Here is a 138,923-nt window from a genome sequence, read left to right as displayed (position 1 = left end):
ACATATTCTGTGACTTCTCTTTCTGTGCTGTTTGTTCCTTTATGCATTTCCCTTTTTGCCTCTTGGTAGCTCTGTGAGGAGATGTCACCCTGTGACTTGCTGAGCTCTGCCTAATTCCATTTGCCTTGGAGTAAAGCATGACACAGGTTTGTTATTCTAGGTCACCGAAATCAACATCACCTCCAGGAACACAACTCTTTTCATATCTTAGCTTTCAGTGTTGCTGTGAAAAGGCAGCAGTTAGTATCAATGCTATTAACAGAGAACAGAAAGTTTTCTGTGCTTGAAGCAAAGGCAGAAGGAACGTGATAAATTCAAACAAAATAATGGAAACCAGCTAAGAAATATGACTGCTTTGGAAAGCACGCAATGCTTGATCCTTGCTCGATGCAAGCATCTCCAGTGGCTGATGGGAACCTGGAGGGTTTCTTTTCCACAGAGGCTGCCAGGAAGCTGCGAACACAGGACTATCTAGGCTTTTTAAAAGGTTAGTATCTTCACAGATCTTTCACTAGCAGACAGCTCAGGAGACACAGAATACAATGGCCCTGGGTCAGCATCTTGCTCCTTCCAGACTTTGCCATATGTTAGAGTCAATTGCACAATGTTTGTGCTTTGTCAGGCTTCGCTCAGCCAGTCCTTCACCCACTGCGATACTTTTATACAAAACCTTCTTTCCTGGGACACTGAAACACAAATCGCTTGACTATGGAAGCAGCATCACATATATTCTCTTTCAGACCACATAACTGATCCCTGCTGGGACAGGACTGGGCTGTGCCCTGCCAGCACTCAGGGAGGTGGAGTTCAATACTCATGTTTGGAGAAAATTCCACAATTCTCGGAGTTGGTAGCAAAACTCCTGTTGACTTCCACAAGATTAAAGTTTGGCCTAAATAGTTCAGTTTTCCCCTAACTTATCCCTTTTCTACTAGGTTTCTCAAGTGCCGTTGGGTGTATGTAATGACACAGTACAGCTGAAGACCTGCTACTTCCCAAAATCTTGTTAGTACCATTCTCTGGCAAGTGTGGTGAGCAGAGGCTGGAGACATCTGCCTAGGATGCAACCTCCGGCCAAATGCTTTTGAAGACATGCTGCTAGAAGCAGATTGGTATCTGCCATGCTAACCCCTGGGGAACTAGAGGTGTTTTTCCAGAGACAAGGTAGACCAAACTGGTGAGACTGGATTTTTCTTTGTGCGCCTCTTACCTGCTTCTTGCAGCTTTGCCCTGTCTATATAACACACAAGATGAGAACAAAGCCACAGGGCTAAACCCACAAATAACACCAGTATTTACTATCATTCCACTGAAATAGTGAGCACTGGGGAATAAGCTATTAACCATGGAGTATCCCAACATGAATATTTTTTTGAAAGTAACTCCTTTCTTGAAATATTCCTTGTGAATGGCGTGAAGAATCAAGTTTCCTTTTTGTAAAAGTCCTTTAACTTATATTCTGATGCATGCATTCAAAAGATTTAAATTTACCATGAGCTATGAAATTAAGTTTAACCAAAATTTCAGACTGGTTATTTATGTGACTGTAAAGTTCCACCACACAGTTACTGTTTTAGCAATGCAGTGATATTTTCAAGTACAGTAGATACTGGTGAGGGTCGTGATTTTTCCTAAGCCTTTATTTTAGGCTATAAAGGATCCACATGCTTTGAACCTCATAAAGGAGATGAAGTAATCATAACAATTCTGTGTAAAAACCAGAATGCATCTCATTTTCCTGCAGCTTCTCAATACATCTTGGTAGGAGCTGCCAAAATAAGAGGGAGGAAAAAATGGACTCAGGCAGGGTCTTTGTCTCAGAGATGCTGAACACAGCAACTGCAAGCATAACCCAGAAAGCAAACACCTTGTGAGTAGCATTTCCATTTTATTTTCCAGACCTTGTGTTCATCTCGCATCTCTACCCCATTTATTGCTATCTTGCGATACAATCTTGCATCATGTGTATCCAATGTCCAAGTGACACTGCGGGCCTTTATTGAAATAAGTTTCCTATGGCCACTCTTGAGTTCCAGGGAGTGCTTGATGTTCAGCAATACATCATCACTAGTAGCATACGGCTGGCTATCTCTGCACTCTTTCTCCAACAACTAGCTGAGAGTGCTCTCCATTTCAAGCACTGCAGCCGGGATAAGCTATACAAAAAGAATAAAAAGAGAAGTACCTATCCCAAGACAGCTAGGACTCTACAGATTAGGCTGCTTTGATTACAGTCATTAAATATACTATGGTTTTCATATGAAATACCAAAAGGAATCTGTTGGAGACTCCCGAGTCCCATGCATAAGTTCATGCTCCTCTTACTACCCAGAATACAAGCTCTAAAAGGCTGCCAGTGAAATCCAGGCCTTTGGAGCCTCTTGAGAATTTTTTTTCCTATAAAGCTGCAAAACCATGAGCAAATAGCCTTGTTATGATAACTCAGAGGTAGACGCGCAGGGGAGGTTGCTGAAAAAAGTCTTGGGTGGTTAGGAAGAATCAGTCCCGTGTTAGAAAGCTTGTTTCTAAGTCTGGTTTGCCTGGAAGCTGAAGCACCCGTGGTGTGTCCTTCCCGTCTCCTAGCACAGAAGCAGCTGTGTATGGACAGTCTCAGTCTGGAGCGCGACCAAGCCATGGGAGATTTATGTAGGCTTCTTAGGCGGTTCATTGGTTGGACTTGGTGGCTGCGGTCGATCACTCTTGCTCTGACTTGGAGGAGGGGGCCATGTGGTTTTCTGATGAAGATGGCTGAAAATGAGAAATATATTTTACATAGTTTGGGAGAAGGATACAGAGGATAACATGAAGACAGCACTGGTTATTTAGGAAAGAAAAGAGGAGGCCATGGATCTTGCATGGCTAGTGGATTGTACTGGCCATCTGTTTTGTCTGAAAATGCTTTTCATAACCTTGAAATCATGGTTTGCAAACATCTACTTTGTACCTGACTAAAAAACTGTGGTGGCAGATCTTTAGGTTGAGTTAACATGATCAGTTAAGACAGTGGTAGTAGACATTTAGGTCTCAAAGTGCCCTTTCAGCAGGTATCTTCAGGACATGGCCCTGTTAAACATAAGCCATTTAAGAGGTTTTAGGGAAAATCTTAAGATACTGAAGGTCCAAACAAAGCCATGTTGTCCTGCTCTCCTTGGCTGGGACTTCACAGCATCTTGATACCACAACATAAAGAAATGAACACATTCAGTAAGGATTTTTCCCTTACTCAGAACTCACAGTGGTCTGTAAAAATGCCAGCTAGACAAGCCGTAGAGCCATAAATTCCTATCTGGCCTGAAGGAAAAAGAACATTTTAGAAAACAAAAGAGAGGTCCAGGAATTCACACCATGCTTCACTGTGCGGGGTGGCAAGTCTCTTGCTGTCTAGGAAGGGACAGGTATTTCTCTGACATGGCCATCTGGAGGCCTCTACTAGATTATCTGGTTAAAAGCTGCCAAACAAAAATTTTGGTCAAAAAAACCCACCAACAAAACAAACAGGATTTTTTAAATACATGTATTGTCAAAATTACAGACCATGGCAGTTTTGACACCTACTCCTTGTAATTTGGGATTCCTTCAGCAGGCAGGCACTGGTCCCTGTCACATGGCAAAGCTGCAAATGTAAGCACACAGCCAAGTATAAGTGAAGGGTTAGAAAACATGCCCAATGCAAGTAGCACTGTTAGGCTATGATAATACACATTTAAATGATGCAGAAACTCTGAAAATGCTGACACACTCATATATCAGAAGTGCTTCTTAAAGGCTACAATTATTTTCCTTGTGTCTTGTGCTTTGAGACAAAGACAATGCTGGACCATGGCCATGTTTAGTTGGTGAACAGCATCAAAGAGTAAAGACTGGGCACCTAGTTGGGGCTGTACACTCGCCTGATTGTGACACGGAGGAGATCAGAAACTCTGCTTTTGCATGGAAAGAGACAAGTGGGGTCAAATAACTGCTGCCAAGAAATGTTCATGACTCATGGACTAGGCTCAGAGTCCCAGACTGGGAACATTAATGCAGACTCCCATGGAGCTAGATGCCTTTGCTCTGATTTTCTCCCATCCACAGACATGCGATGGGAAGGGAGTCTAGGCTGATTTGTATGCCAAGGAAACGGGAATTACTGTTCCCCTCTGCTCAGCCTTGCGGTAGTCATACCCAGATGGTGTAACAAACGTTTGGATCCCTGATTCAAAGCTATTGAGAAACTGGACAGGGTCCAGAAAAGGCAGCCGTAGGGCTCATAACCTGCAAGGAGAGGCTGGGGAGGGCTGAGGAAGCTGGACTTGTTTAGCCTGGCAAAGAGGAGGCTGAGAGGCAATCTCACAGCACCCACTCCTACTTCAAGGGCAATTAAAAAGATGTCGGATCCAAACTCTTCTTGGCAGGCGCAGACAATATAACTGGGGGCAGTGGCCACAGATTGCTCCTGGAGTAGTTCAGACTAGATGCTAGGAAAATCTTTTTCACAGATCATCATGCAGCACAGGAACACATTATCCAGAGAGGCTGTGGACCTCCATCTTTGGAGGGTGAAACCACAGCTGGCTAAACCCACTGGAGAGCTCATCTAGTGTGATGATCCTACCTGGAGCAGAAGATTTGACTCCTGATCTCCACAGTCTCTTTCAACCAGCGTTTCCACGATTCTGTGAAACCATCCTCCTGCCTGTTAGGTTTTTTTCCTCTGGGCCTGGCTACAAGTCACACCCTTTGACTCCTTACACTGTGAGTCTGCATTTCAGGTTGAAAGATGAGTCACATGGATACAAGTAGGGCAATTACATCTCTGTGAGCATGAGGGAATCAGATACATGTATGGGAGGCTTAACTGGTATGGCAAAAAATACATAAGGTGGTGGAAACTCTAGATAACATCAACAGACATCCTTGAGACTTGTTTAGATTCAGATTTATCCAGTTAATTTAATGCTTACCATCCTTGTTGGAGAGGATTTGAGCTAACAGTTCTTTAGCTTCTGATAGCAAAAGGTCAATAAGATCTGAAGATGGAAGAGATGTATCTGAGACTGCGTCTGTTTTATCCTCTTCTGTTTCACTGTTGAGTCTTACAAATATGGAAAGTGCCATCAATACTTCTATCATAGAATGGTCATTGAAAATCCTGACCAGCTGCTCATGAAGGATATTCTACGTGAATTCTGTATATTCAGGGAGGATTTAATCTCTGTTGCTTAGCAGTGCAGGAGATTTAGGCATACTTGCATCATTGTGTTACAGATATCAATGCATTTTTCAGAATTTCTCAAAAATATTTTTCCTTCCTTGTATTAGATGTAACCATCTTGGAAACTTAAAAATTGTTTTCAGTCATTCTTAAAAACTTTTTTAAAGGGGCTGGTCATTATCAATGGGACAGTGAGCTTTCAACAATTTAATAAATTAAAAACACACATAAAGTTGTGATACATTTTTTTCAAAGTGATAGGAGATAAGTTCAGGTTGAAGGAGAGTCCAGAAGCCTGAACTCTTTTTCTGCAACCAGTCATCTAGTTAAGAGTCACACTAGCTCTTTGCTTACACTCTATCAGTTTCTGTAACTGCTGATAAAAAAGGCCATGATCCTAAAGACAAAAACTGATGTATGTTTGGAAAAGCAGGCTGGTCAAAACTCTGCTTCTTTGAAACAACCTGCTTAGAGTTTCTGCTAACAAGATCAACTTAGCCAGAGTGTTTCACCTACTCACTCCCCAAAAAAGCCTGAATGGAGGCCAACCCCCCCAAGCACCAATCCACCAGCAGCCTCCAGATCATCTTTCCCTAGTGGTTTAATTTCCAAAGTGACAGTATGTTTAGAAACTCTGGGTAAGTTCCATGTGTATCACCTTCCCCTGAGAAAGGTCAGAAAAGGACATTTCATGTCCCTGTTCAAGATTCCCAGAAGTCACCTCCTACCTTTTCTCATCTGGTAAATGACTGGGTGTGCTCAGGACCTTGTGGACATTCTGCCATGCAAGAAAAGAAAAAAAAAAGGTTTCAAACTTGTAGGAATGAATAATTCCTGAGAACAAACCCCATGGGATTTTCCTGCTGATCAGATTTAATGTGACATTAATCAGCTTCTGCTTATTCATTGCCCTTGAAGCGAATATCTCAAGGCCTTTTGCAACTCAAGCAAACATTCACAGCCTATGCAAATATACAGACACATTTAAATTATGCATTTTAATACCAACACTAAAATATATGAAATGCAACATAAAAATACTCTTCCAAAAACAATTTTGCAGGCTACGTTTCAGCGAGCCTTGATCATCGCTACTAGCAGTCCCTGGTTTCTGGACTGTACCTGCACGTGTAAGCTCTCATTACTGTGCATGGTTAGTGAATTCTCAAACACTGATGAGGGATGTATAAAAAAGGAAGAAATTTTACCCCAGTGGTCAAAATCCTGTGATGTTTGACCCTGAGGCCAAGTCAAACCCATTTCCAAAGTCCGGCCCCAAACCACACAGCATCAGCACGTAGTACTGCAGGTCTAGAGGCATTTTAGTTCTTCTTTCTCTGAAGCAGAGGACACAGCATCTATGCTTCCTTTCACTCTACTGTTTCCTATTGATTACAAGAGCTCTTGGGACAGGCTACTGATAGCTGTAGCAGATATACTGAATATAGTGATCCCATGCTGGCCAGTTTACTAATTAAACAAGCTTGCATTCCCAATACGGGTAGTGAAGTGGAAGAATAGTCTATTAAAAGACTAAAGCAATCACGTGTGCGATTTTGCAGGAAATCTGGGGGAAGAAAAGCACTGGAAGAGCAAAATCACTCTTCGAATTCACATTTGTTGTGTAGAGAACCAAGCATCCAGTGATACAAAGGGAAGGTTAAACGCATGATTTCGACCATCATGTTCAACAGAGTTCCTGGAGCAGCTTCAGCCGGAGCACTGTGGGGGAACCGGTGAGCCAGGGACAGGAGAGCCACCAGGCAAAACCTGCACCACAATGTTTACATAGCCCAAAGGTATATGAGTATATATGAATTCATTCCCTAGTTTCTCTTAACCAATAGACAGGGCCTTTTTAGGGTGAGAGAGAATTAAAAAAACCCCGCTCTTGCTTATGGAGCAGGAAGTTATTTGGACTTGCAAAATCACTCATAGGGTAAGAGGCCACAATGATGCCACCAGCACCGGGGGCAGTTCAGCACTTCACCTGCACAAACAGGAGCAGTTTCCTATTGCAGATCTCCAGGCGCTTCCGTGAGACTTCTGACTTTCGTAACTGGCCATCAGCCAGGGACAACTGTCTTCTCAGTTCCAGAATGTCCTCCTGAGACAGGGCCAGAGGAAAAAGAGAAAGATGATGATGACACTCCAGTCTTGGCTTTTGGAAACATCAACTTATGACATTTGCTACAAACAGAAAACTACAGTTCTTTTGGAACGGACAGCAGAAATTATACAGATTATAACATGGACCTAGAGACCATGCTGGCCTGTGGGCTTACACAACAAATGAAGTATGTGCTATGTTCATTTTCTCCTTTGTAAATAGAAGGGGGGGAACCCACAGAAGAAGGATCAGGAGGGTTGTGGGTTTTTTCCCAGGCTGCGGGGCTGCATTACCTCTATTTCAGAGACGTGTTTTGCTTTCTTCCCCACCAACTGCATCTTCAGTTCTGCAATTTCAGCTTCCAGTAAGTGGATCACTTCCTCGTAGTCCTGCTCCGCGCTGTGAGCCTGTCTCTGTACGACCTCTGCCATCTGCAGCTTGCTGTGCAGCGTCTGGTTCTCGGAGAGGAAGCCCAGGGCTTTCTGGAAGCAGTGAGAAGTTCTGGTGAATGCACCACATCCCCCTCAGCCGCCAACCACCAAAAGCACCCCAAGGCCCCCAGCAATCTCTTCACTAACCTGGTTCAGTCTCTGAAGCTCATCTTCCATTGACTTCTTGCTGATCTCCACCTCTTTCAGCAGAGACTAGGGAAAATATTTTCACCGGATTAGAAGGAAGAAGCAATAGACATTCTCTAGATACCCTGGTCTTGTAGTCCCTACCCACCAGAATAATATGTTACAGAAGCAGATGCAGACACTCTCCCCCACCACTGTGTTTTTTGGGCTGCGACCTGCATGCCTGCAGAAATCCACCTGGACACAGCCATGGTGCTAACAGCCGTGCTGGCAATCAGCAGCTAGGTCAGGATGGGAGGACAGGTGGTGCTTCTGTTATTCATGGACTTGAATTATTTGTGAGATACATTTTTGTACTTTTAAATATATTTACTCGCTGTTAAAAAGTGACTGCATGCTTTCAGTACAAAAAAGTTTTCATTTGAGGTTGAGAGCAAGAAAGAGGCAATTAAGTAGAGCCGAGGGTGAGAGTCTTCTTTGTAAGGAGGAATGCACAGAATGCAAACTGGTGACTTCTTAAAAGGGACAGGCTGCACCATTACCCTCGCGTACGACTACAGCAAGCTACAGCAGAAGGCACCAGCCAAGAAATCTGCTCAGAGGGGAACCTCCACCTTTAGCCTTCGGACTTCTTGCCGCAGATCCACCATTTCCAGCTGCAGCTGCTCCAGCTCCTCATTGCCATTACAGCTGAGGGCGTCGAAGGTCTGCAAGGCAGAGGGACAGACAGCATCATGCACCACTCACGCTTTACCAAATGCATGGGGCTATACGGCAGGCATATTTTTTTTCCATATCCAGAATAACAATGCATCAAAATCACTTTGAAAAGGAGTCAGCATTTTTATGGAACAGATCAAAAGGCATATTAAATAATTCAACTGCAGCTTTTCTTTCACCCCAAGGGATTTCACTCACTGATCCCTGACGTAGCTGGACTAGCTGTGCTACAGTGAATTTTCATTTTGTGAACAAGGTGAAATTAGTTGGAATTGATTAATTATGGGTAGTTTTCCTCCTGCATTACTTCCTTCCCGTCACTTTCCTCCAGGCTACTTCCTTCATATCATCCCATAGGTATTGTTATTTCCTTATTAGTAATGAGAAGTTTGAGGTCTTTTATAGAATTTCCTATAATCAAAATGCTTAATGGATAGTTTTGCTTTCTCTTGATAACTCTAGAACAACCAGAAAATGGTAATTTAGCTTTTCCTGTCTCAGAATTTCATGGATTTTATGTAAAAGATTCATGGATTCAATGTAGAAGAGCATTGGATTGACTGACCGGAGAGTGAAAAGCCGATGTATCCAGCAAACTGGCCACTTCGTGCTGCGTGAAGAGCATGGAGCTGGAATCCAGACCTGCCTCGTCCAGCTCCTCCTGCATCAGATCCCTGAGTGCTTGGAGAAGATCTACGAGAAATAATTGATTTTTAACAGGCTAACAGAGGAAAGCGCCTTGTGTTAGCCGCTGATTTTGGGGACATCCACTGACTGCCAAGCAGGGCAGGCTTGGAGATGCCAGACAGTCTTCTCTAACATTCGTCTGTTCTATGGCAATCTCATCAAGCTTAAATAATTTATTGACAGTCTTTATCAGGCTCTTGTTTCTTACACAATGGAAAAAAATTAAACTTTTAAAAAACAAATAGGCCCAGATATTTTCACAGTGGAGTTTTCTCAGTTGTGGTTCTCAGAATTTTAAAATTTTAAACCAAAACCACATTTCTCTGACAAAAGGCACCCACCTGCCTGCTGGCATTTCTCATGTTGCTGATTTAAACAAAAAGAACAACTCAGTGACTTCAGCACTTAGAAAAGGTGTTAAATTGACAAGTCAGAAAATCCAGATTAATTTTGCTTTCAGATGTGGAGGAAAGCACAGCGCAAGGGGCCGTGTGTGACAGATGGGAGCTGGTACAGCGGATGGGAGGCGACACCAGGTCCCAGACCCTCCAGTCCCCAGCCCGGGGCAGCAGCAGGAACCTGAGCCTATACTACAAGACCAGCATCTTCGTTGCCAGCACATTTGCCTAATCATCCTTATTTCATACCCCTAATCATCCTTATTTCTATTGCCGCAAACTACGAAGCTGGTCACTCTTAGGAGAGGCGCACGTTTCTGTATCCCATCACTCACTCTGCACAAAAACATCCGTACAAGAGACATTGTGCTTTGCAAGCCTATTCTGTCTGGTGGAGACATTGGTGACAGCTTTGAATTTAAGTAAAAAACTTCTGGGGAGCAGACCCTGTGAGTCAGATACGCTCTGGCAGGTCACAGAAAGCAGAGCAGACTTATTTCTGTGTTCTCTGGCCAGCTCTTGCTAGGTGAGCTGGGATTTAAGGATAGTGAGCCCTTGCACCAACTCTCTTCTATTCTCGTTTTACTTATGCCTCTACCAAACACGTTTTGTATTTGCGACTTTTCTTAACTGTTTTGAGGCTACATCAATATGCAGACAGGTGTCTTACCTGCCACCTTTCAGCAAATGCCTCTCCTTTCTCAGCCTCCAGCAAAACTACCCAAAATTAAAAGGCCCCTCACGCAGGGCTGCCAGCTCACCTCCGTAGGCCACTGTCCCCTGCGAGTCTGTGGTCAAGCTTTGCCGTAACTGCCTCTTCTTCTCCTCAGTCACATCCAGACCAAGATACTGCAGAACCTTGAGCAGAAACAATGAGCCTTTAAAAAGAAGAATACTGGAAAAGCAAGTCTTTGAAGTAATTGCTGGGTTTTCTCCCAGAAGCGACTCTCCAGGCAGCATCTCCCCAAAGGAGCAGGCTTGGGCTGGATTTCCAGTCTTTCCTTTCCTACACGTGTACAGAAATGTCTGTTCCTGAAGACAGGGACATGTTCACATCCCTCCAAGAACATTTTATACAGATTGCAAGCAGATTTGCGGCTATGACAAACTGTCAGGAGCTTCATAAAAAGCCAGTGGAGCTGTAGCAAGGCCCAGCTGCCAAGAGCTCAGCCTCCCCCCTTTCTCTTACTGCTCGGGAATTGTGTTTGGAACAGAGAAGATAAAAGCTATTCACAGAGTATTTCCCATGGCAACAGAAGACATTCAAACATTTTACTTCTTCGTTGCATCTTTTGCTCTCTTATTACGCCTGATGCCTTGTCTTCTATTGACATTTCTGAATTCAACACCAGGGCACCGCACAGAAGCAGATAAACATGTGCAAACCCCACTTTGCTGCTGGTGGCAGCACGTAAAAACTTTTAAAAGACAAAGTCAAGCTCAGCAGACTCTGGGAAAGAGCCTGAGTTAAACACTCCCCTGTCCCAGGCTATACCCGCAGCTCCTGCTCATGCATGTACAACACCTCCCGTATGGTGCCCTGGAAGGTGGCTGAAGACAAGTCCTTGCTCGCGTTTCTGTCACCAACAAGTCCATGGGACCTGTCTGCTCTCATGTGCTGCTTGCGAGACCCATTTGAGTCCCACCTTTCGCTTCTCTGCCCACCAACCCTGCACAAGGCTGTGTTGCTGGCTCCTGGGCTTCAGGATGCCCTGGTCCTCAGTGTGCTGATGTTGGCATCTGGCTTGGGCCACCCCAAAACCATCTCAGATTTGTGCCAGTTGGTGTGCATCTCCTGACCCCGGCACTGCTGCAGCTGCCTGCTCGTAACACTGGCTGTTAAAAAGGAAAGCCAAGAGTCCCCACTCTTCCCACCAAAGAGGAGCCGCTGTTAAATCTATGACGAGCAGAGGTCGCTGCGAAAATGCAATCCCAAATCCTGCTTTAGGAGAATTATGTAGGCTTAGAAGAAAAGTTCCTGCTTGCGTGGCGAGAGCAGCAGAAGGGCGAGGCTGGCTCTGCCGTCGGGTGGCAGCAGATGCTCGTCACATCGGGTCCTCCTTGGCCTTCTGGGCCCTGCAGAAGGGGCTGCCTTCCCACGCCCCCTCAAATGCCAGCAGTACCCGGGAGGCGGGGGACGGACAGGCACCCCAAAACCAGACTGGGGGTACGGCCCCCTAGCGGCATTCTGCCTCTCACCAGGGTCTCGGTGAGCAAACGGGCAGCTCCGCTCCCTGCCCTTTGATGGTGCCCTTGGAATATGTTTTCCATAAAATGCTGAAAGGAGCAGCGGTTGTGGCTGGATCCTCGGTGAGATTATCTCGTATTTCAGCCTTCTCTTGCCCACACCGGGTTGCCTGAGGTCACCCCAGCAGCGACAGCAGCACTGGAAAGTTTGGAGGGCAGCTGCCTGTGCCAATACCCCTGAGTCAAATGCATTATGTCCAAGGGAGGTGCAGCTGCCAGGAGGAGACTTCTGGAGCTCCTCAGAGCATTGAGAAATAGCCAAGATGAGCCAAGGTGTGTTTAAATGCCTCTTTGGACACAATCGGGATGTTTCACTATGCCCTCTTCTCCCTTGTCAGCTTTAGAGGCTGGACCCAGCCTCTAGCAAACTTGACTGAAGAGTTGAGGCCTTTTTGTTCCTTTTCCCCAGAGTCTTGGTAATAAATACTGGTAGCTGTCTTTTATGCCTCTGTCTCAAAAATCAGATTAATTAATTGTAGCACATGAACAGTGTGATGTTAATAAGGAAAGCGATGTTCTGAGCACCGCAACTGGGTCTGCAGTCCACATCACCTGGGCTACTGCTCTTCCCAAAGCAGCCTGGTCAGCATCCTGGAGAGGTGAAGGGGATATGAGTTGGAGCAGGCTGTTTGGCAGAGGATGGTGTACGTGTAGATTAGAGCACTGATCAAGTGCTACAGCTTTATTCTGTGCAAACAGGTAGGCTGGTTCTCCTAGACTACTTCTATTCAGGCTTGCATTTTTTAATCCCTCAAAAAAAAGGAGTGACATAGTGACCCCCATGCTAGTGCCTGGCCCAGTCCTCATGTGCCTGGGGGCAACATTGGTGCAAAAATCAAAGCTGAAAGGTCTCGATCAGTTCTTTCACAGAAAAGCAATACAAGGAGAACAGTCACATAAGCTTATTTTGCTTGCCAGTAATGTGGCAGCTGGAAGCAAGAAGGTATCACGCTCGTGTACTATTTTCTGCATAGTGCACCTTGGGAGAGGATTGAGAGGAGACCTTGCTTTGGGGAGAGGGACCCGTTCCACGTACCAGGTCCAGTTTCCCATCCTTGAGCCGGATATGGGGATCCAGTGCTACTTTTGGTTTGGTGCCTGAAGCTGCTTTATGATTAGATGCTGAAATGGGTGCTGAAAAACAAACAAACAAAGAAAAGGTTAATGGAAGAGCACCTGGGTAGAGGAAAGAGGTGCCTGCAAAGCAAAATTCAGAACTCTTGTTGCATGAAATATAGTGTGTGTGCAGCAGACCAAAATCAAAGACCAGGATTTACCAAATCCGGTCCTGGAAGGCTGAACTAGGCCACTGTTGAAAAGCTTTGATACTGGGGCAAACGCTTACTGAAACTGGGTTTCTGCATGGTTTAAAATGGGATGTTTCACCCCAGGACTGCAAAAATAGCATTTTGGAAATTTCCAATCACAAATTTTAGTGGAGTCTTGGGGTCTGTAGTTATGGTGATCTGTGAAAAAAAAAACCCAACTAAAATCTGCCTGGTTCTTGTCTTCTGTAACTGACAAAGCAAAACTGAAACCCAACATTTTATAAAATGCAGCCTTGACTTTCAGAACATCCATAGAAAAGGGAATCAAGGGATAAAAAGGCGATGTGGAAAAACACCAGTTCAAGACTTTTTACCTCCCTAAGACTGCAAAAAGCCTTGAACCCTTTTCCCTCAGTTGGGCAGGCAGGGGTTTTTTGTGCAGAAGGAGCCACATGTATTGCAAGGCAGACACAGAGGGAGAAAGGCAGAAATGGCAGCTGCTTTTCTGGTGAAAAGCTGTCATGAGAACAGAAGAGCCAGCTGCTGAGAGCTGGCTCATCATTACTGGCACTGCCTTCACAGCTGAAACGATAGAGAGTGCAAACCCTGCTGCCATGCCCTGCCACTCGTGCTCCTCCATCCCTGGAGGGAACCCCGCCTTTTCCATTACGATTAACCCTCCTCCATAAGAAACGGTGACACTCCCTGGGAAAAGGGCTGCAGAAGGCGTTACCCAGTCAGAGGCTCCCTGCCAGATTCCAGAAAGGTGAAGGACTGCTGTGCCTGCAGCCCTGCTGCCTGCCTGCCCTTCTGCCTGCCCCTGCTCCCCCTCAAGCTGTCAGCCCAGGTCGGTGACAAAACTCCTTCTCGTGCCAGTAGCACAGGATTTTCCCAGGGAGTAATTTCTTTCATCTGCCTGGGATTTGCTTAACACCACGGGAAGCTCTGTCTTGCTGAGTAACCCCACTTCTCCTGAACCTCTCCAGCACTTCTCATCGCATCCTCCTTGACCGTCGGGGCAGAGACCAAGCTCAAGGAGAAAGCAGTGAGAAGTAGCAGAGGTGCTGCACAAGTGTAATCCTTCTAATCCGGGTATTCATCCGCTCTGCTAACGCCAGCAGCTGGGAAGCAGCAAGAGGTAATAAATGGTTTTGCTGGATCGTCCACCAACACTTTACTCTCCAGGTTCAAGGGCAGAGCTGTTACCCTTCGATGCATGGCTAATCAGGATTAGCTCCATGTGGCTTTGCTGTCAGCTCTGGGCACGGAGACATCCAGGGCATCCATCAGGCACCCCAAGAGAGGCAGTCACTGGCCCAGGCTCCAAGCCTGGCTGCTGCCCTTTCGAAGCCAGTTGTCCGTTTTCATGGATGACAACACTGACACAAAGCCTCCTCAGCATTTCACATTAAAAAAACTGTGTCATAAAATCCCCTAGCTAAGTCGGGAAGTGATTAGGTCATTGCTATTTGCTGGATTGTGTACATGACCCAGGGCTTTGCTCCTTGTCACCAGGAGCTCTGGCTGTCAGTGGTGGCCACCTAAAAGCCTACCTGAAATCAAGGCTGCAGGATGCTCAGGGCAGGGAGGACAGAGCCATGGGCAATCCCTGTCCCAGGGTCTCTGCGGTGCAAAGCATGGAAGACGAAGGCTGAAGCCTGCTGAGTTTGCCCAAGGTGAGACAGGCATCCCTGGGAGCAGAGCACTGACGCACACCCAGCCCTGCACCGTCTGGTCCCTGTCTCTCCCATTAATCCCAGGTATAGACTAAACACAGTTTACCTTGCAATGCTTGCTCTTAGCCTTCCAGATGGAAATTACAACATGCCACAGGAATTTGCAAGTGGGATCATTTTCTCGGCAGCACATGGGAAGGAAGGGCCTGCTGACTGGTGGCTGCAAGAATGATGGACTGTGCTTGCTAGGGACTCACCAGGGAAAACCCATTTTTCCTCTGGACAGAATTAACCTGCATATCACAGGGATACATGGTATTGTGCTGGAGGTCATCTCCCTAGACACTGGATCATGGGGGTTATTGAGGTTTCCTGGGATACTTAAGGGACCTGTGAAGCTGCAGGGTGATTTGACTTCACCCCCCATTGTTTCTGTCCTATCAGCTGAACAGGGTAGGTCTCTCCCACAGAAGTTAAGAGCTCGGTACGCGACTCATATCATGGAGAGAAAGCACAGCATGGAAAAACAAGCAAAAGATGAAGCTTGGCTGTAGAGAGAAATGTGACTTAATCACATCTATAAGCAATTTCCCAGTTTGACCAACTGAGGGCAACCTTAATGCCTGTATAATGCCGAAGGTTGCTGTGTACATTACAACTATCACTGACTTTTTTTTTTCATACTGTGACTCCGAGGACCACCCATTCCCATCAGAAGGGAACGTGGCCTGCAGTGGGACCAGATGGATGCAAGTCTGGCTTGACCTTTGCACGTGGACAAGGACAGTGCTGCAAGGGAACCAGAGACTGAGAATGGAAGAAGTTGTCGTCTTCTATTTCCAGTTCTCTGCATGCCTTAGTAAAGAATTTTGCTACTATGGACAAACATGGACATAATTACTATCTGTTGAGTAGCTGCTACCTTCCTTCTCTCCTAGTGGGCTGAGTCTCATTATCACCCCAATAGATTCCAGTACAGCAGTATAAACACCGATCAAAATTAATGTCATCATCCTCGGCACCCAGAAGCCAAGGCTGTGCTTATCACCCACACAAAGAAAATGATTTAGCAGGACTCTTACCTGAAACAGTAAGCTCTGGTGGGCAAATGTCTGGTGACAAAGAAGGCACAGGAAAATGATTTTCATGTCTATTCTAAAAAAGGAGACAAAATGTCACAGAAAATTGCTAAGCAGAATCTGTTGGTGTAAAGAGCAGAAGACAGAGAAGTTAAAGAGAGAGCAACCTATCTGGCCCATAAAGAGCAAAGGTGCCATGTACACCTCTTGTGCAGATGGGCCAAAAGAGACTCCAGGGGTTCCTCTAGGTGCACTTGACACAGGCACGTTCCTGAGCCATCTCAAAATCTCTGGTCACACACAGAAAACTGAGTTTGTCATTACTGTAATTGAGAGCTGAGGATGAATTTGACCTTGCATGCCTTCTCCATAGAGGTTCTCCCTGAAGCTCTGCATCCAACACATCAGTGAGGTCCTGATTCTGACCACAGCCAGTTGTGTTATTTACCCAAAACACGTAATTATCACAGTGAGCGCAACAGGAAGCCAAGACCAGTGCCTTCTCTTAATTGCCTGGTCATGGCTGAAAGCACAAGAGGGAAAAATAGAATCACAGGGTGGATATGCTGAGCACCACTGAGATGGGAACTTAGATGCAGAGAGGGGCGGAGGACTGGTGCCGAGGACATACAGACAGGTAGCACAGGTGCCTGAGCACGCTTTTCCTAGCATGGAAGCCCAGACCTCATCAGAAGTTCTATCTTTTAGCAACAAAATGAGGAAAAGAGCAATGTAATTCCAGCCGGCAGTGTGATTTCATGTAGGTGCACAACATTACACAAGCACACCTTCTGCTGGATGGTGAAGGATCTAACTGTACTGCTCAGCTATATGTATATGGGCTAAGGCTGACTTTCATATGCGTGTCTCCAGCCTCGTACACCCAAATGCAACATGTATGTGGCATTCATGCAAGTCCATGTTTCCACAGGGTCTGGAAAGAAACATCTTTTGTGAATGATGCTTGTACAAAAGGAACCTCCAAGCCAGCCTTTTCTAGAGGAAGTTTATGTGGAAGAGGGCAGAAGATACACTCAGCATTGCACCAGTCCAGGAAAGGAGTGACAAATGCACATCCAGCCATGGGCCTAAATTATCGTGAGGTGGTGTGATTAAATCCTGTCTCACCACATACTGCTCCAAGCCCTTGTCTCTGTGAACACAACATTGAGCTAGGCTTCACAGGAAGAATGAGCCTGGCTTATCATTAGGCTAGTGAAGAACAGAAATGGGCTGCTTAGGAATGCTGTGGATTCATCCTCATGAGCGGTCTTTAAGAACAAAGAGTTGTTCTGCCTTTGGGTAGGAGACTAGATCAAACTGACTCCTGAGATCCCTTCCAGCCCTATGACTGGCACTGAATGAGGTGCAGGTTGCTATCCACAGAAGGGTTTTGGTTTTTTAAAACCTGAGACTTCTGAAACGGGTCTGAATGCAGGCCCTGGAGATGAAACTCCTCTCATTACCTCCCAGCTCCTTCGCCATCTCAAACCCAAGACAGAATAAACAATATTTCAGGTTTCAAATACCTGGCTGTAAAACCAAGATACATACATCATCATTGCAGACTTTCCACTGTCCAGAAAGACTATCATGGAGTCCCTGAAGAAGAGTTTTCTGATCAAAGAAAGATCATAGGATCAATGTCTGTGGTCTTAGATGTGAACTTCAACTTACCTCTGGGGACCTCACATGGACCTTCAGTCTGCAGGAACTCAGACCGTTTCCCACAGCCTTTGGAGGTGGTGACGAGACATTGTTATGAACCGATAGTCCAGGATGTAACCGTCCTCTTCCAGGAATGAAGGCCACTTCTGTGTTTCCCTCGTGTCTTAAACAACAAATACAGAACATTTTATTAACAAAAAAAGAGCACAACTTAAATTTGCAGAACTTCCACGCCCACAGTTTTCTCTGTGATAATCTCACTTAAGCCCATATAGCCTGCACCAGTGCAGCTGTATCTGCACCAGCTGGGTTGCTTGTTTGAACTTCAGTTCTCTTGCAGAACTCTGCTGGGCAGTGATACAGCATATTCATGAGGACCAGAAATTTGGGAAGGTCTGGATTACACTTCAGGATGATACATGCATTCAAGATTTCCTTATATGATCACCTATCAGGATCATCTTGAAGCATCATTTAAGACTAATAATCCTCATAATTCTTGAAGCCAAACATTGGTGTGACATGAAGTGTTTTTGCTGAAGGCTCAGCAGCATCTCGATGATGACAGGAAATATGTTACATGCCTACCTGAATTTGGCTTTTGCAATTATTTTTCTGGCCTCTTCATGTGTGCTGCCCACCAAAGAATCTTTATTGATAGCGATTAGTTGGTCACCAGGTCGGAGCCGACCATCCTAAACAAAGAAGGAGAAAGTCAGAGCATTGGGAAGGAATGTCCCTCTGCTCAAAGCCTTCTCCTGCAATGCAAATCCTCATGAGTCTGTGCAATGCATTATTCATCTATTCTTAGAAAAGATGCTTCAGCACAGCTACAGCTTCTAGGATAGGTCCCCATTACAAAGTCACTGAGGGTCTCCACACTGACTTACCTTGTAACAGTCACCATCTGGCATAAGCTCTTGAACATAAATCATGGGGCCATCAGGCCTGTTAGATCCACCACTGATTGTCAGCCCTAAGCCGGAGGATTTTGCTATAGAAATGCTCTGGATTCCTGATTCAATGGAGTAGCTGCAAGGGAGAGATGTTAGCAGGTGACTCAAGGTGATCTGGTTTATTTTCCCATGTTGCTGAACAAACTCTGCCTGGCTTTCTTTCCGGGCATGGTCCTTCTAACTTCTCCCAACCTTTTCTGCCTCTGCATCTTTTCTTCCACCCAACCTTGGAAAGAAGAGGTGAGGACTCCAGTTTCTCAGCAGGCATCGTTCAGCATTGTGAAGATGACTGGTTTACATAATCCCAAATCCTGAGGAATACTCATTTGCATTTAGAAAATAAAGAGAGAAGAAACTAAAGGTTTAACCAGAACATATTTGGCACTCTTGGTTTGTATAGCCAAAAGCATACAAAGGATCACTGGTTATTGTTTGAATCCAACAGCTCTGGCCTAAATGACCAGACAGCAATTTCCAGATTGGTCAACTATGAAGCAGCCCTTAGCAAACATCAAAGTGAAGCTCAGGATACACAGCTGACTGTGTTAACCAAGGTTTGGACTCAAAACCTTGCAAGATGCCCATAAGCACCTTTATAGAAATATCTACCACACTGTGATTTACTTCTGTGGCAGCGGTACAGATGACTCACCAGGTGAAGGATGTACTGCAAATAGAGCGGCAGCAAGGTTGGACCCTACCCTCAAAGAGCTGCCTGCTAGACAGGACCCAACAGGCCACCAAGACCAGGGCACGGCAGGCAGCTCCAGACAGGGAGGGAGAGAGAGAAATTGCTGTAAACGTTTGTAGGAACACAGATTTCACTGACCACCCACAGGCCGGTGGGCAGCATTGCAACAGGGAGGTTTTGAGAAAGGATTTGGTGGGATCTAAGGGTCAACAAGCCTTTTCCTCCTAATGGGCTGGATGCAGATGGATTTTCTCCTTTTCAGTTTATTTCCACAGTAGCCACTCGCGAGTTTGCAGTTCCCAGTCCTCCTTGTGTTATCTGGTAACTTAAGATGTAATGACAGCTGTGCATCCTGTGCCTCACAGTGACACCAGCACATAACCAATGCTATCACAGCGATGACATCCCCAGCGACAAAGCAGCATGTGGCCATCACCCCTCCAAACCAGCAGCAGACCCCCAGGAGAGCCAGCTGGCTATGCAGGTGAAAAGAACTGCATCCATGCAGCATGCCTTTTAGTCTTCTGAAAAAACATTGCTCTAAGAAATATTTTAGGAAAACAATGTCACAAAATGTAGCATTAAAACCCTCTGTTCAAATCAAAGTATCAGACACTATCTGTGGCAAGACTGAATCATATCTGGGTCTCATTGCTCAGTGGGGTGGCAGGACCTCAGATGACACTGCAATGAGAAATCACAGTCTGGGGACAACCTGCAGTGAGAGGAAAAGATGGGTAAGGGATGGCAGCTGCATGCATGCAAAGATCCTGCTGCACTTGGCTGGAGGTGCCTCTGTGCAGCTGACCACCAAGGCTCTGCACAGTCTGTGATTTCAAATGACTTGTGCTGCTCCCAGAAGGAGACCACCAGGGCCTGGCACTGGCATGGAGACAAGCAGAACATGGCATAGCATGGCAACATTGAGTGAGGAGGCCACCAAGCCAGGTCCCTTCTAGCCTACATTACAGCCTGGAGCAAGTTAACAGCAGAGCAAGGATGTCTAGTTTGTCCAAATCAGCAGCCAATAGATCAGGTGGCCTCTCCTCTGTAAGGGTCTCTCACTCCATGCAAGCAGCTTAAACCTCTGGTGCTAAATATTTGTCCTCTGCAAATCCCTAATAAAGAGGTGGTATTTAGCAAGAGGATTTACTGGTTCTGCAGTGAGGTCTCTTTACCAGCAACTTAGCTTGTTTACACTGGCAAAGAAAGGGAAGCTGCAAGCCCTGGGGATGAATGGTCCCAATTCCACCACTGTTAACACCCTTCGAGCTGTCCCTCTTGAGAAGGGCAACCCCGAGCACCCTGGAGATGAGACTCCATGGAAAAACAAGCTCTGCCTGTCCAAACCTCTGACCCTGCGAAATATGAAAGGGACAGATGACCACATGAAAACACATGCTGCAGGAGGTGCTCTGAAGACAAAAGGATGCGGTGTCTATAGGCAACTGCTGTTAACACCAAAGCAAAGGGCGTTGGGAGTGTTTGCATTGAGAGGGCAGAACTTGTGCTCTGGTTGCATGATGTCAACGTGCCAGAAGCAGGACAATAGAAAACAAGCTCCCGAAACACCTTCCAAAAGCACCACTGGCCTCACAGAAATGCTCCACTCATGATGTGGTTTATAAAGGTGATGTGCAGGGTCCTCCCAGCTGCTGTAAGCCACGGCTTCTCCCCAAGTTTCAGAGGGGAGGAATAGGAGCAGTTGCATTGTTAACTGCACTGCGGACATATTGACTGCTTCAACAGGGAAGCTTTTCAGCTCTTGGGCACAGGCTTCCCAGGAACAGTCAAGATGCCACCACAACAAGGACTTCTAGAAGATGCTGTGGTCTCCTAGCCATTGTGGTGGTACAATGGTATAGAAGACAAAGGTGAACAAAGCAGTTGTTCGAACACTGGAAGTATTTACTGGATCTACCCCTACGACAGTGTTAGACATTCAGAGATATCTTAATGACTGACAGGGTTTGCGGGGCTGGCCCCGCGCGACCCATACGTACTGTGCTTGAGGGGGGTGTGCTGGGTTCCCAATGAAGGGGCCGTGGGAGTTGGCAGGGCTCAGCAGCAGCGGGCTCTGAGAGCGGGAGGAGGAGCCCGAGGATGTACTTTCCAGGTATCGACCTGAACAGCAAAGTCAGAGTCAGTCCAGGGAATGCAAATACTCCAGCATCATCCTCCTCCATCACCGAGACCTGACACCATTTTCCTGGCTTTTTGGGGAAAACCACATGGTAGTTAAAGACATCAGTATACCACTCATGGAGAGGAAATGTTCAGCCTCCTCGGCACAATTCCAGCATGGGACTGTCACCCCTCTGCCAGCCCTACATACCTCTGCCATAGGGAAGGGCTGGCAGCCTTCTGGTGGGATACTAAGCCAGAAGGACACCTTCTTTCCCCATGCACACATGATTTGATGTGCTGGCACCTGGCTTAGGTTAACCATGTTGCATCTCATTAAACATTTCTCATTTGTGAATGAAAAATAAGGATCATTGAATGAATGATTGCTGAAATGCTTTGAAATCCATAGGAGAAAGCTGCACTGGCAGAGACAGCTATTGGTGCTGTTACCTGCCCAGCACGTCAGTTGAGCAGAGTCTGGGGCACTGGGAAGCTGTTACGACCCCAGCTCAATTCTCACTGTTTCACTGCCTTGCTTTGCGCTTGCTCCATGCAGGCAGGATTGGCCATGCCTGCTGCTCTGCACCTGGGGACGCACTAAGTGCTTGCAATAATGACGAGCAGGAGTTCTTTTGCTTCAAATGCCCACCCAAACACCTACACAAATCCAATCAAAACTCTCCCAAAATAACACTGGGATAAAGAAAACTCTCTTGGCAGAGAGAGGGACTTTTGGTTCCCCCCTAAAGGCACGCTGAGCTACTCACTGCTGCTGTGCAGGATCGGTGAGCTCCGCGCTGAGCCTGTATTGCTCTGGGAGCCAAACTTCTCCAGCAACTCGGAGAACTCTCTCCTGGAAATAAAAACACGGTATACTCAGCTGCTGCTTAAAACTATTCCCCACTTGATTATATGACAATGGTGCCTCTGATGGCAGTGACTTACTACCAAGTCTATAGGGCCAATGCCCTCCAGCAATGGGGAACAGACAGAGCTTTCTCATGCGTAAGGGTATAATCCCCCCAGGTTCAAGAGACTGTGCAAGACTTAAGGTCAATAATCAATCTCATGGCAGAGCAGCTTTCCTGCGATGGGAAACTTTGGTGTGCTGGAACTTTGGTGTGTTCCCTGTCCGGGAAAGTGTTCAGGGTGAGCATGGACAAGAGGAGCTGGGAAGGGATGCATGGACAGGCACTGCTGCTGGGCAGTATCCTTCCCGAGAGAGGGCAGATCAACACAGGAGCCCTGCCTTGCACCCTGCCCTGAACCCCACTGCCTGGACCCAGCAATCAGCTGGAATAATTTCACCCCCAGCTACAAGGCTCAGGAGCTTTGCTAACACACCACACAAATCAAACAGACTGTCAGAAGGAGCTGTAACTATGCAAACATAAAGCAAAAATGCTTGGCCTAGTTGTGACTCCTTCCAGAATAGTTAAACAGATTATTCTGTATTTTTCTCCTCCTTTCCTAAACAGAAAGCAGATCCTGCTAGCTCTTGCTGGGGTAAAGATGGGAGGTGGCTTCTGGAGCACATGCAAAAGCAGCAGCAACCCACTCTCTGAATCCATCCATGGTGATATTCTCCATGAACATTGCAGGATAAACTCTTGGAGCATACGACCTTAACAAAGACCTGCACTTGTAAGGCATGTTGGGGTAGTTCAGGCTTCTGTACTCTTCCCAGCAGCATCTCATGGCTGAAGATGCCGAACCAGCAGGCACACGCCAAATTTACAGATACCAAGGTCAGAAGGGCTTGTCAGTGAATTCAAGAACAGGGAGGAATGGCAGCCCACAAACACTTAGCATGATCTCTCTGTCTTGAGGTAATCCTCCTGCTTCCTATACTACCTCTCTACAAAGCAATCTCATCCACAACATCCCCTGGAAAGCTGGCTTGGTGCCCAAGTGCCTTCATTAATGCTTTGCTTCCAGGCTGAGTTTGACCACCATATAACTACCCAGGTGTGTTGAGTCCTTGATGAGCTGTAACTACCTGTACACAAAAGGTGAATTGCTTTGTGACCTTCCTTTTCCCAAGTGTGACATGTTGAGTTTATAAACCCCATTAAGAACCACCATTAACCATGCTTACCAGCTCCTGCATAATTTCTGTAACCCTTCTTTGAGCTGCCATGAGCCTCTCACATCCTTTTCAATGAGGGGCTGCCATGTTCAAGCATCAGCCTCCTGTACCCATCCCTGCCACACTGGCTCATTGGGCAACATGGTTCCCAGGTGCGTGCTGTCCCTCTGCGACTGTGCAGTCTTCTCACTTCATAACCCAACACTTCTAGATCAATCCAACCTTTTGGCAGGGAAAAGAGCCTCAAGGATGACTAATTTCTTACAAGGTGTCATTAAATAAGTAGCCAGGCAATGGGGAGAGACCCTGGAAGTGTTGTTTCTGTGGCCACAGTAACAAAATTAGGTGTCCACTTTGAAGTCATGAAGGAATCCCCATGGGAATGTACCTTCCTGATGCTATAGCCACAGGAAAAGCCTGGTTATGAGTGGCTAGCTCCCACACTTGACAGTCAGACAAGCTCAAGACATAAATCTGTAGAAAACCAGCCACAGCAAAGTCTCCTCAGCGAGGAGATGGCTCTTACACACAAGCAGACGTTGTGTCATCTGCGTACTTTACTGGGACAGATGTTATATATTATTGGCTAGATTAGAGTCAACAGTATTAAATGATGAATGAATCATCAGCTCCTTAGGTTCCTGCTGGAAACGCTCTCAATAATTTACATGTTCCCATTAACAACCAGCTTGTTAACAAACTTCAAAGACCAGTGCCTGCCTTATCCAATATTGCCATCAAATGTATGCCTTATTCATTCCATTTAATGCTAGTTTTAAATCCAAGTGAGTGCAATGCCTCAGTGAATGCCAATACTTTGCATCAACACTATTGTCTTTATCAACTAAACACATGACCTTAAAAAAAGACAACTAATTTGTTCAAAAACCTCACCTTCCACAAAACTGTTGTAACTAGCAGTTTCATAGCATTAGACACTGAAATAAATGTAAAAGCACTGAGAAAGCTGAAGGACAACTTAGACCCTATAGCCGTAGGACAGCCGTTTGCTGTTCTGTGGTTCCCTGGGTTAAGCCTTGATGCATCTTACCTTAGTAGAATTTTTCCGACTTTCCAGTAAAGCCTCTGCACTTCTATAGGTGATTCACAGTCCCATTTCACTTGTAACTCATGCAGTCATGGCCTTATCCCTCCATGACCTATTGCAATGCCAGGTCTAACATGCTGGAAGCTAACATAGTGTTTCCAGTGGTTACCAAGTCATCAGCAGCTGGGTTTTTCTTTTGGGCTGGGTGTTCCTGTGGTCATCTATTGTTACATTTTCCTCAGATAATAATTCATCAGAGCACAGAACAGGTTATGAACTTAAAACAATGGCTAAAAACTCTTAGTCAATGCAAATACAACTAGTCTGGCAGCTCTTGTGTTCTTTAAACCCTGCTAAACAGTGCAAACTCAATCTACCAATCCATGCTGTCAAACTCTGTTATAAGCAAGGGCATGTATGACTCGAGGATTCTTTGTTGTTGTTTATTTCATGTTGTTAAGTTCATCCACAAAGAAGTATTTATCATTATATGATCAGGAGCCTGAACAACGAGCTCCGAGCCCAGGGTTGCTTTGCAAGCCCGGGTCCAGCCCAGCCGTTTGCTGTAGGGATGATGTGACTAAATGCTACGTCACGGACGGCTGTCCCGGCTCCTGCTTTGTTGGTCAATACTGCAAGCCCCAGTTCCACCAAGGACATAAACACATGACTAACTTGAAGCACATGCTTATCCCAGCAGCAAGCAATACACTTTCTGGTGTCAATCTCCTGAGAATTAATTTTGTCCTCAGTGCTGTATTTGAAGGAATTTGCAGGCAGGCAGACAATGCCCAGACATTACTGACTAATGAGCAAGTACACTGAAGGAATGACAGCAAGTCTTGCTTTGTGCTTTCTGACACCAAGAGACTTCAGAAGACATTTTAATATTTAAAATTTGACCCTTACTAAAACATTTTGAATTGTCAGATGCCCGCAGGACTGAAATGCCCAGCTTTATTTAAAAACATAATCATGGGGTTGTATTAGGTGAAAAGTTCATTTTAACAATCCCTTCTCCAGCTCTTTTTCATTAGGATACAGGCAGGCATTTGAGATCTGGAGGATCCCTGTAACAGAGCTTGGACCTGCACAGCCTTCAGCCAGCCCCATGGCATGGAGTGGAATAATGGCATTTGCCAGCAGCAGCCAGCTGTAGGCTGACTTTGCTACAGATTAAGTAGCAGGGGGTCAATCTTCCTGCAGAATATTGTTGTTTTATCTCATAATACCTTTTTGTCCTGCCCTTTTGTTCTTGGGAGAACAAAGGGTAAACCCTACATCAAAGGTTACGCGAGAAAACAGCGTCTGGAAACCTCAGCTCTGCACTGCAGCGGAGGGAGAAAGAGGAGCCTGTGACACCAGATAAATTAATTGCTTGTCTCAAAAAACAAGCCTGCAGGTCAGTGAGTACCATGAACCCAAAGCACTGCAAAAGCGTCACAAAAGTAGATTTTCCTGCACCCAGCTCGCAGAAGCTACAGCATTTCCACCAGCTGTGCTGGGCAGCACATTTTGCTGCTGCTGGGCTTTGCTTTTCCATAAATGCCTAGGAAGCATTTATGGAATGTACATGTACAGGTGCATCTCAGCTTCTGTGTAAAAGGATGCGTGTTCTTCCCCAAAGAGCAGCCAGTGATCCTGGGATACCCCAGGCTCGCCGGAGTCAGCCCCACTGCTGCCTTCCAGTTTAGCACCAAGTGCTCAGATGAAGAAACCCGTTGAACAAACACACAGGGCTCGCAGCAAACAAGGGATTACTTTGCATTCGCACCAGGCTGGGCATGAACTCCAGCAACAGCCTCTCTGCTGATTCCTGGATATTGGTTGATATTGGTTATGCGTTTGCAGAAGAAGAGACTGCTTTCCTTACTGCTTCTTGTTCAAGTCCTATTAATACAATAACCCATCTTCACCGAGATGACTGTGCATATCATGCAGAGATGCAATGTATTTAGCATTTTATCATGTGAGTACTAGGAGGCGCAGCACAAACTAGCTTTCTCACAGTGATAAACCTGAAAGACCAGGATGATACCTGTGCAACACACAAAAACAGGGAACTATTGTAACTTTCATGTTGAGAATGAATAAACAATAATTATGCGTATGCAATAAAATTATCCTCATTAGCTAAAAGATGAGCACAGACAAAAATCAGATCCAACCGTCATCCAAAGCCAGTGTGTCCAGCTCTAAATCTGAATTTTCTGCTTTAAGCCCTAGCATTACTGCTGCTCTCTGCAGCGTGTCTGATGCGACAGGCTGAAAACATGCATCTTATACACGCCAGGACTGAGTTCCATTAAGAGCACAGGTAATCTGGGCCTGTAATTAACTCCAGGGACAAATAACAGTGTTTATGAGTCAAACTCACCCAAGGGCAACCGCAACAAAATGCTACTCAGCTGAGTCATTGGGAAAATTGGCAGGCGGGTTGGATTGTCTTCCAGACCCAGAGCCATTACGTGTCCTCCTCCAGCGTGCCTTGTGCACTCAGGGTTTAGGAGGACGACCTGCATGCGAGTATCTGCAAATACATTGAATTGCACTCCTCCCTGTGTCATTCTCTTGGCTTCCACATCTCGTGAGCCACTTTGCTGGGCACTGGGAAGGTACAAGGCTGCCCTCAGCTCATGGGAGTTCACAGCGCAGCATCTCCGTGGGCATCACCTGCAGAGCTGACAGTGCCTGGGAAGTCAGAGAGCCCGTTCCAACCCAGACAGAGGGCTGTTGCTCACCCACGCTCAAGGGCAGACTTAAAAGATAATGCGGTATCAATAAAATAAAGACAAAACTAAGGAGAAAAAAAAAAGTAGAAAGCAGAAAAATCTGCCCTTAATCCTGGAGATATATATTCATGTATTAAACAGTTTGGGAGGTGATTATGTAAGTGAAATCTCTGCAAATCTTTTTTAAAAAAATAAATAAACTGATTACTTCCACACTCTCCCGCTGCCTAACCTTTTGCAGATTTAACAGATAACCAACAGCAAATGGAGGGCAAATAAATTGCTTAAAGTTTCATTGCCCTCCCAGTCTCCCTCGGTCAGTTTACAAGCAGCTCCTTCGCCAGGCGATTGGGGACTGCCAACAGATGCACAAAGGGGCTGGAGCTGCCGACAAAGCTACTCGTGCATATATTTTGAGAAACATCTGCTCCAACTTAAGATATTATGAGGCACATCGAGATGTGTAAACAGCTTGGACCAGATCAGGTGAAGGCAGAAAACCTGCTTTGGGAGCTCTGGCTGAGAAACAAAGTGTTTCCCTGAGTACACCCTTCTGCTGCTGGGCGCAGATTGCTGCTCAGCTGCAGGAATCCATCCCTCCTGCTGGGAACCAGCCCTGGCAACAGCTGCCCAGAGGGGACAGCACAAGATGCCCACTGCCACTTCCATCCCTAGGCAAGTGCAGGGACAGCTGCAGCACAGAAGTGCATCCTGTGCATCCTTACTATTACATTAGCTGCAAGTCCTTCAGCAGCTGCTGAGGAAGCACCGGGTGAAGCACTTGGTCTGAAGCAAAAGAGCGTCAAACTACCAAGTCTAGCTCTGGTGACCTGCTTGCTTCACCCGGTGCTTCCTCACTAGCTGCTGAAGGAGTTGCAGTTAATATAATGAATTGAGATGTTATTTTCACTGTAAGAGTGTAGCTGAAAAGCAGTCCATAATTAATAGCAAATAATTATTCCATCAGTATATTACTGTGTCAAAATTAGTCTCATCCCTGTCATTACAGCACTCTCACTATTCTGCTAAAGCAGTAATGCTTCACAGCTGTTGATGGATAAGCAATGAAACCATCATCTCCGACGCTAACGGGATGCGGGTATGTTGAGCAAACGACTCTGTGATCTTCAGCCACCCACACACAATGCAAAGCTTCAGTGCCACCAGCCTGCCTGCCCACGACCGCGCTCTGCCTAAACCTGGTTCATTTTGGTGGTTCCTGGTGCACCTCAGGTTTCCAGACCTGTGTTTCTATTCAAGGGAGAGGATGCTCCAGCACATTGCGCCACATGTCCCAGGCTATGCCAGCAAAGACCCCACTAATCCCATACCTTGGTTTCCACAACCTTGCCCTCTCTCATGACACCATCATTGTCTCACACAGCTTACATCCAGCCAAGACAAAACTGAACTTTCCTTCTCCTTTTGAATCCTCCAACCCTCTCTGGACAAAGCATGGTTTTCCAGGGAGCAGTGAGGGGAGAGGTTTCAGGGAGAAACTGCCCATTCTCCCTGGGAAGGAGGAATCCTGTGGGGAAGGAAGACCTTAATGTGTCTAACTGGAAAGAAAAAGGAAGATCCTCCTCTCCCTCTGTGTCTTCATCCAAAGCTCTGTACAAGACACAATAAGCCGTAGGCAGCTCCGTACCAGACAGCAGAGCTGAAGAAGCCCAGGCCACCCTACAGCTAAGGTTGGAGCTGCCCTGGTCCTCAATGAGGAAACACCTGTGGAAATCTGCTCAATGCCAGGATGCCCTGTGGAGCCAGCACAGGGTGGGCTGGAGCCAGGTGTGCAGCTGGGAGCCACCAGGTTTGCTTCCTTTACCATCACAGCTCCAGAGTGTTCCCACCAGTGTAACAGTTATGAAAGACCCTTGGCCACCTCCATCTTCACCATGGGCTTTGAGCGCGGTTAGCTCAAAGGTAGTCCAGTGCCAACGAGGGCCGTGATCCACCTTCCCAGTGCAAGATGACACCCCTTACCTGGCGTCGTCATCACGGGCTATAAGAAGGCGCATATGGCTGGTGGCCGATGCTGTCCTCAGGATGTCCACGGCCCTGTGAGACAAGGACCACAACATGTCAACACTGGCTCACTGCAGTACTCCACTGAGCTTGCCCGGACACATGTCAAAGCTCACGGGAAACTGGGCAGAGACCCATGGCCTGGGCAAACCCCACTAGCAGCCAAGGGACTTTTTTGGATGGTAGCCTGTGGAGCAGCCCCATTCCCTGCCCTGGCACCGGGGCCAGACGGCAGCAGAGTTGCAGCCTGATTTTCCCCTTTCTGCACTCAGTTAGAAGTCCCCGATAACAAAGCAGACCCAGAAGATGCATGTGGTGGTGAGCAAATATCTCCCAGTACACGTCCTTCCTTGGGAAGTTTCAGTCTCAAGGGCGGCTGCTTGCTGGCTCAAACACACGTGTGCCCGTGAGAGTCAGGGCAATGTGCCAGGGGGGCCAGACGCAGCCTCCCTGCAGCTGCCGAGATGTCCTCGGGGACCTGCTTCATCAAACCCATCCGCTCTGCAGGTTTGGGAGCAGGAGAAGCTGCTCGTGCTGCTTCCCAAGCATCCCCCCAGCCTAAGTACACCATGCAGAAATGCAAGGCAGCAGGAGGCTAGCACCACGTTTAATGAAAAAAGGGTGCCCGAAAAGTGTGGTATGCCTCTCGATCAGTCAATTGTTTTCTTGGTGGGGAGCCGAGGGGCTGGATTGCAGCTCCGGAGGGAATCCCCCACACAGAGCAGCACTGTAGGGTTTAGGCACTGGCTAATCTCCGGCACGGAGAGCTGCAGGGCTTGTTGGGAAGCTGCAGCAGATGGAGTGGGGGTGCCAGGAACTGTTAAAAATCAGCATTTTGGGGAAATGTCTGAATATCTCACAAATACAGTTTGGGTCACTGGTCTATTTTTATACAGAAATTTTTTGTCTGATAATTCCCAAGGTGGCTCTTGGGAACAGCACTGGCTGTGTCAGAGCACAAACAAAGCAATGCCCTGGTGTCCTCCGTGCAACCCGCAGCCTAAACCATTTCACAGAATTATACAAAAGCAACAGGAATGCAAAATTTCTGTTTGGATATGGTACCTCTCGCTTGTAACCCCAATTAAGGAATCTCCATTGACCTCCAGGATCTGGTCTCCTGGCTGCAGGCGGCCTAGAAAAGAAAACTAATGGATAGAAACTGTGGAAAATACAGCTTGAAGGGACTGGGAGAGGTTGGGCAGTTCCTTCCTTTGCCCAGAGACAGGATGAAATATGCATAGATTATTCCTTAGATGCTCATCCAACCTGTTTTTCAAGATGTCCATAGATGAAGTTTCTGCAGCCTCCCTGAACAACCTGTGCTAACGTTGCAGCACTTCCTCTGCTGTAGGAAGTTACGAAAGTAAACACTGAAAATTGCAATAAAGCTTTTGCTTAATTCAGTCTGAGGTCAGGTAGAAAATCATGAGTGGCACCTCCACCTGTTCTGGATTTATTGTTCTTTATTAGATGGAAAAATCACAGAATCACAGAATGTTAGGGGTTGGAAGGGACAGCTGTGGGTCATCTAGTCCAACTCCCCTGCTGAAGCAGGGTCACCTAGAGGAGGCAAAATGATGCTGTAAGATTTGAAAAAAAAACACCCATATATCTTTCTGGCTTAAGGTCTGAAAGGTGAACTCTGCAGAGCCCTGCCTAATACATCCTTATTTGAAGATGCTCAGAATTGAATCAGTGGCCTAGAGCAGAGCTTAATTTGCAAAAGGTTCTCCAGTCATTTTAGGGCTACAGGCAGTCAGTGGCATGTGGGAAAGGACAGGCAGCAAAGTGAAGTTCTTTGTGTGGTGGGGTTGGATCCTGCTTTAAAGACATGAAGCAATCATATCTATGCTGAGAAGCCAAGGCAAGGCTGCCATTGAATATTGCAATGATTGCCACAGTAAAAAAATACCCTCACTGCTGGAAAATCTGGGAGGAAGCACCTGAATGTCTGATAAGGCAATGTATAAAATAAATACATGCTCTTCTGGCTTGTCTCACTTTTTGCGGTACTCTGCACCATGTTTCACTCACCGTCTGCGTAAGCAACACCCCCTGGAAGGATCCGCTTAACATAAACTCCATATTCTTCTCCAGTGAGTTCCTTGATGCCACCGATTACCTTAATACCTGGTGAAAAAGAAATGCCTGTCACACAAAGACACAGAGAAGAGCAGTTTCCATGGGCTGTCTCAGAGGGATGCAGCCTCCAGCACAGCTCCCAGGCATCCCATCACCACCTAATGCCCCTTTCCACAACCTTTTGTGGAAAGCCGCCTGTGTCCCCTGCACTTCACAAGCAAGTAGCAGAAGCAACAGGATGCAGACGCTGACACAACACAAAGGCTAAAAGCATCTGATAGCACCTGCTTGGAGCAACAGCTATGGAGACAAAGCTTCCGAGAAAGGCGTAGGGAAGAAGTGACCACCTTCCTCAGCCCCAAGTTTATAGAATCATAGAATAGTTTGGGTTGGAATAGACCTTTAAATGTCATCTAGTCCAACTCCCTTGCAGTGAGCAGGGACATCTTCAACCAGATCAGGTTGCTCAGAGCCCCGTCCAACCTGACCTTGAAAGTTTCCAGAGATGGGGCATCTACCACCTCTCTGGGCAACCTGTGCCAGTGTTTCACCACCCTAGAGCATAAAAAAATTATTCCTTACATCTAGTCTGAATCTACCCTCTTTTAGGACAAGGGGTAATGGTTTTAAACTATTGCAACAGGCCCTGCTAGAAAGTTTGAACCCATCTTTCTTGTAAGTCCCATTTAAGTACTTGAAGGCTGCTATAAGGTCTCACCGGAGCCTTCTCTTCTCCAGGCTGAACAACCCCAACTCTGTCAACCTTTCCTCAATTGAGAGGTGTTCCACCCTCTGATCATTTTTGTGGCCTCCTCTGGACTGCCTCCAACAGTAACAAGTTCGTCACTGATGGGAAAGGATCAGATTCTGCTGTGGATGCCTCAGCCTGTGCTCTTGTCTCTGATAGGACTTGTCACATTGAAACATTACTGGGGACAAGTGTTTCCCCCAGGGGACCCCCTTTGAGGTGCAACATCTGGACAAGCCCCAGGTTCAATACAGTGGTGAGAATATCCCTGCTGCAAGCTTGCCTGCCTGCCAGGCTCCAGCAGCATCTCCACTACAGCCTTTGAAGCTGCCACCAATGTCAGAGCTTCCCATCAGGAGCAGCCACTTTTTATCAGTGTCTGAGGCCGGGATGAGCAGCCCAGAGGCAGGAGCCGGGGTGCAGAGATGACCTTTAGTGAGGCTCTGAAACCCCCTGTTGCAGCACCTTGGCAAAGAACTCTCATGCTGCACGGCCACCTCTCCAACCACGGGACCTGAGCCTGCTGCCCGTGCGTAAGCTGGCTGGCAGGAAAAGGCCCAAGAGACTTATTTGTCCAGGGCTCAGTAAATCCTGCTTCGATGATCTAGGCTGTGGACAGAAGGATTAAAAAGCCTGGCTTTAATTAACAAATCTCTCCCGAGAACCGTCGGTCAGGCATTTTGCTGCTCTGGACAGGAGGGCATGCTGAGGACAGGCGGCACTGCAGAGAGGGGCACTGCCAGCAGGAAGCCAGCTTCATCCTCTGGCTGCTTTCCTGGGCCAATAAGCTGCTCCAAGCCTTGGTGGGGTGCTGGGATGCACAAAGTTACCCCGTGTGAGAAACACTTCTCTCCAGGGGAGAAGAGCACAGATTCTTCCACAAAATACGAGATCCCCTTCTGAAATGAGCAGGAGGGAAGAGGAGTGGACCATAGATTGGGATTACTTGGGACAACGGTGCTATTTCCATCCCTAGTTCCCTTCCATTTATAATCCAAGCTCTGCTTGTTAGACCCTCACAGTTTTCAGTCACCTCTAGGGAAAGACCTTGTCTCTCAAGTCACTTTTACATTAAAATTGTGATTAAAACCAGATTATCACAGTTTTTCATTTCATTCCTATATGTACCAGTGGCTGCTGCTCCCAAGCACGAAACCCCAGCTCCATCCAAGTGCTGGAGTTTATTCTCTGGGCTTGATGCATTAAACCATACAACCCCCAGGCAGGAGGAGCTGTTTTACTGATGGCACTTGGAACTCATGGCAAAACACCTCAGGGAAAGGTGCCAATGCTGCTCTCCATTGCATTTTTTTAAGAAATTCACTAAAATTTGAAATATTGCCCAAAAAATATATCTCCGAGTGGTGCAAGCCTCACCAAGGCATGGGGACAGGTCAGGTGCCTGCGGACCAAAGTGGGGAAGAGATGCTGCAGCCCCAAAGCCCACTGCCAGAAGATAAAACCTGCTTATCACCAAGGAGGCTCAGCTGGAAAGAATCTTAGCTCGCAACCGGGCTGGGGTGGCTGCTGGTGGGCTTTGCCACCAGCTGGAAGAGAGACCCTGGAGAGCAGGCTTACGCTGGGGATGGGTTTGGGAAACCACTGGCATGGGAGGGTCCTGCAGAGGCAAAGCCCCATCAGTTCCCCTGGATGGGGAGGACACTGGAAGTCTGGCTTAAGCCAAGGTGATGGCTGAAGAAGTTGTAATACGTCTTTCTTTACACCAGAACATGAATTAATTAGGAATGATAAAATACTTTAGAAAACTCATGTAAAAATCTGCATCTCAGAAGAGGCGCAGCTTTAGCATCGCCCAGCAGCCCAATGGGATCTACTTGTGACAGGCTCCTTTGCCAAGGTATCAAATCAATAATGACTCATTTCCCTTTTGTGTCCGCAAATCAATTGTAATAATGGCTTAATATAGCTGAAGTATCTACAAATCCCCCTTTATCCCCAACGATGTCAGGAGAAAATCCGATCTTGTTATTAAAATCAGCGATTACTCACAGTATTGCTCCCAGACACACTCAAACTTTGATGAGGGGGAGGAAAAAACCCTGATTTTTAACTCCCTTGTTGGCAAACAAGCTGGGTGCTGCCAGACTCTGCCCACGCCGCCCTCTCACCGATCTCCTTGCCATGGAGGTACTGTGGATGCCAGTCCTGCCCTTCGAGAGATGCCGCAGGGAGTGCCCACCAGGGTGGGGAGGAGGAGGAGGAAGAAGAAGGCCTCACCCCTGCTGGGGCTCGGACTGAGCCATGGGACATCCCGGGACTGATTGCAACAAACACAAATCATCAAAGACTGTGGTGGTAGAATTCCTGGGAGTCTTCATATTTTATAAACACAAATTTATATGTGGTACCAAGTGTAGGTAAATAACGGCTCTTTAATTATCACAGCATCAAAGTCCCGGTATAATGCTTATTAAGTCATACTTAGGGCCAGATAATCTAGCCTATTTTGGATCTCTCTCTTTAATCTTTCCTTTCTGGCAAAGGTCCTGGAGTTGATGCCCCTGTCCCTAGTATTTTCTGTTTTGCAGAATATATGTTTTTGGGGAAACTCCAGGTGGGCATACAGGTTAGATGGACCAAGATGGTGTTTTCTTTAGATTCTTAGTGATTCTATAAATTTCTTCAAGACCCTCGAGCTTCTCTTCCGCATCTAATCCCGCTCCCGCTAATGCTAGCGTCTCAGTTCTCAACTTCTCAGGCTAGAATCTCACCTGCTCCTGGCTCCCTATATACCACGGGTCAAGGGGTGTCCTGGCTAATCTGGTTGTTTAGCCCAACTGTAATCATCTCCGGCGCATCTTGACCCCACCGGCCGCCGTGCCACACTCCTGGCGGTCTGCACAGAGAGAGGCCACCCGCTTTACGCCTAAGCTAGCAATGTTCAATTACATTTCCCTTAATCCCTCTGTTGATCTTGCAGCCCCGGCCAGCTTTTTCTGTCTGGAGGAAGGGACAGATTGGAGGTGAATCGCTCACTGCCCTGTCCTAAGAAGATGAAGGTCAAGATAATGGGATTTCGGTGTTTCTGAGAAATGCTTCTTAATCAGCACTTCCCTTTGATGGCTATTCTTTAATTCAAAGTTCAGGTTTTAGGAGCTGCCAGGTAACCCCTTTGAACTTCTGCTGAGGTTCACGTGTGGGTTTCCACCTAAAGCCACAGAGCAACAAACCCGGGGCCAAACGCTGACCTGCCACGCCAGCATCGAGCAGGTTGATGCTACCCTAAAGAAAGTCTACTGGAATAACACCCAGATCTGAACACAAGCAGCTCACAGAGGCACATATTTTTCCCCAAAAAAACATATTCTGATCAGCTACACCTATGGCAGACACAGGGGTCCTGCAAGCACCCCTTGGTTCTCAGCAGAGAGGGATGATTTCTGGAGGACAACCACTAGTCTTGGGTGTTTCAAGCCTCTCAAGAGAGGATGAACAAAGCTGATGACAGTATTAGAAAATCCACATCGTTATACCTTCCTGCAGCGCACAGAGGGTCTGCAAGACCCTGTAGCCACCAACTGGAGGAAAAGGAGGAGTACTGGGACCCAGCAAAGTGGCTAGAAGTGGATTGTAACATCTACATGCCTCTTCCAGAGGTCAGCATCAGCCCGATCAGGCTTTTCTGGGTCTCCTCCTTTAACGAGCTAATCTAACCCAACAGCTAAAATCCCATCAACTGAACCAAATCCACCTCTGGAGATTAAAATGCCATATTCACTGAGCAAAGACATTTCTCTGAGCTCCTGTGAGCATCATGAACAGAAGACCAGAAGAGTCAGCAAAGCCTTTCCTCCACAGCAGAAAGCCCCATTACCCAAGAGATGGAAACAGACAATAATGAATGTATAAATTAATCTCAGGTCTCAGAAAACCTGAATTTGTTTCTCTGAAGAGTTTGAATTCTCAGGAGGGGTCTCCAAATGGTCACCCAAGGGCCTCACCAAGGGGCCTGTAGCTGCCCTGTGGGATGATGGGCTACACTTGCAATTAAAAAATATGGAGGAGACTGTGGTGGACCTCGAGAAATCCTCTTGCAAGATTGCAATTTTTTATAAAGACCATGAAAGAGCACCAGTGTTTGTGCTGCTGGATACACAGAGGTCAGTTGAGATGCTACACTGAATCCTTTCGGGCTGAGTTGCATGAACCGTGGCTATTTCTCACGTTCTGATGGATATGACCATCTCTCTTCCCTTCTGTTCTGTGCTTTGATGTTCAGAGCACCATGGAAAGACGTCTGACTTGCTCAGTGCTCATGCCCTTACCCGTGGGCCAAACTTTCCAAAAACAACTCATACAGCCCGGTCCCCACGAGAGCTGCAACGGCCTGTGTTGCCCGTTGGAGTGGCTTCCCAGTGGGACACTACCTGTGGTGGGGCAGGGGCAGGCAGTTGGAAAGTGCTTGGGATGTTATTTATTTTTTGTTATTATAATATTTGAAGGGTTTTTTTTTATTTTAAATTTTAATTTAATTAATTCAGAAAATTGCTAAAAGCCTCCCCTCTCCTGCTCATGGGAGGGGCTCTGGCCCTGGGTTCCTGCACAGCTCTCAGCACTGCAGCTGTCACCATTAACAGGGAATTTGTCAGGATTTTGATCTTATTTTCACGTCCCAGCTGCAAAAGGTTCTATCAGATGCTCAACACAGGCAGGCACAAGAACTGGTATTTCTGTAAGATATCAGACTTCACATAGGGAGGCACATCACAACACAGGTGCTGGGGACCAGGGTGATGTTTGAGCTGCCCCAGCCCACCCTGGTGTCCCTTGCAGAGGTTCAGTACTCACCCAGTCCATTTGCACAGTCGTAGAAATCAAAGCAGTGCACGGTTCGATCCATGCCATATGGTCCCATGAGTGTCCTGGGAGACAACAGAAAGGCATTTTTCTTTCACAGGCTAAAAGAAACACGCCCAACCAACAAGGGCACAATGATATGCTTCCCACTTCCCCAGAGGTTGCTCATGGAATGATGTAGACACGCAGGTTGAGGGACACAGTCCCGCATATTAAGCTCACACTGGCAAAAATCCCCCCTCCCACTCCCTCCAAAGTTTATACAGATAAATGAGAGAATATGTGCAGGGTTGGATGCCATCCTCCCCACCCAGCAAATCTGATGGACCTGTCTGTGATTCATTACCCCAGATTAACGGGGCTGGACAGCTGTCCAGCTCCCGGGAAATGAGATCAGACCTCGGACCAATGTTCTGGGAATAAACCAGTTTCACAAATACAGACAGCCTGTAATGAAGACAGTCGGGCGCCATCCGCTCCCAAGGTTTTGTAATGCAGGGGGTCTGGAAATGGGGGATGCAAGATCTGCCGAGCCGCTTCAAGTCCCCGCCTTGCCAGGTTGAGGGTGGGAGCTTTTCATCACAAGCCAAAGCAGGTGCAAGAGCATCATACACATGACTTTCCCCTGTGCCAAGTAACTGCCCCAACTGCCCCACAGTCTCCCCCTATACACTGTCCAGCAAGGTGGGTGTCCCAAATAAATGACACTGAAAGCTCCACTCTGCCCTAGCTGGGGACCATGGACTTCAAAGCTGGGACCACCATCGCTTCTCCTCCTTGAGTTGGGCCCATGGTGGTCACCCCCGTGAGGATGGGTGGACCTTCATCTGACAAACCGAGAGCCAGGTGTGCCAGGTGGGAAACCAGGGGTGGAGGGCTCCCAAAACGCTCCACTTCCCAGGATTTAAGTTGCAAGAGAAGTTTCTGAATCTATATTGGATCCCAAATCTGGATACAGCTGAGGAGGGACAACACCATGGGGCACAACAGGCTCCTCTGAGTCCAGCGGGACATGGGAGAAGAATAAACCTTCAGGACTTCTCTTTGCAAGCATCCAAAATACCTCTCAAAATATGAAGCTATCTGCAAAGCCAGTAACACCCACCTCTAAGATTTGTACTGGAAGCTTTTTCTGCTTGTTAAAAATACCCCTCCTTGATATTCTTGCAATTTTTCATGTATTCAAGAGACTGGAAAAACAACTGGCCACATCTGGCTGTCAGAAAAAGGAGCCTGAAGGCGTCCCAGGAAGTCAGCACAGACCTGGGCCCATACTGGTTCAGTTTACCATGCAGGATTTTCAGAGTATTTTGAGTAAATCATCAAGGAAACTCCACCACAAGCAAACAGAAACAGCTCAAACCAGGCTGAAACGCGACATCAGGACAGAGGTTTTGGTAAAGCAGATGCCTACTTGATACGATCAACTTTTATCCCCGATTTGATGCATGAGCGGTGGAGCAGAAGCGAGCTTTGCTAATGCTAGAGACACAAGAAACCCAACAACAAGTGCTAGTGATGATGTCCTTCGCTCTTTCTGCTGCACGCAAACCATCCCTGCCACTGAACCCCAGTCCTGGAGAAGCCACAGCAGGTGACCCTTGGCTAGAGGTGGCCACCAGGACCCCCAGGGCTGCCCCGTGCCCCCTTCCCCATTCCTGCCCCAGGTGCGGGGGTTTTACCTGCTGATGATGATGGCTCCCTTGTAAAGGACAGAGACGGCAGGCATCTTGCTGGCAGTGGCAGCCCAGCCCTGCTGGGCGCCAGCCACTCTGATTTGGCAGGAATCCGTTAAAACGATGGGAAAAAAAAAGGGGGGGGAGGGAGGTCGGAGGGAGTCACGTGGTCTCCCCGTATGCATGTTAATTCCACCCAACATTAACACAGATCAGCTAAAAACATCTCCAACTTTAGATTAAAGCTTACGCAAGCCAAAGCCAACACGGCCCATCCAAGTGCCTTCTTGAACAAGCGGGGAGGGAGCTCCACCAGCCCCCCAGCAGGGCTGTTGCACACATCATTAACACGACAGGGTAATTATTTGGATGCATCCTATTGTGCGTCTTTGGGAACAGCCCCGCCAGGGATGGAGGGCAGCGTTCGATGCAGGACATGTGTGCTTACCATCCCTAAAGGCTTAAAATCTGTAACAAAGCTTTGGAAGTAATAACAGACTGTAGCACTTAGGGGTTTAGGTTTTGGTTTTTTTTTTCCTTTAGCATCTTTTCCAGCCCACAGCATTTCCTCCTTAATACAAAGCAAGTTCAGCTGTTCCACTGTCTGTTGGGAGGTCAGAAGTATGATCTGCCTTTAAACAGCCTATTCTGTCCCCGTCTAGCTGCATGTCACCCAGACAGAGAAGCAGTGTGAACCTCCTTTGGTGGGACATGGGGATGGAGGGATGAAATGAGATCATCCAAGGCTGGCCAGCGAGCAGGAACAGAGCTGGAACAGGCCACCTCAGGGCTCGGCAGGAGCAGGGCTGTGATCTTGGTGGGCATGGTGCAGAATGAAGAGAAATTCCCAAGAAAAGTGCTCACCTGGAGCTGTGGGCAGTGGGAGGACACAGGTCCTGCATCCCGACCAGCTCTGGGAGACAGCTAAGGTCACAGGTGAGCTCTCAGCCCTGACTCCATCAATGGTGTCTTTCTCATGCTGTTCCCATAGCACACCTCCAGGCCAGACCCCATTAGTAGTACCAGACCTTGTTAGCTGAACATCAGCATTCATCAGTCCAGCTCAGCTGGGGATCAGATATGGATGTGCTTGCTGGGAACTGCAAAATCTTTGCCAAATATTTCCTTGAATCTGATGCTGTTGGATATTACTTTTCCCATCCATGAACAACTAATTTTATTAGCAAGAGCTTCCACAATGGTCGTGTGAAGCCTTGCTGGGCAAGTTTGAGGTGCTTTAAAATAATGATAATGTGAAAAGGTTTCCTGCATTTTAATTGTTTTTTTTTAAAGTGACTTCCATCTGGAGGCATTCAGATGAAATACTAAAAACCAGAGCAGACTAGACCTTTAGGTGGCCAAAACTCTCCTAAAAAATGAATTAATTTAGCTGCAAAATCAAAATTTGGATAAATAATGCCAACTAAACATCAAACATAGATGGCAATACAATATGCAGACCCCACCAAAGCAAGGTGTGCCCAGCATCTAGTCCACATCTGCATAAAGGCTTCAGCCAAACCGGACTAATCAATGACAATCAGTGAGGAGTGGAGTCCCTCAGGAGTCTGGGACCAGTACTGTTTAATGTCTTTGTCAACAGCATAGACCGTGGGATTGAGTGCACCCTCAGCAAGTTTTCAGATTACACCAAGCTGAGTGGTGCGGTTGACACGCCTGAGGGACAAGATGCCATCCAGAGGGACCTGGACAAGCTCAACAAGTGGGTCCATGTGAACCTCATGAGGTTCAACAAGGCCAAGTGCAGGGTCCTGCACCTGGGTCAGGGCAACCCCCATACCAGTACAGGCTGGTGAATGAAGGGATAGAGAGCAGCCCAGCCGAGAAGGACTTGGGGATACTGGGGGATGAAAAGCTGGACATGAGCCAGCAATGTGCACTCGCAGCCCAGCAAACCAACCATACCCTGGGCTGCATCCCCAGCAGCATGGGCAGCAGAGCGAGGGAGGGGATTCTGTCCCTCTGCTCTGCTGAGACTCCACTGGGAGTCCTGCATCCAGCTCTGGAGCCCTCAGCACAGGACAGACCTGGACCTGTTGGAGCGGGGCCAGAGGAGGCCCCAGCAATGATCCAAGGGCTGGAGCACCTCTGCTGTGAGGACAGGCTGAGAGAGTTGGGGCTGTTCAGCCTGGAGAGGAGAAGGCACTGGGGAGAGCTTATTGCAGCCTTTCAGAGCTTCAAGGGGGCCTACAAGAAAGAGGAGAACAGGCTTTTTAGCAGGGACTGTTGCGACACGACAAGGGGTAATGGTTTTAAACTAAAAGAGAGGAGATATAAGAAAGAAATTCTTTACTGTGAGCATGGTGAAACACTCGACCAGGTTGCCCAGAGAGGTGGTAGATGTCCCATCCCTCGAAACATTCAAGGCCAGGCTGGACGGGGCTCTGAGCAACCTGATCTAGTGGAAGACATCCCTGCTTACTGCAAGGGGGTTGGACTAGACGACCTTTAAAGGTCCCTTCCAACACAGACTATTCTATGATTCTACAATTCTGCGTGATGCTCCACTAAGGCAGGAGGGTCCGAGTGCCCAGCAACCCAACATCTCTGGCCCTAAATGACTCAGTCAAGGCTAGCCAGAAATTTCTGTGGCAGAGCAGACACATGGATTCAACTCCCCTGGGGTGTGGTAACCCTCCATCTGTGCCTGTTCTCCTATGATGGGGAGCTGGTCCATGCCAGGACACATCTCCTCAAGGGGCAGGAGCACCCCAGCACTGTGCTCACCTCGGGGTGGCCTTTTTCAGCAGCTCACCTATGAATGGATGCCCAAGCTGCCCTCACCCACCAGCCTCCTGCTGCTTACACTAACGATCCTACTGCAAGTTCTCTAATGCACTGATAATCATCCCCTTCACAATAAGTGACGGTCTTCATCCCACCACCAAAATTCAATGTACAGCCTCCTGAGGTCCTTTGAGACTTTTCTGATAAATTAACTCACAGAATTACCCCTTTGAGTATTCCAGCCTTGGCTGGAATAAATCAGTGCCGCTGAAGGGAAGGGATAGCACAAGTGCTGGAGGTGATGTCAGCAGAACAAGATGATCTCTATGACCAGCTTCAGAGGGGCTGTAGGAAAGCTCGCTGGAGCCAGGCCAGCCTAACCCAAAACATGCAGGCAGATAGGAGAGTTTCTCTGCCTGGCAATGCAGTAATTCATCCACCCTGGTTTCCACATCTCTGGGAACAATTTCCACACTCAACATTAAGTGAACACGCGTGTGTTTGGGGCTTAGGCGCTCAGCACCTTTAAACCTTCAGCACTCCAGCCACAGTCCCACCAACCATTGCCAACTGCATCTGAAGCCACGCTCGCCATTCCTGTGTGCAGATACTTCATACTTGCTGGGTGGGATGCTGCAATAAACCACACGTTTGTCTGTGAGGTAGTGAAGTAAATGAAAATCAGAGGCCCTCAGGGAAGAGGAGCAGGGCTCAGCTTCCAAGTTTATCTCCAAACCCTCAGATCCTTGACTCCATCCTCCAAAACACAGACTGACCCTGGCAAAAGCATCAGGCGCTGATGCTCCTCCTGCTGATTAACACCTGTCTTATTTAGAAAAAGTTTCAGCAAAATAGCCTCAGAAGTTTTCTAGTGTTTTAAAACTCAGGCTCACATTCAGGAAGGATTTCTAAGCCGCATATAACCTGCCTGAGGGTCCCAGACCTGCTCTGCATAACCGGTGTTGAATGCAAATATCCCACTAGCAAAGGGGATATGCCATATGATCAAGCTCTTTACTGAATGAACTGCAGCCTAGCTGAGCAACTCAGAGTAAATCCAGCTGGAAAGCCCAGACTTCTTATCCCAGGGAACTGCTGATAAGACTTTACCTTTTTAAATAAATGGGCGAATGGAAGGAGCACAAATTAAGTACAAACTCACACTACAGGGCTGGACAGCATACAAACATGTTTAACTTGCTTGTCCACCTTTCAGTTGACTGCTGGAAAGCTGATTTTTTGTGAAACTGATTTTTTTTCTATGTAAAAAGTTATTTTTCCATGAAAAAAAAATTTAATGTAAAAAGTTGAGTGAAAATTTATCAGTCAGCTTTACTTAACACCAGCATGTAAAAGCAGGGGTGGGTGAAGCTATGGGTGGAATCAAACTAAGTCTTGGAGCAGGACCAAAGGGCAGAAAAATATCAAGAGCAAAATATAGCACAAGTCAGGCTCGTTTCCAATACATTTTTCTAAGAGATCATGAAGGGGAAAATGGGAGAGAAAAAAACTGGGAGCACTGGGGAGAGGCACAGAAAGGGAGTGGGTTAAGTACCAGTGACTGGGTCTGCTGCAGTGGTGCTCTTCCCCATCCCACAGCAGCCGGCTGAGCTGCTGCTTGCTGCTAAGGAGCAAGGAGGCAAAGCAGGCTGTTACTGGGCCTGGCTGTGCCCTACACACCATCCTGCCTTCCCCTCCAGGGCATCTCACCTTCTCCAAACCATCAAACTTTGGCCATCACCAAGATGAAGCAGGTGGAGAAGATGGTGGCAGTACATATATCTAAGTTTCAGAAAAAAAAGAGGGGGAAAGGATGGCTGCAACAAGCACAACCAACAGTAAAGTTATATTTTCTCATCATGCAAGTCTCCCCTTGCCCTTCCTACCCAGACTACAAGCAAACAGTTCTGGGAAGAACTGGCCCACAATAGATGGAGGCCATGGATTTAATGTCATCAGGAGCATTGGCACAACCCGGTCAACAAGTGGGCAGAGAGATGTCCAAAAGAAAATGCAAAATTGTGTGGAAACACATCGCTCAAGGCTCATCTCTTGTGAAACACCTTTCATTTGAAACTACAGGGTGCAATGACTGCTCTCCCCAGCCAAACTGTTCTGCTCAGGTAGCATCATCTCCAGGACATGTTAAGGCCATAAAAAGAAATAGAGCCTTTGGTCTCCTCGATTATTCCAGCCCCAACATTGAGTCTAAAACCCAAGAACCAATCTTTTCATGCAACTTAGCCTTCAGCACTGACTGATGGTGAAGAGATCTGGAAGGCTTGTGCAACTCAAGCCACAGTCCATTAAGCTCCTTCGGCAGGTGGAAAAGCCACCTTGTCTAAAACCAGAACTAAAGAAACAACTCCAGCATGTCAAAGGAGATGTCTGCTGGTGGGGCAGCCAGGAAGACAATTCCACTGCCTCCCCAGCTGAAGAGGTTCCACATATATCACTGTGCCAGAGCATGCCTGTTTGCCCCAGGACACATAGCACCTCTGGACTTTGAGGCTTTGAAGTGACCAGCTCCTGGGCTTTCAGGGTATTAGTTTGCAAACACATCATGAAGGTCTGCAGGCTTCATGTGAAGGATGCTCTCTTCTGCTTCTGACCCCACGCCCCTCCCCCCGAGTTTTCCTGGCAGCACATTTTAAATTTGGATTTTCTCCTAAGTACAATTACGCAATCCTCCCTGCCTCCAGCCAAGCCATGTGCTGCCTGAAGAGAGGGCCGCCTTGAGGCTCCCTCCCCTTCAGTGCCCAGGGCAGGAGATATCAGCCTTCTTGCTTTAGAAACCACCACTGGGATCAGAGGTATGAAGTAATGGTATGGGTAGGGATGCAACAAAATTGATGAGAGTTTCTTTTCTGTCCAACAGAAAATCATGAGCGGATGCAATTCACTGCTACGTTATTATACACCTCTGCTTTACTTGTTGGTCAAAGAACCTTCTGGGCAAGCAGCCTTTAGCCTGTCCATGGATAAAAGGCTCTTCTGCATTTCTTCCTTCATCTGTCTTCTGCCTCCTTTAAGGTTTGGTTCCCGCTGTGCCCATGCCTGACTCAAGGCAGCCGTCACTGGGTAACTTGGCCCCACATCCCTGCCCTCTACACTGGGACCACGCCGGGCAGCACACACCTCCCTTCTTCCCACGGCATCCAGGCCAGGACTGAATCATGGCTCCAGGTAGGATCCTGAGCTCAGCAAAGTAGCAGCACAAGGATGCCAGACCTGGGGACGGTTGGGTTGTCATGACAGCAGCATCACCAAGCCTGCTGCACAGATTAGCAGAGAAACAGGGTCTGAGCAGGTTTGCGTGGGTGGGAATTAGAGGTGTAAAGATGTCCAGCAGCAGCGGTGAGGTCTGTCTGAGGGCTTTCACCTCCGGAAAGCAGCAGTAAGAAGTTTTGAGATGGGAGGGTGTAGCCCTCATGAGGGCACCGTTTATGGTCTCTGCCCATGTCCCACCAACACCAGGAGCTACAGTGGGAGCAAAGGGCTACCCAGGTGGCATCAGGCACTTGCTTAATAATGACCCAATATTTGTTTCATGACAAAACAAAACTAGCGTAGGCTGAAGATGGATTTGCATCTGATTAGAAAACAGCAAATACAAGTGTGTTGCTTACAGGATCAGCTACAAAGTGTTGATAATTAATCAGACAAAATAAATCAGCTACTGTGGAGCTGGGAAGCAGCTGCATGCTGTCCAGTCACAGCACAGCCCACATCGTTTTTGTAAATATTACCCATGGAGCTGCTTCAAATCAGCTCATAAGATCAAGGATGTTCACAGACAAGTCTGAACAGAAGAGGGAACAAAACCATGCTGCTGAAATTACTGGCAGAGAAAGGAGGCAGCTACTATAGGAAGCACTGCATCCCCTTCCTCTGGGATGAAGAGGGGGATGCCAGGGGACCGGAGGGGCTGCCCAGGGGTAGCTGCTGCTTCCCACCACCGCCTGCATGGTTGCACACCAATCCCCTCCTCCCCGAGGCACACGACCAGCGCTGGTCATTGTCATACACCTCATGTCTGCAGTGTTCCTTCCTTGCAAAGTGGCCGTAGCACCCCTACCCCATCCTAACAATCCCCCTTGCTGACCAAGCTCCACTCCCTGCAGCTAAGTACGGGTCTTCTCTGGCCATGGAGGTCAGAAGGTGGCTCCCAGGGAGCATTTCATTTCTCCACTCCCTGTAGTGGTGGGTAACCATTCACTCCTGCCTGAATCAAAGCCTGCTTGTTAGTCTTAAGATGGAGAGGTGAGGAGGTTTTAAAGCCAAGGCAATTTTCCAATGCTTACTCCCTCTATCTTTTGAGGGAAGATGTCTCCATCCTGGGCTGGATGTATCTCCTCACTCTTCAAGGAAGAAGACCCCTTCTCCCAGGTCATATGTCCCACGAGCCAGCACCACCTGGCCACCACGATCACGGGCAGGTGGAGATGCCGTCTCTCACTGCTGGCCAGAATTTTCACTTCCTCAAACCCTTTAATCACCCTCCTCTAAACTTCATGCTATTTTCCAATATCCTTCTCAGCCAGCAGTTTTCTTCAGCAGAAGGGATTCATCCCAGTGAACCTTTGCTGTCTAAAGCCAGGTCTCTGCTGCCCATCACCTACACTCCAGTGGGGACAGGGGCTTCCAGAAGGGAGATGAGCCCACCTGAAAGATATGTATCAAGCCAGCCGAGGTGGAGCATGTTCTGGAGGTGCTCCTCAGCCAGTGAGAAAAAGCTCAGCCCACAGGTGCCTGCCTGGCAGAGCCAGTCTCAGAGACTGCTGGGGCTTGGGGAGGGGTTACGAGCATTTTCCCACGGACAGACCCCTCCATCGACATGTAGCTCTTCCCGTGCTGCTCTAAAGGGCTTTGCTTGAGGAAAAAACAAAAGGGCCTCTTTAATTAGCTTGTCCCACAGTAACTGGGAAGAGAGGTTGTTTCAGGTGGAAGCGAGGTCATGGTCTGCCAGAGATTTTTGGGAAAGGTGTTTATGCCACAGCCCCGTGTCCAGCAGACATTAAGTGTCCCCCAGCATCTGCTCCAGTCCAGACCTCAGAAGTACCCACTTGAGATGGGGCTTAACATAATTTAAATACTATCATGCGGGATGGCGCAAATGAGATTGCTTCATTTTCACCCCAGCAGGACTGAGGCGCAAAGGCATCCCGCACGCAGGGAAGCCTTCCTCCCTCCTCCTCCTCTCCGTCTCATGAGGGCAATGGTCTACTGCTTTGCTTGGTGATTCACACTGCAGCCCTGGTTTGGGTGTCAGCTCCCACAAAGGGTTAACAGGATTATAAACCTGTCTGCCCTTCTAAATCCCCTGGGCAGTGGGATTGGACTGGTTATAAACTTATTAACAGGGGACGGTCACTGGTAGGGGCTGTGGACCCTTCTCTGCCAGCTGGGCCACTGGTCTGTCCACCCCAAATTAACTGGGGAAAACATGAGAATGATCGCAGGAAACTCGCCCAAGTAAATCCATCAGAAGGAAGATAGAAAGAAGCAGGGGGGGGGGGGAACAACAGCCGAGTGTGGAAAGATACAAAAACAACTGCCACCGAGCTGGGAGTGCAGCAGAGGCTTGGGAAGAGCTTTGACCCATCTTCAAGCTGTGAACATCCCCGTGCACAAACCCAGACCTTGGCACAAGCCGTAACCACAGCAGCAGTAACACCACAAATGGGACTGGGGGAAGTGCCTAACCAGTCCTGCACCCCAGCCATGCCCGGTGAAGAGCCGGCGGCGGGTCTGCACCCACCCGGGGTGTGCACAGCGTGGTCCGGCCACCAGCCACGAGACGTGCCCTGCATTAGTGGGCACCTCTGGGGCTGTTTTATTTCCCACGGGGTCTGGCAAGTCTCCAGCACAAAAGCCACCATTGCAAAACCTGCTTACGGCCTCCAGCAGCCGCTCTCTGGAGGAGTGAAGCTGTAGGGGAGAGCCCCACAGGATCACACCAACATTGCTGCCAGGAGAAACCAGTGCTCAGCAACGAGCTGCCAGTCCAGCCACATGCCCCGTCGATCACCAGTCCCCACCCCGATGATGCTGGGCGAGGTCCCGCTGGCAGCCCATGTTTATTTATTAAACTCCAAAATTAATCTTTTAATCAGCAGCAGAGTGGGGCCGGACTTATCGGAGTGCTGGGGAGGTGTTATCTCCTTGCCATCTGCTCGCCGCCCTCCACCGCATCCCAGCGGAGCCACCAGACAGCTGAACGCCAGCCAGTGCATCTGGCACCCGCCACACGCAGGGGCTGGACCTCGGCACAAAGCTGGCCACCCCTCAGCTGGGGCTCTCTGCCTGTACAAAGCACATCCCAGTGGACAATGCTGGGGGAGGTTTTGACCCAAAACCCTGACGTATGAGCAGATTTCTGAGGTAGAAAATGGGTTTTGAGCATTTTTGCCTTGCAAGTGCAGGGAAGCAGGGCTTAGCAACTCCATGGAGACAGGGATGCCCAGGGGATCCTGCTGATGCTGCCAGGCAGGGGTACAGCACTGCCTTGACTTCCCCAGCACTGGTACGCACACCACAGCCCCATAACATCATCACCCATTACTGGCACCACCCTGGCAGTGCTCCCCAAAACGCACCCTGTGAGGTCAGGCATGTCCTGTACTACCTCCTTCTGACCAGGAATGGATTCTGCCTTTTCTGCACCCAAAAGCAGCAGCGAGGCATCAGCGTAGTGCCCCAACCCGACCTCTCAGGTGACAGTAGCAGTCACCCCAGGGTGTTGCCCTCACCAGCCTGCCTGCACTCCCATGGGGTGCTGTCACCCCCCCAGCCCCTCCAGCCCTCGCTCCAATGACCTACTTCAGCAGGAGACGGATCGTGCCTCAGCAGTGTCCATGGTCCTCGGTGACTGCAGGGTGCCCCAGGCTCTCAGTCTCCTGGGGGGGAAGCCCAGGCTTGGCCAGCCCAAGAAAACCTCTGCCAAACCTCAGGGTGGCCCCAAGACCCCACCGGGGCCCCCACCAGCTCTGGATCCGGCCCACTGACCCCCAGTTAATCGGCTAAAGCCGCACTCTCTGAACCCTGGCACCAGCCACAGCCATGCTCCCGCCGGCTCTCTCTGCCCTACATAGACATCTGCAGCCACCCAGCATCCGCCTTCACCTCCCATCCCCTCCGCCGTGCCCGCTGCCTTCCCCACACCCACCTGGGGCCCCCGCTCCGCACCCACCTGCCCCACCGGCACAGGGTGGACACATTCCCTTTGGGGAGGCTGGTTTTGCCAGATGCGAGAGCCCAGCACTGAGGCTACAACAGGAGCAAGAGCACCCACAGATACTTGCAGAGGCTGTGGGTGCTTCCCCAGCTGCTGCCTGCAAAATAAATCCACTTCCTCACTCCCAGCTGATACCAGGCTCACCTGTGTGCTGCTCCTCCCAAGGGAGCTCGGATGCTGCGGGACCTCTGCGAGTCCCTGCCCTCTGGAGAGGGCCCACCAAAATGAACTGAATTAAATCCCATAAAAAAACCATGGGATCGCTGAAAGCATCCTCGCTAACGCCAGTCCTGAAGATGGGGTCCTAGATGCCGAGCGATGCCCCGTTCCCAGCATGGCAGTATCCTACCCTGCTTACCAGTAAATGAGAGAAAGCCCATCGAAGCGCTCCAGGTTGCGTCCAGGAGGCTGGAGGTAGGACATCATCTGGGGCCAGCCGTCCCCGCCGAGCCCTTAGGGCCCCCACAGCTGGCTCCCGCTGCCTGGGGCCATGGGCTCAGAGCGCCGGCGGCCAGCACGGCTCCCCGGCACAGCTCCCCGGCATGGCTCCCCGCAGCAGCCAGCCACATCTAATCCTGGGCGGGCGAGCATGTGATCGCCCCTCTCCCGGCTCCCCCCGGCTAAACCCCGCCGATGTCTCAAGTTCTCTGGCACTGGCCAGGCATGGAACGGCTGTGCTGCTGCCCGGGAATGCTGCGGTACGGCTAATCCCAGCCATCAGGTCCGAGTCGCCCTGAGGTCGGAGCCACTCGGGCATGGCACGGCAAAGAGAATCACAGAATCACAGAATAGTAGGGGTTGGAAGGGACCTCTGTGGGTCATCTAGTCCAACCCCCCCTGCCGAAGCAGGGTCACCTACAGCAGGCTGCACAGGACCTTGTCCAGGCGGGTCTTGAATATCTCCAGAGAAGGAGACTCCACAACCTCCCTGGGCAGCCTGTGCCAGGGCTCCGTCACCCCCAGAGGGAAGAAGTTCCTCCTCATGTTCAGACGGAACTTCCTGTGCCTCAGTTTGTGCCCATTGCCCCTTGTCCTGTCGCTGGGCACCACTGAAAAGAGCTTGGCCCCATCCTCCTGACACCCACCCTTCAGATATTTGTAGGCATTTATAAGGTCCCCTCGCAGCCTTCTCTTCTTCAGGCTGAACAAGCCCAGTTCCCTCAACCTCTCCTCGTAGTGGAGATGCTCCAGTCCCCTCACCATCCTTGTAGCCCTTGTAGCCCTTAACACCTCTGCTGTGGGACCCCCACAGCACCTGGCAAAGGCATCCCATCACCGGTGTGCGGCCGTCAGCTGGGCAATGGATTCTGCTCTCCCTGCCTGGCACAGCCCCCAGTTCAACAAACTGAAGGTCTATTTTAGCAGGATGCCCCTTTTACCCCCCTACCAGTGAGGTACCCCCCTCACCTTGCACTTGCAGTGGCTGTTAGTGATGGTTATAATCATTAACGATGGTTATAATCGATGGTTAACCTGCCAAAACAAGCTATTTATAGCCAACTGCGGGCGTTACCAACCTGCGCTAAGCCCGGGCTGTGGCAACACATGCTGCTCCCCTCCTCCCCCGCTGCTGCCGATGGGCCTCGGCATTTCTAATTATTTGTATAATTTGGGACACAATTCTTTCATGTTTTTTTTCTCCCCTGTTGAAGTTCGTCTGGTCATACCCCAGCATCTGAATGATCCTTTAGACTCCTAGGAAAGCTCTGGCGGCAAGTGCTGGTGGGCAGATGCAGAGTGTTTGAAGCGGGGGGGCTCGTCTGTGTAAATTATCCTGGAGTGGCGAGGTCACAGCTGGGCCCGTCGTGCTTCCCCGTGTCCAGATGCGGGTGGGACAGACAGACAGCAGGACAGGCAGACAGGTTCCTGATTCAAGATAATGGAAAAGACACAAATGAGCATCAACCTGCTGTACAATGCGCATTTTATTTCTCCCTCTCCCCATCAGGCATGGTCCTGTGCCCACCACTCCCCCCAGCTCCAGGTAATGCTGGGACACTTGGGGACTAACTGGGGGGAAACCACCAAATGGTAGGGATGATGACAATCTGCCCGTCTGGCCACTGCTTCCCGAGCCGAGGCGTCTCACAGGCACTGGGCGCTGCGGGTCTCTGGGGTCTCGGTGGTGGCCGGTGACATCTCCAGCCCAGGGCATGAGCACCTGTGGGAGACGAGTCAGGAGACCTTGGTCCTTGGGGTCAGTGCGGCTGCCCCAGCCCATGCTGCCCATGCTGTGATGAAGAGGAGGGAGGAGGCCGGTGGGTGGACCTGGGACAGGGGAGCACGGGGTCCCATGGCACCCGGCAGCCACCAAGGAGGGTGCACCCATGCCTGGGGTGACAGCCCGCAGCTACTGCTCGCTGGGCATTAACGAAGCTGCCTGGGAGAAGGGGGTGAATTAAGGCTGATCCCGCTCAGCATCCTTGCCAAGTGACTGTGCAGGATATGTCAGTGCTGAAATCCTCTTCACCTGCCACCTCCCAGCCCAGTGACAGGTCCCCTGGGGAGGCATCGCCATTTGCCCAGGACAGCTGCCACCGCCGGGGCTTCATCCCTGCGCACCTTTAGGGGAGCAGCTCTGCTTTGCACCCTGCCCGGAGCCAGCCCTCTGCAGCACATCGCTGGCCAGGACCCCCCTCCATAGGGACACCCCACAGTGCATTTGGGGTGCACAACCTTCCCCAGCCCGGTGGACCCTCCTACCAGTACCGCACGCTGGTGCGGGGAGAGCTGGTCGCTCCCAGGGCTGTCGCAACCCGGTGCCGGGTGGTGCTGGGCGTGAGCCCTGGGACCGGTTTCTGCTGCTGGGAAAGGACAGGCAGCAGGGTTTGCTGAAACCGCTGGGGTGCCGTGGCCTGGCCTCTCCCAGTCTCACCAGTCGGGATTGTCAAAGGCAGTGTCACCCCGCTCCGGGGCAGGACAGCACCCAGGGGCTGCGGAGACAGCAAGGCCACCCCAATCCTGCCCTGGTGCCAGCGGTCCAGCTCCGCCGAGGCACCCGGTGCCCTGGAGCGTCACTTCCACCTCCCTCTCTGCAGCTGCTGGGAGCCCACAGGGACACCCCAGGGATGCATCCCCCTTGCCAACAGCCCTGGGGGGTCACACCATCCCCTGAGCCGTGCTCGCGGGGTGAATCATGGAGACGTGCCGGAGAGGGACGTGCTGCCTTGCCCTTTCCTCCGAGAGTTTCCGAGCTGGCGGAAGCAGAGCATTATCTCCCTCGCCCATCAGAGGCAGCTGCCCGTGGGTGCGCTCCATCTGCATATTTATACAGATGCAAACATTGCACCCCGGAAATTCCCAGCCTTTACATCATGGGCCAAAGCCTGACATGGAGGCTTGACCTTTTTCTCCCCCTCCACAGGTTCTGGGGAGCCTGTGCTGGGGTCGACCCTGCCCTGGGACATCCCACCCAGGATCTCGGCCATGGGTGATGCTCCCTTGCAGGCAATGGGACCCTCTTCAGCATCAGGACCATCGCGACCGTACGGAGCTGCAGGGGGGCACAGCACACCTCCAAGCTCCCACGAGACCAGGGCTCCTGCACAGCTGTCTGGGCCCACCCCACCTGGGGAACGCAGGACCGCCCCTCGGCCCTCTCCACCTCCTCTCCATCCCAGGAGAATAGGACCAAGAGCAGCTGGCACTGCTTCAGATACAGCAATGGCATCTTAAAATCCAGCCCTGTTGTGTGGTCCTCAGTGCCTTTGTGAAAGCCATGGCTGAGGACGCAGGATAGGGACCTGCCAAGGTGGGGGGTGTTCCTGCTGTCTATCCCCCCCCGCAGTTGGGTGCAGATGCTCCCCACCCCTCCTCGATGCCCTCAGTGTGTGCCACCGCTCGCTGCCTCCAGGCTGGCACCCCCAGCACCCCAAAGCCACCACACCAGTGTGCTCGGCTGCACTGTCAGTGACAACGCAGCTCCTCTGCTCCGTACTGCACCAGGAGGATGAGGAAGAGCCAAATTTAATTTATTCCATGCTGCATTTTCATGCCAAATGAGTCAGTGCCGGCCTCGCTCAGCTTTTGTTTTGCTTGGCTGCTAGCACCAGCTTTTGCTTAGTGTTCGTTCAATGTTTAACTCCTTTGATGGCACTTGGGCTAAAACCAGCAAGTGCAGCAGAAAAAGCCACTTCCGTGCTGGGGCAGCAGCTTTCCTGGCCTTCAGTTCCACTCAGGAGCAATGCACTTGTTTTATTTTATTTATTTCTCAGAGCTTGATGAAGCCCCGAGCTTGGTCCTTCAAGCCACTGCATCCCACAAAGACCCCTTTAAAGCTATCAGGGGTTGCAGGGGCTGCGGGCTGGGGCTGGAGCAGCTGGGCTGGCTGCTGATTTCGGAGCAAAACGCAAAACCAGCCTTAAATGGAGCTGAAGGAGGTTTCGCCCGGTGCAGGACCAGTTAGGAACGAGCATGTCCGCATTCCTGCGCGTGTGGGAGCCGTGGAGAAGGAAGCGACAGGCGGAGGTGTTTCGGTGTCCTGCTTCCCTGCGCCACGCCGGCTGCGAGCAGGAGCTCCCTTCCCACCCCAACAACCAGAAACCCCCAGACACGGGCACGAACGGTTCAGCTGACCGCTCCGAGGAGGGCTGTAAAAAAGCCCCACCCAGAAAATAAATGAGGTTTTGGCCGATCCACTGTTGTTTTGTGTTCCACTGAATGTCTCCGCTTTTGGAAGAAATTTCCACATTTTTTTATTCCCCCCCCCCCCAATCCAAAGCTAAATCCTAAAGTTCTTCATTGTGAAATGCCACTGAAACGCCCTCAGGGCTGAGCATCATCGTGCCCGACTCCTCTGGGTCCCCCAAACCCCTCGGCACTGCAGGACGTGCCAGAGCCACGGTGCATTTCAGGGGATGTGGGGAGGGAGATGCCGCTTGACCCACCGAGCCCCGGTGCCTTCCCAAATTAGGACAGGCTTGTGTGGGGTGCAATGGGATGGCCAAGCCCCTTGCAAGGGTGTCAGCAGGGGGCAAGACCCCGGCAGCCGGTGCCCATCCCGCACCTCTCGGCAGCAGGGTGGGCTCAGCCGGGGGCGACGGGGATGGGGCAGGGTGGGGCAGGGCGAGCTCGGCAGGGTGTGGGATCCGCGCTGGCAAAGGGCTCGCCAGGAAAACGCAATCTCGTTGCATAAAACGTGCTCCGCTCCCCTCCCGCGGCAGCGGCTCAAGAGCTGCTTACCCAGGTTAAGTCAATATTGCCACATCACTGCCTCTGTCGAGGTGCTCACCCCCGTGGAAGGAGCTCGATGGGCTGGAGAGTAGTCATGGGAGTCTGGCTGGGTGGGGGATCCCAGTGGGCTCCAGTTCTGAGCGCAGCTTCTCAGGGTTCCCATGAGTGGCAGCCAGTACACCCCTGGGGCCTGGCACCCTCCATCCCCTCAAGCTCCTGGCTGCCCCGCAGAAGGGCCTGGCCCCGCTCGGTTGCTCCGCTGGCACGACGGGGCCAAAGCCCTCTCCCCAGCACAGTGACACCCCAGCTTCTGCACGCTCAAGAGACTGCAGAGGACCCAGCCGCACTGGCTCTGGGTGCCCGCACGGGGTGCACTGGGTCCAGCAGCCGCAGGAGCTGGGGGGCACAGAGCACGGCAGGGACCGGCTGCATCAGTAAAGCTGCCGAAAGGCTCATTTGCAAAATAAACGCTGCAAAAAAAAACAACCCTCCCATCTCAGGTCTGAGCTGCGGCTCCAGCAGACCCCAGCTGGGAAGAAAACCTCAGCACGAGGTGTGCAGTGCTTTGGGCAGGCACCGGAGCTTGTATGAGAGCTGCCAGCACCCCCGAACCACAGGTCCCCAGGTCCCCAAAAGCACGCTGTGCAATACGGCTTTGTACAGCGTCTCTGATCCCAAGCCAGCATAAAGGCAAAATACCTGGGCAGTTTACATAAGACATAGTTTTCCACTACGACGGAGTTTCTCTCCGCCCGGTGTTTCACCCAGCAGCTGCAATTTTGCGGCTCTCAAGGGCATTCGCACACAAAAATGAGCCACGCCAGAGATGCGGGGAGATTAGGAGGATTAAGGCTGCAGAGCTGGCGCAGGAGAAGATGTAATGCAAAACCCCTCCGGTAGGCAAAGGCATTTCACCCCTCGACCCAGCCTCTGCTCACCTTCGCAAAGGGTTAAAGTACGAAGCAGGGCTCTGGGATGCGTTGGGGGGGGGTGGGGGTGGGGGGAAGCTGGAAGAGCAGTGACCTGGTCTCCTGAGCACCTGAGCACCTGGGAATATGTTGCCGCTAAATATTGCAGGGGATACAAAAGCACGGAAACCAGAAAGCGTTTCTAGAGCAAATAAAGACACAGAACTTCACATGGTCAAATAAAAGTAGGAGGGTTGGGTTTCTCCCTCCTCACCTCCCCTGGTTTTGGGATCGGAGCCAGCGCACGCTGCCCAGGGCAGTGAGGATGGGGATGCGGGTTCTGCCTGGATGGGCAGCGCTGCCTCCGCAGCCCGGGGGTGCTCGCGGCCTCTGAACGAACTGCAGCACCGGGAAAATCATCCCACCCCCCAAAAATAGGGAAAGCCTGGTCTGCTCCTTGGCCCGGGCAGGAGTCCGGCAGGGACGTGTGGCCATGGCGGGGAGTGTGCCAGCCTCTCAGCACCACCAGCCCAGCCCGCCCGCGGAGGTTAACCAGTACCAGGGGGATCAGATGAATGGTTCTTACCAAGAGCGTTCTCACAAACTGAGTCTATTTAGAAGCAAAACTTGAAGCAGGGCACCATGACGATGAAGCTGTAACCTCAGTTCTAGTTAAAACATGGCTGGTAGCTGATAAAGTCCCAAAATTCATCCCCAGTTTGGGCTATTTTGGGGTTAGCATGGGAGAGCTGCCACCGCCAGGCTGCTCCAGCCTCGCCCCACCACCCCCAGCAGCAGATGGGGCAGGAGGCTCGTTGCATGGTTTCGTCCCATGGGAAGCTTGATCTCGGCAGGACCCTGCCACCCCTGCCAGGACACGGCACCACCAGATTGGGCTTCGGCACAGCCCCGGGCGCCTGCGAATGTGTTCGATCTGTCTTGGTTCGCCGAAGGCTTGATGATGCTTGGCTGGATGAGGCCATGAAAATGCGAAGCACTGCTGTTTTGCAGAGCGGGGTCCAGGCTCTGTGGGGCATTGGCTGCAGGTTCCAGCCTCGCAGCCTTGCTGCTTTCTGACAACTAATTCACCAATCAATTCATTAATTCACCACTGAGAAGTGGTTGGCAAAGCTGGGGAGCACGGTCGGACCAGCCCGGTGCCACAGAGCCTCTGGCCACGTCCCCACTGCGTGCCGATGCGCTCAGCCCCACGAGCAAACTGCCTCTCACCCCCCAAATCCAGCCAGGAGGACAACCCACGCCGAACTGGGACGAAGGAAACCCTCGCGTGAACACACACACACACACACACACACACACTTGCCTTGCGCTGTCACCGCTGGGACCCGCAGCCACCCAGCACCCCGGGCAGGTGAAGCCGGACCCGCACAGGAACGTTTCACTGGCCGGAGGGCTCTGCACTCTCTAAGGGCGCCTGGGACAAGATGCTCCGGAGTGGAGGCGATCCGACGTACGCAGGAGATCGGGATCAATAGGTCACAGCGTGCACTGACTTGCCCCCAGAATGAAAATCAGCAGAGGATTTGGGGCTGGTGGGGAAGCCACAATCAGGCCTTTAATCCCACATGGGCACAAAATCCCGGGATAAAAAGGCCAGAGCTGGTCCTAATTGCTGACTGCTGCGTGTGTGTGGACGTGTGAGCAAAACCTCTGGGCTGCAGCGGGCCTGGGGGAGGCAGCTCATTTCCTTCCCGCCGCCTGCGTGACTGAGCCCCCCGGGAGGAGGGGATCCCCCTTTGCCGGGTGGCTCTGCCCCAGAGCACGCAAGGGCAGGGGCTGCAGGCCCCGGGGGAGGACCTGCCTGGGAAGGAGCCGTGATGCTCGGCCCACCGAAAGGCAGAAAACACGCGGGAGGGGCTGGGGCGAGGCAGCCGGTTCAGGGGGGCTGGGGACGGAGGGAGGCAGCCACCTGCACCCGGTGCCCATCGCCCCCGGCCGCACCGGGGCTGGGGGACCCCCCCAGCTGCTCCCCGCTGACCCCGGCGGGGGGGGTCACCGTGGAGCTTACACGTTATGAAGGGGGGGCGTCCAGCCCCCCGGAGCCCCGTTCGGGCAGGGCGGGAAGCCGGGGCGCGCCGGGGGAGGATGCTGCGGGGCGTGGGGGGCGCAGACCGGGCAGGGGCGGGGCAGGGGGCGGGGCAGCCCTGTCCCCGCCCCCCGGCGCGGCCGGGCGCGGTGCGGCGCAGAGGGTGCGGGCGACGGCGGGGCAGGAGCAGGCGGAGCGCGGCGGTCGCCGTGCCGGGGACGCGATGCACTCGCTCTTCAGGAAACGCAACAAAGGGAAATACAGCCCCTCCGTGCAGAAGAAGAGGTGAGCGTCCCGGCCCCGGGCGGCCCCGCTCCTCCCGGGCCGAGCAGCACCGCGATCCCGGGGCTCCCGTCCCGCAGCATCCCCTCCCGGCGCCGGGGCTCGGCGGAGCCTGGGCATCCCCCGAGGTGTGGGAACCCCCGAGGTGTGGGTACCTCCGAGGTGTGGGAACCCCCGAGGTGTGAGGACCCCCGAGGTGTGGCTACCCCCGAAGTATGGGTATGCCCGAGGTGTGGGAACCTCTGAAGTGTGGGGTACCCCCGGGGTGTGGGTACCCCCCGGGTGTGAGTATCCCCGAGATGTGAGTACCCCCCAGGTGTGGGTATCCCCCAGGCGTGGGTACCACCGGAGTGTGGGGTACCCCCGGGGTGTGGGGTACCCCCGGGGTGTGAGCTCCTCTCTGAGCTGTGTCCATGACCCGGTGAAGGTACCGAGGTGGTTTTTTCCCCGGTCCCCCTCGCGTGGCAGGAGCAGCAGCCCCTGGGAGCGGGTTCTTTCGCTACCCAGGCGCGCGCTGGATTAGATTTTAGGGAAAAAAAAGTCTGGCTGTCCTCAGCCTTCATCCACTTGTTCCTGAAGTATTCAGTCGATCGTCTTTTCCTCAGCATTTTCTGGTGGGGCAGGGAAGCGTTTCAGTTGTACTGGTCATAAAAAGAAAAGAGCAGCATATTGAATGCACCTTGTGAAAGATCACTGGCCCCCCTCGGAGAAGGCTCAGCTCCTCTCTGGGCTGCGCGATGCATTGCTGCAGGAGTGGGGCTGGGGAGCGGGCAGCCCCCAGCCCCTGCCTGTGCAGGGTGGGTGGCACAGGGGACGTTTTTCCAAAGAGGTGGATGTTTGGATCGATTCGGAAGCGCGTCCTGCGTTCCCAGAGGAGCTGCAGGGGCTCTGGAGCACCCAGAGTGAGATGGCTGGTGCACATTCGAGCCCATGGCTTGTTCATCCCTCTCCATCCCTCTCCCAAGGCACCTGCCCTGGCCAGTGGGCTCAGAACAGCCCCTTTCCTCCCAAAAATCCTCCTTTGGGAAGGAAACTGGGGAGCTGGTACAGGGGCTGGGGTGCCTTCAGGGACCCGGAAAGAGACCAGTCAGCCCAAAGGGTATGGACATCTTCCCGGCTGGGGAGGCCCTCGCTGCTCCCTGCCCTGCTGCAGGAGGGGTGTTCCCTGAAAGGGGAGGGTGCTGCCCTGGCACGGTGGGTGCTCAGGCTTTGGTAGCTGCTGAGCTCCCTTCGTTTGGGCTGAGGCTCCAGCTTCAGCCGGAGAGACGGGCTCCCCCAGCAGCCCAGCTAGCTCGGCAGGGCCACCCAGGCTCCCGCTCCAGGGCACACTCAGCTGCCAGCTCCTGCCCTGGGGAGGGCTGGCAGGAGGAGACGGGTGGCACAGAGCCCGCTGAGGCTCAGCATGTGCCTCCCTGATGGCCCCAGCATTCCCATGGCCGAAGGATGGTGTGAATACCTGGTTGCATTTCTGGTCTTTGGGGGTGTTAGTGGAAGGCTTGAAAATGGGAAATGCCACGCTTGGGTTGGCGTCTCAGGACTCTGAGCAGCATCAGGGGGTTGAGAGGCAGGAGAAGACAGACCCACTCTGTGCCGGGTACCACCCTGGGGCTGCAGCCAGAGTCCCCACTGCTGCGCTCTGAGCCCTGCCAGCGCCGGGTACCCCATGCTCACGTCATCCGACAGCGGATGGGGCTCGGGAAGACGGTCTTCCCTCCACCACCCTGCCCGCAAGCCCAGCCGGCTCTGGGCAGGTGCCAAAGCACCTCTGAAGGCTGCGGGCCAGGCTGAAATCTTTATTTTTCTGGCTGGCTGGTGGCGGCTGAGGAAGCAGCGCAGGGCTGTGGCCTCGGGACAATCCCTCCCTGCGCCCCGGCTGTCCGTGCACACCTCGGGGAGGGCTGTGCTCATTAGCCACAATTTGTTAATTCCTGCACTGGAGTTTACAAACAGCTGTGAATCCACTGTGTGGAAACAGCCCCACCATCAAGATGGGGAAGCCGGTGCCGGACTGGTTAAACAACTTGCTGGAGAAGGATTGCGAAGAAGCGAGGAGCTCCTGCTGCCCCGGCCCCTGCTCCAGGCACTGCCAGGCTCCCAGCCGGCTCCCGCCCAGTTTTGCTGCTAGAAAAACAGAGCAACACTGCTAAAATCAACCGACCGCCCCCGCTGTAAACAGGGACGGAGATTTCAACACCGTGTACAACCTGGCCTCATCCTGCGATTCGGCGAGGCTGTGCAGCCACGATGCAGGGGCTGCACCTTAGAGAAGGGCCGAGTGCCAAGGTGCCGCCGGTGACCGAGCCTTCAAAGCACAGCAGTGACAGGGCGATAACCGAGCACAAGTTTGGCAAGCATGCAAGGGCACTGGAACGTTTCCTGCAAGCAATGAGGAGCTGGGACTACGAGCTCAGCTGATTTCAGTAGGGATTGCCCAGGAAATGTCGTCATAGAGCAGGCCGTAACCTGATGAGGAGCTCCTGTGAGTCTGGGTGGCTTCTTCAGCCTTGGGACAAGCCCTTCCCATGATGGATGCATCTCGATGAGCAGCACTGGAGAGTCAAGATCAAGCCAGGCGCTGTGATCTCCCCATGAACTCCACTCTTTGTCCCCCTAGATGCAGGCAGCCACCCTTCCCCAACCCCAGACTGGCCCTTCAGCCTCCCAGCCAAAGCATCTTGAAGCATATGGGCTTCGAGCAGCTCCCCTGCCTATCCCTGAGCTGCCTGCAGCCTGCCTGGGACCCAGGGATGAGAGGTCGGGGTGGGCAGGGACAGGTTTCCCTGCTCCATGTCTGCTGCTGTGCCAGGGATGCAGCTCCCCATGGAGCCAAACACCTCTCTGCACAAGGAAGGAGCTCTTTGTGGCAACTGCCTCTGCGTCTCAAGGCCGGTTGGCCCCACGCTCACTTTAGGAAGGAGGAAAGCCAGCCTGCTTTGAAGCTCTAATAGGCAAACAGCAGGGAAAGAACAGGAGGAACATTAAATCCTGCAAAGCCGCGATGGTTTGAAGATGACTTGGTGCCTGGGCCTCTGGCCTGCCATGGCTTGTCCATCCTTGGCAACACCAGTTGAGCCTTCAAGTGCACTGGCCACGCATTGTGCCGCAGCTTGGCTGGAAGAAAACCACAGCCATGCACTGTGCCGAGCACCCTGGACCACATCCCCATCTATCCACCTCCTAACGCCACTCACAGCTCCAGCCGTTACTTTATCCTCAGTGTGCAGGCCATGCTCCTCAACAGCTCCTTGTGGTTTTGTTTTTCTGATGCACAAATTAGCAGGACCAGGGCCCAAGTCTCTCCTTAGGAATATCTGCTGCAGCTCTGGCCTGGGCTTATGGTCTCCAGGCTCAACAGCCAGACCTGTCCAACCCTGGGCATGTCAGTAGGTGTGTGGGCACCTCCCTACCTGGTCTGGGGAATGTGGATGGTGATGACATTTCTTTTGTCTCATGGACTTGCTTTGTGCTCTTCTTGCGCACGCCATCCCAGCAGCGTAAGTCTCTGGGATTCAGCTGAGACTGGCCATGACTACTGCATTGTTAGCACATAATGTGTGTGTGTGTGTGTATATATGCATGCATGTGTGTCCCTAAAAGGGAAGGCAGAACCCTTGAACAGGGACATAGTCTGGGGGAAAACCATCCCCCTCCTTCCCTGTTATGCTCAGCAAACATCTGCCATGCTTAGGAAAGAGGAGGTTGTTCTCTCTCTTAGAAAGTCCAGGCATGGGAGATAGAAAACACAGCTCAGTCTTGCAAACTTGCTGCTGAAACTCACCCTCCTGCTAGCAGGAAAGATGTTCATTCTTGGGGGTCCCCTGGTGAAAGCATCCAGCCCTGGAGACCCTTAACGGTGTCAGGAAACCCAGTCCCCATCTAACATGGGGTGCAGGCAGCTGGGGCAGAAGTGGGGAGGGCTCTGCCTGCAGGGCTGGCACCCATTTCTAGAGGCTGTTTGCTAGGGCTGGAGTCAGCATGAAGGACCAGACAGCAGGTGAGTCAGGGGAGCTGCTCTGTGTTTATGGTGGAGCAAGCCTCGCCATCGCCTGGCCTATTTCTGCTTTAATTTCCATGCACATTACAATAATATATCACCATTACTACATGGGAAGATAAATATAATTGAAACAAGCTGGACTAAGCACAGCAACCCTGCTGGCCAGCTACGCCCTAACGTGGGTAGCTTGATGGCACGCTGCTCCGGAGTTTTGAGCCAGATTTTAATCTCTCCCAAACCTGAATTACACTAGCCATAGCCCAGCCCTTGTGTCCTCTGCTCTGCTGCAGTTTCCCTCCAGTGTTTTCATAAGTGGTGCAAGGGAATATCATGCAGTGGGAGCTGCAGCTCGGGGAGATTTAAGGTCATTTATAGTTCTGTGCTGTGGCCTTCTGGAGGATCTGTGCAGTTTAAGTCCCTCCGAAAGCCTGGTCGCCAGCAACAGTGCTCACATGGGTGTGTTTTTTTTATGAAATTTGTATAAATGGAAATTAAATGGAGATGGCATTGAGAGCAGCAGTACGTGGTCACTGCCTGATGCGCTGTCCGTGCATCCCGGTAGTGGGATGCTGTAAGCAGGACCAGGATCCATGCTTGGACTCCATCCTCAACCGACTCACTCATCCCTGGCCGAGCAGTCCCACCTGTGGAGAAGCTCCTGGCATGGGAAGGTTTCTCAGCGGGAAAGCAGGGGCACATCCAGCATCGCTGAGCTCGGGGATGGAGCAGGACAGAGCCCTTCCCATTAACCCTCCCAGGAAGTATCTGATTCATGGGACAAGCTCCCAGCAGGAGTTTTCCCAGGGATCGTGTTCAGCTGGAGCAGTCAAAACTCCAAGAGTATCTATTTGAACATCCTCACTTGGCAGATTAGTGAAGTAGCCTCCTTGTTTGGGAAAAAAGGAGACAGAGAATCAAAGGGATTTCCTATCACCTGCCAGCAAGCCCAAAGCCAGGGTGTGAAACTGTGGCCATCCCAGAGATGCCGGCCTCAGGGAAGTTTGCTCCAAAAAGTGCTCTTATCAGTGAAGATACAACCTAATGGGAAGAGAAAAAAAAAGCGGGAATAGAGAAAAACGTCCAGTTTTTAGCAGCAAAGTTTCCATATGACAACAATTAGCATCACATCTGCTTTTGAGAACATCTCTTAAAAAAAACAAAACAAAAACCAAACCAACCCAAAGAAACAGAACGTCACCTGAGGTCAGAATTGCGGTACATGGATGAAGTGAAGTCTGCCACAGAGCAGCTGCCTTCTCCCGGCTCCCCAGCTGGGATAAACCCAAAAAAAAGCCTCCTGTTCCTCACGGGAATAATCTCGGGTCCTTCGCACCAGCCAGGCAATGCTGAACCAGATACAACATTTCTGCTGGGTGCAGCTTTTCATGACTGATATCACTTTTTCCTTTCTGATCAGAAAATGTTAAAAGTCCTCCAGAAATGGCAAAGCCAGTTTTTCCAGGCTTTTTTTTTTTTTTTTTTTTAATCTTTCAAACAAAGACTTATCTATTCAAGCAGAAAAGCTCTGCGTTTCCCTTCCCTCTGCTGGAGCCCCAAAAGGGCCATGCCCTGGGCACCTTTGCTCCTGCCTCTGCTCAGCCTCATGTGTGCAGCCCTTCCCAGCTGGGCTATGGCCAAATCCTGCCCTTTTCCCTCCCCAGCACTGCTCCATGCTCCGGCCATCCCCTCCTGCCTGTGTTTTGGCCCTGTCAGCGCTTTCCTTTACCCTGCCAGCAGCTCTGTTCCGAAGCCTGGATGCACCCATGGCTCTTCCCAGCAGCTTCCCAAAAGAGCTGTCGCCCTGCAAATCCCATCCACACACCTTTTCCCGGCTGGCCAAGGTTTCCTTGGCGCTTTGTCCATCACCTGGTGCTTCTCCTCCATCTTCCTCCTCTCAGCAGATGAAGAGCATGTGGAAGTCAACTTCCTCCATCCCCTGGCATGGAGATTTCGGCCAGACTTCAGCTTTCCCAGCTGATCCCTCCAGCACCCTGCTTGACATCCAGACAGATGCACTTCTCATGTTTTATCAACAGAGACCCAACGATGGAGGGGGGCAGGCAGATTATTAATAGGGCTGATCTTCTCATATCAGTACTACCCAGTTGATTAAGTGGCACAGAACTGATAAGTAGGCAGAAAAATAAATACAGAAATGAGATCTTATTCTCTCTTAAAAGATCTCTCATTTATTTATTTCTCCATATTTACTATCTTATAAGAAAGAATAAGATCTCTCTTATTTCTGTATTTATTTCTGCACAATTATCATCTCTGCATTTTGAGCAGCAGCGGGGGTGAGCTGAAGCACACACCAGCCCTCCCATTCATGGTCCCGGGCTGTGTTCAGCACAGGATGGGGTGCAGTGGAGCAGTTCTCCCGACACTGCGGCGGCTGTTATGAGATCCAGCCCCCACGGGAGGTTTTTACTAGATTTCTCTGTCCCAAAACCTCAGCTGGGGACAGTCACCAGCTCCGCCAGTGACTCTCATGTAAACCGCAGAGGTGGAGAGAGCAAACAGCTCTTCTTGCTTGCATCAGGAAAGCTGAGGCTGAGCAGCAGAGCCATGCCCACATTATACCTGAGCATGTCCTTGCTTGCTCGAGATACTGCTTCGATGCGCAGTAGTTTCTGGATTACTGGGCAAACCATCCTGACACAGGGAAACACCACCCTCTGCCCTCCCTGTTCCCCCAGCCTAGACACCTGCGTCTGCTCCCTGCAGCGATGGAGACGGCGCTGTCACCCGCCGGGTACCACCGGGGCTGAGGGCAGAGGGTGGCTCTGCCCAGCGCTGGCTTCCTTGAGTCACAGGGAGGGATGGCCGGGGGCAGCGTTGCCAGGTTGGGAACCAGCTGGCAGGGCGCAGGCAGCCCCAGCTCAGTGGCGGACTGATTAAGGGGGGTGATTAGAGCTCGTGGCTCAGACCCGGGGGGAAGAGTGGGGAGAAGGGAACAAGGGGCGCATCGTCGCCTGGACACGTCATCCCCATCCCGAACCGGCCTGGCTGTTCCAGCAGCAGCGGCGCGGCCAAGGAGGATGCTCCCGGCAAAGCTGGTACCTGAGTAAGAGGGTCAGGGCCAGGGTGTTGCACTCACCGGTTCCCAGCACCCGAGATCAATTTTGCAGATGCAAAGTGAGCACAAAGGCTGGGCAGCGTCGCCAGGCTCTGTTAGACCAAATCAGCAGCAACAGCTCGGGAAACTGTGGCTGAAACACAGCATTGCCACTGATCTCAAACGATCCCTGGGTTAATTTTGTTGCCCCCATACTATTTAGAAGCTTCAATCAAAACCAGAACTAGAAAAGCCCCAGACCTCTTCTGCTTTTTGGGATGGTTTTTCCATCCATACTATAGATCCGCGGAAACCCTGAAGATTCACCCTCAGGCTTCCTAGGAAACACCAAGGTAGGGTGCGTGGAGACAAGCTGGCAAGCCCTGCCAGCTCTTCCGGAGCCCCACTCAGCTCCGGTTCAGCTTCTGGGTGTCGCAGTGAAGCATCCCAAGCTCCCACCTGGATAATCAGCCTCTCACACCTCAAAGCTCAGGTGGCCTCCAGTTTGTCAGTGAGAGGTGAGGAAGGCTCCTTGGTGGTTGCAAGCTCTCTCTGGATGCAGGAGATGGGGCCAGCTCTGAGTAACCACCATCTGAAGACACACAAACGTATGCAGCACATATTGGTTGCCCAGCTTCAAATCAGTTTCTCTCCACTGATTTCATCAGACATCTTCCCTGGTTTACATGGGATGATATGGATTAAAAGAAACACCAAAGTGGATTTGGAAGAGCAGCTTCTACCATTACAGCAGGATCCAGCCACCCGCGCCTCATCTCCCGAGGCACCCCTGCACCCTCCAGCTGTGATTATTGACCAGAAAACGAGACTCATCCTTGCAACAACTGCAACCAGCTGCACAACTCGCAGCGACCCCTTTGTTTGCTCAGAAAGGCCTGCTTGGAAATGCCTGCCCAGTTCATTTCTGCTGATGCGAGAGGGCCCGTAATTATGGCAATCTCTCTGCTCATCAGGAGGTGCCAGGCAGGCAGCAGCAGCGACAGACACAATCCACCAGCCTTGCTGAGTACCATCCTGATGATGCAGCTTCTATAAAAAGAAAAAATCAGCATAAATCCTGCCCATGCCAGAACTTCCCAGGGAAGCGTGAACTTTTGTGGAGCTGTCAGATGCTACGAGGTTCCTGCAGCCTGAGGCAGGGTTCAAGGTAGGGAGGAACAAGTCCAGAGCTGGGTTTTGTTTTGTTCTGCTGCACTGAAAGCAATAGCACACGCGGCAGGCAGGAATGTATCCTGAAGCTCAGCACTGGTGCCAGGAAGGACGCTGGCCAGACCCGGGCTGGCCAAGCTTTTTCCCCCGGTGCCCACAATGGAAAGGCAGCAAGCTGAGACATCACCGCTGGAGACTGCATGCGGTCCCCAAGGTGCAGAGGACTGATGAGTCCATGTACTGCTCTTTCCTGCTGGTAGCTGAGCACTGGCACTTCCCCAGGGAAGCCACTGCAAAGCCCTGGAAGAGGACTGCCTTGGTCAACAAGCCATGTCCACGCTCAGCTCTGGCTCACCATGCTGTGGAAGACAGGAGGACATGCTTCGTGCTGTGCTGGAGAAGCTCATGTGGTCCATCCCTGCCCCATGAGCGATGTAGGTGCTGCAGGACCCCTCAGAGCTGGGCTGACAAAGCAGCTGGATGAGGTTGTCCATCTGGGGATGCAGGACCCCTCCATGCCACAAGCAAAAGCATGGCTGGGATGCTGGTGCTCCACTAGACAGCCCTGCTCTCCCCCAGCCTGCCCCACTGCCCTTTGGCCTTTGCAGGAGACACACAACTCATCCACTAGCAGCTATAACAGCAATTAACACCTCGAAGTGCCATATAAAGATTAATTCTACCACCACATAACGAGGGCATTAAGACTCATTATCTCTGCTCTATAGATGGTTGGGATTGGAGTGAGCCAACCCTTGGCTTAAGCCCGCACGGCAAAGCGGCTCGGTTGGGACATGAGCCCCAGCCTTGGCTCTAGGAACCCTCCAGCTGCAGGGACTGTTGGGGAGCACACCCTGCTTTCTGCCTCCAGTCTGCAGAGCCGCAGCAGCAGAGCCGCAGCAGCAGAGCTGCGGGCATTGCCTGACACACAGTCCTCGGGAGCCAGCCCTGGCACGCTGCAACCCCTCCTTGCAGCCAAAGTGACAGCAAGAAGCCAAAATGTTTAAAATAACCCCAGCAATGCAAAAGCTGCGTCACGGGTTGTTGTGACTCTGCTGTAGCTCTGCCATCGCTGCAGCGGGGCTGTGAATATTTGGGCTGACCCTGCACCCTGCCAGCCTGGCTGCAGATGGAGAGGCTTGGACCAGCATCACCCTGGGAGCAAAAAAATAGTGCCTAGCAAGAGACAAAGCACTGAAAGACAGCTGCAATGTATGCTGTCCCATCCCTTTATTTGGTTTAAATTGTGAATAACTCCTTGCACAGCAAGGAGGCCCTGACCAAGGCACGGAGGGGCTCCAAGGTGCCCCAAAGCAGGGTGCACACAGGGCTGCGGGCAGGGACTGCCCAGTTCTTGGGCAACAGCCTGCATGCAGCAGCCTCAAGCGGGCCATCTCGCCTTTATGCATGGGGTCCGGGTCCTCTCTGCTGCTCGGGTTCCCCCTGTCCTCTTTGTCCCCTCCAAACAGATCTTTTCTTTCTTGCTCTGAGGCCGAGGGAGGCTCATGCTTGCCTACGGCATCGCTCCTATTTCCACCGTGCGGGACACACCAAGTCCCTGCCCGCCACCCCCCTCCTGGCAGAGCTGCCGAGTATTTTGGAAAGTGTTAGAAAGGCAGCAGTGAGTCACGCGCAGCTGCAGTGCCTGGCAGGCTCGGCTGGCCCCCGGCCACCCCCTGGGTCACGGCACCCCGAGGGCAGCCCCGGCAGCGGATTAGGGCTGTGGCCATGTTTGTGGGGTGATGGGTCTCCCTCTTTCTCCCCCTTTTCCTCCCCAGCATCTCCAGCAAAGAGCTGACCGAGCTCATAGAACGCCTGCAGAAAAATGCTGACCAGGTGGAGAAAAACATCGTGGAGACCGACTCCCGAATGCAGAATGTAAGCGTGCTCCTGCGAGCTGCCCTGTCCCCCACCTCCCTCCTGCCGCAGCTCTTCCCGCTCCACTGCGGTCTCGGCTCCTCTCCTAGGGCTCGCGTGCATGGTCGCTCTGCCCTGCGGCGGGTAGCCAGGCTGCGATGGTCCGTAATGGAGGGATGCACAGGTTCACTTGGGATGTGGGAAGAAGGTGAGAGGGTGTAACAGGCAACAGGGCCCCAAAATTCTTCCCTATCCAGGGCAGGGTAGCACAGTGCAGAGCAGGGATGTGCATCCCTGGTCGTGCATGCCAGCAGGCAGCTGGGACGGAGGAGAAGGGGCCTGAACCATCCTCCTCTTCCCAAGGTGTACGACGCATCCCAAGGCGACGCAGCTTCCCCTAGCCACAGCCCTTCCTCAGGGCTAGCACAGGCAAGGGGAAACCAAAATACATCCCTGGGAGGACAGGAGATGGCAGAGCTCCTGCCCATCTCTGGTGCCCAGGGGCAGCGTGGCAGCAGGCCCTCACTCAGCCCTCTTGGATACCATCTGTGTTCCCCTCGTGACCCTTCCTCCCCGCTCTCTGCCTGCCCAGGACTTGCACAAGATCAAGGCATGCCAGCTAGCGCAGTACAAGGACCTGACGGCTCAGAAACTCACCGAGTCGGACAAGCTGCTCTACGTGCTGGATGGGGATGCAGCGATCGCCCGGCACATGAAGCACCCCCAGGGTGATATGATCACAGAAGAGTGAGTACCAGGGGTGGGCAGACCTGTCCCTGGAGCCTTGCAGGGGGGGAGGACGCTTCTCCAGGGGCTCTGCTCAGCTCCCGTCTGCAGCTGGGGGAGGCACCACGGGCTCCTCCGCAGCCCAACTCGCACAGAGTTCCGTAACCCACAACCATCCTCGGGCACGTACAGAGGGAGAAAGACTGCATGCCTGCTGATGGCAGCTCCACACGCAGCACCGTGGGGTGCCACGCAGGCAGACCACGCTCTCCCCAGTACCAGCCTGCCCTGAGCTGGCAGATGTGCTGAGCAGCCCTTGGCAGAGGACGGGTGCACAGGAACCTTTGTCACCCTCTCCCTCCCCAGCCAATTGCACAATGCGGCTGCTGTGAGCCCACCTGGCAGTGGTGGGCTTGCCGAGGTCCCCTAAGGACAGTGCCTCCTCCATAGGGGAGCTGGGAAATGATCACCTACAGCTATTGATGCTAATGCCAGCCCATGCCCATGTCCTGTATCCCACCCTTGTCTTTCCCTTCCCGCAGCATCCGGCAGCTGAAGGAACGAGTGGCAAACTTGCGCGTGAAACATGACCAGATCTACAACTTCCCCCTGCAGCGTATTGAGCCCCAGGTCAACTGGTCAACAGTGATTGAGGAGAAACAGGTACCAAGGGGACCATCAGAGCCACTGCCTGGCTGTCAGCACCAGCTGGGGATAGGCAGGACGTCGTGCATCTCCCCATGGAGAAACAGACTCCTGGAAACCTTGGCTGCTCAATCCTGGGAGCAGCAAACAGCATGGGAAGGAGGTGGGGTCCTGGGTGGCAGAGGAGGGTGTAGAGGTGATGGGACAAGGCCAGCTGCTGTGGCACCAGGAATCAGTGCTCAGAGCCACCGCTGGCAGCAGCCACGCTAAGCAAGGAAGAGCTCTGGAGGATCTTTTCCTCGGGGTAGGGGGGGACGGGGGAGCACACCAGCCTGGCCTTCAGGGGATGGGCTCCTAAGGCTCAGCCTGGCCATTGACATTTTGGGTGAGCTGGGGCAAACCTCCGTCAGAGGACAAAGACTACGCTCTCTCTCCAGGCAATGTGCCTCACTGCCTAAGAGTGGAAAAGCTTCTCCTTATACCCAGTCTGCACCTTCCCTGTTTCAATTTACATCTGTCATCTCTCATCTTCCTACCACACACCACCCTGTGGAGCCTGGCTCTGTTTACTCAACAACTTCCCCATAGTTATGCGAGGGATGCTGTTAGGTCCCCTCACAAAGCCTTCTCCTGCCGAGGCTGAACCAGCCTCAGCATCTCCTCTTGAGTCCTTGGCTTGGCACCCCTGTCACCACCTGCTGCTTTGGGCTCTACTCTGTGGCCCTTTCTCTTCATTTTATCCCAGCACTACACTCTTCCAGCCAGAAAAGGATTAAAGCCCCCAGACTGACCTTCCCATGGCCACCATCCAGCATGGCCACCTTCACCCACGGGCTCCCAGACACGCATATACTGCCGACACTGGACCCTGTCCAAGCCCAGCTCCATGTCCCGCTCCAAGAGGAGTTTCTTGGGTCTTGGCTGCCGCATCCCATTCCCCCACCGCTAACCCCAACTCCTGTGTGCCGCAGGACGCGTTAAGCAGCAAGGGCTTCGGGACCGACCTGCCGCTGGTCAACAGCCAAGTAGAAGAGCACAACATTTTCCACAACGAGGTCATGGCCATCGGCCCACACATCACCAAGGAAGGCAGCAAGGTCAGCTCTCCTGTCCCTCTCCCTGCTGGCCCCCAGGGTCGGCCCTGGCCCAAGCTGCTGATGAAGGCGAGGGCATCCCACCATCCAAGCTGCTGCAGCCCGGAGCAGGGTGGGCGCCCAGATCCATGCCTAGCCTCAGAGCAGAGCATCGTACACTGACTCTAGCTTTATAGCTTTACAATGAGGCAAATGCCATAAATTCCACATTCCCCTCCCTCCCAGCCCCTACCAGACCACTGCTTTCTGGAGACACACTCCTAACTCTTGCCTTGCTTCTCCTCTGTCACCAGGAATACACGAGCGACTTCCAAGCCAAATACCAGAAGCTGCTGGTAAGAGACCTCCAGGATCCTGGGGGCAGAGCCCTTGGCAGGGGTCCCTTGCCAGGGTGGCCAGGCACCCCCAGGGGACCCGTGGAGAGGAGCTTTGGGCTGAGCTCTCCTTCTGACCTTTCCCAGGCCAGCTCCCAGCAGCGGCAGCAGGATCTGAATTCCCTGCAGGACTACATGCAGCGCTGCACCAACAAGCTCTACTGGCTGGATCAGCAGGCAAAGGACAGGACCCGTTACGACTGGAGCGACCACAACCTCGACTACCCCAGCCGGCGCCGCCAGTACGAGGTCCGTGCACGCTCGCCTGCAGCCTGGCCCCACGCTGGCTGGGTGCTTTGCAGCAAGGGTGGTGGGCATGGAGCCAGGGGAGCAGGCTGGGGATTGAACAGGGGCAGAAACATTCCTTCTCCTGTGCCTCAGTTTCCCCCACTCCATCACAAAGCGCTTTGAGATGTACAGATGATCACATATGGATAGTAAGGTTAATTCTTACCTCGTGCCCAAAAAAAAGCAATGAGGAAGCTCTCAAGCTTCCTCATTCTCCTCTCCCTTATCTCAGTATTCACTTGGCAAGAGTCACATCTTTAGCAACATCTGCAAGGGAAGGAGAAGCAAGAGCTGCAGTAGGGAAACATCACGCTTTCTGTCTTGTGGAGCTGTTCAGGTCCTTTCAGAGTGTCTCAGTCACAGGATGTAGCCAGGGTCCCCTCTCTTTGCATGGGGATCAGTATCTCACGTCTCTCCATCTAGAACTTCATCCACCGGAAGCTGGAGGAGAAGGAGGAGGCCATCAACAAGCTGCACACAGATGGAGATGAGCTGCTCGCTCAGAATCACCCAGGGAAGAACGCTATCGAGGTGAGCATCAGGGATAGGCTCCAGCTTGCCTGCCGGCCCTGGTGCTTGGGGGACTTGCCCAGCCCTTCTCCAGTGTGGGACATGATGCCAGCGCAACTCTTTACTTCCTGGGATGCCAAGTGGAGAAAAAGTCTCCTTCACCTGCAAGTGTGTAAACACCATTGGAGGAGCTGAGATAAACCTAAGGAGCTTTTCCCATCTTTCTCATTCCTGTGGCGATTACCCTGTGCCTGCCTACAAAGGATAAAGTATGGTGGTACGGTCCACCTTTGATGGGAAGACACACGTAAGGCCACAGGATTTGCCATCTCCTCCCACCCAGCCCCATGCTCCCATTGGAGCATCCCAGCTTTGGACTAGCTCTCTGGTATCCCCATCCTAGCTTTGACCTCTGAGCTTCTGGGTGGCTTCAGAGGCAGCCAGGGAGTTGTTTACTCAAGACAGAAAAGGGCCGTTTCTGGTGAGCAGCCCAGGCTCACCCCTAGCACGGGGCGTCCTGCTAACATCCACCTCCCGACCCTGTGTTGCAGGCTCACATTGAGGCTGTGCACGCCGACTGGAAGGAGTACCTCAACCTGCTGATCTGCGAGGAGAGCCATCTGAAGTTCATGGAGGACTTCCACAAGGTACCAGACCCCTGGGGACTGTGAGGCACTTTTTGCTCTGCACAGCGCAGAGAGTAGGTGCTGGGTTCCAGGAGATCCCAGCAAACACACAAGCTCCTGCTGCTCTGGAAACAGGGTAGAAGAGATTTAGTCCTCTAGTCTACGAGGCTTTTAAGGCCAGGAGGACCACTTTGAGCTGATAACGCAAGTCATAATTGCTCAAGCACCAAACGCAGTAATGTCTTCGCCAAAGCATAACTTGCAGAAAGCATTTGTTCCAACGCCGAGGTTCAAGAGCCACAGTCCAATGTTGGCATCCTTGTCTGCAGGACCGCAGAGATATCTCACAGAGGTACCTCACCCTCAAAACAAGGCATGGGGATACCTTGCATGCTCCTCTCGGAAGCAGAACAGGTCCAAGTGGGGAAATTACACCTGCGGAAAGCAGAGTTGACCCCTCGGGGAGCCCTGTGCAAGGGCTCAGCACCCCAGCCGAGCTCGGCAGACAGATGTCTGCTGGATAAATTGCATCTGACAGCCAGGGAGGCTCTGCTGGGGAGCAGGTCAGGCTGGATTCCTCTCCCACAGCCTGGGTGTGTTGAGGACGTGATGAGTCTGTTGCCAAAACTGAACTGTGGTGCCCAGCCCAGGCACTGCCTTTTGTGGGTATCTGCCAGAATAACTGCCCAGAGGGGTGGTTTGTGTGTGGAACGGCTTGGATCTGTCTTCTCCTTGGCGCTGGCAAAGGAGACACCACACACCATCGTCATGCTGTCCAAGTAAAGCAAAAAAGCAAAACTGAGGACGGGGAAAGGTGGGGCTGAACAGCGCTGCAGGAGAAGACTATGGAATAAGCTGCCTCTGGTTGTCTTTCCCCTAGCTCTGCTGTTCCGAGCATGGGAAATTGCAATTCCTCACCTTTCTCCATACACTTCTGAGTGCCCAGATGCCCATCATAGCTCCTGGTGGCTGTCCCTGCTCTAGGAAGCACAAGGACCAGGGTGCTGGGTTGGGTCTGTTCCATGTTGCAGCTGGACCCTCTCTCACAAGAGGCTTTGCCTTTCTGCAGTTTCAGAAGGACACCAAGGATGCCCAGGAGCTCTTGAGGAAGGTGGATATGGACCTGGACCAAAAATTCAGCCCAGAGTTCAAGGACAGATATCAGCTCGAGTCTCTCCTCCGGGAGCTGGATGTGAGTACTGGTGCAGGCAGGACCACAGGGGAGGCAGCAACTGGAGCCAGTGTCCCTATGGAGGGACATCCCTGCCGGAGCAGGCACCTAGCCCAGCTTTCGCCATGGTGAGCAGCAGGACCATGCTGCTGCCTCCTTTTGCCTAGCCTTCACCCAACTCTTCCTCCCCCTCTAGCTAGAGATTGCCTCTCCCATAGCAACGTAATTGCTCACTGGGCTAGGTTTTATTTGTTCTCTCATTGAGTTAGCACTCATTAAGGGCGGGAGCATAACTAGACCTGCTGCCAGAGAAGGCTGTGGAACTGGCTGTGCTGCCGAGAGCCGGGCTGCGAAATTGCCCACTTGGGAAGGGCTGTGCTGGGCCGAGCCGCGGGCCCAGCCCAAGCCCAAGCATGCTGCAGCAGGCCCAGATGCTGCACGTGTCCTGGGACAGCTGACAGCTCTTCCCAAGAGCCGTCCCTCTCCTCCCGCGTGCTCCATCCAACTCAGCATGGTGGGATACCCACCTGCACAGCTAGAAATAGAGCAGGCAATGGAGAGCTTTTCACAGAGCTCTAATTAGAACCAATAACTGGGCTATCCATCAACATGTAGCCAGGCAGATGTGGACCATATACCAGGGAATGCGTGTCACTGCCCAGTGGCTAGTGCCAAGGCATGGCAACTCACAGGCACGGTCCCAGTCCTCAGCCTGGCTGCAGAAGTAGGCAGGAGAGTGCAGGAACACTTGGTGTAGGAACACAACGGCTGCAGAGCAGGAACCAGGAGCTGTTTTCACTAGTCTAAGTGAAAGAGAAGCCATAGTCCCTGTCTTAGCAATGTTGGTGTGAGCTCCTCCCCAGCCTTTCCCCAGCTGGCAGAGCCCAGGAACTTATTCTTCTCCAGTTTCCCTACACGTTTTGGTCCTTACCCTGTGCTAGGACCAGGAGAAGGCCTTGGACAAGTACGACGCAGTGGTGAAGTCCCTGCAGGAACGCAGCCAGCACATCCTGCCCCTGCGGTACCGCCGCGAGATGCCGCTCCAGCCCGTCCCCGTGGAGGCTCTCTGCGAGTACGAAGGCGAGCAGGTAACATCTCCCTCGTCCCGTGAGCAATGCAGAGGTGCTGCTGGGAACCATCTCCTCAGGGGGCACAGGGGATGGAAGAGGCACCTGGGGAAGGAGCAGGTTTTGCCAGCACCCAAGCGGCCATGTCTCCTGCAGCAGGGACAGAGCAAAGGTTGTGCTCGCCATGGTGGGAAAGCAGGTTTTGCAGCTCAGGAGGAGCAGTGCAGGGGGGGTCCGGGGGAAACGCAGCCTCGGTCCGCCCTGCAGACAGCGTGCTATCACACACCTTTTGGGAGGTTGCGACAGCCCGGCTCTGTTCTGTTCCCACGCTCCCTGCGCTGGGACAGTGAAGATGTTTGAGCATGTTTCTGATGAAAGAAACTCACCCCACCATCACCGGCATGGTCCTGACCAGCACATCTGCATCCCCCCATCCCCACCATCAGTCTTTGCAGGCCCGAGTAGCAAAGCCAGGAGACACCGCCACAGGGGCCCGGAGAGGAGCGAGCAGCTCCGGCTGACTCGGCTGCCTGCCTCTCCAAAAAGGAAAGCCACAGCACAGCCTTGGAAACGCCTTCTCATCTCTGTCCTAGTGGGAACTGGCTTGCCAGGGCTGTTGCAAGAGGAAGCATGGCTTCATACCTGGAGGCTCAGGGGAGGGAGGAGCAGGCACATGAGTTTTTGGCAAGCGGCTTCTTGGAGAAGCAAGAGAGTGCCGAGAGAAGGGACTGAGGTTTATGCCAGTCCTGTCTCCCCACAAGCACAGCTCCCTGGGGCTGCCGGCAAGGAGCAGGGCGGGTGGCGTTTCCTGACCTGCCGCTGTGACCGGTTCCTGTCCCCCAGGGCCAGATAAGCCGAGGAGACCACTACACCCTGCAGAAGAACAGCGGAGATGTTTGGGAAGTGGCAGACAGCTCAGGAGAGAAGATCAGCGCCCCAGGGGTCTGCTTCATGATCCCCCCACCTGATGCAGAAGCAATAGCGCTGGCTGACCAGTACGTGCCCCCCAGCCTGCCGTGCTCGACCCTCCTGCTGCCCCAGCAGACTATGCCCTCGTCTTCACCAGCCCCAGGCCACCCCACCAACACTGCACCCTGCACCCTCGGCTCTGGCAGCGCAGACAGGGGACTCCTGCCCCAAATCCAGTAGTGAAACCGTGCCTGCTCGAAGCCTCAGGCTTCATCCAGGAGGGATTCCCGCACCCTCCTGCTTGCACACAGGATCCCACACAGTAAAGTGGGGCCAGCTCAGAGCCACCCAGGTCCCCTCTCCTCTGGGGAGCCATTATGGGGTGGGGAGGTGCCCATCCCTCCCTCAGTGGGCAGGCACCTGCCTTTGCTGCCTCTGCTCCCCTGCTCTCACCCCTCTGGTAAAGACACTGCTCTACCCCTTTGCCAACATGGGGTGAAGGTGCCTCTCCCCGACTTGCTCCATGGCTGTCTCGAGGGGCCAGCTCCCGTGAGCCCCTCCGGAGCTGCACCTCCCTCCCGAAGCAGCACTGGGATGGGCGACGGGGTGATGGAGGGGCCAAGGGCCTGACTCTGACCTGATGCCTGCGCTGTCCTGTTTTGCAGAATTGCTGATCACTACGTGAATGTGAAGGAGAAGACAGCCAACTGCAAGAACATCCTCCAGCAGCGCTACGAGGGGCTGAAGGCAGACAGCATTGGAGGTCCGGCTCTGGAAGGACAGCTTGGGGCTTTCCCCTTCCCAGGCACAAAAAGGCTGCTGTAGCCTTGAACTTAGGTGGTGGCCCGTCTTAGGGGGGATGTCACCCAGAGCCTCCCACTTCCTAAGGGTCCTGGGGACAACAGTGTTGGGATGCATGCAGGGGCAGAGCAGCCAGGCTGCAGTTGCAGCAGGCAGGGCTTGGGGAGCAGAGGGGTACAAAGGTTTTGCACGCACCAGTGGGATTGAGCCTCGACCCAGCTTCCAACCAGCTCTAACCTGGTCCTCCCTCATTATCCAGATGCTGCATCGGTTCGGGGACGACAGCTTCTGGCAGGGCTGGAGAAAGTGAACAGTGACCTGGACAAGCAGGAGAAAGCAATAACAGCAAACCTCCGTCCGCCGCTGGAGCAGAGTCGGGCTGTGCAGGACAGCACTGAGCGCTCCAAGGACCTGAAGGTACAGGGCTGTGGAAGCAGACAGACCATGCTGTGCAGGGACCGTGCTCCCAAGGGCTCTGCAGGGTGGTCCTCAGTGTGCTGCGTGCTGTAAGCACTCCTTGAGCCAGGAGCATGCAGGCATGGAGTGATGCTTACAGCTGGCTGCTTCTTCCACTGGAGAAGGGGAGCAGCCCTTTGAGCAGCCTCAGAAATTCAGCTCAGCCACAGGAAGGTTGAATGGGAACAAGGTGATGGCTTCAGAGTATGGGCTGTGAGGAAGACAGAGGGGCCCTCAAGTTTTGATCCTACCCATATTCTGAGCACAGCAGAGATGTTAACTTTGACACCACCATCACCAGCTCAGATATGAGCAGGAAAAAACTTACAGTCCAGGGCACTGGACCGTAAGTCCAGTAAGGACCTTGTGCACCTGCCCCGGTAGGCTCCAGAGCTGGTAGCATCCTGCTCCTTTACTCTCCTTCAGACCCCTAATTAAGCCAGGCTTGTGCCACAAACCTCCCTTGGTGTAGGAGGAACTTCAGGTCCTCGTTACATCACCTGCCAAGGGCTGTGTCAAAATCCAAGTGCCACCACAACTGAAAGCAAATTGCTCCAACTGCCTGCAACGCTTTTGATGTCCCAGCAAGAAACCATCCATCAGGCTGCAAAGCCTAACAGTCCAGATGAGTCCAGCATGTTTCTGACAGAGCTAGAGCTGGTGGGAACCACTCCCCAGCCAGAATTTCCTTGCTAAGGGCTAACTTCTGCCCCAGAAGAGATACAAGTCAACAGAAAGTCAACAGACAATATACTTCTGTCCCCTACAGGGCTGAAAGGCACCTGCCATTAAACACAAGGCTTCAGCTCTGACTTCCCTTCTCACACTGGACGGTCAAGGGTCAGCTTCTCTTGTCATGTAGCCACAAGGTCTTAGTTCAGTTGCTCAAAGGCTTTGTTCCTACTGCAGAACATCACCAATGAGGTCCGTCGCATTGAACCTGAGAAAACAAGGAAGATCCAGGAGTGCGAGGTCTTCATTGAATCCGTGCCGAACACTGGAAGCGCCACCTTGGTAAAGAACAAGGTGGAGAATACCAACAAGAAGTATGACCGTGTGGTCCAGCTGCTCAGCGCTGCCCAAGAGAAGTAAGTCATAGCTTAAGTCATGGCTTGAGCCCAGCAGGACATAGGATCCTGCACGAGACAGGTGCAGGTGTGCTTAAACACCTTTCCTCTTGTGTCCATACAGAGTTGAGGTGGCCACGCACCTTGAGAGGAGCCTCCAACAAGGCCGAGACCTGCTGTCTACCTATGAGAACAAACTGGTCACAGATGACACGGTACCAGAAGATTTGCGGGTGGTAGACCGTAAGAAAGAAGAGCTGCTGGTGAGTGTTTTCTCCAGGCAGCTTTCCACTCTACTGACGTGCTCCACAAAACTACTTTCTAAATGCTGGGGTAATTGCTGCCCAACGCACAAGCCTGAATCAGTTGGTGAAGGGATGACCTCCCCCAGCTGGGATGAGACCTCATGTTAACTGCAGTGATCCCCAACCTACTTTAAATGCAAAACATACCCATCCCCAAACCAGAAATCAAATGCCAGTTGAATACTTGTGATTTGACAAAATTACTAATGTCATAAAAAATGACTAATGTCATAAAGTGAAGGATAAAATGGTCTGGGATAAGCAACGCAGGGGCCTGATACTTGAAAGAGATGGTCCTAGCAAGGCTTTGAGAACAGTTATCGCTAGGAAAAGCTACTGACCAAAATTAGCAATCCTTCTGCTATAGAAAGGCCAACAACTGGCTAGGCTAGGATTTTGTGTCCTGAAGAGCTTTTCCATCAAGTCCCCAAGTTCAGACTAGCATGCAAAAGCTTTCACAGCTCCTTCTGGAGCTGTTGCACTGGCAGGAGCAGGGTTTAAGGCTTGCATGAGGAGCACCAAATATTTTGCACACAGTATGCTTGCTTTTAAAGGTTAACTTGTGGAGGAGGGAGCAAGAGCTAGCTTTCCTCCCCGTCAGCTTCACCAGATGGCTCTGCTTATGATGCAAGCCTCTAACTTGCTTTTCTCCACAACTCGTAGCACTACTGCAGCTCAGCTGTTCCTTAGCATCCTCTGCAGCTCCAGTGCAGTTGCTGGAGTTGATGAGGAACAGTGACAAAAGCCTGGCATGTGTGCAACCCCAGAGAATCCTTCTCTCCTGCTTTTTCCACAGGCCATGGGCACCGAGCTCCAATCCAAGAGGTACCTGCTCAGTGAAGCAGAGCAGAACTTGCTAAGGACAAAGACGTGCTCCAACACCCTGGCCAGCAAGTTCCAGGAGCACTGCCCTGACATCGAACGGCAGGAAGCTGAGCTCTACAAACTCAACCAGCGCTTCAATAACCTCAGCAAGCAAATTGATCACAGGTAAGACAGAGGATAGGATCTCGCTAGGACTGGACCAGCCTGGAGAGCCAGGATATTCACAGTGGAGTTGGAACCACACCGAATCTGGAAGAGGCGTACCACCATCATGGGAATGGGCAGGTGCAGAAGGGCTTAAGGAGGAAAAGAGAGGTTCCTGGCATGCACTGGCTGGGTAGATCTGGGAAGCCTTTAGAATTGAGTGTTCTTGCAAAAGAGATGGGGACTTTGGCAAGAGAACAACTCTGGCTCAGATCTGTGTCTTTAGGAAGCAGGGGAAGTGAGCATAGGTTAAGAGGTGTTTGCAGAAGACACAAGAGATGCGACAGTACTGACACTGAGCTGATTTCCCCTACAGAACGCAGACCCTGCAGAAAGCGAAAAGTGCCTATTCCAACTACCGCACCAACTACGACAGAGTCAACCAGTTCCTGTGCAACATACCTAACTACGAGCCTCAGGAGACCGACAACATCCAGCAAGTGGAAATGAAACTGAAGAACCAAGCGGTAATTCTTTCTGAGAGTGTCCTGGGCTCTACGGGGAGAGGAGAAGGAACACTAAAAGATAAGGAATAGAATTCAGATAGCTCCTAAATGTAAAAGAGATAAAGACTTACTAGCTTTATTTATTTTGATGCTGTAAGGTCCCAGTCTCCTGCCTGTGCCTTATTTACATGTAGCAGGGCAGCTTGAGAAGGTTGTAATTCTCCGTGTTGTAATTTTAATGGCAATCCTCAAAAAGGCTGAACATTTGGATTTTGTGTTCCCTTTGACGTGTATCTCTGTGCATGCCAGGCCCTCCTCACTGACATTGCAAGCAAGGAACAGGAGGTGCAGAAGGTCTCCACCACAGCTCAGCAATACCAGCAGGCAGTGAGGGTAAGGACTTCAATTCTGACAGTGGGAGAACTTTAACACAGAATAATAGAATAGTTTGGGTTGGAAGGAACCTTTAAAGGTCACCTAGTCCAACCCCCTGCAGTGAGCAGGGAGATCTTCAACCAGATCAGGTTGCTCAGAGCCCCGTCCAACCTGGCTGTGAATGTTTCCAGGGATGGCACATTGATCACCTTCTCTGGGCAACCTGTGCCAGTGTTTCACCACCTTCACTATAAAAGAGTTCTTTTTTATATCTAGCCTAGATTTACTCTCCTTCAGTTTAAAACCATTACCCCTTGTCCTGTTGCAACAGGCCCTGCTAAAAAGCCTGTCCTCGTTTTTCTTATAAGCCCTCTTTTAAGTACTGCAAGGCCGCAATAAAGTCTTCCCAGAGCATTCCCTTCTCCCCGGTGAACAGCCCCAACTCTTTCAGCCTTTCCTCACAACAGAGGTGTTCCAGCCCTCGGGTCATCTTTGTGGCCTCCTCTGGCCCTGCTCCAACAGGTCCGTATCTGTCCTGTGCTGAGGGCTCCAGAGCTGGACACAGGACTCCTGGTGGCATCTCACCAGAGCAGAGGGGCAGAATCACCTACATCCTACAAGAAGCCACCTAAAGCAAGCCTAGTGCCCTTGGTCAGTCAACTGATGAGCTAAAACCAGGTTATATCTGCTCTGACGTTGACATCATGTGGCCATTAGCATTGCAACTGGCTCAGATTTATTGTCTGTGAAAGCAGGTTTTCCACCCCAATCCAGCATCGGTAAGGGAACTTGAAGGTCAGCACACACCTGCACTGTGCTGTTATGGTACCCAAGTCAGAACCTGCTGGGAGGTCCTGCTGACAGTAATCCACATCCCACCATCCTCAGCAGCTGGCCTAACACATAGGTCAAGGGACTAAGTCATTAAAGCCAGGGTTTAGGAGTGACTTGTGCATGAAGGGGACACAGTGGTCTTACTTTCCTCCTGGGAAATTCTTCCCACAGGATTATGAGTTGGAAGCAGAGAAGCTACGGTCTATCCTTGACCTAGAGAATGGCCGAAATGGGTACACGAGCAAGAAGCCCAGGCTCCAGTCTCCGGCTGCAAAAGTGAAAGAGGAGGTAAATAATGGGTGGCCTACAATGAGCTATAAGCAGATGACAGCTTATGGAACCAATGGAGATTTTGCAAACAGTTATATTTACTGTTGTAACCTTGGTCCCAGAGGGGACTGCAGGGGAGGGCAGAGAATCAGGGGAGGAAGGGATTTTTCATCATTCTTAACCCATCATTTTTTTTGGACTAGGCTGGCCAGAATGAGAGAGGGAAAATACTGGATTTAGCAATTCTCTTCTGAAAGGGTAAAGGGGGGAGAAAAGCCAAAACCTGAAAACTTTTCCCCCCTCCAGACTTTCAAACAGAGAGTAAGATTTCACCACCAAAGTCTGCATACTAGATAGAAATACTTACAGCAAGAGCAGGCCACAAGCTACTTATTTATGCAGGATCTGTTTTCTACAAGCCTCAAACTCATCCTGCCTATCGAGGTCGCCAGAAGTGTCCACCTGGTTCTTTCTCGTCTGCATCTCTTTTTGCATATCTTGAGTAGGAAACATACAGTATGACCATGAGTGTGCGTGTGCATGAGAATCGCTCTTCCTACCCCAAAGCCTGGTAGATCACTGCTGTAGGTTTTTAGAAGAGCACCCAGGGTTACTTCTTCAGGGCCTGTTGTTTCTATCCAGCAAGTCTTGGTGAAGCACCCCTGGGTCCACCACCTCTTCTCAACATATTTTTGTTCCATAGGAAACTGTTCTGGCCGCCAAATACACCGAAGTAAATGCTGTGAACAAACAGAGGCTGCAGAACCTGGAGTTCGCTCAGAGCCTCCTGAGGCAGGTAAGCGATCACCAGGAGTAATGTGATACTGAAAGTACAGTCGTATAAATAATATACACATGTACCTTTGCTGTTCCCAGTTCAACTGGGAACAAATCTAGCTGGTGTTTCATGCCCCCAGAATCATTAATCAGCAGACACTTGAATCAGATAGACAACCCCTCTGTGTTTCCCAGTCCCATCTTCCACTCATCCCAGGAAGATCTACATCATTTTTAACACTTCTTTGCCAAGCCCATGCCAGAATTAGTGTCCCTCGTGGCTAAAGAGCTTTGTTCTGACAGCAACAGGCATTGCAGAAAGCATTTCTCAGGCTAGGAATCAACAGAGCAATTCAGGAGACACCTGTTTGCAAATATACCCTGTTGAGCGTTTGCAACAGGCAACCTCCATTAACCAAGCTCAGCATCCTCCTGTCGTTTTGTCACAGGGGGCACTGAAAATAAGCACCAAAAGTATGATTATTTGGGTTTTTTTGACTACACATTCTTTTTTCAACAACAGCAACCAGACATTCAAGTAACACAAGACTTTGTCCAGACCAAAAGGTCTGTAAGGCCCATGGAAGAAGTCTGGAAGTTGAAGAAGGAGCTTGAGGATGAGACTCAGCGTCGGCAACAGCTAGAAGCGGAGATCAAAGCCATTCAGAACAACATTGTCCACCTGCAAAACCAGAAGCCTCAAGAAACTGTCATTAAGAAAGAACTGCTGAAGAAAGTGCCTGACCCTCAGCTGGAGGAGAGCTTCCACAGACTTCAGCAAAGCCTAGCAGAAGAGCAGCGCAAGAACCAGGTGCTCCAGGATGAGCTGGAGGCTCTTAAAATCAGGCTCCGTGTTTTGGAGCACGAGAAGAGGGAAGGAGGGCAGGAGTATATAGTGAAAGAGGTACTGCGTATTGAACAAGATAAGGCTCAAGCTGATGAAATCCTGAAGCTCAAAGAAGAACTGGAAGAGCTCAGGAGGCAGGAAGGAACCAGAGAGAATGAAGTCATCCTTTTACGCCAACAAATTGCTGTGCTGTCCAGCGAGAAGAACAAAGAGCAGGAGAAGGTAACGGAGAAGGAAGTGCTGAAGCTGCAGAACGATCCCCAGCTGGAGATGGAATTCCGGATGTTGCAAGAGAACAAGCAAAGGGAGAGCGCCCTTCGGCAGAAGCATGAGGAAGAACTCAGCTTCCTCCAGGACAAGCTCAAACGTCTTGAGAAGGAACGGGCCATTGCCGAGGGCAAAATTACCGTCAAGGAGGTGCTGAAGGTAGAAAAAGACTTAGCCATTGAGAGAGAGGTGAATGAACTCCGGCGCCAGTATGAAGATGAGAAGTCCAAGGGTCGCTCCAATGAGCGGGAAAAGGCTGAGCTGCTCAGGAAGATCCATCTGCTGGAGGAAGAGAACGCCAAGGTGGTTGTCCAGGAGAAAGTGCGTGAGATTGTGCGCCCAGATCCCAAGGCCGAAAATGAAGTTGCCAACCTTCGTTTGGAGCTAGTAGAGCAGGAGAGGAGATACCGAGGTGGTGACGAACAGCTGAAGAGCTGCCAGACTGAGCTGGCTGCTCTGAGGAACAGAGGGCCACTGGTAGAAGTCAAAGAAGTCATTAAGGAGGTCATTAAGTACAAGAATGATCCAGAAACTGAAAAGGAGCTGCAGCAACTCCGGGAGGAAATCATAGAGAGGACAGGAGCAATTGAAAGAGCTGACCTTGAGATCTACCAGCTGAAACAAGAGATACAAGCTTTGAAAGATACCAAACCTCAAGTGCATACAAAGGAAGTTGTTCAAGAAATTCTGCAGTTTCGGGAAGACCCCAAGACTAGAGAGGAGGTAGAGTCTCTTAGAGTGCAGCTAGCAGATGAACAGATGAAACACCTTGACCTGGAGAGGGAACGGCTACTCCAAGAAGAGAGAGTAAGACAGAAGGAGGAAGAACTTTCCCAGGTGAAGGAGAAAGTGGTCCAACAGGAAGTAGTGAAGTATGAGCAAGATCCTGCCTTGAAAGCTGAAGTCAACTCCTTCTCTCAGAGCATTGAGAGCGAGCTGAAGCAAATTGATTGCCTCCGTGAAGAGCTCCGCAAGCTGCAGAGGAGGCGGTCTGAGCTAGAGCGTCAGCTAGAAGAACTTGAGAAAGAGAGACAGGCCCGTAGAGAGGCTGAACTGGAGGTGCAGAGGCTGAAGATTAGGTTGAACGAGTTAGAAGAACAAGAGAGGGAGACAACAGAACGAGTGACTGTGAAACAGAAAGTGATCCTTCAGCAAGATCCCCAGCAAGAGAAGGAGCACTCCCTCCTCAAGCTGGAGCTGGAAGAAGAGAAACACCGGAGGCAGGTCTTGCAAACTGAACTAGAAGCCCTGAGAAAGAAGCTCTTTTCTTTGGAGAAGATGGAGGTCAAAGAGAAAGTGGTCTTTTCAGAGAGTGTCCAAGTGGACAAAGGAGACACAGAATACGAGATTCAGAAGCTGAAGAGCAATCTGGAGGAAGAAAGTAGGCGTAAGAGAGAGCTAGATGCAGATATCAATCGCCTTGAAACCAGGCTGTCTGAGGTGGAATTCAACAACTCCAAGTCATCAAAGGAGCTAGACTTATTAAGGGAAGAAAACCACAAACTACACCTTGAGAAACAGAACCTGCTGATGGAAACAAGGAGACTGCAGTCAGAGATTGAACTCACAGCAACAGAAGCTCGGGATTTGAGAAACATGACCCACATGGACAGTGGAATAAACCTGGACTCCAGACTCCAAGTTCTAGAAAGAGAGTTAGATGATCTGAAGCAGTTATCCAGAGAAAAAGATGCAGAGATCGAGCAGCTCCAGAACCGCCTCAAGACAGTGGCTATCAAGAGGGAACAAAGAGAAAACCACTTGAGGCGCTCCATTGTGGTCATTGACCCTGATACAGGAAAAGAAATGTCTCCAGAGGAAGCCCATGTGTTTGGCCTCATCGAATGGAACCTGTTTGTCAAACTGAAGAGTCAGGAATGTGACTGGGAGGAGATCTCAATAAAGGGTCCCAATGGGGAATCATCTGTGATCCTCGACAGGAAGTCTGGTAGAGAGTTCTCAATTGAGGATGCCTTGAAGAGTGGAAGGCTAACCATGGCTCAGTACAACAGTTACCTCAGCAAGGAGATGTCGATCCAGGAGCTGGCAGTTTTGGTGTCTGGAAGTAATTACACAGCACTCCCTCCACTTTAGAAACCTTTTCTTAAGAGCAGCTAGTCAGAGCTGCACCACTTGTTAGACTACCAGATCACTGCAAATCCTTGTCCTCCTTTGTGTCTTCCAAAATGCTAGAGCCTCTGCCCCAGCCATGCTACAAAGCCACACTGCTTGCTGTCATACACTGCAGAAAAGCACTACCAGTAGTGGAAAACACATTTGTCAGGACTACAGCAAAACCTTCTTCCCCTCTTCATCCCTACCTAATCACTCAACCTAACAAAAACCAAGACAAAAAGCCTCAGGATAGTGAAGTACCTGAAGTCCAAAGACTTGGCAGAACCTGCAGTTCCCTCCACATATACTCACGTAGTCATATAAAAAGCTGTATACAGCAGTCATTAGAGAGACTGAAGGCCAAGATGACTCCGCGGTGACCAGCAGGAGCTGGTTACATCAGCTGCATGTTGGTAAGCCAGACAGTTTCATCGTGGACAACTGACTAAATGATGGGATCGTCCTCTGAGAAAACCTGTTCTGTAAAAACAAAGGTGTGCTACACATCTCAGTTCAGTATCACCATACTAATACCAAAACACCATCATTTTGTTAACCTACGTGCCTATGCTGCTGGGGAAGAGTGAAGCAGATGTAATCTGATGGCGTCAGCCACAGATCCAGGAGGAGCATTCATACACCACAGAGGTCACTAAGAAGTACGGGAAGATGGCAGTATTGCCAAACACAAGAGCACAGTGTAAAGCATGCAACTGTAACCAAACGCAGAGTGCCTTCGAAACACTGTTAGCTTACCTCATGGTTAAAAGCCCTTTGTGCTGGTATTTTACTGGATGGAGTTACATGCAGCTACATGTTTCATTTACTTGTGTAAGGTAATGGGAAATAGAGGGGAATTCTATTTATAGTACAAAATAAAAATGCAGTGGTTCCAATCGGAAGTTGGTTTTTCTTTATTAGTTATGGTAGTCTCTTCATCTTTGCCTTTACAGAAAGATGCCATTTCAGAGTCAAAGTTAAAAAAGACTGTTCATTTTAGCTGTTGACTCTTTTCCAAGATGGAAATTGCTGGAGCAGCATTAGAGCTGGGACTAATTAGCAGCGTTAGATGGGAGTGAACTGCACTAGCAAATGGGACTGCAGCTGCAGGAAGAGAGGGACTTACACCGGAATAGTATTAAGGGCTTCCACATCTAGAGCACCTTCATTTCCTTTTTCCCCAAATTTTGGCTAATACCCAAACCCCCAGTAAACTCTGCCATCAACAAACGCAGCCATAAGCATTCACTGCACATCCATCCTGGCTTTGGGGATTATCACCATTATTTTACCTTTGTGAATGAACTGATCACGCAGGATCCCATCGCTGCTCCAGGGTCTGAACCCCACATGTTCTTTCCAGCAGACGTCAACTTCAGGCATCAGCAGCAGCACATTGAATGAGCATATGCACTTCTGCCACCACAATGGCTAGAAACAGAGCTGTAATTCACTTACCACGTAAAAGACTTCAGTTAGAACAGTAAATTATTCTTTACTCACTCAAGAAACAGATGATCAAGAGATGATCATCTAAGCTAAAACACAAATTCTTGAAAGTAAAGTCATGAAACTAGAGGTAAGGAGATGGAAAAAAAGCATTTTGGAAACTTTGAAACAATTTATTCAGTTGTTCTGTACAAGATTAACAGTTTTCATACCACCCCCACCATCTTCAGCAAGACAGTCCCAACACACACCAAAAAAAATATAATAGTAAACCGCAGCTCTTACACCCAAAGGGAACTGCCATACTAAGTAAGTGCCACGGGAGCCTCGCCTCCCCACGCTGTCACGAAAGCGTTGCAAGTTGCCTTGTCAAGGCAGAGATGCCAGACTCCTGGCTCCCCATCAGCTGTCAGGTCTCTGAGTGGTTCTGCCTTGCTGCGACTCTGCTCCGTACCATTCACTCATTCATTATAGCATGTAAAGAAAAAATATCCCACAGAATTTCCACCAAATAAACATTTCCCTGAGGCAAGAGGCTTCGCTAAATTCCTAGAAGGAGGGCATTCTGCTCTGGCCACGCACATGTGTGCTTCCCAGCAGAAGCATTCAAGTGAAAGCAAAGAGAGGGAGTAGAACCAGTACCTTGAGTCACTCGCTGAGAGTCCCCATCCTGACAGGTGTCTGAACGCTCTTTCAGCTACCATGGGAAGTTGAAGGTGCAAAGTACCTCTCAGGATTAGGCCTTCAACGGGAACCATGTGACATACACTGCTCAGCGTCCATCCATAACTCCTGTGCTTATTTTTAATAACACAAGTTCTGTCTTTGGCTCTTTTGCTACAACCTAGGTATTTTGTGTAAACAAATTTTAAATCTGAGCTGTTTGTTTTTTTTTTTAAATACAAACAACGCACTGATCTTGGGAAATTACATATCAGCTCAAACTGAAAACAGTCTATCTTGGATCTTACCAAAAATGGGAAAACTAAAGCAGATATTTGCTGGTATCCTCAGTGTCAGCATCCTTCCCCAAAGCTCAAGAAGGAAGGCTGCAAGCTTTTGCTTGAAATACCAATAAAGTCTATGCGGATCAGCGCTTCTACTGCACAATTCAGATGTGGCTGTGAGGGCCTGAGAAAAGGCAGACTGGGGGAAGAGCAGAAAATCAAAACCCATAAAGCTCAGTTGGAACCACAGCCTGCCCTTAGCTATGCACAGATTGAAAAGGTGTGCTCAGGAGAAGTACTTAGGTCTAAGAGCTAAAAAGTTAAAAAGACACATCCCAATTCTAGATGGTCCCCATTCCTGCAGCTGTGACAAGCACATGATCCTCGTGCAGAAATCATCGAGGAGAGCAATATTGTTCTCTGGAATTCATTTGACAGGTAGTGAACTTGGTTAATCTAGATCATTCCCTCTGCCCACCAAAGAGATCATAACTGACGACCCTAGGAAAGAATGGCTTTAGGGGAGGGTCCGGAACCCACTTGCACAAACTCAGATAAGAACTGGTGCTTTTGCTGGATTTGGTACTGTATTCGCAGTCACCAATACACCATTGAAGTCCAGACAGTGCAGCTTTTTTTTGATGTGCAACCATAAAAAGCTCTATTAAATAAAACAATACATTTTAAATACAGAATGATTAAAAAAGGGTTGAGGAGCACACAAAATAGGGCTGAAATGTGTGTCACTAGTCCATTCTTGCTCCACCATAAAAGGCACTGGAATTATGTCTTCCTATACATGTGACATGCCGAGAAGTATCGCATTCAATCCAATGCATTCAATGGTAATGAGAATAAAACTGAGCAGGAGGAAAAAAATCCAAACCACAAAAGAAGTAGAATTCTCAAAGTCAGTGACTGCATCTAAAAATGTCTCTCTAAAGAGTCTTCCTTCTCCTCCAGAGGGGAACATCAGGTGGTTCGTTAGATTCACCACACAGGAAACATTAAGTCCTCCAATTAACTGTAGCACAGTTTTATAGTACAATTGAAAAGTTAGTCAAATGTCTTCAGAAAGCACTGGCAGTGCTGGAATTATCCAAGTAAATCCAAAGCAGAAGAAAGAAGCACCTTTCATACCCTCCAGTGGGAAACCAAGGAGGTAACTGGACTTGGAGGTACTTGGCAGATACAGACACAGGTGGGTGGGAATCCACTGCAAGAAAGCCAAACCACCCGAGCCTCCCTGCGTGTTCTAGCTCCTGCCAGTGCCAGGGAATGCATGAAGGGCAGCAGCAATACAGCAATAAAACAGTGCTACAAAATGTTTCTCTCATTAGGGCATGGCTCAGGCTTTGTGTGGGGCTTAGCTCTGAAAGCCTCCGAGCAAATGCACCAATGAGCTCCTCACTGCAGTTCAGCCTTTCCAGTTGTTGTGAGGAAAAAAAAAAAAAAAAGAAAAAGACACAGCTGGTATCCAAAGTTCATGACCTGTTCCTCTTGGTTTTATCCTATGTGTGCTCTAGCTCCCCTCCTTGCAGATGTCACAACTTGCGCTGCTGTGCATTGGACCCTTTGCCGTGAAGCTGAGAAGCATCTGAAAGAAAATAAAACCAAGTGGGAAGGGGGTTCGGCATCAGCTCCGCAGAGCTGCGTGCAGCTGGGGCAGCCAGATCTCTCTGCACAGAAAGACCTACTTATCCCTTCCAGCACCAAGAAATCAGGGGGTAAGAGGACGTGCTTGGAGACATCTCACAACTGGGAGCAGCCCTGCCTCTGCACCTCAGCAAGGGGCATGGGAGGCACTGAGGGTCTCCTGTGACCTCCCAGGAAAAGCACCACGGCATAGATTCAGATTGCTGGTTGACTAGCTAGCCTGTGCTCTTCTCTAAAAGCCACCCTACCATGTCTCTGCGTCTAGGAAACCAGAAATACATGATACTTGCTGCCTTACATGTGAAGGTGGTTTGAAGTAACACCGTTAGTACACCTTTGCCACTGTAACAAAGGCTTTGGGTGCCCACTGGTAGCAACAGGAATCATAGGAATCTAACCACTGAAGTCAAAGAAAGGAACAGAAATGGAGGGAAAAGCGAAAATGCACTGAAGAGAGAAAAAAGAAGGAAGTTTAAGGAAGCAGAACTTTTCCAGCAATTAAAACTGCCATCAGACTATGATGAACAAATGGGTGTACTGAAATGTGCAGTTAAGCAGCAGTGGCACCAAGCAGCGTAGCAACAGCTTCTTCTCCAGCACAAGGACGGTTCATTCCAAGCAAGAGTTCAGCCCCAGCGTCTCTCATTTCTGAAGCGAGCAGTCAGAACCATGGCCACAGCACCAGCACGCAGGCACCTCCACCAGCAAATGTAGCAGTGACAACACACAAGCAAGCACTGGATGCTCCTTGCTCAGATGCTTTTGGTATAAGCACTTTTGCTTAACACATCAATGTTTCCTTGCATTTGTAGCAACCTCCCAACACACCAGAGTCCTCACAGCTTTCAGAGCAACGCAGCTGTGGCCATCTGCTTATACAGCCAACCACCGTTTATGCCACAAAACAAGCTAATACATTTTAAGATTATGGTGGTCACTTAAGTATCTACTGTGTTCTTCTACAAAACACCACAACTGGTAATATTCCCAGAGATAATAGCACTAGGCTCAATCTCTAATCTTTATGTGAAAACACCAAGTCAGAAAGCAGGTCTCTGATGAAGCTGTCTCAATGGTCAGTTTTTCCTCACTTATTCCTAGCTACCTTTTGCCAACTCGCAGCTTCTGGCACTATGTCCTACTCAAGAGCAGCAGTCCATCAAAAAATTATTTTGTTATAAGCCCTATAAGCAACAGTGAAGTAACCACTCCAAATTCCCTCAAATAATGGGACAGAGAACTCCTTCTCAGTGACACAGAACGCATTTCACAAACAGTGTTCAAACCAAAATCAATCACCTCGCTCTCCAGTAACTGTGAATTTACAAACAGGAAGGAAGGGTCTGTCACACCAGTGATTGCTGCTAGCTGCTGCTGCTTCTGCTCTACCACATTGGAGTGGCATAACAACCCACCTCAGACAAACTTCAGCAAAAGAAGCAAAGACAACAAATTGTTTGAATTTTCACCAGTGCACAGCACACTCTTCTTTCTTCAGTAAACAAGCACTGTGCTCAGCAGGCAAGGGAGGGCATTTTACCCCATGACTGCTGCAGAAGGCCACACGAACTCCAGCAGGTTATCCACACATCTAATGGCCTCAGTGGCACAATATTAGGCTAGCACATCCACTCCTAAATCAGGCTCATATTGCCCAGTAAGACAATCACAACAGAAGCAGGTACTAAGACAGTGGCACTGACCTGCGCTGAAGTGCTAGAGAACACTTGATCAAGAAAGCAGAAACCGCAATTACCAATGCGATAAGCAAACCCGTGAAGCAGATAAGCCAGATCTGCTGGCCCTGCATTCCAATTTTCTGAGTGCTGCATGGATCCCCCCTTACTTCTCTCCTCCTTCCACAGTGCTACATATTTACACACACTCACAGCCCACCAGGTAGGACTCCATTTACGAGCAGAGGTGGTGTTCTTCAGAAACCTCGTTTTATGCATCAAACTGAGGCAGGAACAGGCTTAACTGCAAAATTATCACGCCGTCAACACCAAGAAAGCAGTCTCCATTTACATTACAAACTTGTGGTGAAGGAGATGCGGGCAATTACCTCAGTGCACAGACGCAAGACATTCTGGTCTGACACATTTTATATAGGTCACCAGCAACAAAAGTCCACAGAGCCAGACTATTCATTCCTGGGCAGACTGCGCATAAACATGCGCAGCTTTAATCCTGGCAGGATAATTCTTCACCATGATGCAAGCACCAAAGCCAAGTACCTCCAGGAACCAACACTTGCTACAAGCACTGAGGGCTCATCATTCCAGAAATGCACAAGGTTGCCCTGGCTACCTAAACAGTAAAGGACACAGAGGCTACGCCTCGCTTTGCACCTCAGCGAGGCCGCAGGTTTTAGCGACAACCACACCGGTCAGACAATGTGGACAACCACTTTCCTTTCACCCCTAGTAAAGTATCTGCTGAGATACAGGATGACTCACGGCGCAGAAGACAAACATGACCGACTGACAAGTTACCTGGCAAACTTTGTGGTATATGAGTGGACAGGGCAGAATGTGGGAGTGGCGCTGCATGGTGGGGGCTGGAGTGCAAGCCAGCTAGAAGACCTAGAGAGAAAAACAAAGAAAGGAGAGGGAAAAAAAAGAACAAATATACATCGAAGACAGAAATGAGCACAGGAGTTGCAGCAGTTAGCCTATAGCTCAGCTTCCAGGTATTTGGACTTCTGGGCTAGCTACAGGGTTGTGCCCACAGTTCTCCAAATGCAGCTGCTGGAGATACAAGAGCATGATCTACAGCATGAAGCAACAGCAAGAGAGATGGGTTGGGCTGCAAGGAGTTAACACAGCAGAGCACCACCATTCTTGTTACTTGACAGCACAGGCCCAAGTAGCGCACACATGCATGACTAGGAAGGATACTCACTGTGGCCAAGTCCGTGGTGGAAAGTTCCTGGAGCAGGTCCCGTAACTATTGCATCCTTTGATACTCCTGCTTTTGGGGAGGAGTCTGAACTGAAGGAGATGACATGAAGAGGGAAGGAATGAATAGGAGAGATAATACCTAACGGGGTGGAGCTCAGGGCAGCTGGCAGCTTTGGATTGCTGGACTTGTAGGATGGAGCCAGTACACTTAAGGAGGAAGAATTTGTTAGCAGCACAGCTCCACTAGTTCCTTTCTGAAAAGCAACAGAAAAGGTCAGTCAGGAGTAGGAAAACCTAGGCATTGCTTCGTTCATACTTAAAGAAGATCTGCAAAACATGGGAGTGCTCAAGCATTCCTACTTGCAAGAAGTGCCCTCCCAGCCAGGGCCCAAGAGCTGCCAACTCTTGAGGCCATCTGGAGGTACCCAGGACACTGGCAATCCAGCTACCAGATGCCATGCTCTTCTAAATGTGACCATACTGGATTTGACTCTTACTCCCTTACTCTGTGCCTCCATTAGGTAGAGGAAAAGTTTACACATTGCCTGTGAGTTCCGGGGAGGATGCTTCCTACTCACCTCTAGCAGCAAATCACTGCCAAGAACTCAAGGCACCAAGGTTTGGTGTACCCCTGCACCCAACAATGTTATTTGAGATGGCTCCCACGGAGAGAGGCACCACTGGGGAATGCTTTTCAGCCCCCTGTCTCAGTAACAGACATGGTACATGGTTTTCAGACTCATTTAAATACACTTCTTCAATTGCCCTTCTCTTTCCACATGCCACAAAAGGCGGCAGGTATGAGCAGCCAACAACAAATTAATAGGAATGATTCCTTTTTTTTGCTATAGGTGAAAATTAAGGTCCTTACACTATTAAATACAATGGCTGAATAATACAAGTCTGTGTAGGTAATTCAGGAGTCCTTCATGAGACATTATATCCCAACGAACTCAGACCCTGAATTCCACAGTGTGCCACTGAGCTCAATTCCAAACATCACTTCAGTAGCTTATGCAAGAAACCAGGTAGCAACAGAAAGTGGACAGAGATAACCTCCAAAGAAAGCTGGGCAGGCATTTTGAGTTTATAGCCCAGTATCACAGGTTGTTTATTCCATAGGTCAGTCATGAAAAAGTGGTAATAATACTAAAATTACTTGCGATAATTTAAGGAAGGCCAAGTGTGCAGACCTAGTTAACAACAAATTGATCATTATAATTTTAGTTTATGCAATGATTTTTAGCTCTTGTGATAACTTGCTATACTGCGCTTCCTCCTGACCCAAACGGGAGCCCTACCGTTCCTGTCGCTCATAGGAGTCAGGGCAGGAACATTACACAGCCTATGCAAAAATTGCAGGCTGGAAGGTACCAGAGTGTTTTGCTTAGTTGTTACTTTAAGCTGAAAATGAAAGCTTGAATTCTGGAGTGCAAGCCCATGGCACACACCAGGACTTCTTAGCCTAAGCAGCCAAGACCCAGACAGTCATTCAAGAATTTCAGGAAATTCCTTTGAAGTCATCACTTCACAGCAGGTCTGAACAAGTTAGGAGATGGCCTGACACAATGCCATGCGTTCTCCTGGCTTTACGCTAGGCTAGCACACCTGTGCTTACCGGCACAGAGGTAGAAGATGCAGTGCTGCTAACAACAGCTGGCTTTAGGGAGGAGGTCAGCAATTTGGCCACTCCTTGAGTGCCGCCGCTAGAATCTCCGTTTGAACCTCCAGGAGGTGCCACCAGAGTCAGCTTCTGTGAAACAGGTGTCTTCTTCACCGAGGAGCTTGAGGACGGGCGGCTGGATGCCTGGCCCGAGGAAGAGGTCTGCACACTGGGCAGCAAGCTCCCAGAGGAGCAGCCTTGGTTTGCAGAAGCTCCAGATGAGGAGCTGCTGGAAGAAGACCCGTGCTTGGAGAGGGAACCAGAAACGAAGGGTGATTTGTAAGATTGTCCTGAAGAGCTGGAGCCACTTGAGTGCTTTCCTGTGTAGCTGAGAGATGACGATGAGCCTGGGCTCTTGTGGGAGCTGCTGGAGTTTTGGGTGCTGCCTGGTGATGCAGACGAATGGAAGCTCTGAGCTTTGGCTGATGATTTGACCTGCTGGAGGAGGGAGCGTTGGGGCAGTGGGGAGGAGGACTTGGGATTCTGCAGTTTGACAAATGGAGCCGGGGAGGTGAAAGTTTTCTGTATCTGGCTGCCTGAGTGAAAGACCTTCACCTGAGAACCCGGCACTGAGGTGGAGGTCTGAGGCCCATGGCTTGGCCGGACCAGGCTGTGGTGTTTCTGTTTAGTCTGGTGTGCATCAGGAAGGATTTTGCTGGGGGAGGCTTGGCAGGAAAGCTCTTTGCAATTAGAATTCTCTGTCTTTTTCTCTTGAGAAGACTGGCCCAATGCCAGGGCCTGCTCAGCCAGGAAATTTAAAGGAGACTGGAGGGAACCAGAGGATGATGTAGGGGAAGGGCTGGACTTTGGAAACGTCCTCTTCTCCTCTGAGGATGCAAGAGTTGGGATCTTCTCTGATGGAGCTTTTGGAGCTCCAGGAAGAGTAAAGTCAGGGCTCCCTCCCACTCTGCTGTTCAGCACAGCCAGTTCCTTAGAGACTGCTTCGAGGGAGGAAGTGGGATTATGAATTAAGTCCTCATCCAAGGAGTCATCCATGAAGGTAGCAGGAGTGCCAGTGCTGCTGGCTGCTTGGGCTGTCCCGAGGGACAAGAGTTCTCTGGTTTGGGCACTGATGCCCAGAGCTCCTCCCTGGGGCTCTGAAGACAGAGCTAAGGTGCTGCTTGAGTGCATCGAAGCAACAGAAACCGACATCTTTTTATCTGGCTTGCAGGAAGATTCCTGGAACAAAATCACAAGAGAAGGCCAAGTCAGAACAGAGGCAGGGTTTACTGCTGAAAAGGCAAGGGAAGGTTCCTGATTTGGGGATAAACAGCAGAATAAGCATGTTCTGTGCCTGCTGCCCCCCCACCCTCCCTCCTAACTGATGCTACCATAAATTTTAGCTGCTGTTCTAGTTGTTTTTTTCAAGCCCAATACTGACTAGAGCTATTTCACAGTACAACTTCCTTGCACCTAACATACCAGATACAAGGCTCAAATTTAGGATTTAAGATGGCAGTCACTTGACTCTTGGTATATGTCAACCATGAGAACCAGAAAACAAAGAACTCACCTTCACTTTCACCTTAGTAGGAGCTATAACTTTCTTCTTCGTCCTGTTTTGAGGGAGACAAAAGAAACATGGCTCACTGAATGCCCACAGGGAAGCATCCACTTAGGGAGCACACCTGGGCCCTGTTAATGATGATCCACTGAGTCTTTTGCAAAGAACCGAGGGAACAGAGGCAGCATCTCAGGTTGCTAGGATTCAAAACCATATGACATTTGGTTGCTGCTCTAGGAAGCCCCGACTCCCATACAGGGGAATGAATTAGGGAGCGGAGCAGAGTCTTGAAATGGCAGCAGAGCAGTGAAAGCACTCAACAGACACATCCTGCACTGGCTGCAGGGCTAGGAGCTACTACAGGAACCCACTGCTGACCTAATTACAGAAATACCCAGAGAGAAACCGATACAGAGACCGTTTTGGAGAAAAGTTACACACTTCTTCTAGGTTCCCAGAAGAAGTCAAGGATGCAAAAGCATCTGTCCAGCTCACATAAAATAGATCATTTGGCTTGGTCAGATGCAATCTCTGGTACAAGACATCCCTGAAATACTGGAATGGTAAGGCTGAGGGAAGGATGACTCTACGCTCTATTTCATACTCTCTCTCACACTTCCCCTCGCTCATCCAGTGCCAAGAACAGGACCATCTGTCAAACAGACATCAGCCTAAGTCTGTATCATCATCTATTATAGACTGCCAGCAAGATCCATGAGACCCTTTGGCATTAAAGCACCTACCCAGCTGGATTCTGATGGCTCTCTTGGTTTGCCACTCCCAAGCCTGTTGCACCCGTCTTCACTAACTCAAGCTCACTGTACCCCTCCTTTAACCAGACAACAAGAAAGAGGGAATCCAGAATCCACTAAGGACCAACTAAACAAGTAGCAATAATCACAGTGCTGGCATCACACTCCATTTTACCTTGATCTGCCTCCCAGGGACTAGCACAGAGGCCTGACTCCAGTCTGTTGAACAAGGCCAGGAGGCAACCTGGCTTCAAAGTTCTTGTCTTTGAGCTTGCTGTAAGGCTAAGGCACCTCAGGAAGGCTGTCGTTGGGAGATGGCACACACAGACTCTCCCGAGATGTCCCCAAGTGAAGCAGCGCTAAACTATCTGACAGGAGCCAAGCAAGCTCAGGTGCTCCTGCACAATCCACCCAGGCCCCAGGGAACGGAGTTCACAAGTTATCACTCCAAAGGAACGCTGCACGATACTCACAGGACTGATGTGAGATGTCCATGTACGCGCCTGCTCTCCTTAAACAGTGTCCTAAGAAGGGAAGAGAGCAATGAGAAGTGATATCCAGCAAGACCCAGTAGAGCAGCTGGGATCACTGGAGACAGGGCTGCACAGTACAGCAGGGGACTCAGTGAAATTAAAACACCAGAGAGCAAACAAATCACCCCTTTTTCAGGAAAATCCTGCTGAACTCCCCCACACAATTCCCTCTCTGGGGAGCTATGCTTGTAGGCACTGGAAAGGCCATTAAGGCAGTTGTTGAATAATAACTAAGGAAAATGCTCTGCCAGCTTAAAAAGCTGACAGCCAACTGGAGAGTCAGTACAATCATTCAAGCTGGGTATTACTGCTGCCACAGATCATCCAAGAGCTGGCAGATCATACAAGAGCTCTTCACCAGCTTTGAGGGACAAAGGTTACCTTCCCCTGCCTCAATACAGCAATATAGATGAGAAGCCTTCGCACGTTGCGTGTCTCTGTTGCCTTCACGTCCCCAGCAAACAGCTGAGGTGACTTCTTAAATCAGCACGACCATTTCTGTAACAATTGACTAACCACAACCAATAAATAGAGCTTCATCCAAAACCCTTTACTACTGAGGCAAAGTAAACCAGAATCTCACATGAACACTATTTCACTTAAAACAGCTGCCACTCAGCTGGCTTCCTAGATGTCAGGGTGAGAAGCTTCTAAATACATATTCAGTACTGGCCTATGGAATATGCTTCCCACCTGTTATTAACAGCTTGACAAAGACTTTTGCGATCCTTTTTCTTTTAAAAAGCAAGGTTATTTTAACCTTATACTCTGTTAATTGCCTTTTAGTGATAACTGAGAAAACAGAATCATGGCAGGGCCTCTCTGAACTCATACCCAAAGTTGCTAATCTGTTCATCTTCAGGTTCCTCTTAAAGATGAACTTCTGTGATCAGGATGACAGCGAATCAAGCTGACTTGTCCATAAAATAGTTTACAATTCTCCTAGTGTTGCAAAGCCCTCCCCTTCTGCGTGGCTGTCAGCTACCCTCTGACTTTAAAAAACAAAATCACAGAACATCTCAAGTTGGAAGGGACCCACAAGGATCATCAAGTCCAACTCCCTCAAGTCCCAGCAGGAAAAACCATTGTCCTTGAGCCAGTGGAAAGCAACCAGGAAAACCGCTTTTAGTCAAGGCCCTCCTACACTGAGTCTTAGGTGAACATCTGTGTGCCTAGAACAGTTTCGCCTACAAACTAGGGGAAGATTTTCATTTCCTTTTATTCAAAGAAAAGAGTTTCTAAAACTTCGCAAGCTACAGCCCTCCAGCGGGTAATATCTACATTAACTAAGTAGGAATCTGCACTCACCTCATGCCATCATTCAGCTCCCTTACACTACAACAACACACTACAAACACACACATTTCTTCATGCGCACATGCAACTGCAATAAATGACCATGAACTTTTCCAAAGGGATCTGTAATGTGCTACTCGTACTTCCTGTTCTTAAGAACTGGTACATGCTTATTCCTTTATCACCCCACATGAAACCCAAAAAGCAAATTCAGCAGAGAGAAGACAGTGCTGCCCAGCTCTTTAAATGCAAAGAGATGGAGATTCCAGCAGTAAGACTGTACAGTTGTCCTTTCTTTAAAACTATTGAGCAAAACAAAGCAGACCAGAAGCTGATGAAAGTCCCAGCAGAATGACTCTCTGCAATTGTCAGCTCAATGGCATGGATGATGGAGGGCGTGAAAGAGCAGGAAACAGCAGTGAAGATACCAGATAGGGTAAAGAAAACCACACCAAATTCCTACTTACTCTGCTGACTCTGATGTGTCTAGTACAAGTCCGAAGCCCCTAAAACTTTCTGCTTTGCTTTCTTTTGGGAATACTCTAGGGTCTAGGGATTCCCAAAGTGTCTGAAAAATGTATCCTTCGTGAAACAGATTACAAAGTGATCATTTGTAATACAGATTCAAGAAATCACAGGCTAGTCAGCCTCATCTCAGTCCCAGTTCTACCTTGTACCTTTCACTGCCAGTGGCATCCAGAGGTCAACATGGGGGCCAAGACTACTCAACGTTGTCATTTACAACCTGGACAACAGCACGGACTGCACTCTCAATAAGTTTGAGGGTGATGTGAAAACAGAGGAAGAGGGGAGAATATGTTGGAGGACAGGGCTGCCATTCACACGGACCTGGACAGACTCAAGAAAGAGGCCAACACAAACTTGTGAAGTTCAGCGAAGACAAATGCAAAGTCCTGCAGCTGGAATGGAATAAACCCATGCAGCAACACAGGCTGGACGCCAACTGGCTATGTAGCAGCCTTGCAGAAAAAGACCTGGGGGTCCTGGTGGACAAGCTGACCATGAGCCACTGCTCAATGGCGTACTGCTGAGAGCTAATTATATACTGGCAGGTATTAGCAAGAGCACAGCCAGCAGTTCAAGTGCTTACTCCCCTCTGCTTAGCACTTCTGAGGGCACATCTGGATACAGCACCCAGTTTCAGGGTCCCTGCAATGCAAGAGAGATATCGACAAACCGGAGACAGTCCAGAGCCACTATGATGGCTGAGGAACAGGGACACATGACAGACAAGGAGAGTTTGAGGGAACTGGGTTTGCTTAGCCTGGAAAATGAGAAAAACAAGGAGGGATCTAACGGCAGTCTTCCGCTACCTAAAGAGTGTGGGGGGTAGGGATTCACAAAGAAGACGGAGCCAGACCTTTTTCAAAGGTGCACAGTAAAAAGCAAAAAGAGGGAATATTCAGTTCAGTGCAGCAAGGGGAATTCCGATTGGAAATAAGGAGAAAAGATTTCATGAAGAGTGATTAAGTAACGGAACAGAGGCCCAGAGATGCTGTGGTAATCTCCATCCTCGGAGATTTCCAAAACTCCATAGGACAAAGCCCTGAGCACTCTGATCTAACTTAGAAGCTCACCATTCGTTGAGCAGGGGTAGGACTAATGACCTTCTGAGGTCCCTTATGACAAGGAGTCCCTGGAGTACAACTCAATGCTTGCTCACCTGGCCTGCATCCAGCCTTTTGGCCAAAGGGGCTTCACCTCTCCATCTAGGAAGGTCTTCACATAATCCTCTAGAGACTGAGCCTTATTCTTGTCAAGGTCATAACCATCCAACTTAATCTTCATCAAGTGGCAAAGCAGCTCCCTGAAGAAGAGCAAGATTTCAAATACAGTTATGCAGATTCATTTTCCCCAGTTGGAGGTCATTTTCTTTATCCAGGGCTGGATAAATACACCAAGACACGCCTGGCTCTGCGTAACACCTTGCTAATAAAACTGAGCCTGCACTGCCTCTGCAAGAAAGAGGAAGGGAGAGGCAAGTTCCTCGCTCTGTGTGTGTATGCACATTCATGTGCCAGGGGAGAAAAGCCTTATTACCCCTTCCCACTTTAATCTCCTGAAACAGCAGAGGGAGCAAACCAGTGCCAAAATTACAGGTGCCATTACCAACCACAGAACTAAATCTCTCTGCAGACCTTTGTGCTGAGAGGCATTGAGAAGGCACAAATTGAAGCTTGCTTTGTTCTAAATGAATCAGCGATCTATGGAGTGGCACCCCAGTTTGTTACAGATGAAGATGAAAAAGACAGCAGGACTGATTCTTATTTTATCCTTTGATCCTTTCCCCTTCACCCACCACTGTTCTGTGTCAGATCCCTGGCTGCTAGGGACAGCAATCCCCATTAGCTTTAACTGCTTCCACAGCCAGATTCTGGTCTTGTCAAGAGTCTAGTCTGTAGGATTTCAGCAATTCAGCCAAGTTCCTTCTTTTCCCAAAGATCTGCCCCCCTCTTTTGGCCTCAGCACAGATGCTTCTAAGCCTTTCTCTCAGACTTGGCCTGTGCCTGAAATCAGCTTAATTTTGCAGTGTATATAAGGGTGAGATTTAATAAATGCAATAGTGGCTTCCATGAACAGCACAGTCTGCCACAAACCTCCAACTGACTGTTACTACAGATGGTCAGCGCTGCTCTGAAAACAAGATACAAATACCAAAATGCTTCACTTCCAACTGCACAGAATAAGACAAGTCACAGGTTCACTTAATAACTAAATTATGCAAACCTGATTTCATCATTCCAGTGAAATTTCTTTCGTGGTCCCAGGACACGCTTCCCTCCCTTTTCTTCATCCTCATCATCATCAGAACAAACTCGATCTCGCTGCTCTTTGTCCTTTTCCTCTTCCAACATCCTAAAATAGAGATAGAGATAATACGGAAGTCATTATCCTGGATATGGAAGGAGAGGATTAAACATCTCTGAACAACACTATTCAGAGGTCTCAATGCTCAATGATAACACACGCATGGGAAAAGGGCCTAAATCTCTTGCTTAGGGTGCAAACTGAGCTAAGTGCTCAAGGTTAAGAAATTTCCCAATATTGTGCAATAGAGATGACCACAGGACTAATCCAGACATACTGTTCTCAGACTACCACGTTCCTAAAGACACGCTCACACTGAAGTGAAACACTTCAGCCAAGTTCTGGTACTATCAAAGCTGCTGTAGTTGGCATCGCCACAGATAGCACAAAGAACACACACAGCTTAATTAGGCTAATTTATGTCCATCAGCAATTTTTGACTACAGAACAAAAACAGGTGGTAAACTTCATGAGGGCAGCCTACAAGTCCCAGGGACCTCGCTGAGAAGAACTACAGAGGCGTCACGAGCAAACGAGGAGCTTACCTAGAAAACTTGGCCTGAGTATGGGCTTGGCATTCCTCCTGGTACTTGGCCATCTGCTCTGGCATGGCCCTTCCGATGGCTTCCTTTAGCTTCTGCAGAGGTTCCTTCAATCGGCCACCCTAGAGCAATCACACAACAGACTGCAGGTCCGCGTGCCGTCTTCCAGCCCAGACACCCAGATCTGGCAGGTCAAGACCTGGCCAGTCCTGAATCCACCCCACCAGCTGTGGGGCCTGAACCATGCTCAGGGGAGGACACCACCACAGTAGGCAGACCACAGCTGTGCTCTGGGGACCAGAGGGAACATGCACACGAGGCAGGGCTGTGCTGCCAAATGCGCTCACCTGCTCGTAGAGATAAAGCTTACGGGCACGCTTGAGCAGAGCATCCTTACTGCACGGGAAGAAAGCAGCCAGGTGGGCATACACCCCCGACCGGATCTGGCTATTCAGCTCTCGCGTCTGCAGCTCTATGCTGAAGAACAACACAAACACAGCGTTGACCAGGGACCTGCCGGGGGCTCTCTAAGCAACACCAATGCACCTCGCATGCAACCTGGGGAGCTGGAGACAGGCAGAGAGGGACAAAGTGCAAGACACACTACAGGACGCTGCTTTGGATTTTAGAATCAACAGACTCAAGCTCTTCATCCCAAGCTATCCCTTTTAATCTAGTTTCAGAGTATCTGGAAAAGGAACAAAAGGATGTCAGCAGTCTCATTTATTCTGCTTTTCTTCCTGGCAACTGAAGTGCAGAAGGATCAGAGAATGAAATGAGAGGGACACGCTGCTTATGTCAGATACTATGGCAGTCTAACTCAGGATGATAATGAGTCAAACTTTATCCCTTGGGTTTGAACTTACTTCACAGGGAGTAGGTTAGAGAGGTCAGCGTATGCCAAACCCACCTACACAGTTATATATAACTTAAGATACTAGCGTTTTAAGCCACCTCTCAGTGTCAATCACCAGTGTAAAACCCCCTATGTGGTTCTATGGCAAAGTCATACAAATCTATCTAAATCTCTTTTGAATGTGGTTAAAGCTACCAGTTTGACAACAGATTAGGACTGTTTGTGCAGTGAGCACTGGAACGCTGAAAGGTGGTAATCACCACTTGAAACGATAGGAAAACAGACTCCCAAACTTCCCTTCGGCAATTCCCTTCAAGTGCCTTGATAAACCTTAATGAAATTAAAGCCTCTGTGTAAGTATTATTACACTGTGATGATCACAAAGCTGTGTGCATTCATCAGCCTTCTCCAGGCACTTGAAGAAGAATAAAGCCATTATCAACAGCTGCACTGAGCAACACTGGGATTCTATAATTGTGGGACTCAAAAACAGAGAGCAGTAATGGGGTTCCTCCACTTTGCACAGCAAGCCAGTTGAACATAGCAGCCTTATCCCAGTTATAAAATATTCCACATAGCATATAACTTCAATATCAAAGAACATGCCTGACATCTCTGACAGGGATAGATTTATTGCTCTTGTATCAAGCTACAATCACAGGTCAAATGACCAAATTTAAGTGCACAGATATCAAGCATCATCTTGAGAACAGGAGACCTGGATACATTCCCTCCAACATTCTCCTACCTCAGTTATACATCATATTTCAACTGAAAGCCATTTCTAGAAGACCTTCACATTATCCTGGGCATGGTCTGCGTGAAAGACCTGTATAAGGACACCCCCACAATTCCTGCTAAACCTGCTCCTGAATTTATCAGAAATGCTCTGCCTAATCCTTTCCCACTCTTCTCTCCTGGCAGCACTTACTCCAGTATGATGTTGTTGATATCCTGAGTGAAGAATCTCTGTTTGCCTTCTCCCTCTGCAGCTCTGGCAGCCTGGAAATTAGCAAATAACGTAAGTCAGCATCAGTTTACAGATACAGACAGGCACAAGCAATCAAGTGTTTTTTAAACCACTTCAGAAATACTGTAAAACAAGGCACAGTTTTATTCCACCAAACTTTGCACCAGCTACCTACTGTAGATGGGCTAAAACCTGCCACCATCAACAGACAGAAGAGAGATTGTGTCCTCTCCTCTTACACCTCCTCAGTTCAAGTTCAACCCTGCCATCTGAACTGGTAAGACCATGTCCTGCCCACAGACCTTCCCATTCTGGATTCTCCTATCCAGATGTACTAGAGTCAAGTGCATTCGAGTTACTACACTGGAGTGAAGATTCCTCCATTTAATGGGGCAAAGGAGATGGCGTGGTGGCAACTGGCTTCTTTGGCATACTTCTCATGGGGAGAAGGGACAGTTCTAGGGCACGGTTTTAACTTCACATTAGAGCTGTTAGATTGAGTAATGTAAGCATAGAGCTTGTCCTTGGAACAGGAAAGATCATCCTAGTCACGTTTAAAAAAGGTCAGGGATACTTATCACCAGGCTTTCCAGTCCAATCTGGACACTAAGTCAAGAAACCAACAAAAAGAGGGATATGTTATTTCCAATCAACATCATGGGGGAAAAAAACAAACAAACAAACAAACAAACAAAAAAAACTGTTCAGGAAGCTTCCTGAGCTATGACTGCAGCACACAGAGCACTGCCCAAAAATCACATCCATGAAAAATATGTCCAGCGGGAAAATAATTCCAAAAGACGAATGAGATAGTAGAAAATTGTCAAGAGCTTTCAATTTCTTCTGAGTGGGGATGTAAACAAAACTGGGATTCACCACAAAGCACCACATCAAGTTAGTGATTCCTTGCATGGGAAAAGAGACCAGGAGAGAAAAGCATGATTTTGAAATCCCCTGATTTAACATTCCAAGGTTGAGGCTGGCAAGCGATTAATTTGTGCCCAGAAGGTGTACATTCCTGTCAGCAGCAGGTCACAGACAGCTGGTGATATCAAAGGGGCAAGCTCAATGCTAAAGAGAATCTTCAACATGAAAATTCTTTTGGGAAAGAGAGGGTTAAAGTCAAATCAGTTCAGGTAGAAGAGGAAATGCCTGGAGGCTCCATTTAACCCACGAGATGCTCCCACCTGCTGGGACAGAAGAGACCTGGCTCTCAGACAGAGGTGTGGCACCTTTTCATTCCCACCTGCAACAGAGTTCAGGTCCCAAAATCCTTACTGACCCAGTGGCTTCAGTTTGCTAAATCTTCTATTTCTCCTCCTTGGTTTCTTTTCTTAACGTACACAGTCCAGCAACAACAGACTCAGCAGCAGGAAAATCTAAGCAGGAAAACCTGTGGGTAGTCTGCTATTACACTATCTTGCAGCAACGTAACAATTAACTTCATATGATGGGAACCTCCATAACCTTCTCCTTTAACTCAGATACAGTTCAGAAACAGCTGTTTCAGTGTTTTCTGTTAACAGCCTGAATAGCACATAGGAACATTCATGAAGAGCCCATTCTTTTTATCAGCTGTGGCAATACTTTCTTCAGTTCCTCCTTCTCTTCCATCTGCTCACCACCACAATACAGAATTAAAATTCTCAGAACACAGTTATCTTTAACAGAAGCTTATCTTTAGTAATAGGAACTATTAAGCAAGAGATGCTTAAGTAACAGGTGCTCTAAACTGATGTGCCCCAGAAAGCAGAACACACACCACTGCAGAGGTCCAAGAGCACTGTTTACAACTTAAAATCAGTGTTTAAAAACACCACTAGTAGCAGGAACAAAATGTGTCAGCATTTGTTGACAGGCTGATGGCAACAGCCTTCACACCAGAGAAGCCCCACAGCAAGTCTGAAAGCGCACTACTTTGACATGCCAAGAGAGACATCCCTGACCCACACCCAGTGCTTTCCCACTTCTCCAGAACAGCGGTTCCCAAGGCATGTCACAACATTTTGGAGAAGATGGGCGAGTCCCACAGCAGTCCAGCTGCAGGAGGAGCTACTGGTAAAGAGACATGGGATCACCCTTCTAATACAGTCCACTCTGTAAACAGTATCCCAACACTGAGACGTTAAAGATGGGGAAAGAACCCAAACTGTCAGTGATGCAGCTCCAATGTGGAAGGTGGCAAACTGGACCCATGCTTCAGCAAAGGCATCTGCCTGCATATCACATGGGAAAGTTATAACAACCCTCAAGCACCATCTACAGGGCTTTTCATGCCTTCGCACACTGTAGAACAGGTAATGCTTTCCAGCTGCACCCACTTATTTTACATACAGAAGAACGCACACCACTTCATAAGACATTGTCCTGACCATCACAGCACATTAAAACTATTATGGTGGAATTTGTCCTTCAGCCTCATTAATTCATATTTTAAGTTCATTCATGTTAAATTGGCTTTGGAAATTTCCTCTTGCATCAAGTCCATACTTTTCAAGAGAAGTAAAGAAGCCATAGTGACAGGTGTGCTACTGAGTGTTACATTCAGTAGATAACAAGGCCAAGGATTCTGACACTACCTGACATCCAGGTGTTCAAGAGAGTGACTTGGCCATAAGAAAAAATGGTGACACAAAGGTGTGATCCCACATGGCCCTGTAAAACTCCCCGACTGGAGTATGCTCTGCCTCTGGTTGAAGCTACACAAACCCAGCAGAACTGTCCCCTATACTGTAACCACACAATCCTACTGCCCCGATATAAACTGCCATACCTGAGCCAGCTCTTTGACGCGTTTCTCCAAAGGGGCTGGCAGGCCTTCTGGGAGGGATGGTGGTTGCTTGAAATCCTGTTCCAAGCCCAACCCAACAGGATCGCTTCCATCCTCTACATCAGGAAAGGGACTCCCTTCTGGGGATTCACTGAGGAGCCGCTCCAGGTCTAGATCAGTTAATGAGTCCATAGCTGTTGCTGCCTGAAGCAGGTCGTTATCACTGGCATGGCCGAAGAGTGAGAGCAAAGGGTCAGCCATCGCCTCTGCCTCCCGTGGAGCTGAAGGTTCTGCCTGTGAAGGAGTTGCCACCTTCTGTTCATCATCTTTTTTCTTCTGAGCATCCTTCTCCTTCTGAAACTTCTTCAGCATCTCCTTGACACTAAGAGCACCAGAGTATTTCTTCTTCTTCTTCTCCTTACTTGCATTTAATGCTGTAAAGCTGTAAACAAAGTATGGGGGAGGAAAGGGAACCGAAATGAATACCAGATGAAGGCAAAGTGATGAGGATACCTTCATCCCAGTTCACTGCAGCCACAGGCACCAATGCCGCGGAAAGTCTTAGCCCCTTAACGAATGACACCAGGAAAAATATTCTATTGCTTCTAAAGGACTTAATGTCCCACTGCTTGTTCAGTCTCTCCTTCCTCACTGTAGAGAGAAGATGGAGCTTAAACCATCTCCACCGAGTTACGCTCTGACTTAGCTACGTGCATTATTCCAGCAAGGGAGATTTGGAAATGCACAAACTACTAGCACAGAGGAATGGAAGCAAGAGAGAGTCAGCATGACGGCAGCTTGACGGTCTTTGCCCGGTAAAGCCAGGAGAGCAAGTTCCTTTTCCTTCTCTTCAGGCTCTCCAACATCTGTTCCCACCGCTGGTGCCTCAACAGAGCTCCAAAAACACCAACATTGCAGCCTGCTGTGCCCCTCTTGGCTCGGACGCTCTTGCTGAGGTGCTGGGCTCCTTCCCTCACCGTCAGCTGCCTTTTTGCTCTCACTTTGGAAGCAGCGGGGGTTTACCTGCTGCTGTTTATGCAGCACGCACACAAGCCACCCCCTGCTGCATCTGGTCCTACTGCAGCGTAACAAATGCCACCTGCAACCCTGAAGCAAGGGGTCGAGCAGCAAGCATTCCCTCCCGCTCCTTACCCAGCTTTTGGAAACTTGGACTTTTTGGATTTCTTCTCCTTGTCATAAGAATCATCTTTCTTCTTCTTCTTCAGTTTTTCAGCTCCATCCTTCAACTTCCGCTTCTGGAGAGGGTTAAAATCAAGTCACAGTCACAGCGTCTCCTGCCCATGGAATAGGACCTGCATCCCCAGAGCCACTTTGGGCCCTCTCCCAAGCATCTAAGAACAGCTCCTTCCCCACTGGACACCTTAACCCAAACCCCATCCATCTATCACCACAGCTCTGGCATGCGCTGTCTTCAACACTGCACAGCGCACCTGGCTTTTACACTCGAGACGATCCCATGGGTAAAGGTGAAGGGACGCCAAGTGCTCCTGCTGTCGCCCCTTTGAGCCGCCTCGCTTCGGCATTATGGACAGGGGGCTGTCTCCAACAGACATTGCCACCGAAGAGGAGTACACACCTAATAGAGGAAATAATTGAGAAAGCTGGCTTGCTAACCTTGGGACACTTCTTCTTTTTCTCTTTAACATAGTCATCTTCAGATTCTGATGCCTGCCGAAACTGCAGTGTTCCTGAGTTGATGTAGAACCCTCCATACTTGGTAGTCAGAGAAGCCGGAACCAGCTCATCGTACTGGAAATGGCAGAGAACAGTCCATTGGCGCTGGCAGCTTTGTCACTTCACTCTGCAGCTGAGCTGCCTGGAGAACGGAGCGGGACTGGTGCTCCCCCAAGAGCAGACGCGGCTGTGGACACGCCTGCTCACCAGCATCCTCATCCCGTGCGGCTGCCCCAGGAGCTCTCGCTCCCCAGCCCGGGCACACTCCTTGACTTGCACCCAGTTCAGCTTCTCCCCAGGTGCCAGCTCAGCCCCCCCAGGCAGCTGCCTGTACCACCCTCACTCCTGCCCCGGTACTCACTGCTTCAGAATTATCAATGAAGGAGTCGGATTCGTCGTAGCCATAGCCCATATCAATCAAGTCCTGAAGACGGTCCTTTCTGCGCCTCTTGCCACCCTAAACAATAAGAGATTGACACTGTGTGCACCTGTCTTTTCCAGTTACCATGCAGAGAGCCCCGATACAGGACACTGACGGTGGCTCCAGTACAAAGAGCGTGACATCTTTTCTGCTCCTAGCAGCAGCAGAACCAAACCAGTGTTGATTCACATCATACTGTCGTCTCAGGATACAGTAAATCCACATTTAGGCCTTGTCATACGGAATCAAAAATCATGCAGCCAAATGAAACAGAATGCTGACCTGCTAGACAGGCTGACTTTATGCCAGCAGACTTTATGTTTAATTGGGTCTGCATCCCTTCAACATTTCTGCCAGTGCAGATGGATTGTTCTTCCATAACTGCTACAAAGTCAGTACAAACTTGGTACTACACACATCAAACATAGAAGCAATGCATTAGGACGCCCAACAGATCAAACTCACATCACAAGACAACACAGCAACTCGCTGTCCAAAAATGCCAGCTGTAAAACTTAACTGTGTTTTATTGCCATCTACACAACTAAAGTGACAGGAAGAACAGAAAGGAAATGGGTAAGACAGATCTGTGACTCTCACGCTACCCAGCAAAGTACTGACCTAAAGGCAGCAGACTTGCCAGAACACTGTACTTAAAGACTTGACAGATTACATTATGCCACAGCGACAAGGCCTAGAAATTAATTTTTGCTTGAGAAAATTAAATTTTATAAATTACAGTAAGTTATTTGTCACTACAAGTGAGAACGTCATTCACTTTAATCAGAGGCATCTGATTTAAGACCATATATGAACTATTTTTGCGGACCACAGCCCTGAGACAGAAAAGGAACACAGAAAACAGCACCTTCCAGCCAAGACAAAGGGCTTCAGGAGAACAGGAACATAAGAGCCAATGACCACGAAAAACTACTGGTTGAGAGCTGAAAAACATTGCCCATTCTAAGGAATAACATAATACAAAGAAGAAAAACATACATATTTTTCTTCAAACTTCCTAGCAAGAGCCTCCACTTTATGCCTTTCCTTTTCGTCATCATTAAAGGGGTCAGCAGGGTCTTTCTTCTGTAAAAATAAAAGAGACAAAACCATCAGAATCAATCCTGTCATGCTGCCACCAAACCCCTATGCAGTAAACCCATCACGACTATAGAGCATCCAGGTAGCAGCTCAGACAAATCAACCTTTAGTACAGTATTTAATACAGTACTGTTTAATATACTTGTCAACAACACAGACAATGGGATCAAGGGCACCCTCAGCAAGTCTGCAGATGACACCAAGCTGAGTGGTACGGTCGGCACGCCTGAGAGATGAGATGTCATCCAGAGAGACCTGGACAAGCTGGAGAAGTAGGCTTGGGGGTACTGGGGGATGAAAAGCTGGACATGAGCCGGCAATGTGCGCTCGCAGCCCAGAAAGCCAGCCCTACCCTGGGCTGCACCCCCAGCAGCGTGGGCAGCAGGGCGAGGGCGGGGGGATTCTGCCCCTCTGCTCTGTTGAGACCCCACCGGGAGTCCTGCATCCAGCTTTGGAGCCCTCAGCACAGGACAGACCTGGACCTGTTGGAGTGGGGACAGAGAAGGCCATGAAGGGCTGGAACTCCTCTGCTGTGAGGACAGGCTGAGAGAGTTGGGATTGTTCAGCCTGGAGAAGAGAAGGCTGTGGGGAGACCTTATTGCAGCCTTTCAATACTTAAAGAGGGCCTACAAGAAAGAGGAGTGCAGACTTTTTAGCAGGGCCTGTTGCAATAGGACAAGGGGTAACAGTTTTAAACTAAAAGAGGGGAGATTCAGACTAGATATAAGGAAGAAATTCTTTACTGTAGGGCAGTGAAACACTGGACCAGGTTGCCCAGAGAGGTGGTGGAGGCCCCATCCCTGGAAACATTCAAGGCCAGGTTGGACAGAGCTCTGATCAACCTGATCTGGTTGAAGATGTCCCTGCTCATTGCAGTGGGGTTGGACTAGATGACCTTTAAAGGTCCCTTCCAACCCAAAGCACTCTATGACTCTGAGAGCATCCCTATGTTTTGGGTGCTCTCTCAGTATGTTGTTTGTGTCCCAATATCACGCCCAGTATCATGTTCTGTGCCTGTCTCTGCTTCTCCCAACTCTCAAAAAAACCCAAAAATAAGCAGCATGAACCATCAACCGACTGCTAAACACTTCTGAAGAGCAACAGTGAAAATAAGAGGCATCCAAACAACTTTCTTCTCGTAGGAAAACACCCCTAATACAAAGCTCAGATGCTACATAAGTTTGTGTGCCATTGTGTCCTGAGAGATGGCTTTCAACAGGCAAACAGAATTGTCAGGCAACACCTGAAAGCACTGCATCCACCACACTGGAAGAGACCCCAGGCACTAAGGTGGAAATATTCATGTGCAGTAGAGCAGGTCCCCACAAAGATACAGCCACGTAGTGTAGAAGCATCTCTCCTCTTGATCCTTTTTGGAAAAGAGCTCCTCGGAGCTGCTAGCAAAAGCCAGGTACCTAAAATCACTTTAGATCAAGCAATTCCAAACTAAACAAGCATTATATCGCACACTTTGCCATCAACACATCACTTTTCTGACGTGAGATTCCAGATAAGGCAAAGGAGTGCAACGGTGCGGCCTGACAACAAGAACCCCCTGCCTGGATGCCAGCTCTCCTGCCTGCAGGATGCCTGACCACCCTCCTTCCACCTCACAGCACCTCACAGCTGACACATCGCCAACGCTCAAGACAGCATTAAAACGGTAATACTGAAAAAGCCTTTGAAATCTCCAAAGATGACATCGGTTCCCCAAACTTACCCTGTCTCCTGAAGAGCCACCTTTTACTTTCCCTCGACAACTCTTCAGAAGATCTGGGTAGAAAAATTCTGGACAACGTTTGTGATCTGGCTCGAACAGAGTGAGTGTGATTCGAACAGCTGTCGCAGTCGGTTCAGAGTCTTGGGGCTGCTCTCCATCGTCCTTCCGAGACCTTTTCAAGAAGCTGCTGCTCAGTGGACCATGGAGAGTGGTGAACGAAACCCTGTGGGGCTCTGTCATGGCTATGGCCAACTCTTACCAGTCCTCATGGCATAGTTCCCATTGCATTAGAGACGGTCTGCCCTAGCTGCACAGACACGGATTTCAGCGGCTGCTTCGGGCTAACGGAGGACGCTGGCAGGGGAACAAGCCCTTGGGTTCTGAAGCTTTCTCGGGGGATGACACAGGATCGTGCTGCTTGCGCTCGCTGCAATTCTTCAAGAGATGGAAAGAGAGAAAGGAAGGAAGGAAGAGAGAAGTCAGCGGTGGGCGCAGGAGTCCCTGCGAGGCTGGCAGCCCCCGCGCTGTCCCTTCTGCCCACCCCCAGGTCTCTCTCTTCCCACCACCCCGCTCCCTTTCGAAAGGCTGAAGGAAATCCAGCTGTCGAGGAAAAACCCCGAGCCCACCGCACTCGCCGGGACACGGCCCAGCAGCCCTGGGAACAAACGCCGGCTCGGGCCCCCGCGCCCCGCCCCGGGCCCGGGCTCCGCTCCGGCCGGCAGCTCTTCCGCTGCACGGAGGCCCGCGCATCCCTGTCCCCGGGAAAGCGATCACGTCCCCGGCCCTCGCGGGGGACTGAGGGGGAGCCCGGGCCCGTGGGCTGAGGAGAGAGCGGGGCGGCCGCGCTGAGGGGGAGCCGGCCGCGCGGCCGAGGGCACCCGGGGAGCCGGGGCCGAGGGGCCAGCGCGGGGCGGGCGGCGGAGCCCCGGGTGCCGCGCGGGGAAGGGAAGGGAAGGAAGAGGAAGGGGAGCGCCGCCCCGCACTCACCGCCGCCGCTGCAGGACGCGGCCGCCGCCGAGTGACTCCCGGGCCGACTCCGAGCCCCGCTCCTACGTCACGTGGGGGGGGCCGCTCCCTCGCGCTGAAGCCGCGCGCCCCGCGCCCAATCGACGCTGCCGCCGCAGTCACGCCTCGGAGGAACGGCGCCCCGGCTGCCGGCTCCACCCACGTGACGAGGGCGAACCTATCCCCGCTGCCGGTGCCGCCCCGTCCCAGCAGCCCTCACGCGGCGGCGGGAGGGACAAGATGGCGGCTACGGAGCGGCGAGGAGGGCGTTGGGCCGCGTCCCGGGAGAGCGGCTGAGGCTCCGCTGACGCTAACGGGGCGCCGCGACCCGGCAGAGCGCGGCGCGGCGGGCGCTGGGGCTCCGTGCCCGGCGCCGCTGTCGTCCCTCGGGGCGCTGTGGGGATGTGTCTCGAAGGGTGTGGGGGCCCCGGGCCGGCCCTGGAGGGGCGGCAGCGGCTGTGCGCGGCCCTGTCACACGCAGGGCAGCGCTCGGTGGAGTCGGGTGAAAATCAGTGACGTAAACAGTCCCGCCTGCGGGAAGCTGCGTTCATCCTGCCCCGCATGGGCCCAGGAGCGTTGAAACAAGCTCAGATTTATTTGGTAGAGTTAAATATAACTTAAGGAATGTATGTAACACAGGGCAACAGAATCAGGAGGTAGTGGTGGTGTGAATAAGGCTGTAAGCACCAGGAGTCCCCTAGCCCTGTGCTGGCAGACTGTGGCTGGAGGATGATGAACTCCCAGCCAACCCTGCACTTGCTGGGGACTGGCTGCTCCGGCTGGATGCGCGTGGGGCCCAAGGGGGTGAAAGAGCCAGCCAACGTCATCACCGGACCCCTCTTCATTATTTTTCAGCAGTCTTGGGAGTCTGGAGAGGTCCCAGTTGACTGCAAGCTGGCAAATGTCCCAATTTCCAAGCAAGTTTCACAGAGCTGGGACCTCTGTAAGCCCACGGGTCTTTCCAGTGCATCTGACAGATGTTTAGGCTAAAGATCTCCAACAGTGTCAGAGACATCTTTGCAAACCAGTAGAAACAGAAGTGCCCGTGAAGAAAGAGGTGCCTCAGGGCAGGCCAGCCCTCGCAGGCAACGGAACAAAACCCCACCAGACTACCTCACAGCAGTTCGTCTGCAGAGACATTATGTCCTCCTGCACCTCTTCCTTTGGCAGGCCTCTGCATCTGAGCCACAGGAGCTGTCTCAGTCGCTTACCGAGGAGGAGGAGGAAGGCTTCCTCGTGCTACAGTTCGTATAACTAACTTGCTTAGCATTAGTGGCTGCCTTCCCTGAAGCCTCAGGTCGCACGCTGTGAATCTGCCACCTGGAATCAGTGACCTTGCATTGAGCCCTTGCCAAGCTCAGTGAAGGAGGGCCCCAAGGACTCACTTGCAGCGAGAAGATGAGGAAGTGAAGCCATCAACTGACAGCAGCAGGGCCTCTCTGAAGATGAGGGAAGACTCTTCAGCCAGCCCAGAGACAATGGAGGGGCCCAGTGAGGGGCAGAAGCCCCCAGACCCAGATAACACCAATGGATCAGCTGCCGCTTGGACACCACGTGGAGAACTCGTGCGGGGTGGGAACTTGGATTGTGAGGGTAGAATTGCCCAGGGATTTCTTTGTTCGGGGGCCCTCCCCGGAGGCACCCAGCTCAAGCTGTTTTACACCACAGTGCCACTCATACGTGGTGTCGGAGACTCTGCTTCGGGAAACCCAGGACTGGATGAGGGATGAGGAAGCACCCAAGAGTGAGTGTGTGTGTGAGGAGTCAGAAAGGGGCACCAGTCTGCTCACTGGAGTCGCCTGCTGTGAAGGGATTTGGGTACTGCGTGGTAGCGTAAATCACACGAGAAGGTGTTAGTGCGTGGCCTGATCAGCGTAAATCGCAGAAAAGAGAAAAAAAAAGAAAAAAACCCCAAGAGGTTCGTGAGTGATCTGAGCAGCATAAAATGCACATTAAAAAAAAAAACAACTGAAAAAAAAAAAAAAGGGAGGAATGTACCCAGAGTAAAAAAAGGGGACACCATTGGCCAAGGTCTTGCATAATCAGGAGAAAAACTTGCAGTACAGCGGAATTATTAAAAAATTTAAAAGAGGCACGCAATTAAATGATGCCAAGATGACCGGCCGTTTATTACAAAAATGGCAGAAGGGAGCTCTCTGCAGCGAGGGCCAACCTGGGAACATTGGAGCCACTCAAATTAATGTCTGTGAGACATGGTCTGGAGGATAGGTACCCATACCAGACGGGCTACTGGTACGTACGGCAGGCATGGTATGGGGAAAGAGGACATCCAGGACAAAGGTTGAAAAAGGGGGCAATAACAGCAGCAGCAGAAGGTACCGCACCAGAGACTCCTGTGAGCAGCTCAGCCCTACCCTGTCTGTCGTCTGCGCCTTCTGCTCCTCCTCCCGTTCACCCTCCACCTACTGGCCCCTTCCCCATGACTGTGACTGCCGTTCCTAACCCCGCTGCTCTGCAGCCGGGGCCCCCGCGGAGACCCCACCAGTACGAACCTGTTCCCGGGACCAGCCCTGGAAACCGAGTGACTTGGTGCCGACGGGGTGGGGGAAGTAGCCAAGAGAGAGGTGCGCCCAGCTGTTCCCAGATGTGTGTACGGGATATAATCCCAGTTGGAGAGATGCTCCAGTACCATTAAGGGGACTTTTCCTGCCATGGAGAAAGAGAGGAGACCATGCCAAAGGATGCCGAATCGGCACGAGAGGCAGGGGTAGGACGAACCCCTCGGCCAGCAAATGACCCAGCCTGGAATTACAGCGATGGTGGCAATGGACTGGCTTGTCAGGCGGGATGCGCTTGCGAGGAGTGTTTTTGTGGGCCGGGCAGCCCCGGATATATGGAAATATTTTAAGGATCTTGTGCCCGGGTGGCAAGGGGAGAATCTTCAGCAAATCTGGAGTATTGCTGTATTTGTATCTGATGGGCGTGAGGAGAGACAGAAAGCTGAGCAGGTTAAAGAGAAAGAAAAGCGAAAGAACAAGAGGTAAGCCTGATGGCTGAGGTGTTAGTAAGAAATTTGCAAGTGAGAGACAGAAGCAGAGGGGAGAAGAGAGGGCATTAGCAAGGAATTTGCAAGTGGAAGACAGAAGCAGAGGGGATTAGAGACCGGGAGCAGGAACCAGGTGGCAGCAAGGGACAAGAGGGATGGGAAGGAATGATGGAATGTAATGGAGAGAGTGCTGTTATTGTGGGAGGATAGGGCACATGCAGTGGGAATGCCCTCTCTGGCCGCAGGAAAGGGCAAGAGAAGAGAATCAGCATCAGGAAGAATTAACTGGGGAGGATATACAGTCACAATGAGTGGAAGAAGGGGTCCCTGTGAATCACAGGGAGGGCTTGAGGACCTGGAAATTCTTAAGAACTCAATTAGACCAAAAGAGACACGTTAACGGAAAGGTGGGAGGTTGGGAAGTTGAGTTTTTGGTAGATACAGGAGCTGCATTATCCCTTTGAAAGGGTGTTCCAAAGGGGTCTAGGTCAGCAGCTATAGTGTCAATACATGGGGTCACAGGAGGGGAAGCTGGAGGGTGGGGGCAAGGGAAAGAAGGTGAAGTAGACCTTTGTTGGTGCCATAGGGAACAAGAGCAGCTGGGGAAGGTTTGTGTTGACAGAAGACTCCCCAGCCTGTTTGCTGGGGAGAGATCTCTTCCAGGCCCTAGATGCAGAGATACACCTAACCCCAGAGAGTATAAATCTAATAATAATGGGAACAGGCATAATTAGAGCCGAATCCAAAACTGAAGCACAAGTGCTGGAGGTATAAGAATGCGTCCCGAAAAAATGATGGCATGAAACAAGCACTGATGTGGGGGGGTTGGTTTCAGCACAACCGGTAAACGTGAAAACAGAGAGGGCCACTGCCAGCAATCAAACAATATCCTATCCCGCAAGAAGCGGAAAAGAGTACCTAGAAACAGACGATGGATACCTGGCTCAAGGAATCCTGACACCATGCATGTCACCCTATAATACCTCAATATTCCCATTAAAGAGAAAAAAAAAAAAAAGATGAGGATGGAGACCTGGAATACCAGTTTGTGCAAGATCTGTGAGCAATTAACTGACTTGTGGAAGTCCCCCATCCTGTAGTAGCAGACCCCTCGACTATTCTTTTACAAATACCACACTGGGCAAAATACTTTACCGTGATTGATCTTACCACAGTTTGGGGTTTTTTTAGCATCCCAACAGATCAGGGGGAAAAAAAAAGTCAGTTGTTGCTTGTTTTTTTTGAGGAAAGAGCAGCAGAGGACTTGGATGCGTCTCCCCCAAGGGTTTGCGGGTTCCCCTACAATATATTTGCAGATATTAAGAAATTATTTAAATGGTGTAAAATTGCTGGGAGAATCAGCACTCGTACAAAAAAGGGACATTGTGCATCTCCATCCAAGCTTCAGCTGCATCAGAAAAAGGTTAAATATGTAGGATTTATCCTAAAAGCAGGCCAGCAAGAATTAGACCTTAAAAGAAGAGAAACCATAATTAAACTCCCACGCCCTACCACAAAGAAACCGATGCGAAGATTCTTGTCAACAGTCGGGTTCTGTCGACCATGAATCCCAGGTTTAGGAGAACTGACCACAGCTTTAACGGAGGCTCCAAACTGACCACACTTTTAATGGAGGCTGATTACAGGGGGACCAGAAAGGGAACAGGCTTTCAAGGCAATAAAGGCAGCATTAGCATCAGCTCTGGCCCTAGGATTCCCAGACTCTACAAACCCTGAACCTGCGACGTTGTTAGCATCGCCTGATGAAGAGGAGGGGCAGCATCAGTAACAAACCCTAAATCCATGTATGAAAAAGTCTCCTCAGCAGAAGAGAAGAAACAAGGGGAGAAGTGGGAAGCAAAACGAGACGACAGCAGAATAGGGACAATTGGAAGAAAGGTGACTTTGCCAACGAAATATTTAATTACCGCAACCAGGTGGTTTCATGACAAAGCTCACAGAGGAGCAGAGGCGGTGGCTAACCAGGTACAAAAGGTATGGTCCGCACCAGGAATTTCTGCTGCCGCAAAAAGCATCACCAGCACCTGTGCAACCCGCCACCCGTTATCAAGTACCAAGCCAAGCTCAGAGTTAGGGCAACGACCGTGGGCCTCCTTCCCTTTCCGGCGGTTACAGAGATTATGCAGATATGACATCCACCAGCGGATACAAACATTTATTAGTCATAGTCGATCAGTTATGGGGTTGGATAGAAGCTTTCCCCATGAGAAAAGCAGACACAGCAGGGCAGTGAAGGCATTCTTAAAGGAAGTCTTGGGCGGTGTGGGTGCAACTCCTTGAACGGTGTGTGACTGCTCGCACAGCAGCTTCTCCCTTAACAACCCCCAGGCTGTTGTGCAGCACCTGCTTGAGTCCCGCTGGCAATGGCGGCATCTCCAGCGTGTCCACGTAGTCAGGCAGGAGCTGGTGCAGGTGGTAACAGCAGAGACACTGCAGGGAGGTGCAGCTGGCGCAGGTGAGGATCACCTTCATGCTGCTCTTGGCCGCCGTCGAGCACACCGTGGGTTCAAACCTCTTGTTCTGCAGCTTCATGGCTGCAAGCCCTGCCAGGGGACAGCATCAAGGGGCTTTCACATTAGTTTTCACAAGGTGATCTCACTCCCCCCAGCTTGCCTGAGCCTGTTCAATACAGAGCTCTTGGAAAACCCTTGTAAAACAGCCTTTGGAGATCACAATCTCTTAAACAACACAGGTCACCTAGCTCCCGAGAAAGGGAGGTGAGAGGCTCTGAGAGATGCAAGCTGCCGGCAGCCGCTCAGGTTGTCGTTAGCAAGGGCACTCACAGGTCTGGTGGCCTTTTTGGCCTCAGTCCCATCCAGACTGCTTCATTCTCAACCCCTTAGGACAACACTTCTGTCCACTGCTGCCCTTCCAGCCCCCCTGCCCCCTGCCCCCTGCCCTGCCTGCGTTACCTGTGTAGGAGAGTCCCCAGCTGTCCTCGTCCTTGCCCAGCAAGCTGCAGAAGGTGTGGCGGTACTTGTCCAGATTCACATCCGACGTCCCGATTCCCACCATCTGGGACGCAAGGCCAGGGACAACACCACAAGCTTAGCGTCTTTTCAAACACCAAAGCACAATCCAGACTCCACCTCTGGCTCTCCCCTCCTTTTCTCGGCACAGGGCAAAACACCCAGAAGCCCTTGGTGAAGCCCAGTCAGAGGCCCCACACTGGAGCTGAAGGCTCCCAGCTCCAATCTCCGTTCCTAAGGGAGGAGGCCCAGCTGAACTGCTGGAGAAGCTTGCTGTCCTGTTCAAAGAACACTGGACAGTTCTGCGTGCCCGTAAGCGACCCTGCCCCACGTACCATGTCTGTGCCGGGAGGTCATCTGGATCTCCCAGAAGTGCTGCCCATCTGCCAGCTCTTTGTTCCCACAGATGGCAGCGGTGCCGCAGCTGTACTCCACGTGGAAGCTCACCTTGCAGTTGTTGCAGGTCAGCAGGGTGGCCATCGACTTACTCAGGTCGTCCCACAGAGAGCTGAAATCTGTTCAGGAAGCACAGAGGGGACAAGGATGGGCAAAGGCCCTCAGGGAGCCATCCCCAAGCCAAAGTACAAGCGCACATTGGTTTTGAAGGCCTGTCGGGGGTTTTATTCATCTTTCTTTCAGCCATTTCAGAGGATCAGTCCTAAGCTGTCAGCATTACCCAGTTCCCATTTTGGCCAACACAAGCCACAGAGATGCTGTGGTAACCCCCAGCCCTGGAGATTTCCAAAACTCCACAGGACAAGGCCACGAGCACTCTGATCTAACCTGGAAGCTCGCCATGCTTTCAGCAGGGGTAGGACTAAGCACCTTCTCTCACAGTTCGCCTGCCCTTCATGAGGGCAGCCTACAAGTCCCAGGGACCTCGCTGAGAAGAACTACAGAGGCGTCACGAGCAAACGAGGAGCTTACCTAGAAAACTTGGCCTGAGTATGGGCTTGGCATTCCTCCTGGTACTTGGCCATCTGCTCTGGCATGGCCCTTCCGATGGCTTCCTTTAGCTTCTGCAGAGGTTCCTTCAATCGGCCACCCTAGAGCAATCACACAACAGACTGCAGGTCCGCGTGCCGTCTTCCAGCCCAGACACCCAGATCTGGCAGGTCAAGACCTGGCCAGTCCTGAATCCACCCCACCAGCTGTGGGGCCTGAACCATGCTCAGGGGAGGACACCACCACAGTAGGCAGACCACAGCTGTGCTCTGGGGACCAGAGGGAACATGCACACGAGGCAGGGCTGTGCTGCCAAATGCGCTCACCTGCTCGTAGAGATAAAGCTTACGGGCACGCTTGAGCAGAGCATCCTTACTGCACGGGAAGAAAGCAGCCAGGTGGGCATACACCCCCGACCGGATCTGGCTATTCAGCTCTCGCGTCTGCAGCTCTATGCTGAAGAACAACACAAACACAGCGTTGACCAGGGACCTGCCGGGGGCTCTCTAAGCAACACCAATGCACCTCGCATGCAACCTGGGGAGCTGGAGACAGGCAGAGAGGGACAAAGTGCAAGACACACTACAGGACGCTGCTTTGGATTTTAGAATCAACAGACTCAACCCCTTCATGCCAAACAACGCCTTTTAATCTACTTTTAAGAAAAAAAGTCGACGCTTTCTGCTCTTCATCTGTTTTCTTCAGAGCATCCTTCTCCTGAAGCTTCTTCAGCATCTCCTTGACACCAGCAGGGCCGGAACACTTCTTCTTCTTCCTTGCTCTGAACACCGTGAAGCTGTAAACAAAGTATGGAGGAGGAAAGGGAACTGAAATGAATACCAGATGAAGGCAAAGAGACGAGGATACCTTCATCCCACTTCACTGCAGTCACAGGCACCAGTTCCCTGGAAAGTCTTAGGCCCTTAACCAGTGACACCAGGAAAAATATTCTATTGCCTCTTCTTAAGGTCCTGCTGCTTGTTCCGCTTGGAGAAGAGGCGGCTGAGGGGTGACCTCATCGCAGTCTACACCTTCCCCAAGGAGGGGCAGCACAGGGGGAGGGGCTGATCTCCTCTCTCTGGTGACCAGCGATAGGACACGAGGCAACGGAGTGAAGCCGCATCAGGGGACGCGCAGACTGGACATTAGGAAAAGGTTCTTCACTGAGAGGGCAGGCGGTCACTGGAATGGGCTCCCCAGGTCACGGCACCAAGCCCATCAGAGGCCAAGCAGCGTCTGGACCATGCTCTTAGTCATAGGCTTTAGTGGTAGGTTGTCCTGCCAGGAGCAGGGAGTTGGGCTCCGTGATCCTTATGGGCACCATCCAGCTGGAGATATTCTATGAGCCTAAGGTCATACCTGAGAGTTCAGGGTAAGACCGAAGTCCTGACACTTCACCTGGTACCAGATGTCCTAAACAACACAAGGCATTTTCATTCAGTTACCGCTCTCTTTTTTCTTAGGAACTTCTCTATCAGGCCTTCCATTACCCAACTTTACATTTTAAGGTTCCTTTGCTCTAACCCACTATGCTTTCTGAACGACCTTGTCCCACGGCTCCTGGGTCACAGCTGCTCCCTGTTGCCCATGGAACAACTGCTGGGGCATGATGGACACTTTGGCGATGCTTAACGGAACTGCCCTACAGCAGATTCTGCTGGAGCAGAGGAAACTATACCCGTCTGCTGGAAGCCAGGGGGACTGGGGGATACGCCACACTGCTCTGCTGCACACTCTGTGCCTCTCCACTCCACTGCACAACTGATTTGAGCCATGGCTTCCATTTTGAAGGTCTCGAGGGTAGCTGCCCTCCCCACAGCAACCGTCTCTCCATCCATGGCCCACTACTCTGAGGGTCCCAAGGGAAAACCCTTTGCAGCTCGGCAACCTGAAACTGAGGGGAAGCGGAAAGACTCACACAACAGCTTCATCACCTGGGCAACCACGCACACGCGGAACAGGGCTGCCGCAGCGCAAGACTCACGTTGACGTACAAGTCCTTCCTCAGTGCAGAGAGGTCACTGAGCTTGAACCGTCTCCACCGAGTTACGCTCTTAGCTACGTGCATTATTCCAGCAAGGGAGATTTGGAAATGCACAAACTACTAGCACAGAGGAATGGAAGCAAGAGAGAGTCAGCATGACGGCAGCTTGACGGTCTTTGCCCGGTAAAGCCAGGAGAGCAAGTTCCTTTTCCTTCTCTTCAGGCTCTCCAACGTCTGTTCCCACCGCTGGTGCCTCAACAGAGCTCCAAAAAACACCAACATTGCAGCCTGCTGTGCCCCTCTTGGCTCGGACGCTCTTGCTGAGGTGCTGGGCTCCTTCCCTCACCGTCAGCTGCCTTTTTGCTCTCACTTTGGAAGCAGCGGGGGTTTACCTGCTGCTGTTTATGCAGCACGCACGTGAGCCATCCCCTGCTGCATCTGGTCCTACTGCAGCGTAACAAATGCCACCTGCAACCCTGAAGCAAGGGGTCGAGCAGCAAGCATTCCCTCCCGCTCCTTACCCAGCTTTTGGAAGCTTGTTGTTGTTAGCAGCAGCTTTCCTCTTCCTCTTCTTCTTCTTTAGTTTTTCAGCTCCATCTCTCAACCTCGGCTTCTGAAGAGGGTTAAAACCAAGTCACAGTCAAAGTGTCTCCTGCCCATGGAATAGGACCTGCACCCCAGAATCACTTTGGGCACTCTCCCGAACATCTGAGAACAGCTCCTTCCCCACTGGACACCTTAACCCAAACCCCACCCATCTATCACCACAGCTCTGGCATGCGCTGTCTTCAACACTGCACAGCGCACCTGGCTTTTACACTCGAGACGATCCCATGGGTAAAGGTGAAGGGACGCCAAGTGCTCCTGCTGTCGCCCCTTTGAGCCGCCTCGCTTCGGCATTATGGACAGGGGGCTGTCTCCAACAGACATTGCCACTGAAGAGGAGCACTAGTTTCCCAGCAGAGTCTCCAGCACGCCTCCGATGAGAACGAGAAGAGCCCTCCAACATGGCTCAGCATCCCCATAATGCTAAGCGACCAATCAGGGTGACAAGCGGCTGCTGCCACCTCTACTCTAGGAACCAGGCAGCCCCACCAGGGCCTTGTCCATGCCAGACACGCTTCATTTTACCATCAAATGGCATTTGAAGGGCTCGTCCCTGTTCTGTCCACAAACCTCTCTCCGCTTCCAACGTCAACGCGCTTTTCATGTGGCAAACCCTCCCAGCTCTAACAGAGGAAATAATTGAGAAAGCTGGCTTGCTAACCTTGGGACACTTCTTCTTTTTCTCTTTAACATAGTCATCTTCAGATTCTGATGCCTGCCGAAACTGCAGTGTTCCTGAGTTGATGTAGAACCCTCCATACTTGGTAGTCAGAGAAGCCGGAACCAGCTCATCGTACTGGAAATGGCAGAGAACAGTCCATTGGCGCTGGCAGCTTTGTCACTTCACTCTGCAGCTGAGCTGCCTGGAGAACGGAGCGGGACTGGTGCTCCCCCAAGAGCAGACGCGGCTGTGGACACGCCTGCTCACCAGCATCCTCATCCCGTGCGGCTGCCCCAGGAGCTCTCGCTCCCCAGCCCGGGCACACTCCTTGACTTGCACCCAGTTCAGCTTCTCCCCAGGTGCCAGCTCAGCCCCCCCAGGCAGCTGCCTGTACCACCCTCACTCCTGCCCCGGTACTCACTGCTTCAGAATTATCGATCAAGGAGTCGGATTCGTCGCAGCCATAGCCCATATCAATCAAGTCCTTTCTGCGCCTCTTGCCACCCTAAACAATAAGAGATTGACACTGTGTGCATCTTTCTTTCCCCGCTACCCCGGGCAGAGCCCCGATACAGGACACTGACATTGGCTGCAGTACAGACAAGAGGGTGACATCTTTGCTGCTCCTAGCAGCAGCAGAACCAAACCACCATTAACTGCCCAAGAGCTGAACAGCGCTGCCCATTCCAAGGGATACCAGAACAGAAAGAAGAACTACGTACGTATTTTTCTTCAAACTGCCTCGCAAGAGCCTCCGCTTCATGCGTTTCCTTTTTGTCACAACTGAAGGGCTCACCAGGGTCTTTCTCCTTCAGAAATTGGAGAGACAAAGCCATCAGAATCAATCCTGTCACGCTGCCACCAAAGCCCCACACATACAACCACGAGGACACTTACCTTGTCTCCTGAGGAGCCACCATCTTTTCCCCCTTGACAACTCTCCAGAAGATCTGGATAGAAAAATTCTGGATAGCGCTCGTCGTCCATCACGCAAAGAGAGGGAGTGTGAACCCAACAGTTTTGGCAGCCAGTTCAGAGTCCTCGGGCTGCTCTCGCTCGTCCTTCCCCAGACTCTTCACGAAGCTGCTCCTTGCTGGACCCTGGAGAGTGGTGAACGATACTCTGCGGCGCTCTGCCATGGCTACGGCCAAGTCTTGCTGGTCTGCCCCAGCTGCACAGACACGGATTTCAGCGGCTGCTTCGGGCTAACGGAGGACGCTGGCAGGGGAACAAGCCCTTGGGTTCTGAAGCATTCTCGGGGGATGACAAAGAACCGTGCTGCTCGCGCTCGCTGCAATCTTTCAAGACATGGAAAGAAAGGAAGAAAGGAAGGAAGGAAGAGAGAAGTCAGCGGTGGGCGCAGGAGTCCCTGCGAGGCTGGCAGCCCCCGCGCTGTCCCTTCTGCCCACCCCCAGGTCTCTCTCTTCCCACCACCCCGCTCCTTTTCGAAAGGCTGAAGGAAATCCAGCTGTCGAGGAAAGCCCCCGAGCCCACCGCACTCGCCGGGACACGGCCCAGCAGCCCCCGGCACAAATGCCGGCCCGGGACCCCCCGCCCCGGGCCCGGGCTCCGCTCCGGCCGGCAGCTCTTCCGCTGCACGGAGGCCCGGACACCCCTGGCCCTGCCCCGGGCCGCGCCCCGGCGCCTCCTCGCTGCCCCCCGAGCCAAGCCGAGCCCCCTCCCCGGCCCCCCCTCGGCGCGGCCGCCTCCGGCAGAGCCGCCCGCCCTCTCCCCGCCAGGCAGGGAGGCGCGGAGGGCTCCGGCGAGAGCCCGCGGGGAGCCCTCGGAACTCGCCTGCAAAACCCGTCGCCGGCACCCGCGGGGGGCTGAGGGGAGCCCGGGGGCTGCCTGCGCCGCCGGAGGGAGCCCCGGCCGCGCCCAGGAGGAGCCGACCGCGGGGCCGAGGGCAGCCGGGGCCCCGGGGCCGAGCAGAGACCGGGGCGGGCCGGGCGGAGGCGGCGGCGGAGCGGCGGGGCCGGGGAAGCGCCATCCCGCACGCACCGCCGCAGCCGCCAACGGCCGCCGGGGGGCGCTGCCCTCGCGCTGCAGCCGGCCGGCGTCGCAGAGCCGCGCGCCCACTGGCCGGGGGCCCGAGGCACGTGACGAGGGCGGAGCTCTGGGCGCTGCCCGCGGCGGCGCGGCTGGCGCCGGGGCACGTGCGGCATCGGTCGGGGAAAGATGGCGGCCGGTGGCGGGGCGCGGAGCGGCGGGGCGGGGCGGGGCGGGCGAAGCCGCTGTCCCGCCAGCGCTGTCTCGCATCCCCCCCCAGGCGGCCGTCGGGACAGAGGCGGCCTTGGCAGAAGCCCTCCCAGCAGTGGAGGCCCGCAGGGAACCAGAGCAGACCTGGAGCAGCCGCTTCCCTGCTCCCAGCACCCGCCGCCAGACAAACCCTCGGGGTTTAGCCCCAGCGGCAGCACCGAGCCAGGCAGTTGCTGTCTCGCTCCTCTCGCCCGGTGGGGTGGGGAGGAGAATGTTAAGAATAAGGCAAAAACTCGTGGCTTGGCATGAAGACAGTTTAACAGAACAGCAAAGGAAGCAAACAATAACAACAATCACACTGATCAAAACAATATACAAAGCAAGGGAATACAGAGGCCAATTTCCTCACTGCCTGATGCCCAGTGCACTCCTCCCTCAGGAATCTCCCCCCCCGCCTTAAGTCCTGAGCATAGCGAATACTTGGTTAGTCTGGCCAGTTTGGGTCTCAGCCTTCCCAGCTGTGCCCTCTCTTAGCTTCACCTGAAATTAATCCTATTCCAGATGAACCCAGGGCAGAAAATGTGCATTTAACAGCGTTTGGTGAATCATCCTTCTATGGACTCGCTAATCACATCTGAAGCAGGGTGAGCTTGTGCCAGCCCTGGCACATAGAGCTGCCACCAACAGAGAGTGAGCCGTTTGTCCTGTCTTGGAATGAGCTCTTACCGCAGCTGGGAGTTTTCCCCCTTATCCCATAGCAGCCTAATTCTTTAAAAGCTTTTGATGAAGAGCCTTACAGACATGGAGCTAAATGATATCGATCACACGGCCTTGTAGTGACCACAGCACCTCTTGCAGCGGTGGGGAGCACATGTTCCCTCGCGCCAGGCAGGTCAGAGTACACACTGGAATGGGCAGAGAGCCCAGTTCTCACTTCAATAAATCACCTTGAGCTACCTGGCATTCAAGAAGCTGCAGCAAACAGAGCAATAATACCAACTACTTTACTATAGCAGAGAAAGAAAAGAGAAACAGCTACTCTTGCATGGAGCTGAAGCGCAGAGTTGCACAAACAAAACAGCTCCCAGGACCCCTCCGCCCACACGCAGAACAGAAACCCCCACGGCATGCGACGCCGCAGCAGGATCCACAGCCAGCTGAAGCGGCTGCGATGAAATGGATGGAAACGCCCTGTGCCCCGTCAAGAAGACGCGCTTCCCTCAGGCCACTCTTCTCATGCATAGACCCAGTGCTGGGCCGTGTCCTCCCAGCAGGTCAGCTCCTCCGGGCGGAACCAGAGGGAGATCTCCTGCCGGGCACTCTCAACCGAGTCACTGCCGTGGATCACGTTCCTGTGGGGGAGAAGAAAGGGATCAGCCGGCACTAAGCAGAGAAAGATGGGAGAGGGAAGCTGCAGTTTGGGAAATTTCACTTTGACCAATTTATTTAAACCAATGAGCCACTCGCATCCTACAATATTCTTTCCCACCACACAGCCCTCCTCCTTCCAGCTCAGGGGCTCTCCGTGGTTACGCTGAACATGGCTTGGGTCGTGGATGTGCAGGAGCTGCCACTTCCCAGTGCTCCTTCCTCCTATGGGGAGGAACCATCTGTTTGCTACAGGAGAAGCTGCAAGTGGCTGTTGATCTGGGGTTTGCCTTGTTTTTATGGCAGCAATTCAAGTTTTGCCTCCAGGTTTCCCCGCGTCCTTCTGTCAAAGTAGGCCCTGCGAAGCAGGTTTGGTATCAAACACCATGGAACAGAAACCTCATCCAGGAGGGTTCGATAAAAGCGGTGTCTACCACAAGCTAGGCTGCAGCCAGCCAAGGTCACAGCTGGTGGATCTTCACTGGTGAAGAGCCCTAGCGTGTGCAGAGCTCCCGCTTGCTTTCATTACAAACTCGGGTGCCTGGTGGAGCTAGAGCAGCTCTCCAGGTACCCTGCTCCCTCAGGAAAGGGCTGAGAGGGCTCCTCCCTTCCTCTTCACAGCCTGACAGTCCCCATTCCCCAGAGCAAAAGACAAGCAAACCCCACCTGCTTTCAGCAGAAAAGGCCTGAAGAGGCAGGAAAGACACAAACCCAGGCTCTTCTCTTCTGGCAAAGCCAACCCCAGGAGGCAGAGGTCAGCACCTCCTGCTAGGACTGCCAGAGGGAGACAGCTCTGATCTGAGCAGAGAAGCAAGCAGCTCTGCCCTGCGGGTGCAGACTCCCGTGGCTCAGGCAAGCTTTGTACAGCAATGCCTGGTGTGACGGGCATGCTGGACCCCTTGACCAGACTAGCGGTGGTTTGGGGTAGGCTCCGGAGGAGGTAGAGGGCCTCAGCTTTGACTGCATGCTAATGAAACATTACAAGATCCTACTGAACCACTTTTGCCAATACCTTTGACAGTGGTTCTTTAAGCGATCTAAATCACCCTTACTGCTAAACTGTGTTAAATTCCATCAATTTCTTGAACTCTGTCCAATTATTATCCTGCCTCAATAAAACATACTGCTGCCTCTCTCTCTTGAGTGAGATGCAAACCTCCCTTTGATGACAAACTGGCACAGTCAGCAGGATCCTAAATCAGGATTCGCGACACCTGGACAGGATGCACTGAAATACTGAGGGAACAAAAAGCCAAAGCTCTCACTTGCTGACTTCAACGCAGAAGTCTCCTCGGATGGTGCCAGGCCTGGACTCGGCTGGGTTAGTCTCCCCAATCATTGTGCGAACTGTCTTGACCGCATCCAGGCCCTGCCAGACCTATGTGAGGGCAAAACAAGAATCAGCTTCCACAACTCCCCCAGCAGCTCATAGTGTCTGTCCTCTTGATTCCCCACCTGATCCACCCAGGTGAGAGACAGGAAAGGCATTCTCTGTCAATAGTCTTCAAAAGTTGATTTTGGAAAAATAATCACAACTGTCTGTGGATTTAATTTACCGCAGAAAATGCCCCTGCAGCTCAGTATGGCTTCAAGAGGCCCCCTGAAGAGAGAGGCCACCTTGTCTCCATTATGCCATGAGCCCATTCTACTTATACTTTGCACTTACTTTGTGTTCCTTGGTTCGGGAGAACCTGGCCAGCACTCACCATGGCCACCACGGGCCCAGAGCTCATGTACTTCACCAGCCGGCTGTAGAAGGGGCGGTCACGAAGGGCGACATAGTGCTCCTTCAGCAGCTCCTCTGAGGCCTGAGCACAAAGAGCGCAAAGCTTAGTCTGCTCTGGGCAGGTGGGGACGTGGGCAGGGGCTACGCCCCAGAGATGCAGCTAAAACTGGATAGTGCGCGTTGCAGTCAAGCTCCTGCCCAGCAGTGAAATGGCTTTACTTTGCCGAGCCCTGACACCGGGAGGGGAGAGGTGTCTAGGTCGGAGGAGCAACACCGGCCAACTTACGACGAGAGCCCGGGCGCAGGCGTGCTGCCCACAGCGGGACTTGCCCCTCCAGACGCAGAGAGGCCCCAGCAGCCCTCTGACCCGCGGGGATCTGCTGCCCGCACCACCACCGCGGGCCGCACAAGACAGGAGGCCGGCGGGAACCGGGGGCTGCGGGGCCCGCAGGGGCCTGGCCCCAGGCTGGGCCCCCCGGCACCAGGGCCCCCCGGGCCGGGCCGCTCACCTGCAGGAGCTTCAGCCCCACCAGCTGCAGGCCCTTCCTCTCGAACCGCCGGACGATCTCCCCGACCAGGCGCCGCTGGATCCCGTCCGGTTTGATGGCCACGAAGGTGCGCTCGTCGGCCCCGCTGCAGGCTGCGGGGAGAGGGCGGAGGCCGCGGGGTGAGGGGGGGAAGGAGGCGAGACCAGCCCGGGCCCGCAGCCGCGGGGGACGGGGGCAGGGGGTCCCGGCCCGGTCCCGCACCGCTCTGGAAGAGGCCGGCGAAGAGCCCGAGCACCAGGCAGATCATGGCGGCTCCGCTTCCCAGCGCCCCGGGGCCGCCCCGACACCCGCCCCCGGCGGAACGATCGCGCCGGGGCCGAGGAGCGGCGGGTCCGACAGAGAGCGACGCGCCGCCGCCGCCGCCGTTCGCATGGCAACGGGCCGGGCCCGCCGCTTCTCGGCTGCCCTCCCGCGGCCACGGCGGCAGCGAGTGGCGCGGTCCGGGGCGCCGCCGAGCCGGAGCCCGAGCCCCGCGGCCCCGGGGCTGACGGGCCTCGGGCTGGCACCGCCGGCAGACGAGCTCTCCGCTTCGCCGGGCCTGGCTGGCGGAGGGGCAGCGCCTCAGCCCCGGGGGGCCCCGGGAGCTCGTCTCCGCGGGGCCCGCGTTTCTCGTCCCGTTCTGCAGCGGCGAGCTCCCGTCCTCAGGGGTCGTGACGAGGAGAGGGGAAGCCCGGCAGGCCCGAGCTCGACTGCTGCTTGGTCCGGGCCGTGTGGCGGCTGGACACTGGCTTCTCGGGATTGCTCCGAGCTGGGAAGCGCGTTCGTTCTGCGGGTGCCTCGCAGCGGGCCGGGTCTGCGCCCACAGCGGCTCGGCCTGGTCCGGGAGGACCTCCGGGACCCCGCGGGTCACGGCGCGGAGCTCTGCTGGCAGAACGTGAGGTGGGTTCTTCCGCGACGTGTGCTGGGGGTCCCGGCGCTTTCCCGGCACTCGCAAGTGCCGCTGCTGATCCTGCGACGCATCCGAGTGCCCGGAGCGTGTGTCGGATCCCCCGTCCCGGGGGTGCGGGGCCGCCGGCCCCCTCCTTGCCCCGCACCTTGCTGGGTGGGTTTCACTCTCGGGCGCAGAAGCCAGTGGGACGAGTGCAACGCGGCGTCCCGGTCCCCAGCGGCTTGAATCCAAGGTGCAGCTCATCCCTGCACGCATGGGATCAGACCCGAAAGCACTGCCTCTTGGATCACTGTGTTCGTTAACGTCTTGCACGCACTCTGTTTTGCTAATTGCATTATCCTTATGGTAAGCGTTCACTCCGCTGCTAATTGCTAGCAACAAGATTTGTTTAACTAAACATGTTTTTTAAGGATGAGTGTTTTGTATCCTTAAATGTTCTCTTTAGAGACTTGTAGGCCTGCTCACTCTCCTCCGTGCAGAGCCTGGGCAGGTTCATTTGGTTCTCTGGGTGGCAGGGATCCAGCTGCTTTATCTGACATGGTTTTAAGTAATATTTGCACCAATAAAATGAGTACAGGGGCACGATCATCTCCCTACTCCTGCTGGCCACACTATTCCTGATGCAAGCCAGAATCACAGAATCACAGAATGGTCGGGGTTGGAAGGGACCTCTGTGGGTCATCCAGTCCAACCCCCCTGCCGAAGCAGGGTCACCTACAGCAGGCTGCAGAGGACCTTATCCAGGTGGGTCTTGAATATCTCCAGAGAAGGAGACTCCACAGCCTCCCTGGGCAGCCTGTGCCAGGGCTCCATCACCCTCAGAGGGAAGAAGTTCTTCCTCATGTTCAGATGGAACTTCCTGTGCCTCAGTTTGTGCCCATTGCCCCTTGTCCTGTCGCTGGGCACCACTGAAAAGAGCCTGGCCCCATCCTCCTGACACCCACCCTTCAGGTATTTGTAAGCATTTATAAGGTCCCCTCGCAGCCTTCTCTTCTTCAGGCTGAACAAGCCCAGCTCCCTCAGCCTCTCCTCGTAGGGGAGATGCTCCAGTCCCCTCATCATCCTCGTAGCCCTCTGCTGGACTCTCTCCAGTAGCTCCTCATCTTTCTTGAACTGGGGAGCCCAGAACTGGACAGAGTACTCCAGATGAGGCCTCACCAGGGCAGTGTAGAGGGGAAGGAGAACCTCCCTCGACCTGCTGGTCACACTCTTCTTGATGCACCCCAGGATCCCATTGGCTTTCTTGGCAGCCAGGGCACACTGCTGGCTCATGGTTAACCTGTCATCCACCAGGACACCCAGGTCCCTCTCCGCACAGCTGCTCTCCAGCAGGTCCGCCCCAAGCCTGTACTGATGCATGGGGTTGTTCCTCCCCAGGTGCAGGACCCTGCATTTGCCTTTGTTGAACCTCATCAGGTTCCTCTCTGTCCAACTTTCCAGCCTATCCAGGTCACGCTGAATGGCAGCACAGCCTTCCGATGTGTCTACCACACCTCCCAGTTTGGTGTCATCAGCAAACTTGCTGATGGTACATTCTAACTCTTCATCCAGGTCATTGATGAAGAAGTTGAACAAGACTGGGCCCAGTACTGACCCCTGGGGGACACCACTTGTCACCAGCCTCCAACTAGACTCAGCACCACTGATGACAACCCTCTGAGTTCTGCCATTCAGCCAGTTCTCTATCCACCTCACCGACCACTCATCCAGCCCACACTTCCTCAGCTTCCCTAGGAGGATATCATGGGAGACTGTGTCAAAAGCCTTGCTGAAGTCGAGGTAGACAACATCCACGGCTCTCCCTTCATCTACCCAGCCAGTCATGCCATCGTAGAAAGCTATCAGATTGGTCAGGCATGATTTCCCCTTGGTGAATCCATGCTGACTACTCCTGATAACCTTCTTTTCCTCCACTTGCTTGTTGATGGCCTCCAGGATAAGCTGCTCCATCACCTTTCCCGGGATGGAGGTGAGGCTGACAGGCCTGTAGTTCCCTGGGTCGTCCTTCTTGTCCTTTTTGAAGATTGGAGTGACATTGGCCCTTCTCCAGTCCTCGGGCACCTCTCCTGTCCTCCAGGACCTCTCAAAGATGATGGAGAGTGGCTCAGCAATGACATCCGCCAGCTCCCTCAGCACTCGTGTGTGCATTCCATCGGGGCCCATGGATTTGTGGACGTCCAGATCGCTTAAGCGATCCCTCACACAGTCCTCCTCGACCAAGGGAAAGTCGTCCTCTCTGTAGGCTTCTTCTCTTACCTCCGGGGCCTGGGATTCCTGAGGGCCAGTCTTAGCACTGAAGACTGAAGCAAAGAAGGCATTCAGTAGCTCTGCCTTCTCCGTATCCTCCGTCACCAGGACACCCGCCTCATTCAGCAGCGGCCCCACGTTGTCCCTAGCCTTCCTTTTGCTGCTGATGTAGTTGAAGAAGCCCTTCTTGTTGTTTTTGACATCCCTTGCCAGCTTCAATTCCAGGTGGGCCTTGGCCTTCCTCATGGCATCCCTGCACGCTCTGACCACATTCCTGTATTCTTCCCAAGTGGCCTGCCCCTCTTTCCACATTCCATGGACAAAGGCAGGATGCTGTTGTCCTTCTTGGCCACCTGGGCACACTGCTGGCTCGCGTTCAGCCGGCTGTCGACCAACACCCCAAGGTCTTTTCTGCTGGGCAGCTTTCCAGCCACTCTTCCCCAGGACTGTAGCGTTGCATGGGGCTGTTGTGCCCGAAGTGCAGGACCCAGCACTTGGCCTTGTTGAACCTCATACACTTGGCTTCCACCCATCAATCCAGTGTGTCCAGATCCCTCTGCAGAGCCTTGCTACCCTCGAGCAGATTGACACTGCCACCCAACTTGGTGTCATCTGCAACTGACTGAGGGAGCACTCAATCCCCTCATCCAGATCATTGATGAAGATGTTAAACAAGACTGGCCCCAAAACCAAGCCCTGGGGAACACCACTTGTGACCGGCCGCCAGCTGGATTTAACTGTCCTGTGCCTGCAGCAGCCAGCCTTGCACCCTGAGGTCCGTCCTACCCCGGGGAGCGGCTTGGGGCTGGGCCGGGCAGTCCCACTGGCAAAGCTCCCTCGTAAAACAAGGTGCTGATATTTTTTAAGGTGGACAAGCAGCATGTTCTTAACCCTCCTCTTGCATTCTTAGAAACAGCTTGTTGGAACATCTCGAACATATTCAGTCTAGAGCAGGTATCTGTCAAGGAAAACAGTCCAAACGCTTGGTTTGACGAGGTTACAGACAACTGTAAGGAAGGTTCCAGATGGATGGTGTCGACTCACAGTCGCTATGATGGACAGTACTTGCAGAGCCAGTAATTAAGGGTACATTGTCCATGGACTGCCTGGTGACATCCCCATGTGTGTCCAGCCTGGCTGCTGGAGCAGCAGCATGCACAGGAGTGGTGGGAACGGGGCTGAAGTGAGCGTGGAGGGAGGTGTGACGGGGCTGGGCATGGGCGGTGGAACCTGGCTTCCTCGCGCCTAATTGTTCAGCCTGTTGGCTAATTTCTGTCTTATTTTACAGAGAGAAATTTCAAAAATAATTACATTTCTACAAATTTAATAAATGCAGATCCTGAGGAAACAGAAGACCCAGCTTTGAAATTTTGCCTTTAATAACCTAGAATGCGCGAGCTGATTTTGAGAGTCATTGTGGCAAATTGCCTGCCACTGTCCAGGTACCTGGCTGGGGTGAGAAGGACAAGTTATAGGTGCCTGCAGAGATGGTCAACGATGAAGTCAATCAGTTAGCAATCCAGCCAGCAAGCACAAGCACCGTAGGAAGGAAGACATCCCACGCTTGCAGAATTCCTTGTTTCGCACTTGCTTTTTCGTTCTTGATTCATGTTGATGAAATAGCTTTTTTTCTGACATCTGTATTGTTCTGTCGTCCACAGGTCTCAAAGATCCTGGCTCAAACACTTGGGTGAAGGTTTTAAGTTCCTTGGACTATAAATATTCTTCTGAGCCTCAGGCAATTCCCTGCAGCATAACCTGGAGGAGAAACACGCCAAACACTCTGTCCCCTCCAGTGAGTCCTTCTCATCTCTGTGCGTGTCAGCTGGCAGCTGATGTGCTGTGGGGAGAAAGCCTTGTCTTACCTCTCTAGGCTGGGCATCAGAGTCCTCAGCCTCAGAAATGCCCATTACTGGTGATCAGTTAGCCTGGGGAACGGAGCTGGATCTGATTCTCACACAGACTATTCCAAAGCCAATGTCTTTTAAGCATCTATATCTCACTGGTTTAGGCAGGTGGGCACCTAGGGGGAGCCCAGGGAACCTGTAGTAAGCAAGAATGAGATCACTACACGTTGTTTATACAGAGGTTTCGCTTGGGCACTCAGCAGTCTTTCCAGCGCACATGCTGTGCATGGCATGCTGCAGCTGGGAGAGGCTGGGCAAATTTTCTGCAGGGCCCCTTGTTAGGAAAGCCCAGTGATTGCTTCTTGAACCCCCTCACTGGGAACCTGAAATGGCACGTACCTTCTAGGACCACATATGGTTCCCATTTTGGTTTGGTTTTGGAAGGTTCCGTGTCAAACGGTATCCGCGTGGCAGCGGAGGCTGAGGTAGGCTGTTCTCGTGCTCACCCCCACTACAGGAATTTCAGGCAGAGGCAGAACTCTGTTTCTGCTGTTGCTGGATAAAACATTGCTGATGCTGTGGTCATATAATAGACTACAGATTATGTAGGTTCAGATAGCGTGGCCATCTAACAGTGAGCGCAGTGCAGACAAAGCCATTTTGTGTCCTTTTGTCTTGGTTAGCAACTTCTGCAGTTGTCACTGCTTTCCTTGCCAGGCTATTTTTGCTCTTTCAGTGACCTGCTTGCTCGGAGAGGGTTTTTACCTTGCAGTTCAGCTTTGGCCTTTCCCCAGCGTAGTATGGACGTAGCTGTGCAGGTGATTGTGCTTCTTACAGTGTGGGCTCTGCACAGGTGGAGACTTGCTGTCTATTTTCATGCTGGACCTCTGCTTGTGTTGGAGATGATTTCATTTTCTTCAGGATGGCCCCATGGCGAAGGCTGAAGAGGAGAAAGAGGTGTTGGTAGAGCTAGAAGGTTTTCATAAGTGCCTCTTTTCCTTAAGCCAGGTGATACGGATCTCTGAGCCAGACCTACACAAAGTGCTCTACAGCAGTCGCTGAACACGGGAGGGGAGGGAGGGCTCATTCAAAGCTGTCCTTGCTCCACCCTGAAACAAAGCTGCGTTACAGAGGGCAGTGGTTTGAAAGGAGAGAACTTGTGGGAGAAGCCCTATCTGACTACAGCAGGAGGTCTTTAGGGATGGTACGCAGGCGCCTGCTGTTAACCCCAGCACAGGGTGCTGCTTTCCTCAGAGGGGAGCCGGGCAGGCCTGACTTGCCTTTCCTTGCTGCTCTGGCTGAATTGCCCTTCTGTTCCCAGCACTGTGTGCTGCTCACCAAGTACGGAGAGCTGTTCAGTGCCTGGAGCCCTGTTCTTGTCCCCTGAATGTCCCATTCGTGTGCTGCTCCCAGCGCCAGGGTCCTTCCTGTCCATGTCTGTGCATGGCAGAGGGATCCGTGGTGATGGTGTGATCACTTCCAGAGTTCCCCACATAGATGCAGCGACAGTAGCTCGGTCCATCCTGTCCTGTCTGGAGTTTTTCTCAGGGAGAGCTCTTGTGTCACCACCTCCTGGGCTCTTTCTCGCTTAAGCCTGTGAGGATAAATTTTACCCAGAGTGCTATGTTTAAAAAAAAGTCATCCATGGCCTGTTGAGTTCTGCCACCAGAGGAACCGTGTGGCTCTCACCATGGTTTTGGGTCTCCCCTTCTCTCCCCCGCAGGGGAGCTGCTGCCAGCCGGCGGGCAGGTGGCCTGGAGCAAACTCGACACCTTCGTCTCCAGCTTCAAGTCAGATTGGGAGGTAGCATGTGTGGGTTGGTTAAGCCTGGCCTTTTCCTCTTGATCAGACAGCAGCCCTGAGGTGTGAATATGTAGAGCTTGTGTGTGAGTGGTGTTTCTTGCTTGTAGGTGTAACCAGGAGCAGCACAGGCAGCAGGCACCGAGCCCTGGAAAGCAGAATCCCAGCTTCCAGCCTGGCCCAGAGCTGGCTGTGGCTCAGGAAGAGATACTGGAGGTAAAACTTCTTACAGTGCTTGAAGTTTTGTGTTGCTTGGAGTTGAGCTGTGCAGAGCAGGCTCCCGCTGGTGAGCTCTTGTGTGTAAGGAATGCTTTGCCAGGGGAGGTGGTGGCTGGCTTGGGTCAGGTTGCATCCGTGTGCGTCCTCCTTCACCCTGGCTGGCAATGGGATTGCAGAGGCGCTGCAGACTTCAAGGCACAGTTTGGAGCCTCCTTTTCTTAAAGACCCTGGTTCAGAGCTGATCCAGCCTCCCTCCCCAACCCCACCAAGAACTGCCCGGCCAGCTGTGAAAGGAGCTGTTGGTTCTCGCTTGGGTCTGTGCCTTGCAGAGCCTGTGTCTCACAGCAGAGCAGCAATGCTCCTCGTGATGCCGCAGCCATCATAAACTAGGTCACACACCACCTAAACCCTTGCTTTATATCGCTTGAGCTAAATTCCTGCCCTGCTTGAGTAACCCCCAAAGAGGGTTATGACTCTCTGCCTTACTGGGAGCTAAGAAGGATGAGCAGGCTTTCCTGCGGCGCTGTGTAAACAGAGCTAATGCAGGCAGCCTCCTCCCCTTCGAGCCCCAGCCGAGGGATGTGTCCTACCCATGCGCTTCCCTTATTGCTCTCGCCGGGTGCCTCGGGCGGCCAGGGCTGGCACCCTGTGCTGTTCCTAGGCACGTGGCAGGAATTGGGCCAGCGTGTCTCTGCGCTGACGAATGCAATAGCAAAACGCCCGTACAAGTGAGTCGTGTGGCTGGACTCGGTCACGTCCCAAGCCCAGAGCTTTGGGAAACCTCAGTGGAAGTTTCAGGAATGTTTCCCTATGGCTGCCAGCCTGTCCTTGATGCCATCAGCGTAAGGGCCCAGACTAGATGTGGCTCAAGATCATTTTCAGTCTCTGTGCCCACGAAAACCCTCTGTTCTTGTGGTGAATGTAGTGGTGATTCAGTGCTGGGAAAGGAGGGAGAATGATGGCCTTAGGAAAACCTTTTCACCAAGATGTTCGGGAGCTTTCCAGGGAAGGAAAGAAAATTGTGAGAGGAAAAAAACATCTGGGCAGACAGAGGTTTTAGAAGGAAGCCCACTGCTTCATGCTAGGGGAAAGCTGCAGCATCTGGGGTCTGCAGGCCTGTGCTCAGTGCACGCATTGGTCCCAGGTCTTACTCTCCGCAGTCTGTCTTTCCGCAGGAGGCAGCTGGAGTTGCAGGAGTTGCCTTTCTGCACTGCTGGGGCCTGGACCAGCGGGGTACGAGTGGAGAAGGATGGTACAGGGCTCTGGCAGTTGTGGAAGAGACAAATCCAGTGGTTTAACAGTCAGCCCTGCAACAGCAGCAGCTATAGTGGAAGCATATCCCTCCCCAAGCCTCCTGTTACAGGTAAGCCCTCACACCCCTCTGTGTCCTGTTAAAAGCCTGGAGGATGAAGGCAGGGAGGGCTGCCATGTGCCTCCTCGCTTAAAGGTCTTTGTTGATGCAGCAAACAATCCCTGAGTGTGAAAATGGCTCTCCAGAGAGGCAAGGCTTGTCTCCAGATGGCCATTTGACTTGAACCATAGCTTTGCTTCAGCAGCATCTCCTTACCCATCCTGTTAGCCCTTCCAGGCCTCTCCCTGCCTTGGTCTCACCTCCCAGGACCCCCTGAAAGCATCTCTGCATTTTTGCTTGGTGATGCATTTGGTTGCCCACCCCAGCCAGTGCAGCTGAGGGCCTGTTGGATGCATCCCACCACCCTTGTCCAACATGGTCTGTCCGTCAGCTTTGCTTGTTTATACTTGAAATGGGTGATATCTCAGGTGGCTGCCGCTACAGTCCAACAGCTCCACATCACCCTCAAGTAGAAAACATGTGTCACCCCTACGAGTTGTGAGGGATTTCCACAGGACACTCGAGCTCTGTCACCCTGCTTGCTGTCACCAGTGGCACACCTCACACCTTCCTTGCTCTTCTGTTGTATGATCTTGATTCACCTCACTAAATTCTCCCTCTTCCTACTCCCCTTAGCCTTCTGTTGCTTCCTGAGCTAGACTGGCTCAGCGAGGTGCTGGGGGAGCAGAATTAGACTAGAATGCCATCTAACCCTTCTGACAGCAGCTTAGCCAATTTATGAAGACACATTTTTATCAGCAAGTGCTTCTTTTTGTGAGCATTAATCACATAAGCTCTTTCCATTAGATCAGAAACTGTGAGAGAACTTTTTAAAAAAAGGTCTCATGTAGTCATGAGTCTCCTCTCCTTTTTCTTCCCCTGGAGCTTTGATCTCTGTCCCTAGCACAGCCTCTTCAGAAGAAGTGGCTTTACAGCTCTCTCCTTGTATGTTGGAGGGGCAACACACAACTCTGAGTGTGAGATCTGTTTACAAGCGATAGATCTTGTTTCTTCTGAGCTTCATCCCCTGATCGTGGTATGTTTGGATCAAGGCTCAGTCATGGATCCTCACTGTAATGATGGGATTGAGCCTTGCAGGAGAGATTGGAGTCTTCTCTTAGAGCATCTGTGCTAACTGCTTCCTTCTCTAATGTGCTCAATGGCCTATGAAGAATGCAGCACAGAAGATGAAAAACGACTCCTGCTGAGCGACATCCCGGTGAAACCAGACGTCAGCAGGAAAGACTGCCGTGTTGGGACAGACATAGCCCGCCACATCTACCTCTTTGTGGTATCCACCGCTCCTGACCTTGTCCTGGACCCGAGCACACAGGGGGACCGTGGACCGTGCCAGTCAGCCTCCCTGTTTTCTCTGCCAAGGCTCAGCAGGGGCTGAGCTGCTGCTGGCACGGCAGGGCTGCTGGGAGCCCGGCCAGGGGTAGCAGACGATCCTGTTGCAGAACAATGACTAGCACATCAATAAATGTCTTGTTACAGATGCTTTCTTCAGCCTTGAGGCTTTCCATTCCTCTTTTAGCTGCCCCAGCTTTCCATGCCCCTGTCTGGAGAGCAGGGTGTCTCTTACAAGAGCTAAGGAGTGGCTGGCGCAGGGGCTGGATGTGGAAGTGTTTGTGAGCTGTCCCTGAGCAGCACAGGATCTGCTCCTCTGCTGATGTTGCAGATACAACAGGAGGAAGCGGAGATGCCAAACACAGCCACTGAGGTGGGCTGCGGCTGGGTCAGCCCTGGGATGGGTCCCCCGAGCCAGCCCATCCTGGCAGCCTGATGCAAGCCAGGCAGCGAGAGCTGCTTGAGCACCTGAGCCCTCCTCTTGCTGCGCAGTTTGTTCCCAGCCAGTGCTTGAGTCTTCATCTGCAAGGAGCAGCTAAAGCGCTTTCCCCTCCTCTTTCCTATCTAATATCCAGGGGTATCCCAAATGCAGAAGAGCCGGGTGGCTCTCCTGCCTGCCCTTTGCTGGCAGTGATACCAGGCCACTGCTGGGTGCGTTGCTGGCCCAGGCTGTAACCCAGCCTTTCCCCCAGCGTAACCAAGAAGCTTTGCCAAGGGCTGTTTGGGGCACAGAAGCTATGTTGATTCTCAGGCTCCGATATGGGGGTTTGGGGTTGTTTGTCCCAGCATGACCTGCCAGACGACAGGCATTATAAAACCCTGCAGCCTCCCTGCCTATGCGCAGCCACAGGCGTCCATCTGGCTCCGCTGAAGATCCACTCCAGTCAGACTGGTGTTTTAGTGGGAAGCACAGGAACCCTCCCCGGGGCGGAGACAAGGTAATCTCTGCTGCCTGTATCTCCTCTAGATCAGACAAACAAGTGCTGCATTTAAAACACCCCTCCAGGCTGGTAGCTGTGCTAGCATGGCTGTTTTTGACAACAGCCTTCAGATTCCTGCCTTCAAGGGGCTTAAGAAGGACCAAAGACAGTTTCTACTTTTATTGTTACAGTTTAATAGTCTTTGATACAGGAGAAGCAGCAGGAGCCAACATGCAAAGCAATCAAAGTCCTCGGGGCTTGACAAAGATCACCAACAGCTCAACTTGTATAAATAACTGCTCTTTCACAAGAGCGATGCAGATGCATCTCTAGGAGCCCTCCATGCTGCTGCTCGATCATGCCCCACAGTGCGACAAGTTCATCGCAGATACCAAACCAACACAAAACAGTTCAGAGGAGGGGGCTGGTCTTTGATTTTGTCTTTTGAGGAGGTCAGTTGTGTGACTGGAGTCTAGGATGCTTTGAAACCGGGAGGCCACCTTAAATCTTGCCTCTGCCGAGAGTCTGCAGAGCAGAGGGAGCCTTCAGGAAGAGGCGATGGCCTTGAGAGCAAGGCAGGAGATGAAGCTCCAAGAGGTGCCTGCAGCCTACCCGTTTCAGAGAGCTGGGACCTCTGTAAGCCCACGGGTTTTTTCAGTGCATCTGACAGATGTCTGGGCTAAAGATCTCCATCAGTGTCAGAGGCATCTTTGCAAACCAGTAGAAACAGAAGTGCCCATGAAGAAAGAGGTGCCTCAGGGCAGGCCAACCCTCGCAGGCGGTGGAACAAAACCCCACCAGACTCCCTCACAGCAGTTCGTCTGCAGAGACATTATGTCCTCCTGCACCTCTTCCTTTGGCAGGCCTCTGCGTCTGAGCCACAGGAGCTGTCTGAGTCGCTTCCAGATGAGGAAGAGGAGGAGGAAGGCTTTGATGTGCTACAGTTCATGCTCAGGACCCACCCTAGTTTGTTGTGCAGCACCTGCTTGAGTCCTGGTGGCAATGGCAGCACCTCCAGTGTGTCCACGTAGTCGGGCAGGAGCTGGCGCAGGCGGTAACAGCAGAGATACTGGAGGGAGGTGCAGCTGGCGCAGGAGCGGATCACTTTCATGCTGCTCTTGGCTGCCGTTGAGCACACCATGGGGTAAAACTTCTTGTTCTGCAGCTTCGTGGCTGCAACCCCTGCCAGGGGACAGCGTCAAGAAGGTTTCACATTAGTTTTCACGAGGTGATCTCACTCCCCCCAGCTTGCCTGAGCCTGTTCACTACAGAGCTGTTGGAAAACCCTTGGAAAACAGCCTCTGGAAATCCCAATCTGTTAAACAACACAGGTCACCTTCCTCCCACTCACTTGACACCTTGGGTCTTCCACTCTGCCAGTGTTTTCTCCGGCAGCCCCACTGCAGCCAGACTCTCAGTTCAGCCAGCACAGTACTGCTCCCCGCTGCTCCCCGTCCCTCTGCCTGCAGCCGCTGCGGCTGCCCTTGCTCTTACCTATGCACTTGCGGTTTTTGAAGAACGTGAGCGTCCCATGCCACGTGTCCAAATGCACCCCAATG

The 138,923-nt window shown here is 51.3% G+C and overlaps 7 protein-coding genes across 16 annotated transcripts in view; 2 read left to right on the top strand and 5 right to left on the bottom strand.

Annotated features, from left to right (window-relative positions):
- Window positions 1–1,784: 1,784 nt before the first annotated feature.
- LOC104336114 (syntaxin-binding protein 4) lies at window positions 1,785–49,160 on the bottom strand. 4 transcript variants are annotated; one of them, XM_075436481.1, is made up of 22 exons: window positions 48,964–49,160; window positions 36,936–37,009; window positions 31,331–31,426; window positions 30,359–30,428; window positions 29,252–29,326; window positions 22,167–22,252; window positions 21,276–21,396; window positions 18,516–18,657; window positions 18,214–18,320; window positions 17,635–17,788; window positions 15,961–16,033; window positions 12,971–13,068; window positions 10,449–10,545; window positions 9,168–9,295; window positions 8,497–8,589; window positions 7,883–7,948; window positions 7,598–7,786; window positions 7,185–7,301; window positions 5,923–5,972; window positions 4,944–5,074; window positions 3,556–3,613; window positions 2,557–2,748 (listed from the first exon to the last, which is right to left on the bottom strand). In XM_075436481.1, the coding sequence occupies exons 1-22, from the start codon at window positions 49,029–49,031 to the stop codon at window positions 2,643–2,645; spliced, it is 2,199 nt and encodes a 732-aa protein (XP_075292596.1). In that variant the 5' UTR covers window positions 49,032–49,160; the 3' UTR covers window positions 2,557–2,642. The 4 variants fall into 4 exon arrangements, with proteins under 4 accessions (XP_075292595.1, XP_075292597.1, XP_075292596.1 ...); XM_075436480.1 differs by lacking the exon at window positions 3,556–3,613 and having other exon boundaries at window positions 1,785–2,748; XM_075436484.1 differs by lacking the exon at window positions 4,944–5,074 and having other exon boundaries at window positions 2,659–2,748.
- A 7,721-nt stretch (window positions 49,161–56,881) lies between these two features.
- Window positions 56,882–84,997, top strand: PPL (periplakin). Its single transcript, XM_075435996.1, has 22 exons — window positions 56,882–57,017; window positions 67,018–67,117; window positions 67,689–67,843; window positions 68,365–68,485; window positions 69,439–69,564; window positions 69,855–69,896; window positions 70,023–70,184; window positions 70,647–70,754; window positions 71,285–71,380; window positions 72,429–72,551; window positions 73,472–73,618; window positions 74,441–74,592; window positions 75,172–75,269; window positions 75,567–75,724; window positions 76,673–76,851; window positions 76,955–77,093; window positions 77,932–78,125; window positions 78,481–78,631; window positions 78,920–79,003; window positions 79,991–80,107; window positions 80,793–80,885; window positions 81,390–84,997. Exons 1-22 carry the CDS (start codon window positions 56,956–56,958, stop codon window positions 84,072–84,074), a joined length of 5,292 nt encoding a protein of 1,763 aa, XP_075292111.1. The 5' UTR covers window positions 56,882–56,955; the 3' UTR covers window positions 84,075–84,997.
- A 733-nt stretch (window positions 84,998–85,730) lies between these two features.
- Window positions 85,731–110,779, bottom strand: LOC104336086 (ubinuclein-1). Of its 5 annotated transcripts, XM_075435997.1 has the most exons (18): window positions 110,690–110,779; window positions 109,703–110,137; window positions 107,881–107,967; window positions 106,822–106,917; window positions 106,401–106,535; window positions 105,918–106,021; window positions 104,769–105,207; window positions 101,957–102,027; window positions 100,517–100,646; window positions 100,173–100,291; window positions 99,547–99,675; window positions 98,483–98,626; window positions 95,443–95,493; window positions 94,227–94,269; window positions 92,669–93,892; window positions 91,052–91,304; window positions 90,643–90,732; window positions 85,731–88,088 (listed from the first exon to the last, which is right to left on the bottom strand). In XM_075435997.1, exons 2-18 carry the CDS (start codon window positions 109,940–109,942, stop codon window positions 88,036–88,038), a joined length of 3,408 nt encoding a protein of 1,135 aa, XP_075292112.1. In that variant the 5' UTR covers window positions 109,943–110,137; window positions 110,690–110,779; the 3' UTR covers window positions 85,731–88,035. The 5 variants fall into 5 exon arrangements, with proteins under 5 accessions (XP_075292112.1, XP_075292114.1, XP_075292113.1 ...); XM_075435999.1 differs by lacking the exon at window positions 90,643–90,732; XM_075435998.1 differs by lacking the exon at window positions 95,443–95,493.
- Window positions 110,780–115,879: 5,100 nt separating this feature from the next.
- LOC142363287 (ubinuclein-1-like) lies at window positions 115,880–122,192 on the bottom strand. The gene is made up of 10 exons (XM_075436794.1): window positions 121,798–122,192; window positions 121,623–121,709; window positions 121,322–121,405; window positions 120,901–121,035; window positions 120,155–120,246; window positions 117,976–118,105; window positions 117,632–117,750; window positions 117,040–117,219; window positions 116,648–116,938; window positions 115,880–116,278 (listed from the first exon to the last, which is right to left on the bottom strand). Exons 1-8 carry the CDS (start codon window positions 121,885–121,887, stop codon window positions 117,189–117,191), a joined length of 768 nt encoding a protein of 255 aa, XP_075292909.1. The 5' UTR covers window positions 121,888–122,192; the 3' UTR covers window positions 115,880–116,278; window positions 116,648–116,938; window positions 117,040–117,188.
- A 1,207-nt stretch (window positions 122,193–123,399) lies between these two features.
- Window positions 123,400–127,104, bottom strand: NME3 (NME/NM23 nucleoside diphosphate kinase 3). Its single transcript, XM_075435930.1, has 5 exons — window positions 126,943–127,104; window positions 126,703–126,833; window positions 126,174–126,275; window positions 125,733–125,845; window positions 123,400–124,451 (listed from the first exon to the last, which is right to left on the bottom strand). Exons 1-5 carry the CDS (start codon window positions 126,986–126,988, stop codon window positions 124,334–124,336), a joined length of 510 nt encoding a protein of 169 aa, XP_075292045.1. The 5' UTR covers window positions 126,989–127,104; the 3' UTR covers window positions 123,400–124,333.
- Window positions 127,105–130,617: 3,513 nt separating this feature from the next.
- On the top strand, window positions 130,618–136,592 carry EME2 (essential meiotic structure-specific endonuclease subunit 2; the record flags this gene model as incomplete). The annotated part of the gene is given in 10 exon segments (XM_075436050.1): window positions 130,618–130,726; window positions 131,539–131,672; window positions 132,646–132,778; window positions 133,448–133,527; window positions 133,574–133,587; window positions 133,635–133,764; window positions 134,380–134,471; window positions 134,919–135,041; window positions 135,043–135,105; window positions 136,256–136,592. Coding segments are annotated over 10 exon segments (1,113 nt in total), but the record flags the coding sequence as incomplete, so codon positions are not given.
- Window positions 136,593–137,534: 942 nt separating this feature from the next.
- SPSB3 (splA/ryanodine receptor domain and SOCS box containing 3) overlaps window positions 137,535–138,923 on the bottom strand; it is a 9,286-nt gene continuing 7,897 nt past the window's right edge. For all 3 annotated transcript variants that reach the window (XM_075437029.1, XM_075437031.1, XM_075437030.1), the window contains exons 6-7: window positions 138,859–138,923; window positions 137,535–138,546 (exon numbers count right to left, since the gene is read on the bottom strand). The exon at window positions 138,859–138,923 is cut by the window's right edge and continues 61 nt beyond it. In XM_075437029.1, the coding sequence (XP_075293144.1) occupies window positions 138,197–138,546; window positions 138,859–138,923 (415 nt within the window). In that variant the 3' untranslated portion in view covers window positions 137,535–138,196. The remainder of the gene's footprint in view (window positions 138,547–138,858) is intronic.

Source organism: Opisthocomus hoazin, chromosome 15 (assembly GCF_030867145.1).
Source record: "Opisthocomus hoazin isolate bOpiHoa1 chromosome 15, bOpiHoa1.hap1, whole genome shotgun sequence".
Classification (NCBI taxonomy): Eukaryota; Metazoa; Chordata; class Aves; order Opisthocomiformes; family Opisthocomidae; genus Opisthocomus; species Opisthocomus hoazin.
Note: the sequence above shows the minus strand (reverse complement) of the source record. Positions and strands in the feature narration are given on the sequence as shown.

Coding starts and splice junctions, on each gene's coding strand:
- LOC104336114 (XM_075436480.1), bottom strand. CDS start 49,031: ATGATGTCCTACCTCCAGCCTCCTGGACGCAACCTGGAGCGCTTCGAT. Junction 29,327..30,358: donor ATTGGGGTTACAAGCGAGAG/GTACCATATCCA, acceptor CTTGTCTCACAG/GGCCGTGGACATCCTGAGGA. Junction 8,590..9,167: donor CATCGGCTTTTCACTCTCCG/GTCAGTCAATCC, acceptor TCTGCCTTGCAG/ACCTTCGACGCCCTCAGCTG.
- PPL (XM_075435996.1), top strand. CDS start 56,956: ATGCACTCGCTCTTCAGGAAACGCAACAAAGGGAAATACAGCCCCTCC. Junction 67,844..68,364: donor GGTGATATGATCACAGAAGA/GTGAGTACCAGG, acceptor CCCTTCCCGCAG/CATCCGGCAGCTGAAGGAAC. Junction 80,886..81,389: donor CTCAGAGCCTCCTGAGGCAG/GTAAGCGATCAC, acceptor TTTCAACAACAG/CAACCAGACATTCAAGTAAC.
- LOC104336086 (XM_075435997.1), bottom strand. CDS start 109,942: ATGACAGAGCCCCACAGGGTTTCGTTCACCACTCTCCATGGTCCACTG. Junction 105,208..105,917: donor TCCAAGTTTCCAAAAGCTGG/GTAAGGAGCGGG, acceptor CTTTGTTTACAG/CTTTACAGCATTAAATGCAA. Junction 100,292..100,516: donor AGCTTTATCTCTACGAGCAG/GTGAGCGCATTT, acceptor TGATTGCTCTAG/GGTGGCCGATTGAAGGAACC.
- LOC142363287 (XM_075436794.1), bottom strand. CDS start 121,887: ATGGACGACGAGCGCTATCCAGAATTTTTCTATCCAGATCTTCTGGAG. Junction 121,406..121,622: donor GGCAGTTTGAAGAAAAATAC/GTACGTAGTTCT, acceptor CTTATTGTTTAG/GGTGGCAAGAGGCGCAGAAA. Junction 117,751..117,975: donor AGCTTTATCTCTACGAGCAG/GTGAGCGCATTT, acceptor TGATTGCTCTAG/GGTGGCCGATTGAAGGAACC.
- NME3 (XM_075435930.1), bottom strand. CDS start 126,988: ATGATCTGCCTGGTGCTCGGGCTCTTCGCCGGCCTCTTCCAGAGCG. Junction 126,834..126,942: donor CGCCGGCCTCTTCCAGAGCG/GTGCGGGACCGG, acceptor CTCTCCCCGCAG/CCTGCAGCGGGGCCGACGAG. Junction 126,276..126,702: donor TGGGGCTGAAGCTCCTGCAG/GTGAGCGGCCCG, acceptor CTTTGTGCTCAG/GCCTCAGAGGAGCTGCTGAA.